The sequence below is a fragment of the Ictidomys tridecemlineatus genome, chromosome 3, assembly GCF_052094955.1.
Source record: "Ictidomys tridecemlineatus isolate mIctTri1 chromosome 3, mIctTri1.hap1, whole genome shotgun sequence".
NCBI lineage: Eukaryota > Metazoa > Chordata > Mammalia > Rodentia > Sciuridae > Ictidomys > Ictidomys tridecemlineatus.
Window position 1 is genome coordinate 94,243,775 of NC_135479.1, and position 125,405 is coordinate 94,369,179.

A 125,405-nucleotide genomic window follows, 5' to 3' on the forward strand; every position below is an offset into this window, starting at 1 on the left:
GTTTGGGCAATGATTTAGCAGATAAAACTACACATGACATACATATTTTCTCTACACTAGAAGAAGCTACAAATTTTCATAAAAAGTTCTGTGTCAATGCTAATACTTTACCAAAAAAAGCATTTTAAAATAACTAAGGAACAATCTAGACAAATAATAAAACAATATCAATATTGTGTGACCTTTTTGCCACAAGTTAATCTTGGAATCAATCCTAGAGGACGATACCTAACCATATTTGGCAGATGAACGTCATACACTTGCCAGAATTTGGAAAGTTAAAATATTTGCATGTTACAGTTGATACTTCTTCTGGATTTTTGATGGGCTCCCTTCATGCTGGAGAAAAAACTAAAGCTCATTGCTTACAGAATTTTGCCACTGTGGGAGTTCCAAAACAGTTAAAAACAGATAATGCCCCTGGTTATTCTACCTCTTTTACTTCTACCTCTTTTAAACAATTTTGCTCAACATTTGGCATTACTCATATAACAGGAATCCCATACAATCCACAGGGACAAGGCTTAGTTGAAAGAGCTCATCAAACTATTAAAATGTACTTATTAAAGAAAAAAGAGGGAATTGGGAAGGGGTATATATCCCCCAAAGATAAACTTAAAGTAACACTTTTTACTCTAAACTTTTTAAATTTGGATTCATCAGGGCTTAGTGCTATGGAAAGGCATATGTGTCCAAAAAATGTACATAAGCCCAAGGTACTTTGGAAGGATATTCTAACAGGACAATGGAAAGGTCCTGACCCAGTAATTGTCTGGAGTCGGGGATCTGTTTGTGTGTTTCCACAGGGAGAACAGCAGCCGATTTGGATTCCAGAGAGATTAACTAAGGTTCTGACCCAGTGATTGTCTGGAGTCGGGGGTCTGTTTATGTGTTTCCACAGGGAGAACAGCAGCCGATTTGGATTCCAGAGAGATTAACTAAAGTGATTTCTACAGACCAAAAAGAAGATGTTTTGGCTCAAATCCATAACAGCTGATATACAAAACTCCAGTTTGACTATCCTTACATCTGCGACAGAACCAGGATGCTTTTTTCAATATCTATTTTATTATTACCCTTTCCCACATCATGAAGTTCTATTTTGTTTTTTGAGCTCATACAGATCTAGGTTAATGTTTTGCTGATCAGTTCTATTTTTTGACTATAGAGTTTTTAAACATTGCAATGGAGATTTCACCTGTAAAATGTTATAAGGCCTTTACTATTATGTTATGTGTTGTACATATTATATTATGTGTGCACACTTGTGTTTTATGTTGTATGTTTGTATGTACATATATCCATATATCATATATGATGAGCACTCATGAAAAAAATGGATCCAAATATTTTTTTATTCATGTGATTTAAATGGTTTAATTTAAATTGGGTAAACAGCTGTTGAGGATTGTTTTAAAATGTGAACAAAAAAGGAGGTTAACAGATCTGTTTGTTTACTTTCACCTTTCCTTTTCATTATATTTAATAATTCTATTCAAGATAATGTAAATTGTTAGGAAAATTGTTCTCTTTTAGTGCCTTCTGGAATGTTACATAATTTTTTCTTTAGCCATTATTGCCAGAATTCCTATCTTCATCCCAGTGCCAGTGAAGACAAAGATAAAACCAATCTACAGCTTCTGCAATAACCATCACTGAACTGCTTGCAGAACTTCCCTGGACTATGTATCACTTGTATGCATTATGAACTCACTTGTATGCATTGTAAACTATCTGTTGGTATAGCGACTTGTGGTAGTGTTGGGGTATTTTTGCTGATGGTGTCATCAGTGGTACAATTTTCCCAAAAGGAACCATCAATTGGCTTGGTGTATCTTCCTCCCTTCTGCTTGTCATGGTCGTTCAGCTAAAATTTGGGGGCCAACAGAGGTGAGGCAAAGAACCTCACCCCCCCTTCCACTGGTACAAAGACCTATCCACAGGTGTGGCTGTATGCTGAACCGGTAGTCAATAACGCGTAAGATCCAATTGCAATGGTACCAACCTAAGACAGGAAGCTGACTCCTTGAGGTCAGCTCATTTGATTACGGGTAAGGACCATATGTACTATTGGACAACCTAAGGCAGGCACGGTTTCTAAGCCACATGCTTGTTGTTTAAACAGAGAGGGGGAGATGTTGAGAGCCACAGCCGAAGGGGCCCCAGCAAACTTCCAGCTGCCAGCTGATGATTGGCTCACCGCGGCCCCAGCAACTTCTAGCTGATTGGCTCCTCTGTGGTGATGCTCATTGAGCTGTTTCCCCGCCCTTTCAGATTACGAGCTGCTCATTGGGGGACTTTTTTTGGCTCCGCCCACGTGACCCAGTTAATGGGCCTCAAGAGCAGGAGGAGTGGGGGAGGTGGAGAGGCTTTGAGAAGCTGGTGGTGGCAGTTGGGCTCTGGGGGTTTTTCCTGAGGAGCTGTGTGGTGCTGTGTACGGTTCTAAAAATAAAGTTTGTTTCTTTTGTCAAGTGGCTCCTGAATTATGCCCAGCCAGACTACGGCAGGACACAATACCTTTATTTATTCATTTTTATGTGGTGCTGAGGATCAAACCCAGGGTCTCATACACATTAGGCAAGTGCTCTATCACTGAGCCACAACCCCAGCCCTGAGTATTTCTTTTTGAGGAGGTTCTTAACTACAAATAAATTTCTCTAATAGATAAGTAGCTATCCAGATTATCTATTTCTTTAGCAAGCTTTAGAAATTTTTTTTTCATGAGTTTTGCCCACTCATTTGAATTTTCCCAAATATTGGCACAAGATTTTTCTAAACATTTTCTGTTACTGTTTTAATACCTGAAAAATCTCCAATGATGTCCCTTCTCTCATTCCTGGTGCTGGTCACTTGTATTTTCATTTTCTTTTTTCCTGATAAAACTGACTAGAGGTATGTCAATTTTATTGAACTTCTAAATGAACCAATTTTTGGTTTTATTGAATTTCTCTATTGTTTTTCTGTATTTGACTTCACTAAATTCTGCTTTGAAAATTTTTTACCTTTATTTTTCCTACTTTTTGTCTAATTTACTCTTTTATTTTCTAGTTTCTTAAGGTAGAAGCTGAAGCCATTAATTTGTGGTTGTTCATTTTTCCTAAGTATTTGGCAGTATTTTGCCTGTATTTGTTTTCACTTTCATTCAGTTGAAAATATTTTCTGATTTTTCCATTTGCTTCTTTGACCTAATGGTTTACTTAGTAAGTTTACTGATTAACTAGTCAAATTTATATCCTTGCTGTCTATCAATTACATCATTTATTATGAGTGATGGAAACTGAAATACCTGGTTACAATTGTGCATTTGTGGATTTCTTCTTGTAATCATAACACTTTTTTGTTTCATCTACTTTTAGATGTAATAATTAGCTGAATAATCTTTTATGACTGTTTTTTCTTCTTGATGAAATAACCCTTTTATCATTATAAAATGAGCATCTTTAACCCTGGTAGTATTCTGTTCTTTGCAATCTAATTTGTCTAATAGCATTATGGTCATTTATTCTCTCTTTTGATTAGTATCAGCTTGATATATTTTGGGTTATTATATTTAAAACTTGTTTTTTTGCAAGCAGCAATTATATTTTTAAAAAGGCATACGTGTTGGTTTTGTTATCTGTCACCGAAGGCAAAGCCCTTCTGAATACATTTTTCAATGCTGCTAAAGTTTGGGTTTTTCCAGTCTGGCTGATAAGAACACTCACTATTCAAGTCCTGTGTAAACTCCAGGTTTATTACCTCTAATCCTTTTGGACAGTTCTTTGTGCAGCTTCAAACAGTTTCTACACCTGCACATTTTTTTCCCCCTGGACTGGAGATTGAGCCCAGGGGCACTTAATCACTGAGCTACATCCCCAGCCCTGTTTAACTTTTTATTTTGAGACAGGATCTCATTAAGTTGCTTAGGGCTTCCCTAATTTGCTGAGGGTGGCCTTTAACTTGTGATTCTCCTGTCTTAGCTTCTCATCTCCCTGGGATTACAGGCATGTACCACCGCACTGGGCACACATGTATATCTTGATTACCACTCTACCTGATTCTCTGCAGATCTCTGGAGTTCTCTACAAATGCAGCTGTCTCCTTTCTTCCAGTTCTGGTCTTTTGGGTCTCTCTGTAATTCTGTTCTATTTCAATAATAATTATCTGATTACAGTTGTGGATTTGTGTATTTCTCCTTGTAACCATATCAACAAGAAATAGAGTAGAATTTCAGGGAGACCCAAAAGATCAGCACAGCTGGCTCCTTCTAGGTGCTGCCTCCTACTCTGTGCCTTGAGAACTCCTCTGGACAGGAGGCTGGGGCCACTGTAGATCCCACTTTGATTGTTTTCCATCTCTCAGGCACACAGTCCTGCCTGACCCGATGTCCAGTGTCTTGAAGACCCTTACTCCACTTAGTGTGTCTGGTTTTTGATTGTTAAGACAAGAGAATAAATCTAGTCCCCGTTACTTCATCTTGGGTGGAAGTAAAAGCACTTATGAACTAGGCCACCATCCTTAATTTTTTATTATTTTGAAATAATTGCAAAATTACAGAGAAGTTTCAAATATAAGACAGAAACTCTTTTTTCTTTAACTTTGCAAATAAGTGCTGACCTCATGCCTTATCACCACTGAAAACTTAAACATGTATACTCTTGGAATACATACACAAACTATTGAAGTGTTCCTACAAATAAAGACGTTGTCCTATATGACCACCATACAATCATCAAAATCAGGAAATTAGCAATAACATATCACTACCATCTAATCCTCAGAGCCCATTTGAATTTTTCCAATTGTTGCCAAAATGCCTTTAATAGCAAAAAAAAAAAATCATGTATATTTAGCTGTCATGTTTCTTTAGACTCCTTCTGTCTGGAACAGTTCCCTACTCCTGTCTTTACTTTTTTTGACCTTGACACTGTTGAAAATTACAGACCAGTGTTTTTTAGGATCTTCTTCAATTTGCATCTGTCTGATGTTTTTCTCATCTTTCTTGCAATTTTGGCATGACTATTACAGAAATGATACTGTGTTGTTATCCCATCCTATCACATGACTCATGATTTCTACTTTTCTCATTCCTAAGTCTGGTTTTCTCCTTTTTGCAATTATGCTTTCCTTTGCTAGCACTAAGAAACTTGTCTCACATTTTTTTTAAAATACTTGGCAATGAATCTAGGGGTGCTCTGTCACTGAGTTACATCCAGGCCTTTTAAATTTTTTTATTTTGAGACAGAATCTTGCTATGTTTCCCAGACTGTCTCAGTTTACCCAGTAGCTAGGATTGCAAGTGTGTGCTACCTCACCCGAGCACCAGGTTACTCCTCTTCTTCTTCTTCTTCTTTTTTTTTTTTTTTTTTTTTTGTGCTGGGTATTGAACCCTGGGCCTTGTGCATGTGAGGCAAGCACTCTACCAACTGAGCTACTTCCCCAGCCCTTACTCTTCTTAATGTATTTATTGAACATATTAGTCCTCCATACCAGGCTACCTCTCTCACATGGACACTCCCCTTTCCTGCCCTGGATGATGACCCATGGCAGCCGGACCCTTGCCCCTGCATGGACACTCTTCACCTGGCACAGGCTCTCACTCCCATAGGTGATAATGAAGTCTTTGTTCTGCTCAGGTACTCTCCTAACTGCAAGCCGACTCTTACCCTCCATAATGAAGCCCTCCTCACCCTTCTTGGTGTCTGATTCCCCATGGGAGGCAGCAAAACCTCATCATGGGTACCCCTTTCATCCTGCTTGGGCTCTGACTTCCCTTGTCCATTGCTTTCTCCTTCTATTTTGTGGCAGCTTTGCCTTACCCTGCCTCACCTAAGGGTTTTAAGGTGAACTGTTAGTGGAAATGTAAGGGGAGGGAAGAAAAAGTGCTGACTCAAAAAAAAAAAGGTGCTCTATAGAAAATAGACTCTAGTGGGGAGAGGACACAGCAGGTGAACCAGTCAGAAAGATTTGCCTTTGCGAGAAATGAAGGTGTCTGAGACTAGGATGGCAACAGTGATGTGGTAAAAAAGGATCAGATTCTGTATATGTTCTAAGGCAACACTGACAGGACTTGCTAATGGATTAGATGTGGAGAGATGGGGTGGCGGGCAGAAGGGGGAGGCAGAGAGAGAGAGAAATGTCAGATTAGGGGGGAGGCTTTATTGAGATACCTCTCCCGGGGGAACTCGGTCAGACCCACAGAGGGGACAGGGGAAGGGTCTGAGGAGAAACCGCGTGGAAGCTTGACCGGAATGGACTTTTATGGGGCTTACAGCAGGAAGGGAAAGGCTTGGGACAGGAAAAGGTGTTTCTAGGGTCCCTTGCCCCCTTGGAGTTGGTCAGGGGAGTTGGCTGAACTCCAGGATTGGACAAGGGGTCCTGCTGATTGACAGGCATTAGTCAGGAGATCTGGCTGATTGACAGGCGTTTCCGCCGGCATCTGATTGATGTTCTTTTCCGGTGGGGGGGGGCTTTTGTTCTAAGTTGCCACTAAGTCGCTGCCACTGACCTAACAAGAAAGACATGGGTCCTGGGGTCCTGCCTAAGCAACGGGTAAATGGTGATGCTGGTTACCTAGCTAGAGAGATAAGCGGAGGTTGGAGGTGAATGAATGAATCACAAGTTGACTTTTGGATATCCTAAAGTCTGAAAATGGTAAACAGGCCATGGAAATGCTAAATCTATGTTGGATATTCAAGGTGAGAACTCAAGGGAGAAACCGAAAGCCTGGAGATGGGAATTTTTTTTTTTTTGGGGAGGGGGTCCTTAGATTTACAAAGTTTTAAAAATCATACTATTTAGCCAGGCACAGCAGGGCATACTTCTAGTCCCAGCAACTTGGGGGGGCTGAGGCAGAAGGATCACAAGTTCAAGGCCAGTCTCAACAATTTAGCAAGACCCTGTCTCAAAATGAAAAATAAAGAGTTGGAGACTAGTACCCCTGAGTTCAATCTCTAGTATTGAAAAGCAAGTAAAATAAAATTATAAGATATGTTGATTTCATCCAAAAAAGTTAATATAGATAATATAGATAGAGCATGTGCCAGGACATACAATTTTAGAGTCCAAAAAGGAAGAGTAGTGACAGTAAGTCACTACAAGTGACAGTAAGGAGGAAAACATGGGAGTGGGATATCAGAAATTGCGAGAAGACAAGTGTCGAAGTCTGGCTGGGCACAGATAACCGAGCTGCCAAAAAGCCTTGTAGGTTCAAACAGCAACTCTTTATTCCCAAACTCTCACTGGCACTCTATACACACTTCCCGGGAACACACTCCCGGGAACACACTCCCTCCACCGAGCTCCGCGTGCCAATTCCTCTTGGGAACTCCAAAGTAGTGGGTGCAGGATCTGCCCTAATCCTGGAGCCGCCCTATTCCCAGCAGGATCTGCCCTAATTCCGACTAAACTGTGGCTCTCAACAGACAAGGTTTTTTTTTAGTTCTTGGTGGACACAACATCTTTGTTGGTATGTGGTCCTGAGGATCGAACCCGGGCCACACGCATGCCAGGCGAGCGCACTACCACTTGAGCCACATCCCCAGCCCTCAACAGACAAGGTTTTTAAGAAGAGAAAGTGATAAATGCTGCTCAGAAGTCAAGAAGAGAGCATTATTTTTGGCAACGTGGGGGATCTTAAGTCAAAGACAAGGAGAGTGCCTGCCTGTGCCCTTTGGAAAGAAAATGGGCAAGAGAGAGAGAAGTAGCTGTTCCTGGCCTGGGTCTTGCCTTACTCCACCAACTCCCTGTCCCTGAGACAGAGGCGGGGCACCTCAGCACAGGGGTTTGATTTTCTCAGTTGCCCTGCAGTCCTGATGGTGGTGCTCAGGGCATGGAAACTACTTCAGTTGCTCTGAGAAAGCCACATTCTGTTCTTCAGGAAGATGCTCATATCATTTTTTTTTAAATTTTTTTAGGTTTGTTTTCAAAGACAGTGAAAAGTCTTGAGAATCTTTTGCTTTTTGTTACTTCTTCAGAAAATGCTTGAGGACACATAGTAATAGAAACATGAGAAGTAAATCTATCCTCTGGGTGAATTCTCAACATACAGTTTCTGAGATCTATGTAGATATCCTAGGGTGCCTGGCAGATGGGATTGGGAATTGGTGCTCCAGGGATTCAGAACCCCTCTTTCCTAGGCTGGCTGGGTAGAGTTTTTGTCCATGTTTTTGGAGAACCATCTTTGTATCCAAAGATACAAAGGAGAATCTGGAGGGAGATTTATACCTGTATGATTCCCCTGAACCTCCTCAACCATACAGTTTAAAGAAGTCCTCAAGACAGTTTTATCCAACTAATGCACCTGGGCTAAATTGTGGCCCCCCATGAAATTCATAAGTGAAAACTCCAAGTACCTTGGAATGTGACTCGATTTGGAGATGGGACTTGAGAGGTAATCAAGGTTACATGGGGTCATGTAGGTGGCCTTACTGAGGAAATGTGGGCATGCAGAAGAAAGACCACGTGAAGATACAGCAAGAAGGTAGCCATCAGCAAACCAAGGAGAGAGATCTCAGGAGAAACCAGACCTTCTGATATCTTGATCTTGGATTTCCAGCCTCCAGAACTGTGAAAATGAAATGCTGTTGAAGCTGCCCAGTCTGGTGGCATCTGCTATGGCAAACCCTCACACCCTAACACTGTAGGTACCTCATCAGGGCACAATGACATGCAGCTGCAGGTGCCCCTGCTTTTGCAGCAAAACCACCAATAGGCAGCTCCTGCTCACAGCTCCTGACAGGAAGCCAGACTCATACCCCATCTCTCCCTAGTGAGGCATGTTTCCTGCTAAAGAGTGTTAGATGAGCCAGGTGCAGGAACTGTAGCAAGTGGGGGAGAGGATATCTGCACAAAAGCATTGATTCCTGGCTTTGGGCAAATCTCATTTCATTCTACAAAAGAGACACTTTCTGCATGTGTAATTGCATTAAATTAATATCAGGCCAGTCTTGAAGGAGGAAATTAATCAAAAAAGGACAACATAGCAGATAGTTTGGGAGAGAAAAGGGGTGTTTATAATTACTGTATCTAGAACAGGTTAGTTGTGGAATATGTTAGTCTAGATTTTTTCCCCCCTTAGAGGAACCTTCTGAAATTTGTGCAACCCTAGCTCCTGCCCTGAGCTGCCTCCTTTTTATCCATGTTTTTGCCTCAGTGAATCTGATGAACCTGTTGTTTTCCAGAGTTCCCTATTGGGTGGGGAAAGGAAGGCTATTACTTAAAGATACTTGACTCAGCTGGAGAACACAGAAAACCAAGGCAAGTGGAATTTTAATCCAATTGCATCTGACTTATAAATCTTGGAATGAAGTGTTCCTGAGGGTGACAGAACTGGAAATTGCAAGAAATTTTGCTCTTTTCAGTTCTGTCCCTGTGCAAAGTATTTTTTGAGAAAAACTGGAAAGTAACTGTAATACCTGGTTCATCTAAATGTGTTTTTTAAAACGGGAGTGTGCAGGCTTGCAAGAAGGAGCTCCTGGTTGAGATGTCAGGAATAGGCCACATACAGGATAGAGGTTACTGGACAATGCTGGACTTAGAGCCAGGGGATTTCCTTTCCTTCCTTCTTCTGGGGGCTCAAACTAATCTTCGGTCAAATGCTTACAAAATGACGTCGAGCGTTTTTTTTTTTTTTTTTCCATTCAGCAAACACCTTTTTGCAGCACACCTTCAAGGCTCTGCTGTTTCCCACAAAGCCATTCAAAAATCTCCAGTATTCTAGAGCAATTTAGGTGTATGGAGCCCCAGCCCCATGTTGAGTCCTTGCACCCTATTTGTTTTTGCAGCCCCATTTTTTTTTTTCTAGGCAATGGGGATCCATCCCAGGGCTGGCAAGAGCTACCAATGAGCTGCATCCTTGGCCTTTGTTTGTTTGTTTTGAAACAATGTCTCGCTAAATTGTTGAGGCTGACCTTGAACTTCCATCCTCCTGCCTCAGTCTCCAGGGTTATCTGGGATTACAGGACTGCGCCACCATGCTCATCTACAGCCCTTTCTTAAAGCTCCTGAAACAGTACGAAATGGTGCAAGATAGCAGACCAAGTGTGAAACGTACTCAACGACAAAAACATCCGCCTGGCACGAAGCAGTACTGTGAAAAGGCGAAGGGAAGGACACAGCGATTCCCGCACTCGCCAAGTACTGAGTAGACCGGGGCTGCGGCTAGCTCTGGGTGGCGGGGGTCCCCGCCCAGGGCCCGAGGGAGCCGGGAGGACTGCCCTCGCGTTCCCTCTCCGGCGTGGCGAGGTTGCGGTCTCTTTAAGAAGCGGAGCCCGGGATGGGGCGGTGCCCACGTGACCTGGCGCGGCCGGGGCTCGCGGAAGTGGTTGCGCCCGGGCGCCGGCACGGGCAGGCCGGGCGGGCCTGCAGCCGGCGCCGGCATGGTGCACCTGTACAACCTGCACCCGTTCGGGTCGCAGCAGGTGGTGCCCTGCAAGCTGGAGCCCGAGCAGTTCTGCGGCGGGGGGCGCGACGCGCTGTTCGTGGCTGCGGGCTGCAAGGTGGAGGCGTTCACGGTGGTCGGCCAGGAGCTGTGCCAGCCGAGGTGCGCCTTCTCCACGCTGGGCAGGGTGCTGCGCATGGTCTACAGCGAGGCCGGTGAGTGGCGGCGGGCGGGGCCTCCCCCGCTGTGGGTGCGCGCGGGGCGGCTGCTGGGGGGGGGGCGCGGGAGGGACTAGGCACCTCCCCGCACGTGCCGGTGGTCTCAGCGGGTCTGGCCCCTGGTGCAGGGTGCGCGCGGGGCGGAGGGAGCGCGGAGCTGTGCAGTTGTCGTGGCAACCGTGCGGCGCGCCTGCGCCCCGAGCATCCTGAACCAGCGCCAGAAGAGCCCGTGACTGGATTCCACTCCTGCGGGACACTTAGAAATTATTCTTGTAGAAAATTTCAAACACATACAGCAGTAGGAGTGGAGAGAATAGTATCCTAAATCTCACGGTACTCCTGGCTTCAAAAATGATCCCAAATCATAGCCAGGCTTTTTTACGCCTGTACCTCCGTCGGCTTCTGACGGTTTTGAAAGCTCATGCTATGTACTTATCTGTCTGTCTGTCTGCCTGGCTAATCTTATCCAATCAAGCTCTCAACCTATCAATCTATCGATATCTAGAACTTGGTCTTAGACTAGCTTCCCATCTCCTCCCCGAAACAGCTGTAGGAGCATCCACTCCTTTTTTTTTTCCACCAGAAATGTGAAGCAATTCCAAGGGGGCACTGGGTGGGTGTGTCCCTATTTTAGAAAATTCCAACGTTTGAAAACAGATGCTTTTTCGGATTACATAAGCATTCATCTTAGGGTTTTTGTTTGTTTGTTTGTTTTACTGTCTAGTAAACGTTGATTCCTGCTTTTTTGAAGGGTGTAAACTGCAGTATTCTTTGTGGAAAAGCTCAGAGAGCATAAACCTGGAGGATTGGTGATCTCCCTCTAATCCCTACTCTGTGGCTGATTCAGTATGAGTTTATAGGAAACTTTGGGTCTTAGTTTCTTTTTTTAAAAGAAGTAAGTTGAATTACTAGGTCAGTAATTTGCAGACATTGGGATTTTTGAGAGTCAGCTACAAACCATGGGACTTCCATAGCATCTGGCTGTTCTTTTTGTCAAGTAAAGATGCCTATTTAAGAAAACCAAAGCCTTAATATTTACTGAAAGCATAATTTATAAAAGAAGAGAAAAGAACCTTTAACTTTATAAGCAGCTTACTATGTTGTCATTATTATTTTCATTTTATCTAATGACAACATCAACTGGGGTTCTCATAGCACTCCACAGACCTGTTTGAGAAACCACTCATTTGGTCTGGAAGTTTCCTTTCAGCAGGAAGATACTGATTTTGTTATTTCTAACTCATCTCTATGGTTATACTCTTTACAGTATTGGGCATTTCTCCCACTATACCCTCTTTTAGGAATAGTTTTTTTTTTACCTTCAAGAGTTGTATTGGGTGGCAAACTGAACAGTTTCTACGTGTGTGTGTGTGTGTGTGTGTGTGTGAGAGAGAGAGAGAGAGAGAGAGAGAGAGAGAAAGAGACAGACATGAGAGAGAGACACACAAAAGAGACAGACACACCGTATAAATGGACATTTATCCTGAAATTCAAAGAAACCTCTGGTTTCAACTAGTGTTGATTCCTGGAATCCTTGGATGTCCATTCTCTGTGCATCAAAATCACCTGAGAAGCTTAAAAAAATATCCCGGTGCCTGGACCACACCTTCAGAGATACAGTGTTGGTTTCTCTGGAGCGAGGCCACATTGCAGTGAGTCAGATGGTTAGCCAGGATCCAGAAACACTGACTCCAGCCACACTGGCTATAGGAGTTCACAAGTAGCCTGATAATTTTGTTTTTGAGGCCTTCAAAAACAGAAGGTTTTTTTGTAATCTCGTTGGCTGCCTCAGAGTTGAGGAGTCATGTGGATGGCATTGCATCTTGGGTCATGTAGCTCAAGGGTAACTTTCAGTCTGCAGCTTAAACTTCACTTCTGGGTATAGCTTCAATTAATTCATGCTTAACTAAACTGGGGCTGGCTCCTGGATGTGCTGATAGCCAGAAAGTTGTCTTCCACTCCGAAGTGTTTCTCTTTTGGCCCTTTCCTCCATTTAACAGTAAGCGGGTCCTGGAGATTTCTGTTCTTCGTTCTCAGTGTCCTCCTCTGTAGCAAATCTCCCCTTGTCAAAAATGGAAATAATTAATATATTTACATTTACTTTAAATGCTTAGTAGGTCTCTTATCCAAGCAGAGGACAAAGCCACATGGTTGTTATTGCCTGTCCTTTAGTACAATCCCTAGCCCATCCACCTACCCCACATCTTGCCTTTTGTCAACTTTTCTGTAGTATTAAAACATTCTGATGCTTCTGATGTCATTTTTTATCATAGGAGTGTGCCTTTTCTATAATCTGGTACTATTGTTATTAATCAGGTTTGTGATCTTGCTGCATAAAAGGAAAAGTTTACTTAATTTTTTAAATTGCTTTTATTTTTTAAATACATGACAGTGGAATGCATTACAATTCTTATACACATATAGAACACAAACTTTCATATCTTTGTATATAAAGTATGTTCACACCAATTCGTGTCCTCATACATGTACTTTGGATGATGATGTCCATCACATTTTACCATCATTGCTAACCTCCTGCTCCTTCTCTTCTCCTCCCACCCTTCTGTCCTATTAGAGTTTGTCTATTCCTTCCATGCTCCCTCTCCCTACCCCACTATGAGTCAGTCACCTTATATAAGTTTACTTATTTTTAAAAATTAGTAACTCTTGCTTTAAAGTAAAAAAGACAATGATTTTTTAAATTTACTTAATGAGTTCAGAGGCTATCATAGAGTAACATGAAGCACTGTTCACATTATGCTTAAAAATATTTAGTTGCCTTTTCTTATAAACGTTATCATCTCCACAGAGTCCTATAGACAGATCTCTCTTCCAACAGTTTGAGGCAGGGTGATTGAGAAATGAGCCCAAGACCTTTGAGCTACTGAACCCGTGTTTAAATTCCAGCTCCTTCACCTGTGGGCTGTGTTGCCTTAGGCATGTTATTTGGCTAGTCTGAGCTTCTGAATCTGCTCTATCTATAAAGTAGAGAAGAAGATGGATACCTTAAGGGGCGATTGTGAAGATTAACTTCTCAGCCCTGATCATGAGGCTTATTAGGGAGGTATGCTTGGCAAGAGCTAGTTCCTCATTTTCAGAACAAGTCCTTAAACCAAAAATATACAGCACAACATGGGCACTGCAGACTGTGAACTCTAGTTGACTTGTGACTCTGTCAACAAAACAGACATTTATTTATAGGTACATGAATAAAAAGCTTTTATTTTAAATAAACAGATATGCTTAGTTTTAAAATTTATTTACTAACTTGAATATCATACCCAAAGTATAGGTAACAAATGAAAACTAGATAAATTGGGTGTGATAAAAGTTAAAGACTTTGTGCACTGGAGACCTTAGCAATAAACAGGCAACCTGTGGAATTGAAAGTATTTGCAAATCACATATTTTGATAAAGGATTAAGATCCTGAATATATTAAAGAATTACAGTCCAACCGCAAAAAACCAACTTGATTTAAAAAATGAACAAAGATGGGGCTGTGGAAGAATGCTTGCCTAGCATGCATGAGGCCCTGGTTTTGATCCCCAGTACTGCAATCAATCAATCAATAAGAAAAGAAAAGTGGACAAAGAATTTGAATAGGTATTTCTCCAAGGAAGATATATTAATGGTCAAAAGCACATAGGTAATTAGGGAAATGCGAATTAAAACCGTGATGGGGTACCACCTCACACTTATTAGGATGGCTCTCATTTTAAGAAAACGGGGAGAAACTGGAACCTTTGTGCTTTGCTGTAGGAAAGTAGAACAGTGCAGCCACAGTGGAGAGCAGCAGGGAGGCTCTTAACCAAGAATTAATACCCCTCAGTTCCACTCCTACACACACACTCAGGAGAATCTAAAGCAGGGACTTGAATGGATATTTGTACACAAATATTCATAGCAGGATTATATACAAGAGCCAAAAGGTGGAAGCAAATCAGAGACCATTACTTGGGACTACGTAAACAAGACCCAAAGCTCAGAAGCCGAGAAGGAAATGATATATACCTGACTATAAAAATGAGCAGCTTATGTAAAGAGATGGACTTGCAGAGGAGAAACCATGCATAGCTGACACAGGGAAACAGCCAGCTCTGTAAGTGGTCAGGAAAATAAATCCCACCCACCATCCGAGTTCAGGCTTCCCCAGTCAGAGTGTCAGAGCTAGTGAAGCTGTGGGAAGCAGGCATGTTCTTGTGGGGCTGCTGGAGACCTGCATTTCTGTCACCTAATTAGGGTAGTGGCCTGGCAGTACCTTCTAAAGTCTAAAATGCCTGCCCTTTGGCTCAGCTTTCTCAATTCTGGAAACCAAACAAATCCTCCAGCAAATGTATAGGCATAGGCCTGTTTATTATTGAGTGGCAAAGAAGTACTGGAAATACTAGCATGTATAGCAGTAGGGGAATTGTTGACTAGATGATGGTTTATGTAGATATAGCATGTTTTGCAGTTAATGGAAATGATGCTAGATATCCATGTGTGGACTTGGAGGGGAAGATTTATTGATTATTTTTGAAACTTGAGGAATGTTAAACATATTTAAAGAAGAAGACAAAATACTTCCCTAGGATCCATGTTGATACAAGGGAAACTTGGACGGGCGCAGCAGGCTGCATGTTAAGGGGGCCCTTGGGATGACCCCCCAGTGGGAGAGAGCTACGCCCTTCACTTTACACCACTTCACCATTTTGACTTCTCGCAACAAATATGTGCCTCTTTTATGAGTTAAAAAAATCTTATTCGTCAGCAGATAAGAGGAAATGAGCTTGGCTTTCTATTCTATTTAGCATTCAGCATCTTTCTGTTCCTCTGAGTTGTGCCTTGCAGAAGGGGAGGGAATGATGTGTAAATTCCGTTAAATGCAGGTCCTTAACTTACACCTGATTTTAACAAGGCCCCCTAATTCTCTAGAACTTCATCCTTTCTGCAGCAGAGCCTTGTTGGAGCTGTAGCGTCAGAGCTGTGCTGAGCACTTAGAGCTAATGTAGGGAATGGCAGGTAGAGTTTCTCTGTGTTACAGGGTAATGGGTAGGTTACCTAAGGACACTGAAGTGGAGAGTGGTTGTATTTTGGCGCCTTAGTGCCTAATGCAACTTAGAAATACACCTAGGATTCTGTTACTCAGGGTCTTTAGTTCCGCTATCTGTGTGTTCATTTCATAATAGTGAAGTAAGTGTAATTACAAATTCCAAGTGTGATCTCACTTCCTTTTCAGGAGACTACTTGGTAGCAATTGAAGAGAAAAACAAAGCCACATTTCTGCGTGCCTATGTGAACTGGAGAAGTAAAAAGACCGAGAACTCTCGCGTGTGCATTCGAATGGTTGGGCACAATGTGGAGGCACCCTTCAGAGAGACCTTCAGGGACCAGATGTCTATTGTTGAAATGCCCCTTTCTGAGGCCCCCTTGTGCATTTCCTGTTGCCCAGTGAAAGGAGACCTCCTTGTTGGGTGCACAAATAAGTTAGTGTTATTTAGTCTGAAGTATCAGATCATTGATGAGGAATTCTCAGTATTGGACTTTGAACGTTCTTTAATTGTACATATAGATTGCATCAGTCCTGTTGAAATTTCTTTTTGTGTTGGATATGTTGCTGTCATGTCAGACTTAGAAGTCTTAATCCTAAAACTGGAGTCGGACCCTAAAAATGGAGAGAGAGTTAATCACCATTCTCATAAGACCCACACTCCAGTGAAACACACAGAAGAAGGTAAGTAATGGATCTAACTTATATCCTTGCTTTAGGCAAGGAGAAAACGTTCACTTTTGACAGTCTCTAAAAAACTCTAGCCAAGTTATTTACAGATTGAGTTATTCTTGTTATGTCAAATTTGTCTCTATGACATGGCTGTCTGTGTCTTATTCTGCAGCATGTGTGTGTCAATATAAGTAATGGAACACCTGCTGCTTCATGAAGGTTTCTAGTCCTCATTCTTATCTTTACTAATTGAATGACATCGGGTAACACCATCTCTGGCTCAGTTTCCTCATGTATACAAGGGGATGATGATACCTATCCCGTCGTCCTTTATCAGTTGTGAGAAATAAATGTGCAAGTGCCCTGTAAATGTGGGACATGTGTGTGTAGAAATAAAATTGCTATGTCTACTGAATTGGTAGGAGGATATTGTGAAATCTAAATTTCTTTCAAACAGGTAGAGTAGTGCTTGAAGTTAAATTCTCTTGTTTTATTTTTTTAAGGCACTGGCAGTAAAACTTCACAGCTTGAGACAGATGATTTTGTGATCTGCCAAAAGCCCATGGAACTTCTTGGTGAGAAGAGTGAACAGTCTGGGCTCTTGGTTACCCTGGAGTCCACAGGATGGGCTGATGAAAGCACAAAATACTCCCACGTTCAGCACCTGCTCTACAGGTATCCGAGCTTGTTGATCACCAGTGTTTAGTGGGCATGGGCCTCCTTCAAGTACAGGGAACTTAGTTTTTTCCCTCTTTTTCAACCCGCAGACGTTTTACTCCTGATATCTCGTTCTACAGCCCGTCTGATGAAATCAAGTTGCACTCCCTTCACCTGCTCCCCATTTACCACACAGGTACAAGTGGCTGCAGTGCGTTGCAGAGGAGACAGGGTTGGGGTAGGAGGGGGACCAGCGCAGGTTCTGGATTGGGCTCTTCCACTGGGTCCCTGTGGCCCTGGACAAATCCTATGAGTGCTACGGAGTTTGCCGGCAGTGACGTCATGGAGAGGGTGGGACTTACCCTTTTGGAAAGGTCTCTGGGACCAGAACAGCAAATTGGAGCCTGTTAGAGCTGAGGTGTATCTGGGTTCCAGATGCCGGTTTCACAGTTCCTTCGGATGACCTTGTGAACAAGGTGGGAAAATATGGACTGGATGGAATTCTCTTCAAAGCAGTGGTTTTCAACCTGGATGCTTTTAAAATTGCAGATGCTGAGGCTCTTTGAGGTGGAGATTCTGATTTCATCAGCCAGTGTCGGGGCCCAGGCATCAGTATTTCTTAAATGTTTGATAGGAGTCTAATGGTTTCCAAGATTGAGAACCACCAGTCGGCTGTGTCCTTGGTCAGGGCCTGTTTAGGTTCTTTAGATATAGTTTAGAAAAAGGTATAAGAATTATTCTAGTTCATTGTCTCTGTAACTCCACTTACCTTTGTCGTTTAGTAAACATTTAATGAATATCAATTGTGTTGAGCCTTGTGCCAGGTACTGGGGAGCCAGCAAAGCCAGAATAGCTGGTGTGCTAGCTCCTGTGAGTTACCACCCAGTGGGGCAGACACTAACTAAAGAGTCACAAGATCATACTGAGATGAGTGCTCTGAGGGAGGAACCCCACTGTGAGAGCCTGTAACCAGGATCCACACCTGTCTTGGGGTCCAGCTTTCAACTAGCCAGGCTCCCCGAGTCAGAGGGTGAACTGGGTGCCTGGGGAGTGCAGGCTGGTGCAGGGCAGGGGGAGAGCTGCAGGCGAGGAAGTAGCAGAGGCTCTGTGGTGCGGGGAGAATCTCATGTTTGAGGAACTGAGAGAAGCAAGACCAGGGAGCTTGCAGCAAGGGAGATGGTGGGCACAAGGCTAGAGCCCAGTCAGGACCAGGAGCCACGTTAGAGAGTCAGTTCTTTAACTTAGTGAGCTTCCCAGAGCACTTGGAACAAAAACTCCCAATGTGTCCACAGGCACCGTGACCTAACTCTGAACCCGTCCTGTCTCACTCTCAGCCCGCTGATTGTTCTCTGTCTGTGGAGGAGATATGCCCAGTGAACTTCCTTCCTCAGATAGGCCAAGTGCATTTTTGTGTAAGCTCTTTAATTCCTGTTCCAGGTTTAGAAGGTACTTCCCTCAGATCTTGTAGGATCGCATTCAGGTCATTCAATGCGCAGCTTAAGTGTAACCTCACCACTGGGGACGTCCCTGACCCCTCAGTTTAAGTATCCTTGCCCTCAGACTGTGGAATTTTCTTGTTTGTCCTCCATGCCAAGCCCCATCACTAGAACACAGTCTCTGCAGGCAGTTCCTGTGTCTTGTGCTCTATTGTGTCCCTAGAACTCAGGACAGCAGCACTTTCGGTAGGTATCTGATGAATACTCACCGAATAGACAGATGGGTGGTATGTGTGAGCTGGGCCCTAGAGGAGAGGAGAATTTTTAGAAGATGTGAGGTTCTGATAAGATGTTACCTAAGGAAATGAGCACGTGCAGAATATAAAATTAGGTTTGTGGACATTAATGAGCAGTTCTGCTTGACTAGAGCTCAACATGTGTAGGAAAGACGAGGGAGGGAAAACTGGACAGTTGACTTTGTCCAGTTGTGGAGAGTATAGAATTGGGCTTTTTACACTAACGGGTGTCCTTGAAGGGTGTCAGTAAGAAGAGTATTTAGCAGGGGCAGGGGGTACTTTGGTTATGAATGATTTCCAGCAGTTAGTGAGAAGACAGCACAGTGAGCCCCTGTGTGCCCATGACAGTTTCCATAGTGATGCCCGTGCCCGTCGCCTGCTCAGATCAGGCTATTTGATGTAAACCCTAGTGTTGATAGCATTTCATCCTTAAAATTTCAGCATATGTCTCTTAAAGGAAAGGATTCTTTTACTTAAACTCACGAGTACCATTTCACATTTAAAATTCATCAGATAGCTATGATTCTTTTGTTTGAATCAGGCACATAAATAAGTAAGGTCCATATTTTGCAATTGATGGCAGTCTTTTAAGTCTCTTAATACGTAGGTTCTTCCTTTTTATCCTTTTTTCTTTGTAATTCATTTAGCAAGGAATTGAACTGTTCCTGTAAAATTTCCCACATCCTGAATTTGCCAGTTGACTCCTCACAGTGTTATTTAACACGCTGCTGTGTCCACAGTATTTCCATGTGAGTTGGTAGATAAATCTGCACCATCCTATGTGCCTCAGCCACATTGCTATTGAACACTTGAAATATGACTAGTGTAAGTTGAGATAGACTGTAGGAGTAAAATACACCCTAGATTTTGAAGAATTTGTACAAAAATATATAAAATATCTCCTTAATGTTTTTGTCTATTGCTTGTTCAAATGATAATATTTTGAATGAGTTGGATTAACACAATGTTACTAAAAATTCACCTGTTTTTACATTTTTACTTTTTTTTTTGGTGTATGTGTGAATTGAACCCAAGAGTGCTTTACCACTGAGCCACATCCCCAGCCCCTTTTATTTTTTTTATTTTGAGACAGGATCTTGCTAAGTTACTGAGGGTCTCACCAGGTTGCTGAGGCTAGTCTTTAGCTTGTGATCCTCCTGCCTCATTCTCCCAAATTGTTGGGATTATGGACATGTGCCAACACACCTGGCTCTTTTTACTTTTTAAAACTATGATTGCTAGAAAACTTTAAGTTACAGAGGTGGCTCACATTATATTTCTTTTTTTTTTAAAAGAGAATTTTTTAATATTTATTTTTCAGTTTTTGGTGGACACAACATCTTATTTTATTTTTATGTGGTGCTGAGGATCAAACCCAGTGCCCCACGCATGCCAGGCAAGCACATTACCGCTTGAGCCACATCCCCAGCCCACATTATATTTCTATTAACCATATGGTATAGACTCAGGCTTGATCAGAATAATAATATTATTATCATTATTATATTTTTGTAACCCAAGTATATCTCTTGGAAAGCTTGTGGTCATCGGGTGGATTTTTGTATGATGTTAGCAGTCATTGATGATTAATTTGGTTCTGTTCATTTATTAGGGGTCCCAAAATGGTGATATTCTAATTCTGCCACTTCTTTTTCATTTCTTACTGGTATTTTTCCCATAAAGAACAACTTCCCCTTAGCAACTCTTTGGTTACCCCTTGAAACAGTTTGCATAGAAAAGTCAAGGTATGGATTCGCTCCCCTTTTCTGACTGGCTTCATGGTATTCTTTCGTTTTTGAATGCAGGTTCGCTTACTTCTGATGGAAAAAATTTGTCTCAGGAAAAAGAGTTGCTGAGTCTCTTTTGCTTTTTCTCCCTACCTCATGTGGGCTATCTCTACATGGTTGTCAAGTCTGTTGAATTAATGTCAATCTACCAATACCCTGAGAAGTCTCAGCAGGCCGTGCTCACGCCACAGTTTTTACACGTCATCACAAGGTACTATTGCAGTTTACTTGCTGGCCTTTGAGTCACTTATTTTTCTGTAAGTGCCGAGGTGCTGTCTAAATCTTAAATGAGAATCATGTGAAGCAGAATAGAGCATTGGAAGTTCATACATTATATCCGTCTTTGCAAATCTGTCTTGATGGCCTGTGGTGGCCTTTCCAGTGTTAAAGAGTTGGACTCTGACTTGTCTTTGTTTTGTTTCCTTAGACTAGATGGGTATCTTTGTGAAACCTGTGGGAACCAGTCTAAGGTTTCTCATAAAGGAGATTTTAATGGGGAATTCCGGTAGGAGTGAATGGGCCAGTCAAGACATCTCTTCAGGTTCCTTGCAGATTTCCTTTTCTCACTTCTGTCATATTCTTTCAGTGTGAATCAAGTTATTTCAAGTGGTTTAGAACTGTGAAGGGACAGAAAGATGATCTGATTCCACCCCCTGATTGGTATAGATGGGAAGTGTTCACAGTGAGCTCAGATGAGTGTTCGCCAAAGTCAGGCACTGGTCAGTAGTAGTCGTCTTGTCTGTTGTCTTGCCCCAGTATGCTGGCATGTAAACTGGTTCTGGAGCAGGAGTTTGATCTCATTTCCTTTTATCTCAATAGCAAGTGATGCTTTTGGTTCTATTTCCTGTTTTTGGAGTTCATATTATATTGAGGGCACTGCTTTGGACCCTCTGGCCAAGCAACCATGAATAAGATACACCATCTACTAAAACAGTATAAGAGGGGAGCAGAGACACATAAAGGGGGCACATACACTAGGGGATTTTTGGAAAATATCTTAAAGCTTTGTGAAACTGTAGTTTGTACTGGGAGTACTAGGGAAAGTACTTTTGACTAGGTTCCATGGGGCTGGTTCAGATAGGTGGTTGTGTTTGAAGCTAGGCCTCAAGTTAGTTAGAATTTGATGAGTGGAAATTAGAAAAGATGGGTATTATAGGTAGAAGGAAGACTATAAACAAAGGCTATGGTTAGTTTTTTGGAAACACTGGTACTTAATTGCATAGGATGGTGATTTTTTTTTTTTTTTTTTTTACTGGGCAGTAAACCAGAATCTCCAGCAGGTGCTACAGTGAATCCAAACTGCATAGAAGCCACTTGGGGACTCTGATCCTCTCCTGGGGGGCTGCCTGCCTCTCCTCCTGAATTCTAGAACTAGGAGAAACACCATCCCTGGGAGTATGTTTCTAAAGTGAACATCATAGAGGGAGCTAGTTGCCCCAACTGTCAGGGTGCAGTGATGTTCTTAACTAGGAAGAAGCTGAAGAGGACATAGGTGGTGGGAGTAATGCATGAGAGTGCACTCGAGGCTTTCAAATCAAACTGAGGAATTCTTCAACATTTTAAATGGAGAAAGTGATATGACCAAAGTATAGCATTAGGAAAATTAATGGTGGCCTTTATGGAGGTTGGATTGACGTTGATAAATAAGCTGTCAGGATTCTCAGGAAAGGATGCTAAGGGACTGGGGCTGACGAGGCAGCCGCTGTGAGAGGAGGAGGAGTGGATGGGAGAGGATACACATACACAGGAGAGTTGCTTGGGGTCTTGGAATGATGGGGATAGGGGAGGCATGAAAACCCCATCAGGGCTTCAAGCAGCTGAGATGTGGGGACAAAAGAGATGCCTGGTTTAGAGATTTGGGTTTGAGATGCTATTGGAATATTAAGAAGAAATGCTAAGTAGGCTTTTGGACACATAGAGAACTATAAGTAAGGGTAAAGAGGACAGCAGAGAAGTTTATTACCATCAAAAACGAGATGCCTCTCAAAGCAGGGCGTAAGATCCCAAGGGTGTGTAGACAGGGAGAAGTCATCCCAGAACCAAACTCTGGTAAAGGTTCCAAGAGCAAGAGGAGGAGGAGCTTGAAGGCTGCAGAGGAACCTAGGAAACTGCAGCATCTCAGAAGCCAAGGATGGTAGAGAGAGAGAGAGAGAGAAGGAATAGAGATGTTACATTCTGCCCTCAAATGCAAAGACCGCCCATCGTTGCAGTGACGTGAGTGGATCCCCAAATTCATGCCTCTCTTCTATGTCTAAATCGGGAACTAATTTGGAATGCTGAGTCCAGAAACAGTATTAAGAGGGTTTGAAGGAACTTTGAATTTCTGGGTTTTGACTACCTCCAGGTTGGAAATCATTGGGGCTTTTCTTAGTATCAGCACCAAAAGATACTCTGATAGCATTAATTTGACAGTGGAGCCATTAGACATTGGAATAGTAGTTGTTTTGAGTAAAGTCAGATTCTTACTAAGGATCTCGTGAACTCCTATTTTTTTTAAGTCATTTAAAAAAGTGAACTCAATTTTATATTTTCTTAATTTTATCTAGTAGATACATATTTTAGAAATACCTTGTGCCATAAATTTTTGTCTTGAAAAGTTTCTGGAAGATAGGTGTGCTTTCGTGTATCTCTAAAAACCGTTTCCTTTCGGTTTTTTTAAGGATCAAGGAACAATATAAAATCATGTAAAACACCAGTCTTACAGAAATATGTGCGCTGGAAAGCCCTTCTCAGGCTCACGCACCAGAATCAGCGCTGCCAACAGTCAGTATGCACTGGTCCAGCTTTTCTTTTGCGCTGCTTTGAGTTACTTGGTAGAAGTGGATCACACTCCACCACTGGTCAGCAGCTTACAGTTCTACTTGGCAGCTTACCTTGAACATCTTTCCAGCTTTCACTGCCCATTTCAGTTAATTTTATTCTTCTGTTAAACTTCTGCTCCTGTTGTTGGTATTCAGCAACGGCCAACAAGCCGGATCACCAAGCCGGGTTATGGTAGGCAGAAGTGAGTCACAGGCCCCTGCGTCTTCACCTCCCAACCCCAAGGCCATTGCTGTTTGTGGTTGTAGCTGTGCTCACTGCCATTCTGACTACGGGAGCTTGCTTTGTTCCCCATTCTCTATCTGCTTCTCGAGGTTGCTAACTGCTCCAGATTTGTAAGTGCTGGTGCTGCTGTCCCGGTCACTGGGATGACTCCAGAAGTCATTTCCACTGTGGAAATGGACAGTGGCAGTGGGCTGAAACAGAAGTGGAAGTGCTAGCAGCTGGAGAGCATCCTGGCTGAAGCTGTTACTGCTGTTGTGCAAAGTCTCCCAGCTGTGACAGGGCGGGGTACCTTCTCTGATGATGAAGCTCTTCTGCTCTAGAGGTCCTGTTAGGTGTGCTCTGGTCCTTCACTTGATTATGCCAAGGTGTTCATGGTGACTTCTGCTTTATAGTATGTTTTTAAAAATCTTGTGTTCCCTCTACAAGATGTATTTGGTAGCAGTTTCTCAGTAAGTGGTTAGCTGCTTTAATGTCAGTATTGGTGTTGATGACATCTGGCTCTATTGGAACCTGGGATATAATTGGCTCAGGCCTGTGCCAGAATGAACCTTGCTCTAGGCTTTAAAGCACTTCTGAGATGGCTTCAGTCTCATTTTCGGTTTTACTATTGATTTGTGTGTCAGTCTAAGCTGGGTGCCCAGCTCGATCCAGGTGGAATTTCATCCTGAGATGGGTGGGGGAGCACAACAGTCAGGAACAGGTTCTAATCTTCGCCTTGATAGTCACCCATCTATACCTTGAGCAGAGCCGGGGACATCATGTTGTCTGGAATGAGGACATTGACCTGGATCCATGGTTGTTCCCCAGGGTGTACGTCACTCACACAGGGAGCTTTATAGAAATATGCATGTCTAGGTTTGGCCCCTGGAGATTCTGCTTCAGTAGGGCTGAGTGGGGCCCAGGAGTGCCGAGACACTCTGCTTCTCCAGAAGCTTCTCCCTTGTCAGGATTACCAGTGCTCATGTCTTTTCCTATTCCTGCCATTGCTCTCTGCCTGCGCAGCCCTCCCCATGGTGGTGGGCATGCTGGCCCTTGGCCTCCACATTGCTCAGTGCCCATCTCCTCTTCCTCAGCAACAACCTGCAGTGCTTCACGGTACGGTGCAGCGCAGCGGCCGCTCGAGAGGAGGACCCGTACATGGACACCACCCTGAAGGTGAGCACGGGCTCGTGGTCACAGGGAAGACTCAAGATCACAGGGGAACATGAGATGCTTGCAGATGTGCTCCTGGGCCTGAGCCTGGCGAGGACCTTGAGGCTGCCTTATTTATTGGGTCAGAACTTCGGGGTGTTACACAGTAAGCACTTTGCAATTTGTGGTTCAGCTGACAGTCTTTAAGATTGCTTATGAGCATTTCCTTCATAGTTGTTTAGTACATAGTTTTTTTTTAAAGAGAGAAGAGAGAGAATTTTTTAAATATTTATTTTTCAGTTTTCGGTGGACATAACATCTTTATTTCATTTTTATATGGTGCTGAGGATCCAACCCAGTGCCCCGTGCATGCCAAGCGAGCGCCTTACCGTTTGAGCCACATCCCCAGCCCATAGTACATAGTTTTTAAAGTTTGGGGAAGAACATGTGTAATGTAACCTCAGAGACAGGATATCATGCCTCTGTATACTGTAATTTTGTATTCTAAACAAATATCGGTTGCAGTTGTACAGAGCTATTAATAGAACAGTCCAGATAGCAATATACTCAGAGCACAACATTGAAGAAGATGCATTAAAATGATTTATTTATACTATTATCAGATATGCCTAAAATTCTTTATTTATTTTCCAAGCACTCGGGAATCTTCTATACTTAGTCTAGAAGTTAATGGATATATTAGATCAATAATCTCATTTTTGGTAAGAAGTTGTATGCTTAGTCTTAGAAAAGCACTTACCCACAAAGTAAGTGTAGGCAAATTCAGCCTGATCTTCTGACCCTGAATTTATTTTCTCAAAAATACACTCACTGATTATTTGCATAATTTTCATTTATGTTATTTTACCTCTGAAGTATAAGCTATTTAAATAGATATTTGTTATGAAAACACATGCTGTGCTGCAAGAAACCCCCAAATTGTGATGACCCATTTTTCAGAAGGTAGATCATGTCTGCCTGGTACCTGAAGCTCACAGCCAGGCTGTGTTAACCAGCGGATGCCCAGGGTGTCTAAGGTGCTCGGGCTGCCGTTTTTGTGGCCCAGCTTGTGATAAGTGATTGTATTTTGTGGAGGGTGGGCTCTGGGTTCTCAGTGACTTCTGTCGCCATGGCCTGCCTGTTGTTTCCTGGTGCTTTCCAGGTTTTCTGAGTGCCTTCAGCTGCCTGGGAAATGGAACCACAGATTCTACATGTTTCTTGAGCATGAGATGCATGCGTGGGCTTTTCAAATAGGTCATTATTTATAAGATAAGGGGTATTTCCCCAGTGAAAAAGGAAAGAAAACATAGATGAAAAATCTTCTGTTCTTGGCTCTTTATCCTTCTCTTCTCCCCCACCTGTCTTGTCAACCCTCAGAGAGACCTGGACTCCCACGGGGTGGTGGTGACAACTTGGGCTTCTTGATAGATTGAAGTTGGATCAAACTACTTTAGAAAACAGTCACAATGCCATGTCTTCCTAGGGTATGAAACCAGAGGGAAGGAACAGGAAGAGACAAGGGGAGGGTGGCAGCTGGTGGGGCGCTGCCTGGAGGCCAGTGAGGTGGGAGAGGGGAGGTCAGTGGTTATCCCAACACATGGCACCCCTTTCCTGCTGCTCCACCAACTCTCAAATCCTCTATGCCACCTGAATGAGCACACAGCTCAGCCCACTTGAAACTGGTATCTGAAAAAGAATTCATAGCTTCAGGGTCTGGTCTGAAGTGCCTTGTGGTTGCGTGTATGTGGTTGTGTGTGGTTGTGTGGTTGTGTATGTGTGTGTTACTGGAAAGTGAACCCAAGACCTCACTCATGGAAGCATTCTCAGCCCTTTTTGTATTTTATTTTGAGATAGGGTCTCCCTGTGTTGCTCAGGCTGGCTTTGAACTTGAGTTCAAAGTGGCCAGAGTGGTGGCCACTGTGTCTGGCTGTGTGTGGTTACCTCCCTTTCCTCTGAGGTTCTGGCTTTTCCTAACTAGCCAAGGCCCACTTAACTACTTTTATGAATAAAAAAAATTCATCTAGATGTTTTCCCAGCCACTTTGCACAAAGGGATGACAAAGAGGCTAAACAGCGTTATTGAAGCAGAAGGGGCAGGGATCTCTCCAGAAATCTCTTCTCCAGAAATCTCTTCCATTATCTTTGTTATCCATTCTGCTTGACTCAGTCCCTGCCTTTTCCAGGTATGAGCAGTCAGGCTCATCCAAACATATAAGCATTTTTTTGGATGGGGGATGGGACCCAGGGCCAGGACTTTACCACTGAGTTGCATCCCCAGCTCTTTTTCTTTTGAGACAGGGTCTTGCTCCGTTGCCCAGACTGGCCTTGAACTTGCACGAGCATTTCTTGCACACATCCACCAGCAGAAAAACAAAAAAACAAACCAACCATTTTATACACTTTACATGCTGCAGAAGATCCTTCTACAGTGTCTGACCTTATCCATTTCGCACACCCGGAGCCACCGATAGTGGGCAGGTTGTCAGCCAGGGCTGCTCTCCTCAGGGGCTCCTGCAGCTCTGTCTGCATTTAGTCAGCAGCCAGTACTGGGTTCGCTGATTCGTTGATTGACTAGTTCTATTAAATAGATGGTTGGTTACATAGATTCAGATAACCTCTTCACTCTCTTAGGAATAGGAATTCGGATTTTTGGGAGATTGTGGGGAGTGGAACATATTTTACCAGACAAGCAGACTGATGTTTGAAGGTCAATGTTCATGCGCTTTGTTCCTGGTTACATTTGTGATTTTTTTCCTTCTCTAGGCTTGCCCACCTGTCAGTTTGGATGTCTGTGCTTTAAGAATACAGCTTTTCATAGGCTTGAAAGCCATCTGTCACTTTAAAAACCACATCATACTCTTGACCAAAGCAGAGCCTGAGGCTGTTCCTGAGAGAAAAGAGTCACCCAAGAGGCTTCTGTAAGCATCCCCCAACCCAGATACTCCTTCCTGTGTCTGGGATACCTGGATTATTTTGTGTTTGTCTTACTTTATCTTTTTTTTTTTTTTTAAATCAAAACTTGGAATGATCAGCTGGCTTTTCTATAATGTTCTTTTTCTGGATGAAATTAAGGAGGTTCTAAAGATCTCTGTGATATATTTGGCGGATACAACATCTTTGTTTGTATGTGGTGCTGAGTATCGAACCCGGGCCGCACACATGCCAGGCGAGTGCACTATCGCTTGAGCCACATCCCCAGCCCTTTTGCTGTTTTTTTTTTTAACCTTTCAGCAATTGCATTTTTAATTACTGAATGTTTTCTAGTATTGGCAATAGAAATTAAGAACATGTTTCTCACCTGAAAACATATCCATGATCTTTAGATAATTGTATATCTACCTTAAAATAAAATTGTATTTTTAGCTGGACATGGTAGTGCATACCTGTGATCCCAGCCACTTGAGAGGCTGAGACTGGAGGACGGCAAGTTCAAGGCCAGCCTCAGTAATTTAGCAAGACTCTGTCAAAATTGAAAAAATTGCATTTTCATAACATTAATCTCTAGTTAACTCTTAGGTTTTCTGCTTTCACATTGTTCAGAGTAGAACACTTAGTTCCACACTGCTAATGCTTCTATTTGATGTTTTCAACATTGTAAATTTAGCAGTAAGGAATATAATCTAACATGAACATTCCTCTAAGAAAATTTTAATCGGGAAAGAAATCCATGGGGGTGAGAGAGCATCTAGTGTATTTCCAGTCCAACACAGGTGTATACTTTTAACATGCATTTTTATTTTTTTAATTGTTTGTGCCTATACTTTGTTCCACTAGCAGGATATGGTCACATTCTAAGCATGCATGCAATGGACTGAGACTGACAGATCCTAAAAGCTTTAGGGTGAGAAGAGAACCGATTTGTAATGCTACACATTTGACATTTTTAAAGTAAAGTATTTTAAAATGATTTTAAAATTTTTAATTTATTTGAAAATCTATTTGATCAAAAATTCTCAAATAGGGCTGAGGTGGTGGCTCAGTGATAGAGTGCTTGCTTAGCATATGAAAGGCACTGGGTTTGATCCTCAGTACCACATAAAAGCATAAATAAATTAAATTTAGGGGGTTGGGGTTGTGGCTCAGCAGTAGAGTGCTCGCCTAGCATGGGCGGGACCTGGGTTCGACTCTCAGCACCACATAAAAATAAAGGCATTGTGTCAAAAAAATAATAAATAAATAAATAAATGAATTTTTAAAATTCTCAAATATTTTATATTGAAGAAAATGCCTCACGGTGAAGTCAAGAGTTAATAATATTGTGCTTTAAATCTTAAAATCATGAGTCTTCTACATTTTCCCAGCAATATAAATGTTTTGCATTTACATGGTTTCTTTAGATTTATGGCCTATGGCTTGTGACTTGACTCCTGACAGCCACTTGTAGGAAAGAGCCAGGCACAGGAACTTTCAGAGCCTGCAGGAGTCTTGCTGGTTGTTTTGAGCTTATTGCTCATTTTAGCATACTTGAAGAGTGAATTGGAAGCAACTGGGTTATCAATACATGATAGTTACAGACTACTGAATGCTGTAGGCCTATGTAGTATTGTGAAGTAGTGTTCAGTGAAGATCGACTGTACAGCTAAGCACTGAAGAAAATACTGAAAGTTATGTCATGGTTATCATATGGTACCTGATACTCACCATTTAAAAATAACATGTTTTATCTTATAGTCCTTGTCCTTTGTTTTGCTTTTAGTTCTAGGAAAGATACCAGTGCTAAGAACAGAATACCTCCTGCAGTCGAGGCTGGGTGGAATTTGTACATTGTGAATACCGTCTCTCCAATGCAACTCTACAAAGAAATGGTAACTTTTTCAGACTTTTTATTCTTATTTGTAGAAATGTAGAATGAAATCGATGATCACACATTGATTCTAAAGACCATGCATTCAGGATGCCACAGACACCAGCGTCCAGGCTCTGACAGGGGAGTGTGTATCTTTCTTGGCTTTGTTGTTTTCAGTTTTGACATGTGAGAAGCAACTAGAAATTCTCTTCATTAAAATCAAAAGTCCTTTATTCATCCCACTCTCCAAAGAGGATCATGTGCCAATCTAAACATCCATAGACTTTGGCTTTGACTTTGAACCCTAGTAAAAAGAACCATGAATGGAGTTGAAAAGAACCTAAGACCATTTATCCCTATTTCACTCTTTTTTCTTTGGAATGTCATCATAGTATCCTGGGCACTCAGCCCCTGCACTGCAGCTCCATTGACCTTGAAGGGGCCAGGAGCAAGCATCCTCATTCCTGTTCTAAGAGTAACAGCTTTTGCTCATCCCTAGTGTTTTTTTTTTTTTTTTTTTTTTTTTTTTTTTGTGTGTGTGTGTGTGTGTGTGTGGTACCAGGAACAACCCAGGGCCTCAGTCAGGCGAGGCAGGTGCTCTACCACTGAGCTACATCTCCAGCCCACCCCATTCCTCATTTTTTTTGACTTTTATTTTGAGACAGGGTCTCCCTGTTTTACCCAGACTGGCCTCAAATGTGTTATCCTCTGGCCTCAGCTTCTTGGGTAACTGGGATTATAGGTGGGTGAGATCATGTCCAGCTTCCTGCCATTTATAACTCTTTATTTTGAAATAATTTTCAAACTTAGAGAAAGTTTCAAGAATAAGAGTAATGCAGAGAAAACCTGTTCATTCCCCACATAAATTCACCTACACCAACATTTCACCCATTTTCTTCTCTTTCTCTTTGTACTCTTGTGCTCCCATTCATTGGGAGGAATATTTAGTACCCTATAGCCTTTTGTCCCTGAATACTTCAGTGTATATTTCCTGAGAATCAGAATATTCTCTTGTGTAACCATAGTGTAGTCTGATGCTTCAGTAAACTTTACCTTGATACTGACCCAGGTATTGTGTAAAAGCACCTCCAATGCCCTTCAGCCCAGGATGCAGTCTGGGGTCACGGGGTGTATTTAATCATCGTGTCACTTTAGTCTCTTTGGATTGGAATATTTATTTAGCCTTTCTTTTTATTTTATGATATTAACATTTTTTTTGAAAAACATGATTTTCCCCCTCTACCTTTTTTTATTTTCTTGAGAGAGTTCTGCATTTTGGGTTTTATTAGAGTTTCTTTCATGATTAGATTCAGGTGATGCATTCTTAGAATATTGCATAGATGGTGTGTTTTATTAGGGTGTCACAACTCTAGGTGCAGGATGCCCATCTGCCCCTCACTGGAGACATTAATTTTGTTAATCTGGTCAATGTGTTGCCTGATTTGTCCCTGGCATTTTGGTGGGGTGGCTTAGGAGGGAGCATGCATTGGATTTTTTTTTCCTTTAGTGAGTTGAAGGTATGAGAAATCCAGATGTCGGAGTTGGAATCAAGTGGGCAGTTGGAAATGTTGATCTAGAGCTCAGAATAAGATGTGTAAGCTCTGGCTGAGGACAGACATTTGAAATTAATTTTATAAATAACACTTAACACAGTAAAGAAAAAAGTGTTCGAACAATAGCAAAGGACACATGATATCAGTTGGCCCATGTGGTCTCCTGTTCGCCCTCCCTGGATGCAGTGGCCATATCCCAGTTTGCTGTTTATTTCCAGAGATATCCTGTGCAGCTGTGTCGGCACGTATGTTGTTTTGTAAAGTACATGACTGGAATCAGACTACCTACTTTGTTGCTTTACATTTTTTCTTAAAGAATACTTCTTTGATATCACTGCATATCAGTAAGCCTAGGACTGCTTTCGTTTTGCTTTGTTTTCTGTGATTCTGGGGATTGAACAGTGTCTCTAGCAGTTTAATGCTGATGATCATCTCAGTTTGGCCTGCCTGTTTACTCTTCTTAATTGAAGGTCACAGACTCCCTCTGGACCAGCTGTTTGCTTATTGACTCAGATGGGCTGGTGAAGGTTTCGAGCCCACTGTGAGCTGAACTTAAACTCATCAGTCAGAACTCAGCGAGGGAGGGACACTGTCTTAATATGAAAGGGTTAAATCATAGAATTTCCAAAAAAAAAGAACTATTTCACATGTTTGCTAGTTTTATCAAATTGAGAGCAAATCGTTGCTGAGTTATCTGCATTATTACTATTACAGCATTCTTTGGACTCGTCATGCTTAAAGCTATTTAACAAGGCAGTATTTACAATCAATCATATGTATACTAAACTGGCTCATGGATTGTGGAGGAAGAAAACATCAACTAACTGCTGACTGAGAGATACATAACCACTGATTTACTTACTTTTAAAAGCATTTGGGCTGGGGATGTGGTTCAAGCGGTAGCATGCTCGCCTGGCATGCGTGCAGCCCGGGTTTGATCCTTAGCACCACATACAAAGATGTTGTGTCCGCCAAAAACTAAAAAAAAAATTCTCTCTCTCTCTCTCTCTAGAAAAAAAGCATTTAATATGCCCCCAAATTAATATTGTTAATAAAATATATAGTTGTAAAATAGATATTCTTCAGAACTGGGCCTTTTGGGTGTCTTTCTTTAGCAGCATTGACTTTGTCATCTGGGCTTCAGGTCGACTACAGCAACACCTACAAGACCATAAAAACCCAGAGCTGCATCCACCTCCTCAGCGAGGCTCATCTATTGGTGAGGGCGGCCCTGATGGATGCCGGCCAGCTAGAACCTGGAGAGAAAGCAGAGCTTTTGGAAGCATTTAAAGAAAGCTGTGGGCACCTCGGAGACTGTTACAGCAGGTTGGTGACGTCTCTGGCAACCTTGCTGCAGAAGCTGTCTTGTGTTTTGGGTGTGCTTGCCAACTGCTTCATCTCTGGTAGTTACCTGATAAACTGGGGACATGTGAGAGGAGGTGGTTCATTTTTCACTTACTTCACAAGCATTTATTGAGCACATGCTGGGTACCAGGCTTAGAGATACAGAGATGAATGTGACCCATTTCCTGTCTTGAAAGAATCACAGTTTGCTAGATAAGCAGTAAGCCTTAAGCTATGAGTCTTCCACCACATGACTTGGGACATTTGAAGGTTGTTTTCAGGCCTTGGGGCCATGGCTGGTGAGAACACCCCATTGCTTGCTTACTGTCTATGAGCTAAGGGAGAGGTGTCAGCAGGACAGGCTGTGGTTTTAGTCTTAGTAGTCAGTGCTTTGTGATGTCAGAAGGGGAGCCTGCGATGAAGAGTGACCCCCGTGAGTGATTGGAAACTGATAAAACAGACTTTGCCTACCTGTGAAGACCATTGTTTTTAGAGACAGACACATCACGAATATTAAAATTCATCTAATGAATTACTTTTTTTCCAGATTATAAGCATGCAAAAAGAAGCTACACTGGGTAGAATGATTTGTAAAGTAAAACTCAGGAATCTGTTCCAGTTCATGATGTCATTTGCAATTAATGTCTTTGGAAACGTGATCTGTGTTATTATTGGCATGGTCAGACATACAGACTTATAACCCACAAACTGTGGTGTTTCTTTTCTTCCCTCAGACTGGACACCCAGCATTCCCACCTGGCCTTGCCGTACTATAAGATGTCTGGCTTGACCATGGCTGAAGTCTTGGCGCGTGTGGACTGGGCAGTGGACAGTGAACCACAGAAATACGAGAAGGGATTAATCTTTTATATTAATCATTCACTTTATGAAAACCTGGATGAAGAACTAAGTGAAGTGAATATTGTCTTTTATTTAGTTATAGCAAATATTTTTCACTTTTCATTTTAATAATTTATTCTGTATCATGTAATTTAGGAGGCAAGTTCCAAACATTTTCCTCTTTGTTTTTCTTCTCTTAAAAAAAGTGATGTACCTTTGTCTTCGTGCTTGGAAAAGACCTTCTGGGCCATTTCTCACACCTCCTCAGTGTAAAGAGAGGGAGATGTGGTGCTTGAGGACCTGCCTGGTGATGGCAGCTTGTCTTGTAGAGTAACAGCGTGGCCCTGCCCTGATCCTCATCTACTGTCCTTTCCACCTCCTGGTCACTCCATTCTCCAGGGGTCCAAAGCTTCACTTACAAACTCAGATTTGTGACCTTAAAACATTATTAAGGGTTTTTTTTGTTATTGTTGTTGCTATGTTTTGTTTTGCCTCTTATGTGTTTTGAATATAGTTGGAAATTGTGATACCAAATGTTTTGAGGGAGATGAAATTTTCTCATAGAAATTACTTCACTGAGTATATTTTTAATTATGCTGTAGTATTTTATTGTAGACTTTTAAGTGTCATTTAGTGAAACATTTATTTTCTTCCTCTGAACTCCTGTTAAAATTAGAAATGTTGGTCACATCTCTGGTGCGTATTTCAATGCTTTTTCTTCTTTAGCTTTCAGCAAAGAGATCACTTCATCTCAGGTCTCCCATGTATCTGAATCATTTCTTCTTTAATCATAACATAATACTATAATTTTATTTTTAATTGCTATATTTGTCTCTGTTTGGTATACCCGTAGGTCTTCCAGCACTTAGGAATTCTGAAGTTCTTATACACACGCACAACACATTCACGCATGCATACACACACGTATATTTGCTGATTTTGTTGCTTTCTATTCGCTGAATGGCCTTTTATTTTGTGCTTCTCAAAGGAATTAGCAGCAAAAGTGGTTCAGATGTTTCACGTGACTGAGCCGAAGCAACTGCCCCATGTTCTCTGCAGCCCTTCCATGAAGAATATTAATCCTTTAACTGCCTTGAGCTACCTGAACAAGTTGGATACTTATGGATTTGCCTCAATCCTAGTGACACTGACCAAAGCAGCAGTGGCTCTGAAAATGGGAAATATCGACATGTACAGAAATGAAATGAAAAGCTATTCGGAGGTACGGAGCCTGCCTGGCCTTAACAGCAGTCTTAATAGCAGGCTGAAGGTGGTAGTCTTGAGGTGTTTTACTCTCTTTGGCTTCTTTTTAGCTCATATTTTCTTAGTTGTAATGGAAAATAGACCTAATATTAGAAGAGAAAGTGGGACTTTGGATCTAGCAAATGAAAAAAATTCAACTGATAAATGGTAGCAGTGAGTGTGCAGAGACCTTTCGGCTCAGCATTGAGGACATCCAGAGCACTGTGCTTGGCTCTGGAGGCTCTGCCTGGAACCAGCAGTCTGATCTGGTGTGAGAGACAGAGTGTGCTCACCAAAAATGGAGCAGAGGGTGTATATTTAAGGATAGAAAAAGGAGAGTAACAATAAGCCCTAGGTATTAGTAGATCAAAGATAGCCTCCCTTTGGGAAAATCAAGGGTGACGTTAGGGAGGATGGACATACAGTTGGTACATCGAAAGAAGAAAGTCACTGCCTTGGAAAAGAGATCATTTAGGCTCATGAGTCAAAAATGGTAATGGGAAGAAAATTAGAGGTAGTGTTATTTGAGCTCTTAACGATGTCCCAGGCCCCTTGCATGTGTCATTTTATTCAATTCTTAATGCCATGAAGTCGATGCCCTTGTAACTGAGTGGCTGAGACAGCTGGGACACAGGGCCTCAACACCTTGTCCATGATCATGTAGTGGATGGTGGCAGAGTAAGCCGTGAGCCCATAGCCTGGTAACCTGTGCACGCAGGCTTCTGTTCTTGTTGCCCGACTCTGCTCAGATGCCCACAGTATGACTGGTCTCTGACATGAAAAGAGCTGCTTTTTTGTGATAAAGTGAAAACATTAGGGCATCTGCTTTGAAGAAAAGCCTTCTAAGAAAATAAATTTTCTTTCCATAATTTTGAAAAAAACTTTAGTTTTTTTTTCCCAAATTAAGTAGATCTAAATGGAAAGCTCTACAAAACTTAAATATCTCAAAATTAAACATTAGTAGCTTCTGTGAGACAGTTAATGATGTCCTTCCTGAGATAGAAACTAGTCTTTGTAGTTAAGAAAAAACTATGATTAAAGTCAGTTATGAACAGCCCAGCCCTGACTCCTGAGTGCGCCAGGGTGTATCTGAGGATGCATGACCTGAATGAAGGGCACACGTCGTTCTTAAATTCCTTTTTCATCTGAAGATGAAGTTGGCGTGTGGCTTCATTCTGGAACCTCGGCTGCTGATTCAACAAAGGAAGGGACAGATGGTTCCAACCCAGCTTGCAGCGCACCTGAGAGAGTCGCAGCCTGGCTTGCTTGTGGCTGCAGTCCTGGGCTTGCAGAAGAACAACAAAATCGGAATTGAAGAGGCTGATTCTTTCTTTAAGGTTTGTCACGTTAAAAATGTAATGTTTCTGGGTGGGGGCTGTGGCTCATTGGCAGAGCCCTTGCCTCCCACGTGTGAGGCACTGGGTTCGATCCTCAGCACCACATATAAATAAACAAAGTATTGTGTCCATCTACAACTAAAAAATATTTTTAAAAAGTACTGTTTCTGATGGTTTGATAAAAATCAGTGGCAAAGGGGAAGCAGAATAAGAGAAGTGAGTTTTTCGTTGGTTTATTGAAAAAGCAAATCTAATTAGTTTACATTAAAGTGTAAATTTATGTAAGTTAACTCCATTCTTGCAACCTAGAACCTGTTTCTTATTAAAAATGTCTAAACATTGTTTGTGTGCGAAAGCTGATTGTAAAGTGTTAATCAGGTGACTCACGTGAGGTGTGATAGCCCAGGGGTGGCTTGGTCAGTATTGTGTTCACCTAGGGCATGGCCTTGTTTCACTGTTTTCAAGGTGCTCTGTGGTCAGGACGAAGATACGATTCCTCAGCTCTTGGTAGACTTTTGGGAAGCTCAGTTAGTGGCCTGTCTCCCAGACGTGGTACTTCAGGAACTCTGTTTCAAGCTCACATCTCAGTACATCTGGAGATTGTCTAAGAGGCAGCCTCCTGACACCACCCCGTTGCAAACATCAGAGGATCTGGTAAGACAAGGGCATAGTACCTTACATTAAGCTCATATTGCACATTATAATAATCTGCCGCCTTATTTTTAATGACTCAGAATAGTGTTCTGTTACTAGATATTTAATTAAGCTGGAGTTAAAAGTACACTTAAAACTGTCTTTGACTGATGTTGCCCAGGTTTTAAATAGTTTTACACTCCAACAAATGTCCCTGCTGCTACTTTGTTAGGTACTGGCAGTGACATCTCGGTAGTCAAAGCACTTGGGAAGGACCTTTCCCAGAACCACCAGGCCTGTTCCTCCTCAGCAGGGGTCATCGGTGAATAGTGGAACAGAGGAGGGATCTCTGGGGCTCTCCCTGGTGGGAGAGGAGCTTCAGAAGGCCTGGGCGAGAGGCTGCCTCACTGGGCATGCTCCTGTCAGGGGCATAGTCCAGGCCTGCAGCATTCTAGGCCACCAGAAGAGCCCTTCTACTCTCCTGGCTCCCTCCCTTCCAGCCCCTTTGCCTCTCATGGATGCCATGGCTAATGTGGGGTCACAGAAAAAGTCACCAGCTTCTTGAATAAGGGGACCTCCATGGGAATTGTCTTGATAACTGATGGATGATGTTTTGCCTCTCAAAGTGTATTAATGAAAATTATTTCCAAGTTTCCTTTAATTCTTTTTCAGTATAATTAGCTTAAGGCAGTTTTTTGTTTTGTTTTGTTTTGAAATTTTTGCTAGAGAGTACCTCCTTGGAATATTTTTTTAAAATATTTATTTTTTAGGTGTAGATGGACACAACACAATGCCTTTATTTTTTTGTGGTGCTGAGGATCGAACCCGGGTTCCATCCGTGCTAGGCGAGCGCTCTAACACTGAGCCACAATCCTAGCCCCAGGAATATTTTTTTAAACATTTATTTTTTACTTATAGGTGGATACAATGTCTTTATTTTACTTTATGTGGTGCTGAGGATCATCGAACCCAGTGCCTCACGTGTGCTAGGTGAGCGCTGGACCTCTGAGCCACAACCCCAGCCCCCCTCCTTGGAATATTTTAAAGTTCAAAATTAAGGAAATATGGGGCTGGGTTGTAGCTCAGTGGTGGAGCACTTGCCTAGCATGTGGGAGGCACTGGGTTTGATCCTCAGCACCACATAAAAATAAATAAATAAAATAAATTGTGTTCATCTACAACTAAAAATTATTTTAAAAAAATAAAATTAAGCTTATTTTCATGGAAGCAGTAGGATGAAACTCCTTTTGGGGAAGGCAAAGCACTTGGGAAAGACTTCCTGTTCCTAGGCTGGTGTGTACCTGACCTGTGATGTGGCAGAGGGTTAACAATCACTTAACTTTTTGTGAGTGGACAAAGGAAGGTTTTGTTTTGTCGTTAGGTGTTTATGATAAATTTCTTTTATCTTTTAGATAAATGCCTGCAGTCACTTTGGCTTAATCTACCCGTGGGTTGATGTCTTGATATCATCTGATTCCTTGGTTGATAAAAATTACAAAGAAGACCTTTCAAAATTACAAGTAAGTTAAAATGCCTCTTGTCCTTTTGAATACACACACAGCAGTATAGTATAGGTTTTAAATTTGGTAAGATGTCAAGTGTCCCTTTAATCCATGGATCTATAGTGAGCATACTCAGGGGCTTTGGCAGCACTCCTGCCTCTGCCTGAAACTGCAAGCTCTGCCAGCTGAAGTGACCACTATTCTCATCTCCAGGGTGCACTTGAAAACACTCTAAATGAAAGTGTGGCAGATATGATGTGGTGGTGTTTTTATGGATGTAATCCAGTTTTAGCATGACTGACACAATTTAGACTGCTCACACTAGTTCATAAGAAACAACTCAAGGTAACCAGTTTACCTGGCTTCTAAACGAATCTTCAAAAACTAGCACCATGGTTAGACACCGCAGATCCTCCCATGAGAATTCTGGCCCTGACAGTATTTCCACTGGAAATGAGAAATGAAGTGTGCATTTCACATGGTGGATCAGGCTGGGCTGCATTATTTATGATTTATTTAACATAGTTCAGTGGCCCAGGGACTGATTATAATTCCCACAGTTGTTTTCTTTGTATGTCCAATGTCGCTTGCCCTCAGAGAAAAATTAAGATTTCATATTAGTAATTCTAAGTTTCAAATTCAGCAGAACTGGCAATCCAGGACTCTTCTTACCCCTGAGGCCTGAGAGTTGGAGCCTGCTAGTGGCCAGTCCCTGGGCATTGCTTCTGGTGTTCTGTCTGCCTGATTTATCTCCATGTTTTCCGTCTCCGAGCTGAGAGTCTTGTGTCTACTTTCCTCGTAGCAAGATCTCTTTATGCATTTTCATTCTCTGGTCGACCCCTTTCTGCTTTTGAGTTTGCAATCCCTGATTTAAGCTCTGGGAACTGGTGTAAGCGTGGTTATTGATGCTACAACCAAATGTCAAATTGGGGATAGAGGTTGGGGAAGGAAGCTCAAGAGACCATATCGCTTATATTCAGTCTCCAAATAGAGCTGTGTTTTCCCTAGAGATGGAGTTATTTATAGTCCTTAAAGATTTTGTCTCTTGTGACAAAGAGACTTCTTAGCTTCAACTTTTGTTCGTCGCATGAACATAGACTGTAAATGTGGTGGGCAGCACCGGGCCTTGACCTCCCACAACATACACAGTAATGTAATTGTATTAAATGCCAGGTAATCAAGGACCCAGTATAGAAATATGTCCATTTTCTTCCATATTGGGAGATCCTATGAGTGGGTGATTATTACCTTATTTCATCTTTGCCATTTTATTGTTAGGAAATTATTCAAATGAATTATTTATTAAACTTGCAGAAGAAAAGATACCAACCTTATTTTCCTGGCCATTCTTTGGTAGATATTTGGAATAAAATAATCATGCTAACTGTGAACAGATAGTTCACATTCCATATTCTCTCATAACTCTGAGAAGATGCTGTAGCAAAAAAAAGATACAGGGAGGAGAAATCAAGACATGACTATTTCTCTTACAGAAGATGGGGAAATGAAGATTATCTTGGTGGTACAATAAAAATACTTACACATTTAAAAAGTAAAATACTGCTAAAGTTGCTGAATAATAATATCCTAGTAGAGTTCTCAATACTGAAATACATGCTTCCTGAAATTTAGCTTGTGGTAAATGGTGTCAATTTATTTATTTTATTTTTAATTTTTTTTGCAAATGGTGTCGATTTATTTATTTTATTTTTTTGCAAATGGTATCGATTTAAATGACCAAGTTCTAAATAAGTGCTTTAGCTTTTTTATATTAAATTTTATACTAAATTTTATTTAGCTTTATGTTAAAATTTATTATTTTAGTGTATCCTCATTATAGAAAATTTGGAAAATGCAGGGAATTATGAAAAGAGAACAGAAAGTAAGCTTTGCCTTCCCATCCAATTAGCTGATGTGCGTTTTGGTGCAGGGCCGTGCAGAGATATTTCCATGCTGCATATACCTGTGTGGATAGTACAGAGCTGGGCATGTTCTGAGCATAATCTCAAAATGAGGTTTTCTTACTCATCATTTTATCATGAGCACTTTCTCCTTAACTAGCCTTTGGAAACGTCATTTTGATGACTATCTAAAGTTTGACAACATGACTGTACCATTATTGACTTAACATCCCTCCTTGTTGAATTTTTGGATTTCTTGTGATTTTTTGGTTTTGAGAATATGCTTTGCAAACAACTGTCTGTTAATTATTTCTTTAGGACAGAGTCCTAGAAAATTCCCATCAGTCTTAATTTGCTGTCCATTCAAATAAATGAAATTATTTTACTTTAAAAGTGATAATTTTCTATTAAACAGATCTTTATTTCTTTAAACTGGAGGTACAGATACAAAATATTTAACACTTCAGCCCACTAAGATTTATTAAATAAGGACTGTATTCATGTGTTCTTAAATGGCGTCCTCCTTCTTCTTTTTATGATAAGTGAGGTTTGTTGTTTTATTTTCTTCTTTAAGAGAATTCTGAGAATTCTAGCCCTGACAGTATTTCCACTGGAAATGAGATATCATCTGATTCCTTAGCTGATAAAAATTATAGGTCGTGTTTTAGTGTCTGGATGCCTTGCTCCATAACATTTTGCTTTTCTGTTCCTAGTCTCTTATCTGTGGTCCTTCATTTGACATAGCTTCCATCATTCCCTTCTTGGAGCCACTCTCGGAAGACACTGTTGCTGGCCTCAGTGTCCACATTCTGTGTCGTACTCGCCTGAGAGAGTATGAGCAGTGCTTGGACATGCTGCTGGAGAGATGCCCACAGGCGGTCATTCCATATGCTAATCACGAACTGAAAGAAGAGAACCGGGTATAAGCTTTTGGATTCTGTTCTCAGGCTTAATCGTGAGAGCGTGCGTTGATAATCTTGTTGCCATGTGTCTGCATTACAGGGACATTTGTGACTTCATAGGGCCGCATGAATCCAGTGAACCTGGGTTTTTAAGGGTGTGGGTTAGATACTGTTAGATGCTATTAAAATGCAGGATGATGATGATGATGCATTGGCATCTTTGGAAACCTCTTGTTTGGAGATTAAATAGGTGATTGCTTGAAGATTTGGGAAACATAATGCATGATGAGAAAATATTTTCTGAGTGATTAAAGTCTTAAGTTTGGAAATTAGAAGAGTTTTAGACTCTAGTATACTTTTTCTTCTTCCTTGTCACCTAAGACATGGTAACAGGACATGTCTAGGCTTCTTCTTGAAAACAGCCATGTGCATGGGTGCATATCAAGTTTTTTTGTTTTTTTTTTTTAAAGAGAGAGTGAGAGAGGAGAGAGAGAGAGAGAGAGAATTTTTAATATTTATTTTTCAGTTCTCGGCGGACACAACATCTTTGTTGGTATGTGGTGCTGAGGATCGAACCCGGTTTTGAAGCTCTTTTTTTTTTTTTTGTTTAAACAGAACACAGGCTGTAGATAATAAATCCTTTTATCATAAAATTGAGTTCCTTAACCAAATGATGTAATGGTGCCCCGTGCCTTCCTGCACAGTCTTTTCTCATTGGAAAGCTAAGTGTAAAATGCATCAAACTAAAATTGATTCATTTTTTTCTAAGATAGACTCTGTGGTGGAAAAAACTGCTGCCTGAGCTTTGTCAGAGAATAAAATGTGGTGGAGAGAAATATCAACTTTACCTGACGTCACTGAAAGGTAAAAGTACTTTTTTGACTTGATTGTAGACTTTAGTTTCAATTTTAAATTTGCTGGAGTCATACTTTATCTAGGTTTCTCATGGGAATTTTTCAAGTTGGATGAAGAAGTCTTGCAGAATCATTTGAAGAGCTTATTTTTAGCATCTGTGTGCCAGGATCACATTTGATATTCATTTATCTCTTCTACTCACAGAGCTGGTATTTTAAGTTAATCTTTTCAAATGCTCAACAAATTATTACAGTTATAGAAATTCAAAACTTCATGAAGACAATTACATCTTTTATTAATGATCTGAGTGTTTAATTTACTTCATGTCTGAAGCTAAGATTAACAAACACAATTTTAAGTATTGAAGAAGGATGAGTTCTTCCAGGGTTTAAAAGTTGAATGTCTAAATCATACAGTTTTTTACAGCATAGGTTGTCAATTTGAATGTTCATCATTCATACATAGTCATTTATCAATCTTAACGGACATATGATTTTCATTTTCTATGTTGTTGTATGTTAATGTTACTAGTTATTTGTTGTCCTGACTACAGAAGTCATGTCTATGTTGATTGTAATGCACATGAAATATTAGAAATCGACAGTGTTGGAATTATGTTTTCTAGCTGAGGCAAGAGATTTTTAAAACATTAGGCAGAGCCATTGGCCATCAGATGTTGTTTTTCTGAAGATCCCACTTAGTAAACGTTGCACATTTGTGATAGGGGAAGGAGGAGGCTACCTCCCACCAACTCTTTGTCTTCCTCCCTGACTGCTTTGATTTTCAGAAGATGGAAGTGGCAGGTGTCTGATTGCTTTGCCCCACTTGCATCAAAATTAATCACATAATTAATCACTATTAATTAAGATAGTTTTCACGTGGGTGGGTCACTTTCCCACTTTCCTGCAGATGTCCCCCATTTTCACACCTCTGCAACAGTGTTATCTAGTCAAGCCTCTTTATGGCTCACATCCATGTGCTTTCTTCCCTAACTTACCCATAATTGTTCCTCCAGTGTTTGTGTGTGTGCTCTTGTGTGTGATTTCCATCACTGGATTGCAGTGCCTCGGAGCCGGCACAGCGTTCTGTCTGCATTTCATGGTGTGCACTCTGCTCAGCAGCAATGTGCTTCTCCCACAGGAAACATCCTGTAGCTATTTATTGATTGGAAGGGGAGGTACCTGAAGAACTTCCATTCCATTTCTTAGAGGTGTTCCTGTTGGCAGCTAAGCACACTAAGGGCCCGGATTTGAGTCTGAAAAATTAGAATTACGTTCTAGGTGTGCCACTTATCGAGTGACCCACGGCAAGCCAGTTTTTTAATATCCCGGAACCGATGAGAAGTTCCAGAGTCACTCTAGAGTGAAATGTTGGGCAAAACTGCAAGAGAGTGAGGTTGGGACAGGGACTCCTAGAGTGTGTTGGAGCTCCGATTTTTCTCTCTACTGCAGCTTTTCCCAGCCTTGGCATTTTGAGGGTTGGGAAATTGTCTGTCTGTGTGATGTCCCCAGTGCACGTGAAGATGTTAAACAGCAGCATCCTTGCCCCTGCCTGCTGAATACCAGTAGCACTGCCCCAGGAACCACAAACTAAAAACACGTTACAGTTGAGGAAACCAGGACTCAAAGGATTAAGTAACTCCCTTTAAGTCACTCACCAAGTAGGTGAGTTGACATCTGGACTCCTTCCCTAGACTGTCTGATTTCCAGAAAAAACTCATAAGTGCGGCTCCACCGCACTTATGAGTTTTCAGCAAAAACAGCAGGAGGCTCCTCTGTGTGACCATGGTTAAGATTGCTGAATGTTGGGCAGAAGCTTCTAAGCAGCTCTTATGTAGAGCAAGCAGTGGGCACACGAGGACACTTGGGAATGGCCTGAAGTGCGCACAGGGCCAGAGACCAGGAGGCATTTATGGGGAACACTGCTCCTAAGCATCACCCTTCTCTCTAGAAGAGGGAAGCGCATATCTTTTAACTAGTAATACAATCACAAAAGCACACATTTACCTTTACAAATACACTTGATGAGAAGCCCTTTGTGTTTAAAATGTTCACTGGAGCACCTTCCTTTGCAGTTTATGAAAAAGGCACATTTGTACTTATTAATAATGTCACAATCTCAAAATGGAGAGGAACTGATTTAGGGCAGTGGTATCCAACTGGAAATGGTGTTTCCTTGCCTGGCAAACATCCGATGTATATTTCCTGCAGGACAGTGCTAACAGCAGGCCATTTTCAGATAGTCACGTTTCTCTTTAGAAAACAATAGGAACCTATTGAAAAACAACCTAGTAATCCAGCAATGAAAGAGGAACTCCAGATCCCATGGGATATAAAATCAACTTCAGAGGAGTCTAGAAAGGATGTTAGAAGTTGTTAAAACCACAAAGTCGTCTGTGGACTTAGGAGACTGTTCTCTTTGTAGTTGTAACATTTTGTCTCCTGAACCAGCTTCTGATTAATCGAATGAGTGATTAAGAGACTTAGATTAAAGATGGGCTTTCCATTCTAACAGGTTTTCTTTCCCATAACAGAAGTGCTTTCGATTGTTGCTGTTGAACTGGAGCTCAGGGATTTCTTGAATGTCCTCCCAGAAGATGGTACTGCTGCATTCTTCTTGCCCTATCTTCTTTACTGCAGTCGCAAAAAATCACTGACTTGAAGTGTCTTTTGAAAGTAGCATATGAAGCTGCATTTTAAAAATTTATTGCCAGGTACAGATACAAGCAAAGGGTTTCTTTTTTTTTTTTTTTTTGTATTTTTTATACATCTCAGATTCTTTCAGGGTGCTTCATGTAGTGGGTAACCACTAATTTCTAAATTTATAACCTGAATCCCTTTAATTGCTCAGAATGTAAAAGAGCTTCAAGACACAAGAATTCTTCAAGGAAGCCACATATTTAAAAGTGGATACTGATTTTTATTCCAGAAAACACCACCAATTTCTTGTTCTTGGAGACATGACAATCTTTTTCTATCCCAGGAACACTCGAGGAAATATTTTACAAGTTTATTTGAATGTTACTTTAGAGCACCAGAAATTTTATCTTCTGGAATTTTCCAGATTTTTCTATTGTGTTACTTTCAAAAAATAATAATAATAATTTTCTCTTGAGGAAGATGTAAATGTTTTGCCACTGTAAAAGATTTCCAACTCTTATCTTCTTGTTACTTTTAAATCCTGTGCTGTTTCTTTCTGCATCAGATGAAGTAAATGTTCACAAACCTCACTTCCTGTCTGGATGTTGGCATCATTTGTTGAATGCATGCTTTCCAGCCCAAGCCTTGTATCTGTTTCCTGTTGATGTATACTCCTGTTGCTCTTGCAGCTGGAGCATTTGTAACAATAAAGCACTGTATCATGATAGTCATGTCTGTCTTCTTTTTTAACCTCTTGTGAAGGAGTTTTTGAGTCCAAGTTCAGCTCATTGAGAGTGTTCACTGAATCCAGTTGAGACAGTACAGAAGTTCTGCTTGCCCACTGCCTGGCACAACCACGTTCTGAAGCTTTTCTCCTGGTGGCAAGGTTTCAATATTTTATTAAGTTTGTTTTTACCTGGATTTGACATAGGCATTGTTTCTCAACTTCACCTTTCCCAATTCCAGGTAATACCCCTTGACCATCTTTTCAAGGGTTCAACAAAACTCCAATTGGCATCTTTTAATTTTTGTTTTATTTTTCCTTCTTCCTCTGCAGCTTGTACCTGCATGCCCACTGGCTCATTAGAAACGATGTCAGCATTGATGGGAAGGTGATGGTTGGGAACATGTCAGGGATGCTTCATGTGATCCTTTGAGGACCACCGGGACAGCTCTCTGGTCATAGATTTTTTTTTTTTTTTAAACATCTTAATGGCCTTTGTTGATATTTTTTATCTGTAGCAGGCAACACAGTTTCCCCCATAGATGCACAGAATTTTATGTTTTCAGTCTTTTATTAATGTTTATAGCCATTCCAAAGTAATGTTGTATTTAACATGTTCACATACATTGTTATGAATCTTTTTTTAAAAATTTTTCCACTTATCACCAAATTATTTCTTTCAGCCAGACTTGGTTTCTATAGAAAAAGAAATTTTAAGACATTATTTAAAATAGTGTATTTTATATGATTAAAAAATTAGTAGATGGTACTTTAAATGTATTCTAAGTTTAAAGTACTTCTTTGCTTAATCATTCTTAATTCGTTTATATTTTCTACTTTTCATATATTTAGAAATCTCTTATTCTAGGAATGATTAAATTAAAGAAACATTGCTCCCTACAGGATCCTGATTAATAATAAAGGGACAAATAGTAACTTGACTGTGCTCAAACCTGGTGGATAACACCCTAACCAGTCATTTCAAAGGTAACCTCACCCATAATGTGACAACTCAATATCCCGTGCCTCCTAATATGGGGCATTGAGGAAAACACAGCAAGTTTCTGTAACAGGGTGACCAAAAATACAACAGCACAAGCACCAGGAGGCACCAGACAGACTGAGATGAAGGGTGGTGGGTGCACTGACTGCCCTCTGGCCTTCCAAAGCATCAAGATTGTGAAAGACAGGGTCTGAGAAGCTCCTGTAAGAGAGGTGTCAGGGGGGCCTCAGGGAAGTGGCAACAGTACGGGGCATGAGTGGGGTTCCTAGTTCTGTAAAGAACACGGTTAGGATGATTGGTGAAATTGGGAAATAAAGCTGTGTAGAGCATTCACATTTGGGGATCTGGATAAAGGGCGTTTGGGAATTCTTTGTCCCACTCCCGCAGCTTTTCTGTATGTCCAAAGAAAGTTCATGAAATTTTGTGTCATTTTGTGAATATGTGAAATAGTCACCAAGCACATTATTGTGTTAGGTTGGGGTACTTGGCTAGCAATACAAATATCCAGCCCCTGTCTAGGGAATTTCAAACCAAGTAAGTTTTCTCAATCTGTGATCTGCATCTGAAAGGTTATCTATCATGGAAAAGTCACAGTGTAAGAAAAGTACCTTTTACATTTGTCACAGGAGGTCCCTGTGTGCTGCTCAGGGTGGAGAGTTGGACTACAGTAACTGACAGGACAGACAACACTCTCCCTAAGGACTTCTCCTTTGTGGAAACAGCCATCTCCAGGTGCATGACATCACAGTGGGATGCTCTTTTGTGTGGTTTACAGGCAGGCAAGCGTTTTTTAAAGACCATAATTTTTTTTCTCAGCCTTTTTAACTTTTTGCTTTGTTTAAGTTATTGGCTTATCTTCTATCGGGTTCTTGCATTATTACTAAACACTCTTTATAATAAAAAGAACTTTCATAGAAGAAACTTTCATGGCAGAAGGTGTTGATATAAAATCCTGGAGCAGAAATTAAACTCCATTTGTACTAAGGATTAATCTTTCAGTGACTTAAATTTTCAACCATTTATATATTTCCTTTTATCCTGGTTTTGAGAAGGAAACGGAGTTGTTTTCTTTACATAATTTCCCCCTGTTGAGTTTGTCATGTCCATTTTTGAACCAGGAAAGACCAAAGCCTGTAGCCATAAGGCAGAAATTTCACTCTTTGTACACTTTGTTGGTGTATATACATTAAAATTCTGTTCAGTTTCCTGCTGTGGGGTGTGTGTGTGTGTGTGTGTGTGTGTGTGTGTGTGTGTGTGTGTATACTCATGTAGGGGAATTGCTGCAGGAATTGGGGGACAGGGGATTTAACTTTTTCTCCTGCATTTTTCACAATCAGTGATGCCTTCCCCTCTCCCTGGAAGCATAGAGGATGCTCCTCTGTCTGATTGGCTGTTGGAAATTATGTCGTTTTTTTTTGGGGGGGGGGTTCCCAGACTTCTCTTAAGAATGATCTATTACTTAGAAAAAAGTTAGTATTTTCCTTTAAGAAAGAAGTTAAAAGTTGTGCTTTTGCTTTTGTTTTGCAGTGCTGGGCACTGAATTGAGGGCCTCATGCAGGCTGAGCAGGCACTCCACCACTGAGCTACACCCTCTGCACAGAAATTAAATTCTAAATGTGTCTCCCATAAATCATGGTTCACTTCTTGGTGAATGCCTTATGTCAGCTTCAGGGACAATTATACTGCATCAGATTGGGACCAGCTTAGAGCCTATGTGCTGTTCAAGTGCTGGCTATCAGGAATTGAGCCGTGTAAATTCCTGCCTGGAGGTAGAGAAGGAAGAAATCAGGGCATAAAATTCACAAATTCTTCATATTATTTAGGCAAAAAGGCCTTTTATGTATCATGAAATATGACTTCCAGAATTTCCAGCTGCATATTTACCTTCGTTGGGTAGAACGGCATACGTGGTTTCCATCCCAGCATGAATGTGGTCGGTCACATGGCAGTGGAGTAACCAGATTCCAGGAGTTTGGGGAGACATTTCTAGGGTTTGGTACGTCCCAGGGAAAATGTCAAAGACATCAGAACTATAAATGCCCCTGTGCTTAATTAGAAAAATGACAAACATTACATAATGTACTAAGAGTTGGCTCAGTCTTCCACTGGGGAACCTGGGGATGTTAGAAAAATGGAATGAGTCCCTATACATCTGTGTTTAATCCGGACCGTGGGATGTGTGGTCTGTGTGTTTCTAATAAGCCCTAGACCATCTGTGTATGAAACTCTAGGGCAAGGAGGATAGTAATGGAAGCAGAAAAGGAGGCTGATGGAGACGCCCAGGCCAGGGCCAGTCCAGACAGAGACGTAACTGGAGACAGGAGTTGGGTGTATTTCTGCAAGGATAGAATCAAAAGTCCACTAGAAATAGATCCTTGTAAAACAAAATGCAGATTATAAATGGACTTTCTGCAAGGTGCTTTTTTAGTAGTTAATACATTTTCTACATTAACTCAAAAATTTAATAAAAAAGAATATTATAAAAGGGCCATTGGTTCCTGCTGAAATCAGCACTTCAGCACTGGGTCGAGAACAGAAGTAAGATTGTGGTGGAGGGACGTTGCTTAACATCTGCCCGATGACCTTGCTCACCCAGGCCTTTTAAGATTCAGAACTTTGAACAGCAGGGCAAAAGTTAGGTTGGTCCTGACCTCTGCTCTCTGGCTTATTACGGGAACACTCCTGCCCTCTCTGAGAGAAGCTCCACTCAAATGCCTTACTGAGCCCTGTGTGAGTGGAACTCCATGAAAATTCAGTGAAAACTTCAAGGAAAACTCAGGTTAACAAAGACTAGGGTATCAACTGAAATTTCTGTACCTTTTACTCTTCGAAACTTCCTTTTTTTTTTTTTTTTCAGAACCCAGGGCCTCACACATGCTAGGCAAACACTCTAGATTTCTGAGCTGGATTTCTAGTCCTTTTGTCAGGTTGTGTGTGTGTGTGTGAGAGAGAGAGAGAGAGAGAGAGAGAGAGAGAGAGAGACAGGGTCTTATTAAATTGCCGGCCTTGAACTTAACATCCTCCTTCTTCCACCTCCCGAGTGGCTGGGATCACAGGTATCTGCCACCATGCTCAGATGAAACTTTGAATTTTTCATAGATACATGTGAGGAAAGATTTTCCCTCTGTGAAGCCATATTCAAACAGAGCAAGAAGGAAGACCACCAGTGGCTCTTACCTTGTAATGGAAGCTGTGGCCGTGAAAGTGCACTGTGTGCAGGTCTATCTCATTGCCCATCCCCATCAGGTACCAGTTGACCTCATCTCCCATGTGCATCGTGAGGCCTCGCAGGTTTCCGAACATTCTCCCATTAATAGCTGGGGAAAGCAGGTGAATGCATGTTACCTTGTAGAATATTTTAAACTGATAGGTATTTCACAGATAATATGATATTAGATGAATGGGGGGGAGTCTTTTGGATATAATAGAATGCATTTCACTACAAATGAAGGAAATGGATATTTTAAGGTCACTTATGTCACACTAATGCTTCTCTCATCACCTTGCACTGAAGAAAGCCTTAATCCTACTTATGGATTTTATTAAAAGGGAATGAGATTTTTGGAGAAAATTGGGAGAAAAGTTAGTAAATGATTTTAAATATAGTCCCCTTCAATAGAATTATCCCTCACAAAATGAGGAAAAAATAGTTTACCTAAAATGTAATAAATGAATAGTCTCCAACCTAATTATAGTTGAAAGAAGCAAAGGGTGAAAATGAGGATATTTGTTTTAGAATAATGTATCGTACTGTACCATGCATTTTATTGCTTTCTATGAATTCTTCATCATCTTTTTTTACTCTCTCGGGGTGATCAGAGTATGTTTTGATGTTGTCATCTAAGTACCAAGATTCATTCTCATCAAATACTAGAAACAGAAGGGAGAATTCCAGTTTCTTCATGGGATTGAATACTTTCAGGTAGTGTCTCCGACAGACGATCAGTGGGCCAATCAATCCGCTGTAGAGATCCTGGGGACGAGCAGAAACTTCGGTCATTCTGGAATATAGGTCAGGTTTCAGCAAACTGGGGTCTTACCACCTTTGACCTCAGGAATTTGGGGAGGACCCATTTAACTAGTAGACTTGGCCTAACGTGATGATGCCAGTTTACTGACTTTGCAGTGAAGTGGTTCAGTTGGAACAGTGGTGAGCAGCAGGGTAGTTATGTGAGCGGTATGGAAGCAGAGATGTGCATAGAGGCCAAAAATTAGCTCAGCTAATGCTCAGTGATTTAAAAGAATCCTAAATGAACAGTGTGGCTTGTTTACACCATGGGCTCATGAGTTCATGAATATGAGCCACACTTTAGGCCACTCACTATAAATCCATGGAAGAGTGGGCAAAGCTCCTGCCCTCTGGGAACTCATTCTAATAAAGGAAACAGAAATGAAAGAAATGGAGTAGACATGGGAGTAGTCTCAGCTTCAGTGGAGAATGATGCACACAGGGAGGGAGACCACCAACGCCACATCAGTGAGCAGTTGGATTGGGCTGGGTGTCTGAAATGGCAGGATAGGTCTTGAAGGGTCTTTGGGCTGAATCACGGTAGAGAACTTAAGGTTCTGTCTTGTGCATCATTGGAAACCACTGAAAAACTAGACAGAAAATGGCAGCAAATTTGTTCTAAGTCATTTAGGTGAAGCGAAGGAAGACTTGGAGGGGAAGAGATTGGACGCTGGAAGGACATGGTGTAGTTGAGACAAGTTTCCTGAGCTATGGGGATGGAGAGAAGGAATGGATTGAGCTCTAGGTGGGGGTGGGAGGGTGAATGGTCTGGGTGAGCGAGGGAGAGGCAGGTGCTGGGTAAGTCAGCACCTCTGCATCAGATCTGTGGCCTGGGTGCCTGCCTGTGCTGCTGCTGGTACAACGGAACATGCATAAAGAGGCCAAGGACCCAGCATTCATGTTAGAGTGGCTGAGAGTTAAGGCCCTGGGGGAAGCAGACCAGTATGCAGCACCGAAACTCAGAAAAGATTTGGACTAGAGATTTATTTCTACAAAATAAATATTTGAACAAATGTTGAAATGTTTCATCAAACAGCACTTTCAGCTACTCTGTGAATGACTGCTGAGATCAGCTTTTATATTATCTGGTTGGAAAGAGTGCTGAAACTATGTACCAGCTCTTTGAGTTCAACATATTTTCAAGCCAAAAGGGAAATAAAATACAACATTGATTGATAACTTACATTCTATAAGTATTCTCCACAATCGGCAATACTAGGCTAACTATAACTATCTTTACAAACAAATAAACCAAATTAATATAGATTGAATACTTATTTTCCTGTTTTACATAGAACTTGAGCACAGGAAAACACTCACCTTCCTTCAACTGTGTGTCAATTTGGGGGGGGTTGTCATAAAACACCAAATGACTTAACATTTACCTTAACTTGATCCACAGTAGAGTAGTAAACCCATGGGATACAGGGCGAATCCTCTGTGCCAGCTCCAGATCTTTCTGGGATTTTCCATATGTAAGTGCGAATTTCACCTAAATTAATCAGGAGTTAAGCCTTGATAGTAGTAACCCAGGAACTGGAATGCCAGGGTAATACTACTCAAAACTCCTTGCAGGCATTTAGTTTTAAGATTGACTGTTAGATATATTTCATGTCATTTGTGTGTGTCAACTAGGAACTAACTGTTGATGATACACTTGCTGTCATTCAGACAGGAGGGGCTGTTCCAGTATCCTCATTTGAAGAAGCTTTACAAACTCCTCTTAGCTTGAAATGTTTCCCTCACATGCCAAATGACTGTCCTGCAGGGGCAGCCACGTCCCTGGGGTCATGTCTGTGTGTGACTGTCCTACTCAACTCCCTTGGCTCTGTGCAGCCCTCCTCTCCCCCTCCTCCCACCACCTGCTCACTGAGCTTGGGTTCAGGATCAGCCCCCCTACTCCTGTGCCTCCGACTTGTCAAAGTCTTGCTGGCCTCCTGTCTTGTCCCATCTGTCTCATTGTAGGCTCTCTTCTGCCACTCCTGTCCCATGCAGGGCATAACCATATTCTGATCCTCCTACCTTGCCAAACCCTTACCCTCTTCCCACATCCCTAGGATCTTCTCCAGTCCCATCTCCACTTCCAGTCACCTCAGGGCTTCCTGGGTCACTGATCCTGGACCTGAACTTCCCCCGTGCCCTCTACCAATCCTGACTGTGCTCTTTACTCGCATATTTAAAAATGCCATCGGACTCTAACCTGTCGGAGTCCTGCAGACCTTTACTAGGCAAGTAGGCTAGACCTGAGCATGGTCTTGAGGGATGTGGAAGACTTCTTCCTGTTCTTTAACTATTCTTATGTCGAAATTTTATTGTAAATATAAAGTGTCGATTCACCACCTGAACACCTTACTGTCGCCTCCACTTTTACTTATTGCAACAAGCTGCACAGTAGCATTTCCTTCTCCCCGGCCCTTCCTCCTTCCACGGCCCTCTTCTTCCCGTGGCTGATGCTCAGAACCTGAGTCCTCCCTGGCTCTTCTCTTCCCCATACTCCCTCTTGCCCCCTTTTTGGCCACTTTAGCAGCACCTTGAAAATCAAACTGGTACCCCAACTTCTTACCCTTTCAGCTGCTCTCCTCTGTTCCAAATCACGATGATTTGGTAGAACTTTTACCCAGATTATCAAACAAGTTCTTTCACTGGTCCCCGATGCTGCCTTTGCCCCAAGAGTCACCTGCCTACCTATCAGCCAGAACACCCCCTTAGAGGTGTCAGTCATCCTTCTTCTGCTCAGATCCTCACACAGGTGTTTAGAATATAGACTCTCCATCTTAGTCATGGCCTCCTGGCCCTCCCTCTTCCGACCCGCCCCGCTGTCCCTGCTTCACATTCTGTCCCTTGCTTGCTCGGCTCTCACCTCTGGGCTGCTTGCTGTTTTCAGGCCAGGCACACTCCCATCTCCCATCTCAGGGGCCTTGGTCTTACCCCACAACTACCTGGGTACCATTGCCTCGTGCCATTTAGATGTCCCCATCAATGTCACCTCCTAAAAGAAGCCCTCCTGATGGCCCTAGAACATCACCCGGGACTCCTCACCCTGCTGGGCCTTCCAAAGCAGTGCTTGCTGCTCCCCATTTAGCTCCCTCCAATCTGCTCACCTCCCGGGGAAGAGCAGGAGGACCACCAGGGCAGGGTTTTTTTTTTTTTTAGATTTCTGTTCCCACTAAATTTGCAAGAGCAACTCTGCAGAGCAATTATTCCTTTTCTCGTCTGGTGTATTTGAGCACTCCCAAATGACCGAAAAAAAAAATGGCATTTTCCTAGAAGCCAATTTGATAAATAATGGAAGAAAATATCTTCTGAGCTAGGTCATGCCAGGTACTGGACTAGATACAGGGGGCAGTTAAAATGCCAAGCAGCAGCCTTGCTGACCCTGTTTGGGAGACAGGCCCACACACCTCGGCCACACGTAGTGAGGTCAGTGCCACCTGAGGCATGCCCTAGCTGAGCTTGGGGGAGCATCTGGGACTCCCCTGAAGGATCTACAGCTCTGCAGCCCCTTCCTGTTTCCCTGTTGGCTCCTTTGCCCTGGTAGGAGCACATGCTTGGACACCGGTGCACATGCAGACACACTCCTCGTGTCCCCTCTGAGCCCCCACCTCCTGCTTCACTTCCTCAGGTCACACTCGTTTGGAAGAAATGCCTGTGTGACAGTAGCCATCCATGGAGAGAGGCTGCCGTGTCCCTAAGGTGCTCCTCCCTGTGAATACCTGGCAGTGTTGGAGTCACCATGGGGCTCTCCGTTTTCACCCCGTGGGCATGTATGGAGTAGGGTCTTGTTGCCATGTTTTTAAAGACGATCTTGACTTTGTCTCCAACATCTGCATGAAGCTGTGGGCCTGGTGAGAGGGAAAGGAAGAGTGGCTTATTCACCTGCTAGATGGAAACTTCTAACTTAGTAATAAAGCCGAGACCAGGTGACTTTCCCAGCATGAGGCGGTCTCTGATCTCCCCTGTGGCTTTGAGCTAGTACTAGCATAGATTTACACCCCCTACTGGAGGTTCTGGGGTAAAAATACCAGCAATGGCTTCCAGGAAAGATGGAGACCACAGTAAAGCTCTTACCTAGAGTTCCAGGGGTAGTGCCTCATCAGGAGAGCTGATGACAGGGGTTCATCCTGTATTACTCACTATCCTCTGGAGACCATGGGAAATCTCTTACCCAGAATTCTAGGGGTAGTGCCTAATCTTGGGGAGCTGGTCCCCCCAGGGGTCTTCCTGAGTGTGAGTTTAGGACGGTTCTTATTGGAGAGGATGGGCTGCTCCTCCCCATCCTGCCCCCGAGCCAATCCCAAACATTTCCTGTATGGTAGAATTTCTGCCATGCGACCTCAATGCCATTTTCCTCTGGGTGTCTTGCTCTAGGGGCTGAGGATAACCAAGCCCCAGGAAAACTCTGAGGTTGGGGAGGGAGAGAGGGGGGTGGAGGTGTCAGGTGGTTTTCAGATCATTCCCAAGCCTGGTGTGGTCAAGTCGGGCATTTTGTCTTCAGGCGGCTCCTGACCAGTCCAGGGCAACTTCTCCGTTGCCTGTGCATGGTAACACTCGCTTTCCCGTGTGTGGGGGTGTTCTTGTAATTAACCATTTACATCTTAATTTAAAAATTAAATGGCTCGGTGAGAGAGAGAGAGAGAGAGAGAGAGAGTGAGTCAGTCTATGGGATGGGAGAAAAGGGAGAATTGGGGTAGGAATTTCATTAGGAAGCAGCTTCTTAGGAACTTCACCAAAACTGCATTAATCCACTTGATAAATACCAAATACATAAAAGTTCACCAGTATAAGCAATGATGCATTATTTCTGACAGAAATGAGTAATATTTTATTATCCATACTTTTCAATAAGCATAGGCTTCTCTTTTACTGAATAACCTTTTATTTTGATTTGAATAACTGTGACATATGAAAGGCAAATAGAACTCAGGGGCATGGTTTGCCACCCCTCTGACAGGAGGCGTGTGAACCTACCTAGAATCCCCAGGTGCTCTTCCTCAGGTTTTCTCTCCACTGGGACTCGGAAGGTGCTGTCGGTGTATTGCCGGTACACAGCTTTCTTGTACTTTGAGCCTATGTAAAACTCCCCCTTATCTAGAAATGCATTGGAAACACTAAAAAAAAAAAAAAAAGACAAAAAAACAGGTTAGTATTTGTTTTAATGAAAATGGAATTTGTATTTAAGTTTTAAATTTTGAGTGAAAGTATAGTTTTATTGAAGTAATGTGGCAGTTTTTAGTCATTTCCCAACCCAGTAAAAAAAAAAAAAAAAACAATAACAACAACAAAAAAACAAAAACAAAAAACAGGGCTTTAAAGCTAGACGTGTGTGGCAGACAGCACCCCTCGCCATCTGGGTAGCGTCCCTGATCCTGGCCCTCACTTTGCCACTGGCTACATTACCTCCAGCTCATCACGACCTGTTGGAGCCAAGGTTTCTTTGCCCCTAAAATGAGGAATTCAACAGATCATCCCTAGGTTTCCATGCCGCCTAAAGCTGTATGAGTCCAGATTCAGTCAGTGATGGGATCTCAGGCTACTGCCATATTTCTGGATGCTAGAAGCTGCAATGGCACCTTTTCCTGATCATTCCCTGTTCTTAAAATTTTCATGGCCACCTCATGACTCCTATATATAGTGTTTTTGTTTTTTGGTACTAGAAATTGAACCCAGGATTGCTTATCCACTGAGCCACATCCCCAGCACCCCTGTGTTTTAAAATATATTTTATTTAGAGGCAGAGTCTTTTTGTGTTGCTTAGGACCTCACTAAATTGCTGAGGCTAGCTTTGAACTTGTAATCCTCCTGCGCCAGCCTCCCAAACTGCTGGGATTACAGGCATGTGCCACCACACCTGGCTTGCATAACTTTTTAACAGTTTAATCCCAGTCACCAAAATAACCTTTTATTCCACTAAAAATCACAGTTGCCATCATAGTCAAACTAACTAGCCCGCGCTGCCCACCACGGCTCTCCTCTGTGCTGTGCACCCTGGATCTGCTCATCCACGCAGAGCCCAGTCCTCAGACCAGATCATCCAGAAGGTGCAAGATATACTTAATATAGAGGAGAGCACAGTGCTTACTAGGGGTGCCAGGTGATGCTGCTTGGAACGGGTGTTGGAAGCTCTGGTAGCCATCTTTCACTTCATTATGCACACTAAATGTATTCTTATTTTTCTATACAGCACACATCGCTAATGGTTTTTGACCCATATTTTCCTATAAGTTCTTGGGAGGAAAGAGTTCCTAGACTGCCATCAGGCATTTAAAATACTCTTGCATACCTAACAGTTTTAGGAATACAAAATGGGCTAAAAGTGAAATTTGGAAAGAAAAACAAGCAGCCAATAGTTGGTAAATAAAGCTAACAGTGAGCTCTGAATTTGGCCTCTAATTTTGTGTTAGTTTGAAAATAAATAACAAGATAGTGGAAGTTTTCCTCATGAGAAAATTAAGCAGCAATAGATGAGGACAGGTTCTTAGGAGGCTTTTGTTGTTTGGGTTGGTATTGCTGAACCCAAGGGCTTCTGATTCTAAAAGTTGGTATCATTTTCCTCTGGTAGAAAACCTAAAATCACAAAGTGGAAATGAAAGCCTGGCGGGTTACTTTAGCTCTTGTAAGTGATGCAGCTCCTTTTCCCATGCCCTGTGTGGCGAATAATCCCATTCCATCTCCAGGGCTGCCACGTAGTAGGTTCTTTCATTCAGGTAGCCGGTGAGATCCTCAGACTGCTGCGTGCAGCTGCTCACAGTGTATTTCTGCTTCATGCCACCTGTGTAGTGGTCGGTCGTAAGGCACTCGACATCAAAGGTCCCTGGAGTGGGAGAGAGGAAAAGTTGGCTCCCTACCTTACTCCAAATCCATGCCAAAGCCCTTCTTGTGACCCAGTTAGAGGACGTGACCCCCACTTCTGATGGCCTCACCTGCTGTTTACTCTATTGCAGGCTCCTTAGCTGTTCTTAGAAGAGGTTGGCATGTGCCCATCCGGATACCCTTGCACTGGCCACATCCCCTGCCTGTAACCTTCTCCCCAGATATCTACATGGTGCATATGCTCACATTATTCAGGTCTCTCCTTAATTGTCACCTCCTGAGGGAGTCTTGGCTCCTGCTCCACAGGTCGCCATCCCCTCCTTGCCCTAGTCTTCTGCCCGTACTTATAACCACTTGATGTGGATGTATTCTTAGGATTGCTTAGTGTCTGTCTCCCTGGGATAGAATTTCAGCTCCATGAGACACTTTATCTCCCTTTTTTTTTCATTGTCCAATGTATTTCTACTTGTCAAAAGAATAAAAAGGGAGTCACTGCATCTGTTTTAAGTTTTAGTGGCACAAAATGAGCCAAATAAATCCTGAAATAAATTAGCATATTTTCGTATCTTGATTAAAATTCTTTCTGGGTTGTTTCAGTTTGGTTGGCTCATTCAGAGCAAGGCTGGTCGCTGTCTGAATTTGCATGGCTGCAGTTCTAGCGGAGAACAGGGCAAGCAGTGTATCCAGGCTGCAGAGACCCTATGGAAAGCTCAGCGTTGGGGCTCTGTGGGGGCCACCCTGCTACTCTGCCTCCCCAGCTACCTTCAAGAGGACCTGAATTAAAAAGGAAATTGCTTGAGGACTCTTCTGTGTGGAATCAGAGGAAACCAGAGCCCCCTCTCTTCTTCCTCTGGTATCCCCTCTTTCTCTCCAGTAAATAGGGAATACGCAGGCCTATGTATTCCTTAAACACCTTTTCAAGGAAGGAAGGTCCTTTGGGAGACTTGAGCCAGGGTGACTTTACCTCCCAACATGTTTGGCTACATGAATCAGCCCAACAGAGTCTTATCTTGGCTCTAGACACACGAACCTGTCGAGTCAGGCTGCATGAGAAGTGTCAGACTCGTTTGTGGGAAGAGATTGGCTGTGTCTCTTCTTTCTCCTTTTGACAGAAATGTGTTTCCTGAAAAGTAGATCCCGTGTACGTCGGCCTCATTTCCAGCACTGAATACGTACCACACGACAGAGTCTCCTAGGCACATATTGAGACCAGGCAGATTCCCATACATGAATCCATTAATCGCTGTAAAAGTTGGGAAATATCCTATTGAGAGCAATTGAGTTTATGACAGTCTCTGACTTCCAAACCTAACTATGTGTTGTTTTTTTCATTTTAAAAGCCCCATTCAAGCCTGTCTGTTCTTTATGTGTCAGGAGTGTCTGTGTCATCCCCAGCACTTCCAGAGCAGCCCCTGACTGGAGGAGCAGAACTGAAGACCTCCGAGTTCTGTGCTATGTCCCTGGCACTCTGGGGATCTCACTGCTCTTCCTGCTAGAACAGTGGGTTTCCGCTGCCATTCTTTCTTCTCTCTGTGGTCATTTTTGTGAGTTCCTAAAACTATGAATAAATACTACTCTTCCTGAACATCATACACTGGGAATGTGTTTGTCTTAGATGAAAATTCTCATCTTGAATGTCAGGGAAGAGTCTATGCAAGGAATTTTTTCTGTTATTTTCAATAGATAATATTTTTGATACTTGCAAAATGCAAAAATGCAGAATCAATAAAATATTTCATAGGTGGTATGACCAGAACCAGTCTAGCTGTAAACAAACTAACCAAAACTTAACTTTTTTTTCCCTCTGTGAGCTACAATAGTTTTTACTATTCTAAATTAGTGGTGTAGGCTTTTTGAACATTAGCTCACTGTCTCTAACCATAACCATCATATTTTAGGATTACACCGAGAGAAAAAGAAAAAGAAGAAATTACACACACACACACACACACACACACACACACACACACACACTGCATTACATCTTCAAATCGAGGCTTCCATTTAATGAAAATTATTCTGGGCATTGGTAGTTTTTAAAGCTCCCAGGTGATCCCCAGGTGATGTTCAGTCAAGGGTGAGAATCATGAGATCATAGGACAAAGGTCATATCTTTTTACATTTAATAATAAAATGAGCCTGTCATTACTGAGGCATGGATGAGAAAAGTGTCCAACTCAGTAGTTCTCAAACTTGAGCCTATATCAGAATGACTTGGAGGGTTGTTAAATGTAGATTTCTGGGATTTAACACACCAAATTTCTATTTACTGGGTAGGGATTGGGTTTAAGGATTTGCCTTTCATGTCCCTAGGCAATGTGGAGGCTGCTGATAGGGACCCCCTTTCAGGACTATTCATCTAGTAGGTATATCTTGTATGTCTTATATTCTGAGTTAAGTGAAATGATGGATAATTGACTAAAATATTAAATAACCAATGATATTTCCCTCAGAGCATTGTTTAATCATTTGTTGAAATTAATGAGCAAAACTGACCACATTTTGGTTTAATTAAAAGTTTTATGTATTCAACACTGAAATAACCCAAGAACTTGGTGGGGATGTGGTACTCACAGTGCATCTTATTGGATTCCTGGAAGTCTGCATCTTCTTTATCCACCTGATCAGGTGCAGTTGTAAACATTCTAATATTTTCATCCAGGAGCAAACTCTCGTTCTCATCAAATACGGTGGGAAACAAATAGAACTCCTTGTCTACATCTTTCTGCAAATCAGAAGAACAATGAGGTGAAGGCAGAATGAATAAAGCAGCAGACATAAGGCTGTGCGTGCAGACAGGCTAAAGCAAGAACAGACATGTCTGCTCCTCTTTGGGAACTAGAGCTGGTGAAATTCCAGTTGGCTACCAGGGTTTACCTTGGTGTCTGTTGAATGGGATTGTGGTTCAGTATGGTAATCTGAGTTTCTCTCTGCAGCTAAAACTTTAAATTCTCACCTCAGTTCCTACCCATGTGCCCCCCACCATTTGAAGCCACACTCCAAAAAAATTACTAAAATTGGGGGGGTGGATACATGTGGGTGATGGAAGTCAGGGAAGATGCATGCACATTTATGAGAACTTCAGAATTCCTGAAGGCAGAGCAGGTGGAAGCAACAGATTGAAAGATGGATCATCCTGAGTGATTAAATAATCTGCCAATGAATTGGAACAGGGATTCACAGTCTCCAACCAGCTGGGCAAATATTCTTACTCCCTCTCCTGCCCCTGGGCCAAAAAAAAAAAAAAATTTAGAAGATGGCAAAGGAGAGCAAACGTTAGAGAGGGTTGCATATCTTTCCCTTAAGATTCCTCTTGATATGAAGAACACAATTATCCAAGTGTAAAACCCACTGAAGGCAGAGATCTGAAGGTTAGATCTTATCGAGAACTGAGTTAAGGAAGGTGATCTGAAGAAAGTGCCCATACATCAGAAGAAAAGAAATGAAGATGAGAAGTACCTTCAGCAATAATTTTAGAAAGACAGGAGTTGAAAAAGGGGGAGACACAATCATCAGATATAGTATCAGGAATGTCCACCAGCCTAAAGAGAAAAAACCACAGAGTCTTCAGATTCAAAAGCTTCACTGGAAATAAGATGAAATAGTAACTACACCTAAAAATGTCCTGGTAACATTTTTTTTTTAAATTTCAGAGACAGAATTTCCATAATACTCCATTTAAAAAATATCATCTGAAATGAAATTTTTGTAACATGGAGTGTTCCTGCCCAGCTGATCCCTTTGTGTCCCCCCAGACTGCTGTGAGTTTGTTTGCCTGAAGTTTAGCTCCTTAGATGTCATCTCCATCTTCTCAAGGTTTCGGTTCACTGTCCCATTACTCTATTTTGGTTTCCAAAGCACTTGTCACTCCCTGAAATTATTTATTTTCATTTTTTTCTGTGTTTGCTTATCTCCTCTCTTCTTGTTGCCCTCCCCCCACATAACTCTAAATTGTAAATCTATTACAGCTATAAACCAGCTTAGATGTCTGATTTACCACTGAATTCTGTGCCTAGCACAGGATTTTTTTTTTTTTGAGAAGTTCAAGTAATTTTTCTTTTTTTTTTTTATAAATAGAAAAACATTCTCAGTAAACTAGAAATAAATAGAATAAAGGATAACTATTTATCCCCCATTAGAATGGGTAAATCCGTCCCCAAATTTGACAATACATAATTTGACTTAAAAAGACATTATTGAAGCTTGAATTATTTCAAATTTGAAAACTTAAAAAAAACGGGAAGGATCAAATTTTTGTCTTCTCCTTCATATAGAACATGTCCCTTGAGATAACCAAATAACTAATTACAGGAACTTTCCACTTTTAGAAAAATGCCAGATAAAGAAAAGAGTAGAATTCAAAAAGATGATGATGATGATGAGGATGACGACGACGACACAACTTCTGATTAGTTTATGATCTAGGAAAAGATCATTGATGACTGATAACATCTCCTACTGAGGGCCTACTATACAGTCTACTTTCTCTGATAGATAGTATTCTTGGCTGGAGCTGTGGCTCAAGCGGTAGCGTGCTTGCCTGGCATGCGTGCGGCCCGGGTTCGATCCTCAACACCACATACCAACAAAGATGTTGTGTCTGCCGAAAACTAAAAAATAAATATTAAAATTTAGAAAAAAAAAAAGAAAGTATTCTTGTAGGACCATAAGCCCACATGGTATAGTAACCTTAAAAGAAAAAAGAAAAAAAACCCTCTGTATTTGATCAAATCTTTAAATCAAGTCACTGATTTATAGCAATTAAGAAGGGAAATAAAAACGTATTATAAAACACCACAGAAAAATCTAGACATAGGACTAGGGTGTGGCTCAGTGGTAGAACATTTATCTGGCATGAGTGGGACCCTGGGTTTCATTCTCAGCACCATTATCATTAGTAGGTGATTTTTTAAATGTTCATGTTAAAAGTCTATTTTTATCATAAAGACCAGGGATCCTATAGACAATCACACTCCCAACCCATCTTCTAACAATCGTGTTAGCAGAAAATCTCTGCTTAATATACATCTTATAAGGCTAAAAAAAAATTAGAATAAAAGTTTTATGTAAAATCTTCACTGTCTCAAAATTCAGAATTTTCCTTATAATAATGATAATTCAGAGATTGGCACATCATTTTCATTTCCTCTGACTAGACCTACCTGTCTCCCATTTGCATGTAAACTTCCTTTCTTGCATATTTTCATTGGCCCGATAAGCCCAGTGAATATATCTTTCGTGGGATCCACAGCAGAATAATACATCCTAGACAGGCACACGGGATCTGCATAAGTGGGTCCCACTTCCTGGGGGACAGTCCATTCGTAGGTAAAGGTTTCCTTAGGTGCCACATGGGAGGCTGGATGAGGAGGTGGACCTGTGAGGAGGCCACAGCAGGAAGTTCAGTGTTCTTCTTACTGTCACTAGAGCCACATGATGAATTGAGTTTAGGATAACCTACTTCCAGGTTCCTTGTGGTGAGTGAGAATGGAATCCTACTAGTGCTCCTGTGTCAGATCAGCAGGTTAGAGTGACTTATTCAAGAAGCTTAAAACTGAAAGCAATTGTGGAACTGTTCAAACCTCCCCAATTTATGAGGGCAGAGAGGCTGAATAAACCAGCCCAGGGTCACATTGCAAGTGGTGGCAAAATCACCAGTCTTCATTGGTCACCCTTGAAAAGTGAAAAGCTCAAAGATATCCATATTCTGGTATATTTTGCATCATTAAAATTATATGTATAAATACTTACAATGCTAACAGAACAAACTCTGGGTGCAAAACTATTATGATAAGTATATTTATATATTATCATGATCATATTTAAAATATATATTATAGTGCATAGAAGAAAGTGAAGGAATTATATAAAATGTAATCGTGACTATAGAACTATGGATAACGCATATTTTTGGTTATACCTTCATGTATTTTTCCAATATTCAAAAATGAGCATCTGGACGTCTTTTAAAACTTTACATTGCTGATGATTGGTTGAAGGGGGCCATACTCACTTTCCGTCGGGGGATTGTAATGTTGTGCATAGAACGTGCCCTCATTCTCCTTGCTGAATCTCACTCCAGTTGGCTCGATACTGAGGGGGTACGGTCCTTTGTTATAGAAGGTGACTTTGATGGTGTCTCCCACTTCTGCCCAAATGATGGGACCTAGGAACAAAGGGAGAATTATTGGGCTTCATTGCTATATCATGTGCAAAAATGAATAAGCATTATTTTCTTCGGCTGTGTCCTCTAGCAAGTACCACTGGAAGCAACATGCTTATTTGTGGCAAACTGAAAAGTTGGGTTTTTAAAAAAGTTCATGGCCAATCTGACATGGTGAGATTAGGAAAAGGTAAGAAGGACTTTTGATCCAACTTCAGGGTAATGAAATTTGTTATCATTTTTGCCCAAGTTAATAATAGACTTTCAACATCCATGAAAAATTGTACTGAGTGTCTACACATCTACAAAAACTTATTTGAAGTAACTATATACTCCTCAGTCTAGTCTTCTGCTGGCTAAATGTGTGTCATTTGTCCCAAGAGTCAGTGGGTTCTATAAACCATGACCACCCAAAGCAGCTTTTTAGCTTGGTTACAAAGGATGACCCTTTCAGATTTTCCATCACTAAAATTAATATTATTACCAATTATGGAATAAAAACATAGTTCTATAGTATATAGATATTTTGCGTAATGGCCAAACTGACCTTTGAGAGCTTTCTATCTGTAGTTCTGAGTATTTACATGTAATAGCTCATTTAATCCTCACTACGATTTCATGAGGTAAGCACTATTATTGTTCCCATATTGCGGAGTCAAGCAGGCACAGAAAGTTAAGTCATTTCCAAAATCCCCGCAGCTAACAGATGAAGAAGAAGGGCGGGCATCTAAATCCACACTCTGGTCTTCCACTAAGCACATCTGGAGGCTGTCCTGGGAACACCTGCAGAGGGCTTGGGGTCACGCCCGGCCTTCTCATTAGTTGCTGCATTTTATTGGAGTTTGACTCTCTGGGTGCCCAGTTTTCACATGGAAGTCTATTCTTTCTGGGATTGGGGGTGAGTATCCCCAGCCATGCATATTCTCTGCAGACTCACCCAGGATGCCAAGATGTTCCTCCTCTGGGCCTCTTTCCTTTTGCTTTGTGAAGGTCACATCTGTGTACTCACGGTAAACCAGCTTTTTATAAGAGCCACCAATTCTTGTAGAACCTTGTTCAAAAAATACCCTTGAGTCACTGTCAAAAGAAAAAAAAGGTCTGATGCTGGTGTTGAAGTGAGACAGAAGGTGTGTATTCACATAAGGCCCATATAAGAAAAAAATCCTGTTCACTGCCTCAAGATAAACATCACCTGAAATGAAAAGTTCAGGAGGGTCCTTGTCCACCCTTGACAGTTACTGATTTGTTCTACAACAGAATCTTTGTACTTAGTTATGAAGTGTTTGAAAACACAGTAGCTGCAGTTTGTCTTAGAGTTGCACCAGCCAGCTGATGGAAACTTTCTTTCATTTGCTGAAATCCACAGGCCATTAAGTGGGAATCATCCTCCACATTTACAAATGAAGAAATTAAACTCCTGAAGGGCATCTAACTAGCACAAAAGCACCCCATTCATCTCTTCTTTCATTTGCAAATGTGTTGAATATCTGCTTTGTACAGGACCCCTGTGATATGCTGATGATATGCATAGTATGTATGAAGGCTGATATGCCTGTCCACAGGGACCTGACATTTATCAGAGGAGTGACTATGAAGCAATCTCGATACTATAAATGCAATGAGCACAGGGTGTCAAGGAGTCATTCTTGCTGGGGACACGATGCAGAGGGGCCTAGGTTGCTCAGATCTCCCAGGGAAGTGATTCTTTAAAATATCTAAAGGAGAAGTAGTGATACCAAGATGAAATGTGTGTGGTCTGATGAATGGGGCAGGAGATTTTTGTTTGTTTGTTTTTGAACTAGGGATTGAATGGGTTCTCTATCACTGAGCCACATCCTCAGTCCTTTTTATTTTCTTGTTTAGAGACAGGATCTCACTAAGTTGCCCAAGCTGGTCTCAAATTTGGGATCCTCCTGCCTCAGCCTCTGAGTCACTGGGAACGGCAGGTGATTATAACGAAGAACAGTCTGTAGGGAGGCTCAGGGAACAGGGATGGTCTAGGGAACACGGAAGAAGCGAAACACGTGGGGCATGGCGAGAAGTAAAGAATGAGGCTTGGAGAGATGGGGGCTGGGTAAGAGGACCTAGTTAAGGGCAATGCTGCAGGACTTAAGCATGGGTGCTTAGTGTTTTAGGAGGACCCTGCAGACAGCTGCCTGGGAACATGCCAGACTGCAAGAGGGAGGCCAATCAGTGGGTTGCTTTCAGTGGAAGGTGGTGTTGACTTCAGAGACATTGGCAAAGAGGAGGAGAGGATTAGACAGCTTTCAGAGATATTTAGGATACCCCAAGGTAATGCTTGATGGGGGAGGAGGAAGGATTGGTGGAGGAGCAAGGGAAACAAGGATGGCACTCAGGCTTTGGACTCCAGCATGTGGACAGATGGATTCACAGGTAGTTGGCAATGTCATTCGCTGAGAGAGGAGGAAATAGTTCTATGCAGGAAACAATGAATTCAGGTTTAGACGTTCGGAGTTGGACGGGCCTCCTCCAAGTGGAAGACCCTTCTGGGTTGGAGATGAAGCTGTGGGAGTCACCACATCCGGAAGTCAGGGGAGCCTGGGACTTAAGTATTCAGGAGCCACAGACATGAGTGGAGCCAGCAGGCCCAGGTACCAACTTGCTGTGTGATTTGTAAGATGTGTGGCAGATAGGGCTTTTCTGAGGCACTGATGCCTGAGCAGAGCCCTGGAGCAGGGAGAAGCATAATCTCATGGCATTCTCCAACCATTGTCTCATCAAAACCACTATATCTCCTCACACACAAGAGGCTACTACTAAAAGAAGAAGAAAACAGCAAGCATTGGTGAGGATGTGGAAAAACTGGGACCCTTGTATGCATCTTTTAGGCCTATAAAATGGTGCAGCCACTGTGGGAAACATCTGGATGGATCCTCAAAAATTAAACACAGAACTACCATGCTGTCCAGAAGTCACACTCCTGTGGCTACCCAAAAGAACAGAAAGCGGGAAGTGGAACAGGTATTTGCACACCAATGTTCACAGCTGCATTAGTCACAAGAACCAAAACGTGGAAACTACCCCAATGTCCTTTAACCAATGAATAAACAAACAAAATACAGTGTACACTCAAAATGGAAATATGGTTGCATCTTAAAGAAATTCGGATACATGCAATAACGTGGCTAGATCTTGAAAACATTACACTAAGTGAAATAAACCTGACACAAAAGGAGAAATGTGATATGATTCCACTTATATGAGTCACCTAGAAGAGACAAAGTCATAAGGATAGAAAGTGGAATAGAGTTGTCAGGGGTCATGGCAAAGATGGAATGGGGGGTTTTAATGAATACAGAGTTTCCATTTGGGATGATAAGAAAGTTCTGGGCATAGGCAGTAGTGCTGTCTATGTCTAATGTTGTACAATATTGTTGACATATTCAGAGCTGCTAAACTGTTTTCAAAAATGCAAAGAAAATTAATCCATGTCTCTAAATGCACTCAGTGTTTTCTTAGGACTTTGTTGAGCATTTCATAACATTTGAACCCATTTTTTTTGGATAGACTCAAATGTCCATTCTCAAACACAGACTCTTATAACAAGCAGCATAAATAGTAGTCTAGCTATTTGGTATCAATACTGATTAAAATTTTAATTTGCTGAATCAGTTCTTTATGATTTTTTAAAAAAAATTTTGGATGGAGCAAGTTTTGAAATAATAATTTTGGGGGGACTACCTTTCAGGAGCTGTTAAATTTTCTTTGGTGAAGATATCTATACCGGAGGGAGCATAATTCCAGATGATTTCCTCAGCAGCAATATAGTAGTGTCTCACGTGTTTCCCCCGGATGTTGTCTTCGGAGGAGGGCTTCCTACAGTTATGAACCTGGAAAAATGCCTGCAAACCGGCTGGGAGGACAGCAAAGAGGCTTCATTAATGGATCCAAAGTATCTCTCTCCTATTCCCCTGCAGATGCTGCTGTGAGTTTCATTTAGAATCCAAGCTTTTAAAAAGACATCTTTTTATGCACATACAGCTTAGAGACATTAAACACATGTGTTTCAAAAATGTGGTACCAGTTTATGTGGGAGGGCACTGGGGAGTTCTTTTGAGGAGGGAAAAAGGACAAATCTATAGATAAGGAAGGAAGAGGGACTCTGACTATCTCATGGGGTAAAGGCAGGAGAAGGAAGACAAGAATGAGCACAGACTATTGTTCTCACAAAATAGCTCCACACCTGCTGGGCCTCCTGAGAATCAGGCAAGTTTGCTACAAGCAGTTGTGTCTGGAGTTCTGGGTAACAAGGGAACCTAGGTTATGCCTAATTTCCTTGGGAGATCAATCTCACAAATAGTTTTCAAAGATAGGGAATATTTTTAGTGCCTTCTATTAAGGAGACACAGGAGGGATTTATCAAGTTAAGGAAAGGAATAGGTAGTCAAAAATAAGGAACAAAGCTGGTTACACTTGACAAGCCCAAAACCAGGCTGGTTATCAGCATAATATATGGATCTGGTTTTTCCAATATTGTATGTTTTGCAAAACTGAAAAACTGTATGCAATATTATGCTTTCAAGGCAGGACCAATTATCCTTTTCCAGGACTTATTATCTTTTCAGACCTCATTACTTTATAAACATACCAGGCTTTCAGTTTTTTTATTACACCATGATACATATCATTATGGAATAAAACTAGGATATCAGTTCAAAGCTCAGATTATTCCAAGGACATTTTGCAGTTAGATTTTAATTCCTCATGATCACCCTGTTAATGTAGCAACTGAGACATAATTTTAAAAAAATTTTTTTTCAGTTGTAGATGGACACAATACCTTTGTTTTATTTATTTATCTTTATGTGGTGCTGAGGATCAAACCCAGGGCCTCCCATGTGCTAGGCGAGTGCTCTACCACTGAGCCACAAATCCCAGCCCAAGATACATAACTCTTATCAGCTGACAGCCAAGTTCAAGTAAGGGTGTCCTACCTTTCAGATGGTTTAGGTTCTGGCAGCTCAGCATCCATTCTCCAGGGTTCTGGGCCACCATAAAAGCATCAAACAGCGTAGCAGGGAAGAGATGGATTGTGTCCACACGGTAGTTCTTGTTGGTCAGTGCTTGCCCATGGAAGTAAGCTGCATGCACATCGATCTCATTACCCATACCAAAAAGGTACCATTTTACTCTGTCTTCTGCACACATGGAGAGTCCTGGCAGACTTCCAAAAGTGTATCCATTTACAGCTGCAAGTGGAGAGCAGAGTTTGTGACTGATGACCAAGGATGCCTGTGATAGTAATATGTTACCTCCACAGAAAAAGAATCAGCTCAGGTGCAGCTGTTCCTCCCTCCCATTTCCATGTCACACATGGCTGGTTGATGGCAGAGCTCCTCCATTTTGGATCTGAATTCAGACTGAATTCACTGAAGATAAAACCTATTTGCTCTCTTAGTCATCAACTATACACCCTGGTTGTAAGTATGATGTGTGTTTGTAAATGAAGATGTGTTCATAGACACATGCATATATATATAATACCTGCACACATACCGAAAAAAGATTGAAGGTTATTTAGTAGTCAACCGATTTTTGGTCATGTTGGTAGGGGTAGTGTGGATGATTTAAAGTTTTTTCTTTTTGCTTACCAGAATTTTTCTAATTTTCTACTATAAATTTCTTTTATAATAAGAAAACAACAAAAGCTTTTACATTTTTTTTTAAGATTACAAGGCAAATTTGAAAGAGATATGAAAGAGGAAAAGAAGAATGCAGGGAAGGAGAGCCAGGACCAAGGACCATGGCCCCAAAGTCATAAAAGTTACAAGTTGTGTGACCTGAGACCTGTATGGGTCATTGTTCAAACTGGGTCATTTTGGAAATTTTCTAGGTAGAAATCAGTTCTGGGAGGGATCGTCAATTCACCAGATGATTGTCAATTCACCAAAACCTATACAGACTGGAAGTTTGAGCATCTTTTTCTAATATCTGTTTCTGTTAGCACATAGCATAGGCAAGATCAAAGTATGGAAAGGGGACCCTCGAGTCAGCCCTGGTTTTTTATAAGCAAAAACTGCTCCAGTTTTTATAAGCAAAATCAGCTCCAGTATTTTATAAGCAAAAACTGGAAACTAAGGACATGTATGTAATTAGTTTATTTTTCTACTTTGGAAGTTGTTTTCTTTGTTTCTGAGAAGATTATTTTGAAGAAGCTAAACACACACACACAAAAATCTATTCTTACTGGCCTTGTTAATGTTAAGGTATTTGATTTCTCATGCAAGTTCTGAGGGAGAGATTATCTTTCTAAATTCATTATTTTGTGTCTGAGGATTAAGAAAAAGAGTAAGTTGTTAAAAAAAAAAAGGCATTTGTAGAAGATGGAAAGTGAACTAAAATATTGGAATGATGTAGACAGGGCCCTGTTGGGGGCAAGGTAGCATTTAAAAGGATACTTTTTGGAACTAGGGATTTGAACTGTTATCTTAATTACTGATAGGTACTATAAAAGTATAATTTTTAAGCATTTGGTTTAATAATCAATTGGCCACCTCAAATAATTTCTAGAATGGGCTTGGAGGCTGAATAAATACAAAAATGTAATGTTCACATGCATTAACTCTAATTTTACCCTTATTAGTTTGTGGACAGTTCGTTTATCTAGCTTAGCTGGTTTAGGGTTTTAATTTTGACCTGTTTAGATGGAGTCCAGGTCACGTGTCCAGTACACTTTGTGATCAAGGCCACAGATTAGAATGCATTGCTTATGCAAGGGAATCAACCTAGCAGAATTGATTGCTCATGGGAAGCAAAGTCAAGTGGAGCGTTCTGTGCTTACAGTACATCCTGTTGCTCTCCTGGAATTCCTCATTGTCTCTGTCCACTCGGTCTGGCTCCGAGCAGTAAGCTTTAATGTTGTCTTCTAGGTACCAGCTCAGGTTTTCATCCACCACAGAAAACATCACCACAAATTCTTGATCGATGTTCTTTTCTTTCTCCTTATCTAGAGAATCTGAAGTGAAAATTTCTGCTTCAGTAGATCTAAAATTTTAGCATTTGTTTTGACTTGTGTTTTCAGGTGATTTATAGTTTTTTTTTTTTGTTTTAAGTGTAATATTCATTTTCCTAATAAGCTTCTTATCTGGACCAGTCACTTGTATTCTGTAGGCTTGGAAATGGTATCCTATCTTTGGGGTTTGGTATCCTGCCTTTGGGGTCACTGGTGTATCTGCACATCCACTGGCCACCTCCCTGTGCTTTTTGGCAAATGGGAAAGTGGGCACTCGGCATTGCCTCTCCATCTCCCGGTGCACAGAGCCACATGGTGAGACTTTGCCAGTGCCTAATGATTGTCAATCATGGAATCTGAGCTCTTGTGCTCAGGTGCCCTTTTCACTGTATTACAAATAGATACCACCAAGGCTGTATTTACCAGCATTGGCCCCTGGCATTTTGCCAACAGTATTGATTGACAGGCGAGGCATTACTATCCGCCTGGGCTGCTACTTTTGAGTTCTCCTGGGGATTCCCGGGAGTTCCCATTGGATGGAGAAGTGCAGGAGGAGGGATTTCCGGGGATATATTTCTGGTGGCTAGTTCCTGGACAAGCCGGGTGGCATTAGGGAGGAGCTGCTGGTGGAGTTCAAAAATAAAGTTTGTTCCTGCTTCAGTGGCTGGTGATTTGTGCCCAGCCAGACTGTGGCACAGCGTAATGCAGATGATTACAGATTTGTCCACCATAGATTGCCACTGGAGGGGGGCGGTCACACGTGGTTAAGTCATGCATCTCTGCAGGACACCCCTGCTGGAGTTAGAGCAGACCTACCCCCAGGAGCCCTGCTTTTCAGGCTTTCCCCTTGCCCTTGCTAGCCTTCATCTCCTCTCCTTCCCCTGTTCTAGGCTCACCCCCTCCCTCACCTCTTCAGCCTCCATGCAGGAGACTTGATGGATGTTTAAAAATAAACCGCGTCCCTGTCTTTGGCCAGTCAAGAGAAAGGTACCTTTTTTACAGACTATTAAAGGTCCGATGAGCCCCGAGGCAATGTCTTTGGGAGCATCGATGTGGGAATGGTAGATCCGTGTCACACAGTTGCCGTCACCCTCCCCAGGGCTGTGGTCCTCGGTGGCAAGCACCATGTACGTGTAGGTCTCTCCCGGAAGCACTTTGTCATCTGCTCTTTGAAGGTTGGTGGTGTTATCAGGGTAGATGGCCCCTAGGAAGAAGCATCATTGGAATTGGAGGGAATGTGTTTGAACTTCACCATGGGTATACAAATCGGCCATTAATTCCTTCAGTAAACATTCAGCATCTCATAAGTGCCCTCCGGGATACAGTGGTGTCCTATTTGAACCCTGAAAAAATTAGAAGCTAATGGCTAGGAGGTCTAGAAGCTTCACAGGAACTGTTGTTGTTATTTTTTTTTATATATATATACTTGACTGAGTCTTTAAGGGGCCATAATAGATATGTAAGGAGGAATGTGACTTTTACTTTATAATTTAAAGAACAACTTTTACTTTGGGGTCACAGTATGAAGGTTTGAGCAAAATGACTACCCTCTCCTACCATTTGAAACTTGTGACACGACATCAGGTTATTGTCTGTGAAGTAACTATGAAACTTTCCCCAAAATGTTTTACACTTAATTTTGGAACATTTTAAGCATGCAGAAGCTAAGATGAATCTCTAGGTATCTCCAAAAGTCAATGAGTCTTTAACATACCTATCAACTCAGTGCCAGCAATGATAAACTCAAAGCTAGTCTTGTTTCATCTGTAACCCACCCACTCTTATCCCCAGCAATGTTGAATTCTTTTAAAAGACATTCCAGACATCATATTTCATTTATAAATGCCTGAGTAGTTATCTCTAAATGATAAGAACTTAAATTTTGTTTAACAAAACCACAATACCATTATTACACTTTAAAAATAAATGCTCATTTTCTAACATGCTGTCTCTTTAGAAAAAAAAAAAAAAAAAAAAAAAAGATGAGCCAGGCATGGTGGGGCACACCTGAAATCTCAGTGGCTCAGGAGGCTGAAGTAGACAGAGAATCGTGAGTTCAAAGCCAGCCTTAGCAATTTAGCGAGGCCCTGTCTCTAAATAAAATATAAAAAAAGGGCTTGGGATATGGATAAATCCCAGTACCAAAAAGCAAACAAATAAATAAACAACAACAACAATAACAAAAAGCCAATAATCAGAACTCATCTAAATTCTTTTCCAGACTTGGTCCTTATAATGTCAATGAACTGTAGCTTGACCTCCACTTTTGTTTATGATAATAGCTGATGTTTATTCAGCTGTTACTATGAACTCTGATTAGCCCTATTTAATAGACAAGGAAACTGAAGCACAGACCATTTAAACTTGCCAAAAAACACTTGGACACTAAGAGACAATCCTGGGACTAACCTTGGTCTATTCATCTCAAAGCCCTTGCCTTGACCATAACAAAATACTACCTCTTTTCATGTCATCAAGTACAAGTTGAACAGTCCTAATGCAAAATGCTCCAAAATCTGGAAATTTTTGAGGACTAACTTGAGGCGACAAGAAAATTCCACACCTTGCAACTTCATTTCATGCACAAAATTATTGAAAAATGCTAAATTATCTTCAGGTTATGTGTATAAAGTATATGTGAAACATAAATGAATTTCATGTTTAAAATTGGGTCCCATCCCTAAGATATCTAATTATGTGTATGAAAAAACCCAAATTCAAAACACCCTGGCCCCAAGCATTTGGAATAAAGAGATCCTCAACCTGTGCTAAGAATCAGATCACAGGACTAAACCTCACCTGTGTTCTTCACACTCCACCCTAAAAGCTGCCAAGTGCTACATTCAAATGCTTTTCTGCTAATGGTGCTGCAGAGGTGACTCTAGGTCACCCAGCCATGGGTACTGTTTGGTTGATACTATGAGACTGCTCATGCCACCTTCACTGGGGTGGAGTACATCCAGAGTTAGGATGGCAGCCATATGTGATCCTGGGTAGGGATGTCAGAGTAAAGGCAGTCTGCACCCCCACTTCTTTCTCTTCCCTTTGGATTTCCACCTCTTCTAGGCTTTTAAAAGTTCTTTTTAAAAATCTTATTTATTTATTTATTTATTTAAATTGTTCTTTTTTTAAAAAAAATTCATTTTACTTTTTTTTGAGTTGTAGTTGGACATAATACCTTTATTATATTTTTATGTGGTGCTGAGGATGCAACCCAGGGCCCCACACGTGCTAGGCGAGCGCTCTGCCACTGAGCCACAAACGCAGCCCTAAAATTGTTCTTTTTAGATATTCAAGACAGTAGAGTACATTTTGACGTAGTATACATACATGGAGTATAACTTCCCATTCTCGTGGTTAAAGATGATGTGAAGTTACACAGGTCATGTATTCACATATTAGCATAGGAAAGTTGCGTCCGATTCATTCTACTTACTATCTTTCCTATTCCCATCTTCTTTCTCTTCCCTTCATTCCCCTTTGGGAATGGACTTCTGTTCTTCTCTCCCTGCATCTGAACATACTTATTTCAATTAGCATGATAATCTCCATTTTCATTCATTTACTGGCAAAGGCCATAATTTCATTCTTCTTATGGCTGGGTAATATTCCATTGTGTATATATATATATATATATATATATATATATATATATATATATATATATATACACCACATTTTCTTTACTCATTCATCTCTTGAAGAGCACCTAGGTTGGTTCCATAGCTTAGCTATTGTGAATTGAGCTGCTATTAGCATTGAAGTGACTATGTTCCTGTAGTATGATGCTTTTAAGTCCTTTGGATATACACCAAGGAGTGGGATAAGTGAGTCAAATGGTGGTTCCATTCCAGGTTTTCTGAGGAATCTCCATTCTGCTTTCCAGAGTGATTGCCCCAATTTGCAGTCCCACCAGCAATGAATGAGTGTGCCTTTTCCCCCACATCCTCACCAACACTTATGGTTATTTGTATTCTTGATAATTGCCATTAAGGTACATGGTCAATTTCTCTCATTCTGACTGGCTGGAAGGGAATTGGGCACTGGCCGGAGGCTCAGGGACTCTCAGTATCAGAGTCTACCCGGAAATCCAGAACATTCACTTACACAATTCACACAATCAGGAGAAACATACATCCTAATGATGAACCCAAATTAACCTGCTATTAAAATAGTTCAGATCTAAATGACACAGTTACAGGTCTCATCCAGGAGGGGAGTCTACATTTTAGGAGTTTTTATACTAAAAAACAAAGGAAAGGAAATCCCAGGTACCATGTGAGTTGAACTTACCCTCGTGTTCCTTATAGTAAGTTAATCCATGTGCATGGAAAGTGTAAGGCCTAGAGGCAAAGTTTTTTAAGTGTACATAAACTTTATCTCCAACTTCAGCTTTGATGATAGGGCCTAAAAGCCCGAGCCAGGCTGGCTTTTCTACGGTTGTCTTAAAGGTTCCATCTGTGTACTGATTATAAAGGGCCTTTTTGTATGTTCTTCCAATTCGGTCTGGGCCGTTTTGAAGATAGAAATTGAAATGCTCTCTGCAAAGAAAAAGAAGACAACTCCATCAGATGCCAGATTTTCTGGGGATAGCAAATAATGAAAGAGAAACAATATAACCACATGGCATTAAATATTTGCCCATTGTACAAAAGCAGAGGGCTGGCAGTTAATCCTGCTGCTTTAATTATGTGAGGTGTTTCACGTCAGGTGACGGATATGCCATTTGAACAAAAATATGTTCCTATAAAGACAGAGGTTTTATGAAATAGAATACAAAATTAAAGTGAAATATTGGGCTGGGGATGTGGCTCAAGCGGTAGCGTGCTCGCCTGGCATGCGTGCGGCCCGGGTTCGATCCTCAGCAGCACCACATACCAACAAAGATGTTGTGTCCGCCAAGAACTAAGAAAAAAATAAATAAATGTTAAAAAAATTCTCTCTCTCTCTATCCCCTCTGTCTCTCACTCTCTCTTTAAAAAAAAAAAATAAAATAAAGTGAAATATTAAAATTTAGCATATAACGAAGGGACTTTTCACTATGATGCTTCTCTTAGCTATAGGAAAAAAAATCAACTAGAGTTTATAAGCAATCAATCTGGATATTTGAGACTTCAAAGTTTGTAAGTATATATCTAAAATTAGTGAAACTTTATTCTCTCATTTTTATTTCTTTTAGCACCCTTAAATCATGGCCAGAGTTTATGTTCGCAATATGTGTGGGTTTTAAAATCACCTTTGGATTTGAATTAGCTTTGTGGGTTTTTTTTTAAACCCTTATTACTACAGATACCTAACCATTGAATGTTTATATTCTGATTAGTGCTGATTATTAGCTGCTTAAGTCTTTCCTAAATATATCAGCATACTAAATAGTATGGGGGGGCGGGGAAAGAAATGGAAGTCTCAAACTTAAGCTGATTTTTACGGTATTGGCCTTAACTGAAAGTTCTGGATGGCTCCATGGGACCCATCTGTGGGCAATGCCATGTGGACATGTAAGTCTGGACTTTGAACGGCCCCTCCACAACACAGGTGTCTTCCACTTGAACAAAACCTGCTCACACTTGGGCTGACGATCTTGAGTTTGTATTTGTGTGTGTGAGTGTGCATGTGTGTGTCTTGCCTCCTTCATCTCAGTGATCCTTGACCTGTTACATTTTCCACTAATACTTGTGGGCCTGAATCACCTGACTGAGGAATAAACTTTGTCATGCATCTTCAGCTGCAAACTCATTGGAGGGAGTAAACTGTGAATTTTTTCCTTCCCTTCTTCAACAAAAACTAGGTTTTGTCCAGGAGCTCTGGAATTTCATTGCTGCACAATTTAAAGATCTTGTTTTCCAAAAGCCCAGGGCTCTGGCTCAATGTTTCTCAAGTTTTCTGTGCATAGACATCGATGAGGCATTTTGGTGGAGTGCAAATTCCTGGGGCCTAGCTTCGTAGTTCTGATCCTGTGGGCCTGGGGCTCAGGCAGTTGCCCTTCTTAGCTGACATCCTGGTGGGTTCTGGAACAGGCGGGTTGCGCTAGGTTCAGGGGAAACCTGGGTAGCAGAGCTTCTGAGGTTGAGGGGAAGAGAGTAGACCAGTCCCAGTGGAGATGGGATTCCCTGATACCTTGAGACCTACGGGTGCAAAGTTCTGTTTCCAGGCCATACCCAGGTAGTGGCCAGACCTCTTCTGGTGGCAATTGCACAGATTAGGCCTGAGTGCTGTGGTCAGGGAGCATGGGGACGTGCCGATGGTCCTGGTGGTTGAATGTGGGCAGAGAGAGCAGGCATTGGTAATAATAGAGCCATCTTCTTCTGGTGGCCGGGAGCTCCTGCTAGGAGCACCTCATAGTCACCAGCACACCTGGAACCTCCATTTTCCTGGATTGCATAAACCCCAGGATCTCTAAAGGAGACAGAATCGTTCCCTGAAGAAATTACTGAGATGGTTTCCTGGTCCCTCCAAACCCATCCTAGGGGGAAGACCAAGCCGGAAGCTAGAAGAATAAAGTGACATTTCTTTTTGTATGCCACTTTCCCCCTGTTTGTTTTTACCTTTGGGTTGTTTGCTGCAGTTTCCCAGTCTGTTAGAGCAAAACAGAAAACTAACTGGGGATGGTTCAGAAAGACTTCAGGATGTGGAAATACGTGGAAAAAGAGCAGAGCACAGGTGTGGACTCTTCCCCAAACCCAGGAGGAGTTTGGACAGGAGGACAGGAGGCAGCATAGTGAGGCACCGAGAGCCCTGAGATTAGAAACAGAGGTTCATCTGCTCATTCTGCTGAGAAGGGTCTGACCAGGACAATTTGGGTCAGGCACACACACACACACAGATGCAGCTTCAAAGTCTCCTTTCTGGTCCTGCCAGAAAAGCCTTGGGCAGACCCATCTCACACAGGCTTGTCTAAATCCCAGGATAAACTTTCTTCAACATCTGGACACCATCCTATTTCTGAGATACAGTATGATGATATTTAATGGAGATTCTAATCTGTGCTCCACCACCCCCTGTTGATGGCACATCCTTCATAGAACAAAGTTTAAAAATAGTCCTTCCAATCTTAAGTGTGTTTTTATGTTTTCTGAATGTGACTCAAAAGCACTCAGGTATACATCACATCCCATTTCAATAAGATATAGTGGTCTTTGTTAAAATGCTTTCATTGTATTTTTCTGTATGAATCATTTCTCCAAAATAGAAGGCTCATTGTCCAAGATTTATGATTCATTTTTTTTTCTACACTGAGTTTTTTGGGGATGTTTATGAGAAAATTACTTTTAAAATTGATCTGAAGCCATAATAGAGCCAGAGTTTTTAATATTTGGGTTTTTTTTATACATTGCAGTATGCAAACTGTTTTTCCCATCTTGCCTTTTGATTGGGAAAGTTCCCCTTCACAAATTGGGAAATATTTCACCTTGTGTGGTAGTTTGGGGGAGGGTCTTTTTGCTCATGATCTATCTCCAAAAGAAAATCTAGTGGTCATTAGGGGATGTCTATTTAATTTCAAGAGCACAGCTTGGGGACAAAGGGTCAGTTACTGGAAGTTGGCAGGAAGTTTGCCATCCAATATTCAGACACAAGAATTCATTATAGTTAATCCTTGAACCAAACAAATAATTCACATTTAATTGTGATTCTTCCTGTTGACAGGGGCCAAATTCTCCTTTCGACTCACTACAGTGGATACGCTTCCCTCCTAGTCATCACATTTCCTAGTTTTAGTGGCAGGGGATGTGTGTGTGTGTGTGTGTGTGTGTGTGTGTGTGTGTGTGTGTGTGTGTGTGTGTCTTTAGTAAGATAATAATCATGCTCTTCTTCTCATGAATCAGAATTCACTTGAGTGAGCTTGGTTTACGTTTAGACATTGTTGCTAAAACTTGGGTGCTACAGGTAAAAGCTTTTGGATTTTGGATTTCATTATTTGAGACCCGATATGTTAGATTTTTATTGCTCCATAACGTACTCACCCAGCAGTATGGAGTAACGCCTGTTCGTAACCTCCCAGTTCTGAGGCAGAGTCTGGCACCCTATGGCTGTCTTCTCTGTTCAGGGCACCCCAAGGCTGAAATCGAGGGCTTGTCTGACTGAGTAGTTGTCCAAGCCCTTGTGGAAAAACCCACTTTCTAAATTACGAAGCTTGTTGACAGTTGGGGTTGGAGGACTGAAATCCCTGTTGGCTTGTGGCTGTCAGCTGGGGCCTCTCCCAGTTCCTGAAGGCCACCCCACCCATATGCCTCTCAAGTGCCCCTTCCACCTCAGTCAGCAGCAGTGTGTGGAATCCCCCAGTCTCTGATCTCTCCACTTTCTCTTCTGCCACTAGAGGACTCCCCTTCTAGATGAGGCCGCCCTGGCAGCCTCCCTGAAGTTGGCTGCCACAGAAATCCTGGGGTTAGAGGGCAGCTCATCCTCCACACCGGTTCTGGAGATTTAGTGTGGAAGATCCTTGGGAGGCCATTTTAGAAACTCTGGCTACCACAGACAGGAATCCTAAGGAAAACAGGAAGTCGGCAGAGACTCAACAGGTTCCCCTGAGTTGTAGGTCCTGACTGGCCTTGCTTCCCCAGCACAGCGTGAACACACCACCTAATGGCCAACCTTGCTTTGGCTCCATTCATGGGGCCAGTGGAAACTGTGGTAATAGGTTGTTAGCTTGAAAAGTACGAAATGTTATAATTTAATTATCTCCTTCACACAGGCTGTCTTGTCTGAAGTGTCTGCAGCACACTAGCTGTGACTATTTGGGCACTTGGCAACCTCAGAGAATGAGTCATTGTAAGTGAAATTTTCAGAAAATTTTAGCCAAAAATTGTAGCTAAAAATTGTACCTTCTTAAGTATCATTTTTAAAAACTTTACATTATTTTTGAAAAGGCATTAACATAATTGGGAGGCCATTAGGCAGAGATGGCTCCAGTACCTTGGGTTCCTACAAGCAAACCAAAAATCAATTTAATGTAAACAGTACTATAAAACTTAAGTCTACTGGCCTCAGCAACTTAGTGAGGCCCTAAGCAACTCAGTGAGACTCTGTCTCTAAATAAAATACAAGAAAGGGCTGGGGATGTGGCTCAGTGGTTGAGTGCTCCTGGGTTCAATTCTTGGTACCAAAAAATTAAAATTAAAACTTAAGTCTAACCAACCAGAAACTGCCAACTAACCTCTAAGTAGGACCCTTTCTCTTCAGTTCATCAAACAGTTCTCTTAATTTGACTTGCAAAAACACCTCATAAAAGTATCCTTTCCTTCACCTCATGCCCCAGTAAACTGTTTGGCCATATGATGTGGCCATATTCATGAATGCTGAATGCTCAGATAAGCTTGAAAATGTTTTAATGTGTTTATCTTTTAATAGGAATAAACTAAATTCTTTCACTTCAAGTTTTCTCTCTAAAAAATATTTTGGTTGCTTCCCTGTTTTCTTAAACAAGGGCTCTACTGGGGTAGGTCACCTTTTTTTACTGATAATCATAGTAAATATGAATATTGTTGAACACTTTTGTATCCTAATCACTCAACATTATTATAATAATTATAATTACACCATGGAGGGAATATAGTTTTAGTTTGTTGTCTGTTTCTTTGTTCAGATTTTGAGCTATTATTTTTCTTAGTCTGCTTATATTGACATCTTATTTGATATCTAGCTCCTTGATCCACTTTGAGTTAACTTTTGTGCATAGCGAGAGGAGGGGATTCCATTTCATTTTGTTGCATATGGATTTCCAGTTTTCCCAACACCATTTGTTGAAGATGCTATCCTTCCTCCATTGCATGCTTTTAGCTCCTTTATCAAATATAAGATAGTTGTAGCTTTGTGGATTAGTCTCTGTGTCCTCTATTCTGTACCTTTGGTCCACCCGCCTGTTTTGGTACCAGTACCATGCTGTTTTTGTCACTATTGCTCTGTAATATAGTTTGAAATCTGGTATCGATATACCGCCTGATTCACACTTCCTGCTTAGAATTGCTTTTGCTATTCTGGGTCTTTTATTTTTCCATATGAATTTCATGATTGCTTTATCTATTTTTACAAGGTATGCTGTTGGGATTTTGATTGGCATTGCATTAAACCTATAGAGAGCTTTTGGTAATATTGCCATTTTGATGATGTTAGTTCTGCCTATCCATGAACAGGGTATATTTTTCCATCTTCTAAGATCTTCTACTTCTCTTTTTAGGGTTCTGTAGTTTTCATTGTATAAACTTTCACCTCTTTTGTTAGGTTGATTCCCAAGTATTTTATTTTTTTTTCAGGATATTGTGAATGGAGTGTTTTTCCTTATTTCTGTTTCAGAAGTTTTGTCACTGATATACAGAAATGCCTTTGATTTATGCGTGTTGATTTTATATCCTGCCACTTTGCTGAATTCATTTATTAGTTCTAGTAGTTTTTTTTGTAGACCCTTTTGGGTCTTCTAGGTATAGAATCATGTCATCCGCAAATAGTGATAATTTAAGTTCTTCTTTTCCTATTTTTATGCCTTTAATTTCTTTTGTCTGTCTAATTGCTCTGGCCAGTGTTTCGAGAACTATATTGAATAGAAGTGGTGATAGAGGGCATCCCTGTCTTGTTCCAGATTTTATCATTGGCTTTTCAAACTGACAATGACCAAAAAACTAGATATCAAAGTTTGTAAAAACCATATGTTGAAAAAGTCACCAAGCCTGAGTCGGAGCCTACAAAGTCAAGCTTAAAAAGGTTCTGTGGTGGCTGATCTTGAGCTTAAAGAATCTTTTGCTTAATTCCAGCTTCCTAGAGGTCACCAGAAAACCAAAATAACCTGAAGACAGCAGTATTATCATTTTTCACTATTATAGAGTCAACTAATTTAATAAATATTGAATTAACACCTACTATGGAAGCAGAACACACTCTTACATTTACTAATTGTTATATGTCTTTATTCTTATTTAAATATTAGTAATTTAGAATCAGAAACTACAACTTATAGGTTTTTTTAAGGGACAGATAAGGAAGGCCTGACCCAAGTAAATGGGAGCATGGACTACAATACAAGGAAATCCCTTTCAACTGTCTCCTATTAGAAGAAAATAACACTGGCTTTCATCCCGAGAGGTAAACTCTATTTTCCTGACCAATCAAGCAAAACAAAGACAATCCATACACTTTTCTCTTTAAATATCCACTTGTTTTGAACTTTACTAATCTATGTATAACCAACTCCTATGCTGACCTTTCCTATCATATCCATTGCCTGGTTTATTCTACAGCATGAATATGTCCCTCCAAGGTGCAAGGGAAAGTTACAACATAGCTTCTAATTTCTCCCACTTCCTATATACCTTTCATTCATTTATTTGTAATATATTCACAAATAATTTATTCAGTGACTCCAATGTTTTAGGTACCCATGACCATAGCAGAGAGAGTTCCTGCTGTCTCCACGTACATTCAAGGTCAATGTCACACTGAAACCCAGATCTCAACCCAACGCATGTTTTGCGTTCTCTCCCCTTCTGCTTCACCTGTTTCCCCTTCTTTTTGACCATCCCATGAGAAGGAAAGCCATTTTTGTCTGGTGATACCAGCTCATCTTTCACTGACCGGGCTGGATGAGCTATGACTCTGGGACAATAAAGGCAGCTTGAGGTCACTGCTACACTCATCTACACAAGACGTTTAACATGCAACTGGCAAAATGCTGATGTGCTGATCCCTGTTCAGATGTATGAGAGAAACAAAGTCAAGTGGTGTCGCCAGTCTCTTCAAGAGTTCACACAACCCTAGGCTGTTGTTGAAGCCACAGGAGGTTATGGAACATTGATAAAAAGAGGATTGAACTTATCTGGAAGATGGATCACTTTAAGCATCCTTAAGTGTGCCTATCAAAGAATAACAGGATAAACAAGACTTATGCATTTTATAGCCTCCCAGGGACAGGCCATGAGAGTATTTTAAAACAAAAGAACCAACCCCCACCCACTCAAATCCTTACCAACTTCCTTCACTCTCCTGTTTCCCAATTTTGGAATTAAAGACTTCTTTATTGGAGCATGGCCAGAGCCTAACCTTGCCCTTAGTTTATGCCTGATGAACTGATCTGATTTTTGTTCATGAACCATGGCGGGGGTGAGTGAACCATGGAGTAGGACAGTACTTCTGTCCATTCAATTTATGTCTTTATTTATTTAGGTACTGGGGATCAGACCCAGGGCTTTGCTCACACCAGGCCAGTGCTCCACCACTGAGTGATACCTCTTTTCCTTGGAAATAAAAACCACATGTAATTTCATTATTTTAATCAGGAAAATACTGAATCCATATAAAGTAATATTTCTAGTTAAGCTGTAAAAATATACTCCTAAGAAAAGAATACTATCTCAAAACAGATTTAAAAAACAAACTAACTAATAATTGTAAGATGTACTAGTTGTCTTTTTTTACTGTGATCTTAAGGTCAGAAAATTTCCTAATCACATAGTACTAAATTAATAAAGTAGCAATTGGATGTTATTCTTAGATTTGCATTTATTTTTTTACTGTGAACAATTTCAACCATATATGCAATTAATCAGAATAGAATATACCCATCATTAAGAGTCAAGTTAACAAAATTTAGCATAATTATTTAGCTATTTTGTAAAGGTACATCTTAGCAGCTGATGGTTATTGGACTCATTGTATTTTATCACCATTGAAATACATTTGTTAATGTAGTGAATCTCGTTTTTTAAATGACAAATTTCCATTTGATGGTAAATGTTTAATTAACATTATTAAAATAGATGAACTCAATAGAGATAAACTTCCATATAAAACACTTCAAGGAGAACTCTACTTTCTTATTTTCTATATAGTGAATATTGTTTAAAATAAAGGGGCTTTCGAATGAGACAGGAAAACATTGAGTATCATATATGTTTTTGTATGTGTACACCATGCCGAGCTCTCCACCAAGAGCTGGACATGTGTCCTGAGAAGTAGGTTTTTATCCCTTTTTGCAGATATGGACTCTGATTACCCCCATTCATTCACTGTGCAGAATTACCCAACCAGTATTAGGTAGAATCATGTTTGTTAAAACTGTATTTTATTTCTGTAAGTGATGTTCTGAAGGATTAAGAAATGTGGCATCTTTACTATTGATAATCAGTAAGTGTTGTTGTTATAAACTTTTTTTTTTCCATTCAGAGTTTTTTTTTTTTTGTTAAAGGGTTTTCATTCTTTTTCAATTAGTGCATTTTATTGGTTGTTAGTTATCTGTGCATGCACACAATATAACATCATAATGTGGTCAATTACCATCCCCAGTACTCCCCTTTCTCTCCTCTCCCGCCTCCCCCATGAACATAGCATTTTATGCAGACATTATTTAAAGAATTTCGTATCAACAGACAAAAAGAGAGAATGCTGATGGGAGGTGTATAAACCAGAGGAGTCAATAAATAGGAGGCCGTCAAGTTCACCAGGATCTGGAGAGGCAGCAGGGCAGTTCTCCCAATGTAAAACAGCCAGAGATGGAGAGGAGAACGATTAAAATTTCTCCAGTTTCAAGTCCACATTTTGCAGTGGACACATTAAAGAAATATTACCTCTTAATGGCTTATTTTTTTAAATTGCTAAGTTACAATTTTGGCCCATAAGCAATAAAAACAGTGACTTACGTGTCAACCGAAACAAGTTTCTTTTCCCCACGGTCGGAGTTATAGTTCCAAGTTGTTTCAATAATTCCAAGGTAATAGTGCTTTTCTTTTGTCCAGGCTGGGGAACTACAGAAAAACAGAAAAACACCAAGCACCAAAAGCTTCATTTTGTCGCCCTGTTGGAACCTGAGAAGCAATCAAGTGAATCAGAAGCAGGCTATTTTATAAATAAGACTTTCTTCCTTTATTTGCTTGATTGACACAATTTGATGTTGCACAAGAGTAAATTGTTTTGTTAAAGCAAATAACATTTTCCAATTCAGTTTGGTTCTCGTAAATCCAGCGGGGGGGGGGGGGGGGAAGAAAGGTCTCAGTTGCCAAGCTTCTCTGTCTACAAATAAAAAGTCAACGGTTATTGTCAGGAGTATGCATAACTCTGTCTTCTTCCATTCATCCTGTAAATTCCAGGAGGCCAGAGAACATCTCTAAATGCTCTCTTTGTTCCTCCAACAATATGCCAGGGTACAGTGCCCTGCATACTGCGAGCTCTTAATAAACCAGGAGAAAGATTATGTAAAAGAGTCAAAACATGCAGCACTTAACTATTTCTGAAACTCCAGGCTGCTAACTCCCATAAAAACTTTGTTGTAACTTTAAAGATATGAAAATGGTGTTTAATATGCCCCATTTTAGTAGCCAGCAAGAAGAATTTCGTTTTGTAGAATTTACAATCTCTGTGAGCTCTGGATACTTTTGCATAGAAAATGTGCCTGGTTGTTCTGTAATGCTATATGAAAATTATCCGCAGAGCAAAGCAGGGATGGATAATTTTGTTTGAATCAAAAAAAGCAGCTATAAGACAGGTGCCATGTTACATGCCTAAAGTCTCAGCTTTTTGGGTGGAGACTGAGGCGGGAAGATTACTTGAGCCCAGGAGTTTAAGAACAGCCTGGAAATCTAGTGAGACGAGGGAGGGAGGGAGGGAGGGAGGAAGGAAGGAAGGAAGGAAGGAAGGAAGGAAGGAAGGAAGGAAGGAAGGAAGGAAGGAAGGAATCTGCCATAAATAAACCTGCCTTCAAAGTCAAAGAATCATCCTAGTAGGTAGTCATAACCTAGCTTATTGGCCTGAGATTTCTCTCCTTCAAGTGGACATGAATTTTAGGCTAGAAGACTTTTCTTGGAACATTGTTTTCACTCATGAAGCATGATCTAAATGTATAAATGTGGCTTTTTTAGATTGAAGACAATCTTGATAGCAGTGGACATTGCGTGCTAGTCTTTTTTTTTTTTTCCTCTAGGACACCTTAAAGCATTACAGAGTATTTACCAAAGGCCGTTGATTGAAATAAGCTGGCATGGTAGGAAATAGCTGGTATTTGAACAGTCTGTCCAATGCTTATGAATGAGCCCTACTGTGTGCCTGGCTCCTACCTAAGCACTGAGGATACAGCAGCAAATAAAACACTCCCCCCTGCAAAGCTTACTTCCCCCTTAGGAAAAGCTGCCAATATACAAATGAGAAATGAAATACACAGCATTGGTGGTAAGTGCTATGCCAAAAAACAAATCAGGAGAAGAGAATAATAATGAGTGCTGGGAAAACAGCAGGATGAAGATCAAAATCTGATGCTATCAAGCAACCTCAGGCAAGATTCTTAACCTGGGGTCCAATTTCCTGTTAAATATCTGCCTCAGAGGGTTGTTGTAGAGATTAATTTAAATGAACCATGATAAAGCACATGATAGAGGAATTCTTCCCACCAGCTGGTAATAGTTGTGTGCATGCGTGTGTGTGTGTGTGTGTGTGTGTGTGTGTGTCTGTGTGTGTGTGTGTGTGTGTGTGTGTCTGGGAACAGAACCCAGGCCTTGCACATGCTGGGCAAGTGCTCTACCATGGAGCTACATCTCAGCCCTGGCTGGTAATCATCTCAATTAAATGGCCTGATACAGAGAGCAGAGTTGCAGCGCTCAGGATGCCCCAAGACTCCTTCCAGAGCTGCTTTGATCCCTGTGCCCTCCAGTCCACCCAGAGAACTGGAGTGGGGCTGAGATCCTGCCCAGATTCCACGGGCCAAGCCCTGTGCCTTGCATGGGCTGCTCCTTTTTATAAAATAGGACCTAGAGGGCTCTTTGCCCCAGATAGCCACATGAATGGGCATCCTTTAGCATTTCATTTTCTGGAGAAGGGGCATATTTCTATCTGGCACTAAGCCACTGTGTGAGCCAGCAGATGTCCTGGTCATTTCCTTTTCAATCTCTACTCTGTGCTCAAACTCAGCACCAGTGCTGGGGGTGGAATGATGGCAGTCAGAGTAGGGCAGCCCACTCTGAAGTCCCTCTTCCAGCAAATTCTACCAACCATCCAACAAACCACCTTGAATGGTTGCTGAGGGCCCTGGAAAGTGCACTCGTGGTAGGGCTTGCAGTGGAGGTGATGTGAAATGGCTAAACAATGACCCCCCAGGCTGGTCCCCGTGAGTTTTCTATGGCTCAATGGAGGAAGGTCATGAGGTCCATATTTCCATTCTGTTTTGTGGTGGTTATCTTCCCATCAAAGGCATGTGGCTGCTGTGTGGTAGGAAGTGGGCAAGTTCTCTAGACCTACGGATGTTGAAATAAGAAGGAGAAGCGTTTTAAGGGACCAGTGGTTGGCAGAGTCGTTGAACGTCACCATCTCCATAACTGTAACTCTGGAGTTGGTACTTTGGATAATGGACTTTGGATAATGTTGCCCTTGAGAATTTCTGCACTCAGAGCTACATGGCAATGATATTGACTTGGGTAAGTCAAGGAAAGCAGGATTTGGGACACCAGCAGAAACTCGGCAAGGACAATGACATGTTGGCTGCCAAGCAGCATGTCCTCCTGACTGGGCTGCCAAAGTTTTCTAGAAACCCCAGGATCCCGGTAAACTTGTTATAAACAAGTTAGCTGTTTGATCATCCAAGTAGAGTTACATAGCACAAGTTTTAATCGTTTCCTGGTTCCTTTTTTGTTGCTGTTTCCTTAAAGAATTCTGGAGTGGGTGAATCTTATCTGTACTTAGCCATTGAGATTTTCTGAGACTGCATTTGGCTTCCGTTGATTCCTATCTGGCACGATGGAGCCCCTCCTCACCTCCCCCACTCCTGCTTCTACCCCTGGTTGTTCTTGTGGGTCCATGAGAATTGGCTCCTGACCTCTGCTCTGTGCCAGAGGAATTTCTAAGAAGTGAGCCTCCACCCTGGGCTGTCGTTCACTCTGACCATCGGAGACTAAGTTTAAAACAGCAGGTCATTCTATCCGTGGCCGGGCTGACCACTGTTCTGCTTTCTTTTTTACAGGAAATTGTGTAACTCTGTAAGTTTACTGGGGTGTGCGGTTATGTACAGGACCTGATAAGGAGCATACCTGCTGACCTGCCCTGGCACAGCATGAGCATGGCAGACCCTCTTCCCCCGTCTCTGCCAGTTCACTGATACGTAGGCAATGAGTTCTCGGCAGGACTTTGGTCACTCCATGACCCATTAGTGGGTCATGGCCCTGCTCAGCAGATCCTGGCATGGAAAGCGGTCACAAGCAGGGCAACAGGGAAAGCCCTGACTCTAATGTGCTGAAACCTGATGATATCAAGGTCTGCAGGAGCATGGGAAAGCGGCTTTTTAAAACACAGCATAAGGCTTTCATCCACCCTTTATTCTTATTCTCTCACTAATTGAATGAGGCAGAAACAAAAGCATGTGACTCAGGAACAAAACAGAACCATAATAATGGAATTATTTTTAAAAAGATTAAAGAAAGTGTGGCCAGGCAGCTCAGACTGAGCAGGGCTTTCCTTACTAGTGGATTGTGTAGAATACACTGCCAGTCTCTTGTCTTCTATTCACCATGGCTTCTTCTGATATTCTGGTGAAAGAACTGGAGAAGCATGCCTCAGGCCAGGCTTTTGAGCTGATTCTCAGCCCTGTGTCAAAAGAATCGGTCCCAGATTTCCCCCTTTCCCCTCCAAAGAAGAAGGATCTTTCTTTCCCTGGAGGAAATTCAGAAGAAATTAGAAGCTGCAGAAGAAAGATGCAAGTCTCATGAAGCTGAGGTCTTGAAGCAGCTTGCTGAGAAGCGAGAGCATGAGAAAGAAGTGCTAAAGAAAGCAACAGAAGAAAACAACCACTTCAGTAAAATGGCGGAAGAGAAACTGACCCACAAAATGGAAGTGAACAAAGAGAACCCAGAGGCACAAATGGCTGCCAAACTGGAGCGTTTGCGAGAGAAGGATAAGCACATTGAAGAAGTGCGGAAGAACAAAGAATCCAAAGACCCTGCTGATGAAACTGAAGCTGACTAATTTGTTCTGAGAACTGACTTTCTCCCCTTCCCCTTTCCTAAATATCCAAAGACTGTACTGGCCAGTGTTATTTTATTTTTTCCCTCCTGACAAATATTCTAGAAGCTAATGTAGGACTGTAGAGGTAGATCCAGACTGTAAGATGTTGTTTTGGGGGATAAAGGGGAGAAACTGAAAGTGTTTTAATCTTTTTCTAAAGTGTTGGTCTTTTTAATGTAGCTATTTTTATTGTTGCATCTTTTCTACTTCAGTGCACTTGGTGTACTAGGTTAATGGCTAGTACTGTATTGGATCTGTGAAAACATGTTTGTGAAGAGTATGTAGTGGCTTCTTTCAAATTGTTAGATGCTGAATATCTGTTCTCTCTTCAATCCCAATTCTGACCCAATCTTACCAGATGCTATGAATGGTTAATAAAACTGCACAGTGCTGTTGGTGAAAAAAAAAAAAAAAGATTAAAGAAGAATTGTTGGCCAGACTTGATCACACCAAAGTTCAGTGGCTGACCTTTCTGAAGCATTCTCCTCTCTTGACATCCCTGACCCCATTTTCCTCTGTGTCTATTCTACTCTAGGGTAACATACTCCCCATAGCTCTTAACAATCTGATTTGTTCCAGGTCTTCCTTTGTAAAAAGTGAGTGAGTGACAACACAGGCCAACACCCTTGAAAGAAATGCTTATTGCTACCTATAGTTCCTCTAGAAGCAAGAGGGTTTCATGCCACATAGGGATACATGGTGAAGCACTGGGATTGGTCAGGGAGCAGCCTCGACTGGGGTTTTCATGCAAAAGGCTAGGGACAGCAGGGTCAACTCCTTAGACTAATCTGAATAATCTCAGTGGGTTTAGGGCATAATTGCTGTCCCTAGTTGTCTAATGCTTGGCCGTGTACTGATGGAGGAAGTCATGGATCGGTGCATGAGAATTAGATAAAGAAGGTTGCTGACATGGATGAGAGACTGGCTCACCAACCATTTCTATTTTATCTCTAGGAACTCACTAGCTCTGGGAAGAGCAGTCTCTTCTTGGACAGAAAGATTGCCCTCAAGATATTAAAGCACTATAAACTATAGAAAATGAAAAACATCATTTATACATACTTCATATTAGAATTATCTACGTTCATGACTCTCTCCTCAATTAGATTGGGACAATGGTTGTTCCTGTTTTGTATGGAGTCCTCAGCACTCAGGATAGTCTTTGACATACAGTTTATCAAATATTTTGCCTGGTGTGGTGGCACATGCCAGTAATCCCACCAACTGGGAGGCCTAGACAGGAGAGGAGGATCCCAAGTTTGAAGTCAGACTCAGCAATTTGGCAAGACCCTGTCTCAAAATAAAATTTTTAAAAGGGCTATGAGTGATACAGTATTTTCCTAGCATACCTCCTCCTTCAATACTCAGCACTAATAATAATAATAATAATAATAATAATAATAATAATAATTGAAGGCAGAAATAAATGTTAACTATAACAATAACAATCATTACCATGTTATTAGATGATTATGATGTGCTGGGCTCAGTGCCAAGAATTTCATAAATTTTATTTAATCTTCACAACTATTAGGTAGATGTATTATTCTATTGCAGCTATAACATGTTACCACAAATAGTAGCTTAAAACAACACAAACTTATCTTACCAGTTCTATGCATCAGAAATCTGAAACACATCTCACTGGGCTAAAGTCAAGATGTTATGGGGCTGAATTTCTTTTGGGAGGCTCTGAGAGACAATCCATTTCTTTGCTTATTCCAACTTCTGCAGCCCACCCAAGTCCCTTGGCTTATGACCCTCCACCATCTTCCAAGCAACAATGGCAAGTGGAGTCCTTCGTCCCTTGTGCCATTCTGAGCTTTTCTTTGCCTCCTTCTACATTTCCAGAACACTTGTGATCCCATTGAGCAATCCAGGGTAACCAACCTATTTAAAGGTCAGTTGATTAGCAAATTTAATTCCACCTGGAACCTTTATTCCCCTTTGCCATGTGAGGAAACATAGTTTCCGGGATAAGGATGTGGACATCTTTGTGGGGGGAGGGATCTTTGTTCTGCCTACAAAATATTATAAATAGGTATCCTGAGAAACACACTCACCTCTCCAAACCCAAAGAACAGACAAAAGGTACAATGGAATGGATGAGAGACTGGCTCACCAACCATTTCTTTATTATCTCTAGGAACTCATTAGCGCTGGGAGGAGCAGTCTCTTCTTGGACAGAAAGATTTCCCCCCAAGATATTAAAACACCCTCAAGATATTAGAAAATGAAAAACATAATTTATATATATTTTATATTAGAATTATATTTTTCTGATGGTTTTGCAAGACTGGGTGTTTGGGTGAGCAAAAGTACTCAGAGGGGTTACAATTGGCATTTTACCCCTAGAGTGCAGGGTCCCTTCCCTGGGTTCCTCGCTGGTGGAGTACTATGGGATGCACAGTCTCCCAACATGGCCTAGGTTTTGCTATCTTCTTTATTTAAAGAAATGAACCTTTATTTGTCTCCACCTGCTTTTGTTCTCTGGTGTCAGGAAAGTCCCCTTGGATGGAGGCACGTAGGCAGTTGGTCAGGTGGGCCCCTTCTGTCTCACTTCCTGTTTGTCAGGGGGCTATGAATTTTTCTCTCCCTGATAGTAACTGTTTGCAACTTCCCATTCTGCTCTGCCCTCCTGCTGTGCACTTCCCGAGTAATTTTATATTTAAGGATAAATACTGTATTCTGAAAGTGGACCACAGGATGTTCAGATATTATTATTGTCTCTATTTTATAGATGAGGAAACTATGGACAGGAAACATTTTATACCTTGCCAAGACCCCACAGTTAGTGAATGGAGCAATTGGAATTTATGCTCAGACCCACCTGACCCAGAGACATGGTGGCTCTGAGGCCATCAGCAGGTGGCTTCAGACCCCTGAGACTGGGCTTCCCAGTCTCTCTGCATACCAGAAGGATTTCATCTGACTGTCATTTGGCAAATTGAGACCTTCATTTTGACAGTTTACTTAAAGAACTAGGTTTAAAAGATTGTGTTGGAAAATAAATCAAAATGATAACTTATTCACTTAAAAGTCAAGGAAGATGGGCATGACTTAGGTCTTTTGGTCTTTTATAAAATTCAAATTTAGGGGCATATGGATTTGCATTTTAAAGATGGATTCAAATGCTTGCGCATGTGGGTGACAATGTGCCGTAATTTAAATGTTTACTGGTGTTGCACTGCAGGGTTTTCTTGGATCATGTACTCTTGTTGGTGGGGTTTTTCCACCTAATTGAGCAAGACTTCAATTTGCACTTGCTCTCTGCCCCTTCACCTTCCCCATTGCCATTTGCTAGAAGTCTTGCTGAATCACTACAAACAGTATGGATATCTCTGCAGGGTCAGTTTACGGACAGGCCATAGCTCACACATGGAACCAGAAAAATTCTCCTGGTACCTCAGCATGAAATCTTCAACTGGCTCCTAGGCCCCTTGGTCCCTGGAGTTTTCCTTCTCTGTGGCTTTGCCTCTGCTCCTGGACCTCTCACTGTTCCTGTCAGGAGACATTTATGCTGCAGAGAAGAAAGCTTCCAAAGTTTACTTGACATTACAAAATAGTGCACGGTTCCACATTACAACACTAAACTAGAATTACTGCATACATACAAGGAAGAAGTGCAATATTTATATAAGTCTTAAGAGCATCCTTGGGGGCTAGAATGGTGCTCGGGGGCGGAGTTCTTGACTGGCCTGTGCAGGGCCCTGGGTTTAATCCCCAGTACCCCTGGGGGAAAAATAAAGAACACCCTTAACATGATTATCACCACTGTGGCCACTAAACTTCATTTATTAACAGCAGCATTCCTGCCACCCTCCCACAGTGATGGAAGACTTGTAGACCCAGCCATGCAAGGCTTCATATTATCTGAAATGCAGGATCTAGATTCCCAAAGAAGCAATGTTAAAAATGGATGATTTATTTGTTGTACAGAACACCTCTTCTCTAAGGATGCAGGTGACAGCCATAAGAATTGGTATAATAATTATCATTGTATGGGGAATTATATTATTATTGGTATTAATAGAATGTTGTAGGTCAAAGTTATGCTTTGGTAATCCATATATATGGATTACCAAAAAAAAAAATATATATATATATATATATATTTTTATATATATATATATATATATTTTTTTTTGGTGAGGAAAGTGTCCTTATATTCAGACAGCAACACAAGGACCCATGCTCACAACACTCCTTCCATGATGCTGTTGCTTCTCTCCATTGGCCTAGCCCTATGAAGAAACAGCCACGGAACAGAAAGCTGTCTGGCTCACTTTAAATGGGGCATGGTGTCTATGTCAAGCAGTTTTCCAAATTCTGGAAGTAGTTAAATTTTACAGAAACCTTGGAAGAAATAGAAAATCATAGAATAAAATGAACAAGAGCTGGGGGTATATACATCTGGCTAGAATAGGTGCATAGCCTTTGCAAAACTTTGAGTTCCATCCCCAGCACCAAAAAATGAACACCAAATAAATAAATAGACCTCATTTATAATTTCACCACTGAAAGTCTCTGTCAATATTTCAGTAAATTAATCTCTTTCTCATATAAATACATGTGTATATACATGTAATTTAGACAATATTTTATATTCTATTTTATAGAATTTTTATTATCATTCAATATGTTATTATAAGTGTTTACCTATTAAAATTTTTAAGGCGTGATTTTAAAAGTTGAATGACACTTAAGATGAAAAAAATAGCAACATTTATAGATCATTTGCTTGTTTTCGGTTTTCCACTAGCATCAGATAACATGGTGATAAATCTTCTCTACATAGTTAATAATTTTTCTGAAATCAACTGCCAGGTGCAGTTACTTGATTAAACTCTTAGGATCATTATTTAGGTTCTTTCAAGAGCCATCAAACCAGTTTTTATTCATCAAAGCCTATGCAATGCATCTGTCTTACCACACTGTCATTACTTAAAGAAAAATTTGCCTAAATATCATTACTATCATTAAAAAAGAAAAATTTGCCTAAGATACTTTGGTGAGGTATCTTGTTGTTTAAATGTGATTTTAAATGATTTATTAGCAAGTATGGATATTTTCTATGTTCCAAAGACATGAATATTTCCTTTTCCATGAATGTATCATGTAAATCTGGAAATCACCTTTAACTCAGAGCATCTTTTATCAGATACAAGTTCTGACATCTTTTAGGTACATTTTTTATGGAGTCATAGACCCCAGGAGGAAGGCTATAGGATCAGATAGATAAGTCCTGGATCCTGGTAAGGAGACAGAACACTATCAATGGCTTGTAGATCTCAGTCATTCACATATCTTGCCATCTGACTGCTTGACTCCAATATATTTTTCTAGGTGACAATTTGAAAACATGAGGCATCGTTGTAAAGATCCACTCCTTAGGGCTGTTATTTTCTCCACTCTGAGTACAGTTGAAGGTTTACAGTTGAGGTGAAGTAAGTCTCACAACGTTCTTGGGTTAGACACACAGAAAACATCTCCCTCTGTGGTCAGTTCTGCTGCACTCTGTCTAGTGGAGTGCTCTGGATTTCCGAGAACCATCCAGTCTCATAGATCCCTCAGGTTCTAACTGAAGTATTTCCAACTAGAGGTCCTGGTGATGTCATTTCTCAAAATACAGCTAATTAGGAAAACCATGGTTACCAGAAAAAGAAGAGCAGAGGAAGGGGAAGGGGCTGCCGAGCTGGCTCCTCAGGCACCTGCGGCCATGTCCGCCCTCTCAGGGGTTGGGACTGACGGATGAGTACACTGGATAGCTAATTTCTCTCCTACAGAGGAAACCCAGTATTTAGGAAACAATTTCTAAATTACTTTGAGTTTGAGAGATGACCTGAAGAATTAGGAGGCAAGTAAGAGGCAGAAAATTTGTTCTGTAAATTAAAAATGAGGGGTGTTATGTTTGGATTCCCTCAAAGCTCATGTGTTGACGGCAGGGTCCACAATGTAGACAGATTCTGAGGTGAGGCCTACAGGTTAGATTGGATCTTGAGGCTCGGAGCTCATACCTGGTTAGTCTAATGGCTCCATCAAACCCGTAACCCTATGGTGGGTGGATGGACTACTGGGAGGTAGGACTTAGAGGGAGAAAGTAGGTGTCTGGGGACATGCCTTGGAGGGGTTTGTCTTCTCCCCGGCTCCTTACTCTCTCTTTCTCTGCTTTTCAGCTGCCCCGAGCTGCACAGCTTTTCTCCACCACACCCTTCTGCCATGATATTCTGCCTCACCTCTGGCCCAGAGCCATGGAACCAGCCAACACAGATGATAGAATCCTCTAAATGTGAGCCCAAATAAACCTTTCCTCCTCTAAGCTGTTCTTGTCAGGTATTCTGGTCCCAGTGATGTAAAACTGACTGACACAGGAGGCATTTGCAGGTTGGGAATGAGTAGGGAGGTGGGTTTGAGGACTGCAGCTCAAAATGGAGTCCAGAATAATTCGAGGAAAGAGGAGATGATGGAGCAGTCTGGAGTGAAGAAATGTGGAGAAGCACGTCCTGGAGTTGGAGTGAAAAGTAGGGGAGCCAGGGGCTCTCATGGATGCATGGTTATTGAGGACAAGGGCATCCAATGTCAAATGATTAATTAATGCTTTCAAAACATTGTATTGAAAAAAAAATCCTTATTTATTCCCTGGCCCTGCTCCAACTTTCATTAAAAGTCTATGACCCACAACGACCTTGATTTTGTGGTTGCTAAAGAGTATCCAAGGAAATGAGGTGTATTCCATTTCTGAAACTGCACAGAGAGGTGAAAGAGGAGGTGAAAGACAAGGGGGGAAAGCAGATGCCAGAAATTAGAGCTGGGCCACTAGAAGTCATTTGGGCTCTCAAGACTCCCTGGAGGCAGTGGGCAGCAGGCAAGAGGAGGCCTGAGCTATTTATTCCAGGTGTAAGATGGGAGCCCACATCACTGGTAGTAAAGAAGATTGATTTTTTTTTTTTTGCATCTAAGGTAAAAATAACATGTCGTGTAGGATGCATTTCTATGATGTCAGAAAATTTTGAGAACACAACGAAAAATTTTAACAATGAATTGGCAATATAAAAGTCGCCACAATCAAAATGGAGTCACTTGTGTTCACCCTAACAAAATAAATAAAACCAGAAACTTATAAAGGAAGCATTCTCACACATGGTTGCCTAGTAGTAACAATCACAAAGACTCTGCCAGAATATAACCATACAAAAAAATATGTTCACAAGGTCATTTGCCCAGCAACTGTGCTTAATCTCAGATGGACTCAACTGTGCTTAATCTCAGATGGACTCATCCTTGCTCTGAATCCTTGTGACCAAGGATTCGTGTATCAAAACATTTTATTGTTCTCATTGTTGCCTTTGAAAACTTCCCCTTACCTCATCCTCTTCCAACAGGTTCCTGGATTACTATGTTACAATGCTTTGCTAGTCTCAAAAAATATCATTATTCTTTGGATTGTCTCTTTCCAGTTGTTACTTTGATTGACAAAGTGTTTTAGTCAACTTTTTCACTGCTGTGACTAAAAGACTCAACCAGAACAACTTTAGAGGAGGAAAAGTTTATTTGAAGGCTCACAGTTTCAGAGGTCTCAGTCCATAGAGAGCAGGCTCCATTTTTCTGGGCTCAAGATGAGGAAGAACAGTATGGGTGGAGGGAAGCAGCTCACATTATGATCTGGAAAGAAAGAGAGAGAGAGAGAGGGGGGGGAGGGGAGGGGAGGGGAGGGGAGGGGAGGAGAGAGATAGATATTATACTCTAGATACAAATGTATACCCCAAAGCCACGCCCCCAAAGTCCACCTCCTCCAGCCACACCTTACTAGCCTTCAGTCACCAATTGATCCCATCACCTGATTGATTCACTGATTGGGTTAGGATTCTCCAACCAAACCATTTCTCCTCTGAACCCTCTTATATTTCCTCACATGAAAACCTTTGGGGGACACCTCACATCCAAACCATAACACAAATATTTCTAAGACACTAGTAAATATGCAGTAAGTATCTGGAGCCCTGGGCCCCAGGGAGACTGTTGCTTTAGGGGACAAATCCTGGCTGGCTGGCTTGTCTCAGAACCAGGTTAATAACCTCAAGGTGTGGGCTGGGGCTGGGGCTCAGAAGTAGAGCGCTTGCCTAGTGATAGGCACTGGGTTCGATCCTCAGCACCACATAAAAATAAAATAAAGGTATTTTGTTCACCTACAACTAAAAAATAAGTGTTTAAAAAAAATAATCTCAAGGGGCCCACAACCCCCCAGCCCTGTCCCTAGAGTTGTGGGGAGTAAAACCCAGAGGCCACATCTTTCTGAAGTAATGAAATTCAGCCTCAAAGTGGGATCCTAGGTGAGCTCACCTACAGTGGGTTGAGAGTAAGTGACTTTTGATCTGAGAAGTGGTGATACCAGGCTCTGTGGCATAAATAAGATCATTTTTTTTTAATTTTAGGGGAGGTTGTTTTGTGAAGCAATTAATAGTGAAAAGCAGCATCTAAATTCAACTCATACTACTTTCTGCTTGTAGGAAAATTCTTTATCTTGCTAACCTTTCATATGAGGGGATATGAGGGGATTTGCTGAGATGACAATGTCAAATATGCTATGACATTTAAAACCTGATTTTAACCTGATTCTTTTTTTCTCTCAATTTTTTAAATATTACATTAAGAGTAATCCTAATATCTAGGCTTTTGCTTCAAAATGTGTGGAGTATAGAAATAAGCATGGAAGGACTGTGGTGGTTGAAACTGGCTTATGTGCAGTGAAATTTTTGTCTTATTACTCAGTCTACTTTGTTATATAAAATTTCCCACAAAAAAAGACTCTTTTTTTTTTTAATATGCCAGTTTAAGAGGAACAAATTTGCTCATAAAAGGGTGGTAAAGTAAGCAGTACACCAATGAGGCTTTGTGCAAATCAAGTCAGGTGTGCTGATTTAATTTATTTTTACAATGGACACTGTGCAGGAAGGAACTGTGAACATAATACATCTAGAGCTCAGGAGTGATTTATGTGCAACTTTATCATTGTGGAAGATGTGGATTGCAGTAATTTAGTGGTTGGGTTAAGTAGCAGAGGTGTCAAGTTCAAAGAACATAATTGGTTCTAAATGAAACACTGTTTATATAAAGAATTAAGATGAGGAGGTTAAAAAAAAAGTTCCATAAGTAAATGAACAACACTAACTTGGAAACTAAGACTAGAAGAAAAAATTTTGGAGGAGGATACTGGGGATTCAACCCAAGGGCACTTAACGGCTTATTTTTTTGAGACACAGCCTCCATGAGTTTCCCAGACTGACCTTGAACTTGCAACACTCCCCATCCCCCCACCTCCAGCCTCTCAAGTTGCTGGGCTTACAGGTGTGTGTCTCTGCATCTGGTTAAAATTTTGAATACTTATAATCAATTAGAAAAATGATACGTCAAAGTGCTCATAAGAGCAAGTGGAAGGCAATGAGACTGTAGGGGGAAAGGGAAGCAGTTCAGACGTTAAAAGACAGATCAGAAGTACAAAAAATAGAGAAAGTGACTACAAAGCCAGCTGATGCCTGTCCCACTGTGGCTGTATTGATTGTAACTACTGAGAAATGATAGAAAGTCATCATTTTATAATGCCATGATAAAAATTGAGTCAGGCAACCATCAGCAATGGCTGCTTTGTAAAACGACAAAAACTGTTGGAGAATAAGTTAATAAATGCACATCACGGATCATTGGTTGGTTCCAGAGGAGGAAGAAATGCAGAGAATCACCCATCACCTTCATCAAGGTGGCAGACTCAGTTCTCACTATGGCCATCACTCGCCTCTGGATGTGCAGATGGGAAGTACATGTCCCAGGCAGTGTTCTTGCCAAATCTGACCTGGATCCAACCATAAGGGAATTATCCATCCAAGATTGAGTATGGAACATCCTACAGATCTACTAGCCTGAATCCTTCAAAATAGAAATTTTACAAAAGAATGAGAAAAACTATGGCAGGAGGCCCCTTGTGATTTTAGAAAAGATGTAAAAAGGGCCATGAAATGCTATTGTGAATCTTTATTGAATCCTGGATTAAGAACAAACATTGCTATAAAGTGTAGATTGGGGATCTTTGAATGGATTGCACGTGTAGTCCGTATGACTGAAATAAGTTTAATGTGGGGGTGTTATATTGTTATTGTGGTTGGCATGGGGATTGTCCTTGTTCTTAGGATGCTTTAGTATTTAGAAGTAAAGAGTCACTATATTTGCAATTTACTTTCAACTGGGTTCAAATGAAATAAATAGGAGAGAAAGCAAATGTGGCAAAAGGTGTATTCGTGTTTGGTGTATTTTTCTTGTATGTTACAGAGGGTTTGAAATTTTTTTTAAAGAAAAGAAAAGCTAGAGAAATGATAAACATGTTATTTAGCTGTTGAGTAAGATCAGAATGGAAAGGCACTTTGTTCTTCCCCCCACATTTATCAAATATCCATGGGAAATCAAGAGCTAGGTGTATAGCTATTGCCTGGGAGTGTGGATTGGGCATGTTGAACTTCTAGAGTGATTTTCCCTTTCCAGTTCTGTTATCTTGCTCCCCCAGTAACTGGCCTGAAAAGACACCACAATAGTTGAATGATTGGGGTGGCTGAGGACTCTCACCGGTATCAAAGCTGTGGTTGTGAAAAAAAAATTATGTGCAGGTCAGGTTCACCACCTACACCAATCAGATCCCATCCACTCCATCTCCCATATGCAATGATAGCCCTTCATTATCTCCAAACATTCTTCTGTTAATGCTGAGTCAGAGACACAGGTTATCATATACAAGGATTTAAAATAAGGTGTTTTTGGGCTGGGGATGTGGCTCAAGCGGTAGCGCGCTCGCCTGGCATGTGTGTGGCCCATTTAATTAATTAATATTAATTTAAAATAAATATTAAAATTCTCTCTCTCTCTCTCTCTCTCTCAAAAAAAAAATAATGTGTTTCTAAAAAATCATCACCCCCGAAGTATCATGGATATTTTCAGAGGATATGAGGATTTTAAATCTAGCTCAAGGAAGCTTTTAAACATGACCAGACCATCTATTCCTGGATCAGTCTAAGTCTGGAGTTTTTCTTGCCTGAGGAAATGAAGCACTGACTGTATTGACATAATGAGGTTAAACTTCACCATTTTACAACTACAGGGACTTAAGTTGGGGGATACTTACATGCATATATATTTAAAATTAACACAAAAATCTGAGAATATTAGGAATGGGTGTCCCCATTTAACTGTTCAAAGTCAGACCTCTGTGGCCCCTTGCCTAAGGTCCAGGCCCCCTCTGAGTAGCCATTAACTGTGCTCAGCTTGGTGGAGGGGGACCTGATCTGTGTCACTGGGGAGGAGCACTCTGTGGGTTCCAGTGGGTGAGTCACTGTGTAATCTGTTGCCAAGGTCACAGTCATCATCCTTCCTGTCTGTTATGGTTCCGGAAAATAGGTATCGATGCTTTCTTCCAAGTTCCAGGATTTGTTTTTATTTAAAGTCATGAAGTGAGAACTTGGCAAACTTTGCTGGCTTTGGTGATTTTGTGACAGATGACCCAAGGGCCTACCAGTCACAGTGTCAGAACCTGAAGGAGAAAGCTGATGATGCACTGTGGTTACAGCTAAAAATATCTGCCAGATATAAAAAAGAATAGAATCGAGTTTTAGTTCTGGTGAGAGGAAGGCACAGTGTGAAGCACTCAACCCCTGACTAGAGACACACTGAAGCCTCGCTCATCTGAGGTGAAGTCCTTAGAGAACAGTGAGCTCCTGGAAGGCCATTGGACACATTTCCTGGTGGACTTAGCTCTAATTCCTAAATTTTAATTAAAAAAACAGAACTCAGTTTTAAGTAGAATCCCCTAATGTTGGAGCAGGAGGGCGGGGACATCTAAAGGACTCTCTCTCTTCACAGTTAGACCTTTGTCCTGCTGCATCCTTCAGTTGGGAATCTTTATTTATCTTCATTTGGTTTTGGGTTAAATCTTTGTGTAGATTCTTGTTCCCTGCAGATGGTGGGCCAAGATAAGTAAGAATTCAAAGAGAGAACTATTTTTTTTTTAATGGAAATATACTTGAACTCCTGAGTCAAAAACTTAAAAAAAAAAAAAGGTATATTGACTTCTTGTTAATTATAGATAGAATGTTTAAACTCCATGGTTTGTTTTCTGTAACCCAGATTCTTCTCAATGGAACAAAGTGTAGGATGTTATTTATGTAATCAGATTTATATTTCTCACTCACAGGGACATTTTAGAAAATATCACCGTCTAAATAATCAACATATAATAATTTCCTAACTCTTGAAAATGCAAGGTTTAAAAGTGAGTTGTGAGCTGGGGATGTGGCTCAAGTGGTAAAGTGCTCACCTGGCGTGCGCGGAGCACTGGGTTCAATCCTCAGCACCACATAAAAATAAAATAAAGATGTTGTGTTCACCGAAAACTGAAAAATAAATATTAAAAATTCTCTCTCTCTCTCTCTCAAAAAAAAGTGAGTTGTATTCACGTTACTGAAAGAAAGTTTACATAAAACTAAGATTTTTTTCAAAAAGGAATGATAACAACCCCCTCTTTTTCTATTATAATGTCCAGGAGGAGGTGTAGAAAACTGTGACTGGATTCAAGTTTACCTTAACCTTGACCACAATCAATGGTAAAGCCAGGGTACTTGAAGTCATGGGAACCAGGACTAGTAGTAGCTTTATCAGGACCTGCCAAGTATATGTTTGAATCTCTCCTAAATGTAGGCAAATAAAAGAGGTTTCAATAGAACCCTTCATAGATGTCTTTTGTCGAGCATTGGAGGAAGAGGAAACACTGAAACTAAGGAAGTGTCAGGTCAACTTTTAATTCCAGCTTTGTGATCTTGGTCCATTTGTTTACACTGTCTGAGCTCCTATTTCCTGGACACATAGAATGGGCATCTAGAGCCTACATGATTTGCTGTCTCTGAAGTCTTTGACCTTTGCCTGGGCTACCAGGTGTCACTGGGCTGTTAGATTTCCAGAGTTGCTGGATTAAATCTGGTATATCCTGCCAATGAAAAATGTCAGTCGTTAAATAACTAACTTATTTGTCCAGTGATATTTTAGTAAAAATGACTTAGGATTTGAGATGTGACAAAGCCTGAATCCTACCTCTGAACCCTCCAGTCTGTGGCCCACATGGGTTTCCTCCCTGCCCCCCAGCTGTGAGCACCAGCCCTGCTAAGCTTCTACTTTGTCCTATTGCAGTCAAGATCTGCCCTTTGATCCTGCATCCACCCTTTCTGGAGGCTTCAGTTAATGGTCTTAAGTTGACAGGGTTTTCTTCCTCCCCTACCCAGCCCTGGTCCTAGCCTTCACCTTTCAAATCTTCAACAACAGACATGGAGCCAGCCCTCACCTTCAGGTACACACAGGCCCGGCACACAGCAGGCACTTGGAAGTGTCTGGAATGGGTCTAAGACATTCCCTGGCTAATCAGAGCAGAATGCTAACTCTCACACTCCCCTGAAGGGTCATTCCTGTTGAATTGTCTGTTTTTAAAAATAAAAGGAAATATTTCACCCACCCTCAAAGTCTACCTCTTACTCCTCTGCTTCACAAATCTTTGCTTTCTGAATCTGCTTCTTTCTTTGATCCTCTTCATTCTCAGGAAAACTTGCTCTGGTGGGCAGCTGCCCAGAGGTCCCTCAGGAATGGAGGACTTGCTGTAGCAGGGGGGTCAGCCACCTCCAGAGGCAGCCTTGGCTGAAGACACACGTTACCTAAGCCTGTGACCAGTGACTGCCGCAGGATCCAAAGGCCCAGCTCTCATGCCTGCTCAGGACAGCTGAGGGTTACTCCACCTTCAGGACTTTTCTAGGGCTGCTGTGACCTCAGCTGAGGCTATGTCAGTGCTCAATGTCACCCCTGCCCAGTTCTACTTAGTCATTGATTCCAAGGGGCCTATGTGCTCGCTCATCTTCATTTCGGAGTCTGCTTCCTGGGTGTTTTAATAACCGGTATTACTCTCTCTGGGGCTGAGCGTGCTGCAGGGCAGCGAGACCCCAGCAGTGATCACATGGGCGATCACTCCTGCCCTTCCACTTATCTGCTTGGCCCCCTCCTGCCCGGCCTCCCTTGCCTTCTGCATCACGTCCTCACTCCCCCATCAGCATCTGATTTGGACATAATGAACGGTCTCAGAATGCCATGCATCTGGACAGGTATAGAGGGGAGGACAGGGTGGCCCCAGAGGAGAAAATGTATACACTGGTGGGAGGGGTGAGCCCCAAGACCAAATATTGGCCCCATAGTTCTACCCAGGGCACCCCAACTAGGAAAGCAAGCTCATCTTGCCAAAGGAACCCCCCTTTCAACTGTTTAGGCCCCTTCTTAGTAGTTCTCAGCAGCTCCCTCTCCTCTGGAACTTGTATGTATTTCAGGAAGAACATCAGCCCCCGCTTCTCTGTACAAAAGCCTTGGGGGTGTTCTTTCTCCTAAAGTGGTTAAGCTGGCTGAGATGGAACAAGAGTGGAATGATGTGGTTTCACTCCTTGAGCAGGAATAGAATATGGACCCCAAGCTTTATTTTGGAACACAATTCAGAGCATTTGATCAGGATTGAGAAACACTGACAGATCTAGGGGAAATATAAAAGAGAAACTGTGTTAATAATTGGGGTTGACTTTACATTATTGAACCATCAGCCCTCTGAAGTATTTACACAGTTGACTTATCCTTTGACTTAACACACGGTCAGATAAAAAAACAAAACAAACAAACAAACAAAAACATGCCAACAAGCTGCTCCTCGCTCCATAAAACATGATTTTCCCCTGAAAAAATTTAAATCGGCTAGAATTTTTATATCCTCCTTCTGTAGAAAATGTACTTTAGTGACCATGAGTTAATGCCTGAAGTGTTTAGGAATGGAACCGTCATTTTCTTTGATGACCAACCTCATTATTCTCTTGCCCCTTTACCCTCATGGAATGTTCCAGCATTGGGAAGCCTGTTTATTGAGGGAGGGTGAAATTTTTCTCTTGTAAAGATCCTTTCATTTTCCCATCTTTCTCTCCTTCATCTTGGACAAGAACTGCAGGAATGAAATTTGTTTTAATTTTTTTTTCTATCATTGGCTCTAAAATTTCTGGTTTTGAGATAAAATCAACAGAAAAATCTCTTCTCAAACTGCTATATTTACTGAAACAAGAACCCGAAAGCCAGATCTGTTTTCCAACTCCACCGTCCCATGACAATTCTGTCTTCCCAGTGGGCTTCTTTCCTTTCTAGTAACTGCATAGCCCAAGCATTCAAAGGCCTTCGTCCCTACTGTAAGGTGCAGATTGAGCCACAAGGCCAGGTGTCTACACAGGATGACAGCAGCCATCTCAAGAGTCATGCAGTCATCCCCAGGACAAGTTGACCAGGACCCCTGATGGTGGCAGCTGGGGTCTCCTGTAAGACATAAACATGTTTTGGAACCATGCTCCTGGTCAGCAGAAACTTATCAGCCTCTAGCTCATCCCAGCCAAACAAGACAAGCTGGCATCTCTTCTATTTGGGGTCCCGGGTCAGTGCTGCCTGCCGGCCACTGAAGCCCAAGGTAAAGCCCCCACCTGTGTGGCTATGCCCACTCGACTCCATCCTCCTCCAAGAGGGACCTCTGGAGAAGGGTCTTTTTTCCACTGTAAGTGCTCTCCATCACATGTCTGTCTATTAGGAAATAAATTTTAAAAATTTGAAATGGTCAAAGTGAAGTCAAGTGTATCATCTATTTCACAAAGTGTCAAGATACCTGTGGGAAGCCACCTGTAAATTATTTGAGCATCTTCACTCGGCCTTGATCCAGGAAGATTTAGATTTGGCATTGCAAACTATTTTGTGGCCTTTCCACTCAGTGGATTGAGCAATGCAATCCTCTGTCTTTGCTTGGCTAGGGAGACAACTCTCGAGTGGGGGGTGATCCACTGGAAATTGGACAGCCCACTTCCTACCTTATTTGGCAAAAGAACATTCTATGGAAAAATCTCTGACATTTCCCCCATATAAATAAAGCAAACACGAGCTCTCGCTTGCTTTCCAGTGTGGAAGCTCTACCCCTAACATCAAAGAGCCATCTCATCTCTGCTTTCTAAAATTACTTTCTGTGTCCTGTGGTTTCTTCCCCATTTTCTCTTTCTTAGCTTTATTTCTCAGCCAGCCCATTACATGCAGAGGAACTCCAAATTTCATTGCCTGCACAGGACATGGACAAGAGATACCAATTTATGGGACTCGTAGAATAGTGAGCTCATTGGACAGCCAGTATTTGATTGGTGTCAGTAATTTTTGACTAAAACAGACAAATTTTGTTTGAGTGTGTGTGTGGGGGCGGGAGATAGATCTGCAGGGATAAAGACAAAACTAATGATTTGAAAGTCTAACACACACCAGGTACTTCAGTGCATTTCATCCATGTCATTGGCGGCATTGCCTCTTCCTTCCTGTGCAGGACAGAGTATTTGCAATGTGTCTTTTACAAATAAGCAGACTTAAGTCAAAGGGGAACCGTCTCCCCTCTGATCTCCAGACAGTTCTCTGATAGAGGTACCTTTTCTAAAAACTGTTGCCAGCAAGGAACTATCTTACTGAGGCTAAAACAAGTACCTAGAGAGCCAAGATACTTAGGAAAGAGGTGGAGAGTTCCCCACAGAGGAAGATGATGGGAAAGGGGTAGAAAGAGGAAGGAGGCCTCAGAGACAGACAGAAGAGCAGGAAGTGCCAGAGTAAAACAAAGTAAAAGGCTTCAAGTATCTCAACTGCTTTTGAAGAGTGTGGGTTGATCTAGGGCCTGGAGGGGGTTGGAGTCCAGAGTGGTGGATACTAAGGCTCCTTTCAGGTAAATGGATCAGGGCAAAGCTCTCCTGAGCTCTCACTGTACTGGTTCTGTTTTCTTATCCTGTGTTGTACAAACAGGACATCTGGTGCTCGAAGGCTGTGCTTTTGTATACTCTGGACGTGTCTCAGGTTGGAGAAGAGGATCTGCAGCTCACCTGTAAAGTCAGGTATCATAGAAGATATCTCAGAGGCATAGGGAAACAGCACAAGTCCCTTCCACTCCTAAGGAGTGGGATATTTCCTGAACATTGCAGCCCATGTAAATCTACCTCCAACCCCATATTAAAGACCAGCCATGAAACATTGTCTCCTAAGCATGTGCGTAGTCCAGGCTGATTTCCATACATTTTTACCCATGTATGGTTGCAAGACATTTGTGACAAAGAAAAGATTTAATTTACTGGTACTTGTTACCTTTGAAACTCCACACAACACTAATTGTGATACCATTCATGATTTGAAATGAACTGTTCAAAGTTTTTTTTAAAAAAACTTAATTTCATAAAGTTGTTCACAACTTTCTTCATATTTAGTCACTTCACAAAGATTCCAGTGACACAGCAGAATTTTTGATGGCTAAACTGGGTGATTCTCTCACCAGATCCTCCAAGTCAGTCTCATCTCTCAGAGATGAGGAAACCAGAGAAGCAGTTGTCTTCTGTCATTCAGCTCATGAAGGGTGCTGTTGTCCAGATTCTAGACCAGATTCTAGACCAATGCTTTTTTCCTACCTTCTAGAGTCTACAAAAACCAACAAGTAACAACCCACTCTCCCACCCTGCCAGTTCAACAAATACCCACCTCAACCTCTCCACTTCATCTGGCAATGAAGAAATATGAGACTCTTCTATTTCCCATTCAGTGATACATCAAATGATGTATTATCCAAGAAGGTGTTGCAAATATTTGGCAAATTAAGTTCAAGATAATTACCCTAGTAGATAATATTTCTACTGGGAAATTATATTTAAAGGAAACATGAAATGTGTTAGCCAATCATTGTCGGGAAATCTCTCTTAATCTGGAATTCTTTAGACAAAATGAAATTTGATAAGTGCTTAATGCATTTATCTGGATGCCCAATTTCTCCTTATGGTACTTTTTGTTAGAGTCTTGTAGAATGGGACCCTCTTTACCCACATTTTCTGGCTCTGTGTTCAAGGTTCTGATATTTTCATCTAAGAGATAATGTTCATCTTTCTCCAACATGGTGACAGCAGGTATGACTCTTAGTCTATTCCTACCAGGTGGGAATAGTAAAAGAAATAGATGTGAAGTATACATAACCCATATTCAAAATCCAGTCAAAGGGCTGATCTCCATCCAGGATTTCCCACCAAGGAGCTGCATCCAGTGCTTTCCCTATACACTTTACAGAGAGGTAGGGATCCCAGTGATTGGCTGCGTCAAAACTAACAAGTTGGGAGAAATTGCTTTTTTATATGCAGCTCTGACAGTAGGGACCTCTACATCTGAATTCCATAAAGCTAAGCCATATAATCACAGATGGTTATAGTGGCTTTTTTACATAGGATGCTCTGTGGAAAGTAAGTTAAAGTGTTTTCCATTCCTAAGGCTTATGAATACATTAAACATATATAATCCATATTTTTATATAAAATATAGAAATCATATGCACTGTAAGAATGAGACTATTCATATGACTTTTTATTATTCAGATGAATATAAGTATATTCAAAGTTTTGAATGAAACATATATTCAATTATACATATATTTGTAGATTTATGAGACTTTATTACCTATGAATTTTTTAAATATAAATGCAGAAGAGAATTTGGGTATTCATTCACTTGCAAGTGAAAACAAAGGGAAGCATCCATTTAAGCATCTGTTGAGCACCTACTACATGTCAGAGAGGGGTTTTGGTTTTTACAAAAAAATTAATAAAACCTTGTGTATGCTTTCAAGGAATTTACAGCTTAGTGGGAAAGTTAGGACCATAAAAATAATTGCCTGGGGAAATGCTATAACAAAAAAGTTCCTAAGAAACTATGTAACCTTCCGGGAGTTTGAACTAACTTTAGTTAGGGAGTATTGTTTCAAGAAATGTACCCTCGGGCTGAGTATTAAAATGTCTCCCCTTTGGGCAGATAGATAGTGAGAAAAACCATTGCAGATGGAAAGAAAAGGAGAAAAAAAATCAAAGATGTGAAGTCAGTTTTCCCTACTTGGGGGCTTCCAGGCCAATCAAGAAGGGCAGCATCTGCCAATGAGCATTAGCCATCGAGGAGAAGCTAATTCTGGATCTGGAGGGACTGGCAGATCTAAGGTGTTGGCTTCTGAGCCAAGGACTGTGGGTGACTTTTAGTGTGGGGAGTGTCATAGCCAGATTTGTTAGGGAGGGGTGCAGAGCTAGATTGAAGCATGACTAGAGTGAGAACAGGAGGAGTGAGATAAAGGAACTCAGGCCATGGTGCCTAAAATAATGTCTGGTGTAAGACTTGATGATTAATATGGAGATGAGAAAAAAAAAAAAAAAAGGAGTTGTTCCTGGAAGGCCCAAGTTTGGTGGTGTCCTTAAAGAAGAGAGAGAGAGGAAAAGAAGCGACTTGGGGGGAGGGAGAGATGGAAAGTGGCTTCTGAAGATTAGTGTTGAAATGATTTTGAGATGCCTGTGAGACCTGCCAGGGTGGGTGTTTAAAGGCCTGTACATCTGGAGTAGAGGAAAGATGGAACTGGGGGACACTAGCCCATAAAAGTTGAAGCAGATAATCCCCGGGGACCCCAGGACATGGACATTCCTTTGCAGTCCTGCCTGACCTGTCACCAAGGCATACCTGGACACAAGCCTCATGATGTGCCTTTTAGCCAGCCTCTCCAGACTGCTGTTCTGTACACAAGGAAAGGCCCTACAGGGCCACTGCTGCTGCCTCCTGTTCCATTTATGGAGTAGGAGACGAAGCAGGGCAGCAGTTGGGACCTGCGGAGGCAGGACCTGCATCTTTTGGAACTCTCCATGTTATACAAATGAGCCAGGATTAACACTGTTGCGAGGAGGGTGCCAGTGTATCCAGTAGGAAATAAATATTTATAAAATGAACCTAGAAATGTGGATATCCTAGTCTCCACTGAGGTCTCTGAGGCCAGGTGCTGTGCTGTTCTCCTTCTGAGCATCTTGGGAGAGAGTTAAACTGGGGGCTGAAAGAGTAATTTCCACACAAGCACACAGAGCTGTTACAATGTAACTTTAGAAGTTTTATTTTCCTACCTCCTTGGAACCTCCCTAGAGCTCTCCTCATGTCCTCCAGGTATTTTGTAGAAGGAACCCTCATTCCTCTGGTACTGCAGTCCCTGGGGCTGAGTGCTGAGTGGCAGAGAAGCATTGTTAGAAAAGTGACCTTGATGGAGCCCAGAGTAGTGGCCCACCCACGCCTGTAATCCCAGCTGCTTGAGAGGCTGAGGCAGGAGGACCTCAAATTCGAGGCCAGCCTGATCTACTTAGTGAGACCCTGTCCAAAAATAAAAAATGAAAAGGACTAGGAGTGTGGTTCAATGGTAAGTAAAGCATCCCTGGGTTCAATTCCCAGTACTGGAAAAAAAAAAAAAAGTGATCCCCCACCTCGATGGTCTGTCCCATTCTGCCATAATAACAGGGCTTAGAAACCAATGAATGGTAGTTAGAAGTTTTAATAAAAGTAATTGTCAGGAGGTGCCACTTGGCTAAGGTTCTTTTGAGAAGTTACAAGGATAATGCGTTGAACCAGAACAGGATCCACTTGCAAGAGGTCTAGATGACTTGGCTCCTATAAAGTCAGTTTGGATCATATGAAGACATTAATCTCATTGTATTTTTAGGGATGAAAGAATAGAATTAAAATCATCCTGTGGATCAATGTATTCTTTTCATGATGCTATGAGATTATAGCACATGTCCCCTAAACTGTGAGTTGATAAATACTATTTTGATTGTGTAAAGTACATATAATCTGGGCTGGGGATGTGGCTCAAGCGGTAGCGCGCTCGCCTGGCATGCGTGCGGCCCGGGTTCGATCCTCAGCACCACATACCAACAAAGATGTTGTGTCCGCCGAGAACTAAAAAAAAATAAATATTAAAAATTCTCTCTCTCCTCTCTCTCTCTCCTCTCTCTTTAAAAAAAAAAAAAAAGTACATATAATCTTACCAAGGGTTTCAAGGAATTCTCTTGCTATCTGTATTTGGAAGGAAGCATCTGTGTATTCACAATAAACTAGTTGTTTTTTTTTTTTTTGAAAATTCTTCCAATTCTTGTTGAGCTGTGTTCTACTTTTTTTGTACAGGGAAATTAGAAACATGAAGAACTTCTGTATTTCTGGTGAACATGAGAACAGAAAGCAAAAATCTATAATCACCTGCTTAAAAATACTTGTAATTTATTTTTGATTGCAAAATAATATATGTTCATTATAGAAAATTGTGAAAATACAATGAAGAAAATTAAAATTTCCATAATCCTATCATCTAAATATTCCCACCACCAATACTTTCCATAGAGACCCTTTCATTCTTTTGTCATCTATAATTGTCTGTGTGTATCTACCTAATTATTTTTCTTCAAATTTTCTTTTGAAATAAAAATGAAAAAGAACTTAGCTTTGATATTTCTCCCCAGGCAAGTAGTCACAATACTGTTTTGAAACTACTATTTGCAGAGAAGCCGAAATATGAAGAGGAGAAATGTCATTCTCACTTTTTTCTATTATAGGCACAAGTGGAAATATTACAATAAAACTCATGAATTTGTAAAAGAAATGTGTGCTAATAATTAAATTTAAAAATTTAAAAATGTTTGTCAGTAGGAAAATGGTTTAAAAAAGTAAGCTATATTCAAAACATGGAAAACTATGTAACCATTAGAAGGAATGGGTTAGGTGTCACGTTTCTCACGACTAAAACATTCAGGGTCACTCCAGATGACCTGGGCTGCATGAAATAATCGCACAAGAGACAGAGATACCTTTTTCTTTGTGTCCTGTGATGGCTCCTCTGACCTTAGGGGTCCATGGAAAGAGAGAGAGCAAGCCTGTGCTGAACCCTTTTATTGAGGAGAAGCTATTCAAATGAGGCAAGGGGTCAGGTTTCCCGGAGTTGAATCTAGCCTTGTGATGTCTGCTATCAACAGTTTGACTGATATTTAGGAAGGCCATGCCCAAAGGCAGAACAAGAGAAGGGGACACACAAAGGGAGCTTCCATGGAACATTCTATCCCAAACAGGACAAAGGGGTAGTATTTCAAAAGAATAGGTAAGTGGCTCAACTCCGTGGTGTCATGCCTATACCTGAAGACATACCTTCTACTTCCTGGGCTGGGACAATGCCCAAGTCACCATGAAATGTAGTGGTTGGTCAGAGCCTCTTGCTTCGACAGGAAGGCATGGGTCATTCAGAGTGGCTTCCCACAGTTTATATATATATATGGAATATCATAGAAAAAGACTTGGAGACTTCAGTATGATGAAAGCAAGTCAAACATATCATATACAGTGTGATCTGCTTGTATAAAACAAAACCCAAAACAGCCGTGTATTTTTCGTTTCCCATTGTTCATATATACTATGTGAAAGTGCCACAGTCTGGCTGGGCACAATTCGGGAGCCACTTGTCAAAAGAAACAAACTTTATTTTTAGAACACACACACCAAACCACACAGCTCCTCAGGAAAAACCTTCAGAGCCCAACTGCCACCACCGGCTTCCCACAAGCATCTCAGCCTCCCCCACTCCTCCTGCTCTTTAGGCTGATTGGCTGGGTTGAGTGGGCAGAGCCAAAAAAAAGTCCCCCAATGAGCAACTCCATGGTCTAAAAGGGCGGGGAAACAGCCCAATGAGCATCACCGCAGAGGAGCCAATCAGTTGGCAGCTAGAAGTTTGCTGGGGCCGCTGTGAGCCAATCATTAGCTGGCAGCTGGAAGTTTGCTGGCAGCTGGAAGTTTGCTTCGGCTGTGGCTCTCAACATGAAAGTACATAGTAAGCAGATTTGCAAGTGTTCACAGCAAATGACACCAGTGGTCACTTTTGGGGGACAAACTGGGACAGTGGTGTGGTGGGGTTGGACTAAGGCAGCTCTCCAAAGCAAACACTCAAAAATCTGATTTATGCACTAATTTTTGTTGTGTAACCCTTCCTCAGTGGCCAGTTTGTAGCTACAAGAGATACCAGCTGGATTATTTAACCATCAGCGCCCTTGAGCCATTGTGAACTGGTCCCTCCCACCTCCAAAGCTATGGCTTTCCCCCATTCTCTCCTTTCTCCCACTCCCTCCTTCCCTCTTTTTCTGACTCTCTCCCTGCTCCTTCCCTCCCTTGTTTCCCAGCAAAAGTCAGCTTACATATTCTTGTAATTAGGACAAAGCCCAAAAGACTGGAAGTAATTATAAAAAAAACAACAAAAACTGTAGAGGGACACAGAAAGAGAGGAAACATGAAGGAAGTTCTGGGTTCCACCAGCCAGGGAGCCTTGCCCTGCTTTTTTGCCTGTGTCTAGGGATGGCCTTCATCTTCCTGTAGGGGAGGTGGGCAGACCTGGCCTGAGGGCGCCATCTGCAAGCGAAGGGGTCTGCAGGGTGACTGTGTGAAGATCAGCACAGAGCCAGGGTTCCCCTCTAAGTGACAACCATTTATTGTTAAATTTAGTCTTTTATTTATAGTAGCAGCAACTCTCTTTCCCGCAGCCCAGGGAGAGAGACGAAGATAGGAAATCCTGACAAATACTAACAAATTTTTGGATTTACATGAGGAAAGTTTTTGATCAGAGAAGTAATCTCCATTTTTGTACCCCAAAAAAGAAAGTTACATTCTTCAGTTCTAATGGCAATTATGTTTTCTTATAAAAAGTAAAACAAAACATTTACACAATCATATATAGAGTTTGGTAGTCTTTAAAACTCATAAAGATAAATAACTTCATAACAGATCATCCTATCAATAAATGGTAAATGTCATTGGAGAAGGAAATAAAGTAAAATAAGGAGGTTTGCTGAATGCTGGATGAGAATTAATGGGTCCTGCAAAATGCCCAGCTCTGCTTCTCATTGAGTTTGGGCAAGTGCTTTAATCTGTTGAAACCTATTTCTTCCATTAGGAAAACAAACAAACAAACAAACACACCATACCTGTAATGATATTTGCTCTATCTAACACTATATAGGGTTCTTATGAGACTCACCAGCTAATACATATGAAAGGTTTTGTTTCTTTTTTACTTTTTTTTTTTTTTTTTGCAACAACAACAAAATTCTAACACCGAACAGAGTTCATGTAGGGTGAAAGGTCCAGCCCTGTCTTCATCTCTATTTCAAAAGAAATGGGTCACCTCTTGGACATCAGTTTCTTCATTTTAAGATGAGACATTTGTAAGGAGTTGTAACTTTATAAATTCTCTGGTCCCATACTATGCAAAAGTAACAAATCCTGAGCTGGGGCTCTCTCTGGCTCAGTGGTAGAGCGCTTGCGTAGCACGTGTGAGGCACTGGGTTCGATTCTCAGCACCACATATAAATAAATTAATAAACAAAATAAAGGTCCATTGACAATTTAAAAAATATTTTTTTAAAAAGTACCAAATCCTTACCATTTATCTGACATCTCAGCATCCACTTTTGGGGACCTTTGGCCACCATGAAGACATCTTTCCAAGAGGCAGGAAAGATGGCACGGGGTCCTCTCTATGTCTTTGAGAGATCAGAGTTTCTCTGTAGACAGATGGGGTGTCAGATGCACTATCCATGCCAAAAAAATAGTACTTGTGCCTGTCTTCTGCACACCTGTTGGATTGGGCTGGTTTCCACAAATGGATCCATTTATTGTTGAAAATAAATGCATGTTAGCTGATTAAGCATAATTAACCACGACCATGTGGTAACAACTCTAAGCATTTCCTCCTTGTATGAAAAGCACCGTCAGCTTTGTTCTCACGCACAGTCTACAACACTTGATTTGTATGTCTTGAAAAGGAGATCATACATGATTTGAAGGGAGGGAGCACAAAGGTTTAGAGATAAGAGGAGGAAGATTAGAGGTAGAAAGATAGGGAAAAAACTAAGTTTATGAAGAAAAAAGAAAGCAAGGATAAAAATGACTGAGACTATGAAAACATCTTTTTTAAAAAAAAATTCTATCTTGGATTAAAAACACATTTCCATAAAAAATTTGGTTAGTTATGTCTTTGGTCTTCCCATAACAGCGAAACCATATTTCCAGTCTTGGATGCTGTAGTGTACAGCAGACCCCAGCTGCCTGCCAGTGCCTTCTTTATGGGTTCTTCTTTGGGTGAATTCGAAGAATGAAATCCACAGACAAGGAAGGGGGAGCTTAAAAAGTAGGTTTTATTCCAGTGAGAAGAAAAAAGAGCTCCCACAGGGCAAGAGGGGACCCCAAAGGGGTTGCCACTTAAGCATACTAGTCTAAGGGTTTATGCAGCTACGGAGTGGGGTCATTGATCAATATCTATGCTAATCTGGTATTGGAAAAGTGCCAACACTACTGGTCAAAATCTATGCTAAACAGTTATTGGAAAAGTATCAAGGTTGTTGGTTCTGCCTGTGACTTCCAATTGGCTATGCCCTCTTAGCCCCTGAATTTTAACTTTCTAGTTACCTCTGGTTGGGTCCACCCCCACTTCTATGTTCTCTCTGTTTCAGCACAAAGGCTTGGCTGGAAGGTTTGGCATGTTTCTGACTATTTTCATGGAGTGGCCTTTGTGTTTGAAAAGAGCCTGAATTAACTGGGGACCATCACCCTGACTGCCTTATCATTTTATTATCTACTCTGTTTTATTCAATATTTTATCACTTTATAAAAAAAAAACATTTGTAGAGCACTTGCCTAGTGTTTTAATCAGTCTTTTTTTTCCCCACAGTAACTGAAAGACCTGACAAAAACAACTTTAGAAGAGGAAAAGTTTATTTGGGGCTCACCATTTCAGAGATCTCAGTCCATGGAGAGCCGGCTCCATTCCTTGGGACACGAGGTGAGGTAGAACATCATGGCTGACATGTGTGGCTGAGGAAAGCAGCTCAGGAAATCCACACCAGGAAGGAGAGAGAGTTCTGCCCACTAGGGACAAAATATAAACTTTAAGGGCACACCCCCAATGACCCACCTCCTTGAGCCACATCCCACCTGCCTTTAATTACCCTTCATTAATCACCTCTTAGGGAATTAATGCAACAATGAGGATGGGGCTCTCTGAATCCAATCATTTAACCTCTAAACTCTCTTACACTGCCTCACACATGAGCTTTTGGGGACACCTCACATTTAAACCATAGTACCTAGCATGCACAAGGCTGTGGGTTTAACCCCCAGCACTGAGAAAAAACAACAAAAAAGCCCGTGTGTTGTTATCACCTTTTTTTTTTTTGAGAGAGAGAGAGAGAGAGAATTTTTTAATATTTATTTTTTAGTTTTCGGCAAACACAACATCTTTGTATGTGGTGCTGAGGATGGAACCCGGGCCGCACGCATGCCAGGCGAGCACGCTACTGCTTGAACCACATCTCCAGCCCAATCCCCTACTTTTAATCAATATCAGACTTCAGAAAACAAGTGTGTGCATCCAGTTTTATTTGCTATAAAACAGGAAGTGAGAAGGACTTACTGGAAGAACTTCATGTCAACTAGTTGGTACATTCTGAAAGAAAACTGAAAACTGTAAGGTCAACTAAACCCACAAAGGAAACTAAGGGAAATGACTAAATAGGATCCACCTTAAGGCATAAGTTTAAAAGTAAAATCTTGCACCTGCACGGATGCAATGCAGGGAACTTACAGCAGCCCCTCTCACTTTCCTACCTCCTTCCAGCAAGTGTCTACAGGGACAGTCCAAGGAGGCAAAGATTTTACCAGAGGGTAGCTAAGGTGAAGTTTCCTGGGCTTGACTGCCACCTAGTGGCCAGTCTACATTACTGACTGCACTGAAGGTGGGATTTGGGATTGCTCTGTAGGGCTGTCTTAGAGGGGAGGTCCATTCTCCACTAGAGAATCAAGGGCAAGAGAGCAATTAAAGCAAAATCCCCCAGGAGAGTGGGGAGGGTGTGCTTGACTCTATGCTACAATGGGATTTTTAAAACGTTTCCTCTTTTACAAGTAAGGATGGTCCATTAATTCCCAAGGCAACATCTTTCACAATGTTAATACGGGAGCCGTAAGTACTAGTTACATGGATCCTGTCACCAGGGCCAAGCAGTAAGTACTGGACACTTTGTTCCTGTCACTAGAGCCAGGCCCCGGGGTTTCTGGTTTTCTTCCTCATGCCACTTGCAGGTGAACTGCTTCCCTGGCTCCAGAGAGTCATCTTCTCTTTGCAGTCCTGCTGGATATCAGGGTAGAGGACCTAGGAAACCCCTGGCACTGTGGTTTGGGAAACCAGTGGACATGCTGTGTTGAATGTGACATGTGCTTTCTCCATTAAGCCATGAGTGGGTGTTAATTTATATTTTAGGACAAAATGAATTTCTCTTCACCTCTTCCCCACCTCTTGTCTCCCTAAATCCCCCTCAGCTGACTTCCACCTGCATTTCAGCTGGGGCACAATTTCTAGATTACATTGTAATGAGACAGGTAGTATACTAACAGACAATCACCACATTTACTGATGGACTCAACCAATATTTTTTTTTACACTTACTATGTGTCTAGATTTCAGTCCCAGAGGTGGCCTCTGGACCCTGAACCAAACTCCATATTTTCTTCCTTGCCCCTCAGACTCAGGACACAGCATCAAGGGACACCCAGGTCACCTCCACGTGGCCTCAGAGGTCTGAAGGCGGTCCTTGGCATTTTGCATTAGCTCTAGTGTTCACTGACTTTCTGATTTTGAGCGCTTTCTCTCTTTTCTTTCTTCTTCTCTGGGTAGAATTCTCCTTATCCTAGATAAAAATTTCTTTATTTAACAAAAGCTTTGAGGCATGAACAACCTACCATTTTCTACCCATATTTTGGGACCCTCCTGCTCCACATTGAACATGAATATGCCTGACCGACTTCTGCATTTTCTCCCTGCTCAGCTGCCCATCTAGAGTTATCTACAGCTCAATGCAGTGTCCTTTGTATCTGTCTCAGTCCAGAGAATTAATTCAGGGTCAGTCTCCAGCTTCTTCCTTATGCTCTTCAAACCTCAGTGGAAGACTTGAGTGTTGGATTAAAAAAAAAAACAAAAAAAAAAACCTTTGACTACAAAGAGCTGAAAACCCTTGATAGCATTTATCCCCTTACAAGTCTAGAATATATAATGTTTTAAAGGGCAGCAATCACTCAAGAAGGTCATGTCACATGGAAATAACTATGATGGGCGAGTAGATGGATATGCTATTTTCATTGCCCTGTATTTCCCTCACCCCTTTTGGGAGAAGCGTCATCCTTGGTTGCTACTCCTATCAAGTTGGACTCCAGTTCTAAATTGTCCACACATTATGCTGGACCTTCATAAAAACACACTCCAAACATGGGGACAAACATACCTGAGTTCCACACAGACGGGTCCAAGCTCCCTTTCCCTAGCTTTCCATTGTCTCCTGAAACCTCACAAACCCTATTGGTTGGAGCTCTTGTCCCTGCCTCTTCCCAGCACCATGACTCTAGCTACATAGGAGAGAAGACTCTGTCTGGAAGGTGGTGATTTCTTTTGACACTGGTATCTTCCAGGAGGTGAGCTTCCTCTATCAGGAAACAGAAGAGGTGGGGACAGAACAGGGTTCCTGCTGACTGAACATTCCCCTGCCAGTGTCTCCTACAAAAAACTTGACACCTTCAGTAAGTGAGAGAAATGTGGATTTTCTTTCTTAGGAATTGCCAAGGGGCTGCCACTCATTCAAGATGAGAGGCTGAGAAGGTACCATCTTGGGTATAAATATTAAAGACATAGGAAGCAAGAGTGCATTCACCCCAATCTAGGCCTGGGACTTTTTAAAAAGACATATTGAATTATTTGGACTGACTGCAGGTGGGTTGCTAGCCCCCCTGTTGGGGTCATCTTTAGCTCTCAAGCTTTAGATGGGCCTCCAGGACTTGGGACTGTTCACACAGTTAAGTGGATTTATGGGTTTATTAGTATAGGTGGGGCATTTAGTATTGTCCCCAACCTTTGCTAAATCAGAATCCCAGTCATAACCTCTGGATATCTCCCTCCTAATTATCCAAAGAGAAAAGCCAAGAAAATCTGTGCACTCACCTCAGAAGAAGAGCCGTTGTTCTCCACCTGGTAGTTTCATACAATGGGAACAGGACTGATGCTGAACACAGAATTAGAGATTGGTGACATCAAGTGTCAGGAGGGCCCTGTAGAGGATGGCAGGAAAGAGCAGCTTCTGATTTAGAACAGTATCTCTCTTCCCTTCCACATTATGCTAAACATAATGGTCCATCATGAGAAGTTCTTCACCAGCTGCATTTGGTCAATGAGGAACGATGACCAAGTTTGACTTCTGACAGTGACTTTCTCAGTGTCAAGGTGTTACAGATCTGAACAAGGCTTTGATTTAAAACAGTGCAGATGTTCTTTTTAAAAAATATTTGTTTTTTAGTTGTAGATGGGCACAATATCTTTATTTTATTTACTTATTTTTATGTGGTGCTGAGGATCGAACCTAGGGCCTTGCACATGCTAGGCAAGCACTCTACCACTGAGCCACAACCCCAGCCCTAGAAGAGTGTCTTGGCCAAGGTTACTATTAATAAAGATACCTTTCTCGGTCAGTATTGGAAACCTACTTTCATTTAAATAACATGGTTTCCCCAATATGAATGGCTATAGTTTATTTTTTTAAATACACAAAATTAAAGTGTGTTTTTCCTCCGTGTACATAGAGATATCTATATATGCTTAAGAAAATGCTCCCTAAACACAGCAAACGAAATACCATTTTGAGAGGAAGAGAGATTATCATACTTTTAAGTTTTATAAGAATGCATTTACCTCTTACTTGATTTTTAAAAACCAACAAGGTGTTTGCATTTTTCCTTTTTGCACTAAAAAAAAAAAAGCCTATAATTCTTCCTTATAAGCCATAGTTACTATACAGGTTCAAAGTCCTAGCTGTCATATTACAAAACTCTGCATGTTATGAGTTTTCACAGGAAGCTGGGTCAACACCCAACAGATCTTGCTTTGACAGACTAGCAGATGTTGGAAGGAATTCAGAGAAGTAGGCCCAGAAGCACATTGGCAAGTGGACAAATGATCCATAAAAGGGATTCACCTAGGCCCCTTAGGGAAACATGGAAAAGGTGAGGTATATCATAGGAGGAAGGGACTGGAGATGGAGTTCCTTGAAAGGAGATGCAGTTGGGCTGGAAGCTGGAAGCTACAGGCCCACAGACTCTGTTCTGTATGAGGAAGGACCTTTGTGTCTCCCATGGCTCAGTGGTCTGGACCAACAGCGGCAGAAGGACCCACCCATGCCATCCAAGGGCTGGAATTCCTTTAACGGGCTTTGAAAAGCCCCTGCATCCCGAGATCCTGTGACTTGAAGCTCATATTCACAGGAGTATTAATTCTTCTCTGGAATGTGTGATCGAGGGTCCCCTCAGCTGCCATAGTTTTTTCACACTTGGCACCTCGACCAGAGCAAGTTGGTCTAGGGTCCTCAGATCCAATAGATCCATCTCCAGCTCAGCCCCACCTTTATTAGCTGTGTGACTTGGAGTGAGTTGCATAATCATTTCCAGCCCAAGTCCCCTTATCTGTAGCACACGGGTCATCACTATTAAAGTTCAAGGCTCCTGTGAGGATCCAGCTTCCAGTCTGACACACAGTGAGTGTGCAGAGAAAGTTCCCTCTCCCCAGATAACGAAAATGGTGTTGGCAAATATTGTTTTCTTTTCAACAGGTGACTAGGAAAACTGGTTTCTATTTTTTTATTCTTGGGGGAGGAGGAGGAGCACATTCTCTTAATTCATGTCATACTGTACGGTTTGTGAACATGGAAATAATTTTTGCAGACCTGTTCCTCTTTTACCACGTAGCCTTCCATAGATCAATCTTTTGCGATGTTCATGATTGGATTGAACTCTGGGGCCTCATGCAAATGTTCTGCCACTGAGCTACTCACAGCCCTGCCAGCCTTTTGATATGGAAGTATTTAAAGCTGGTCACTTTTCTTGGTTTGTAACTAAGAACATAACTCTGCTAGCTTAGTCAAGCTTTGTTGAATTTGACCAGAAATTGTGAACACCTTGGAGGCAAATTTTCAATTCCTTCCTGGTTTTCCATTCCAGGACTGTAAATAAGTTTAACAAACATAGCACATGAAATTGTGCATAAAGGCCGAATGATAACAGCATCTTGTATCTGTGAAAAGCTTTACAGAATATAAAACACCTTGTAAATGAAACATATGACCCCATGTGATTTTTCCAACATTCTGTCCCTGAGACCCCACACCCGCCTTAGAGCTGCTTTGTCGATGAGACTGCAGAAGCTCAGAGGTCAAGGAACTTGCAACATACACATTCCAAGTCATGGTGCCAGGAATGGAGTGTAAATTATTAGGTTCCAAGTCAAACACTCCTTCTGCACGACCTTATTAATTGGCCCTCATTGTTTAAACATGTCTACTTCTACATTAGCAAAAATGCTAAAACTTTTGCACAAAACATAGGGTGGTAATTGTGTCTTCCAACAAGGCAGAAAAATGGGATACAAATGACTTGGAGGCAAGGTGGGGAGTTTAAGGACAATGTGGCAGATTTTAGTAACTGCTACATCTGTTTCTATTCTTTCCATTACTTCTACTAACAACCATCATTTGTTGAAATTCTGCTCTTCATTAGCCACTTCCTAAACATTATCTCCAATGGCGTCAGTGACCTGAAAGGGAAGTCTTAGTGCTTTTTGTAGATGAGAAAACCAGAATATGGACATTTTTTCAATTACATATTTTTATTTGTTCTTTTTAGTTATACGTGACAGTAGAATGTATTTGGACTTATCATGCACACATGGAGTATAACTTTCCATTGTTTTAAAGAGAGAGAGAGAGAGAGAGAGAGAGAGAGAGAGAGAGAGAGAGAGAGAGAGAGAATTTTTTAATATTTATTTTTCAGTTTTTGGTGGACATAACATCTTTATTTTATTTTTATGCTGGGGATCGAACCCAGTGCCCTGCGCATGCCAGGTGAGTGCGTTACCGCTTGAGCCACATCCCCAGCCCCAACTTCCCATTCTTGTGGTTGTACATGATGTGGAGTTATACTGGTCATGCGTTCATAGATGAACATGGGAAAGTTACGTCCAATTCGTTTTACTGTCTTTCATATTCTCATCCCCCACTTCCTTTCGTTCCCCTTTGTCTATCCAACGAGCTTCTATTCTGCCCCCCACCCCTACCCCTTATTGTGTATTAGTGTACATAACAGAGGGATTTTTTGGGATTGGCTTATTTCACTTAGCATGACAGTCTCCAAGAACATGAGATTTTAAACAACTTGCCAGAGCAACTAAGTCTCATTGCTAGAATTTAAACACTGTCCTTTAAGGCTAGCAGATGTTCTTACCATTGAACTTGTCTTGAAGTCTGGGTTACTCTGTGGAAACCATCAACCAGACCAGAAGAGCTTAGGAGCTGCTGGTCGGTGGGGATAGATAATAGGTCCAATTGGGCTGGTGCCATGTGTCCTCCACAGGCTGAGGTTATATAATGTCAGTCTTTCACAATGTGGGGGTAGAACAAGGTGCAGAAGGGAATGGAGGTAAGAGATTGAAGATCAATGAGAAAGAAAAGAACAGCCCAGATAGCCAGGCCTGGAACACTAGGAGCTGGCTCAGCCTTCTCCTCTTGCACGTAAACAGTTTCCCAGAATGTCAACATCTGACCACACCACTCTGTGACCAGGACAGGTCAACACTAAAGCAAGAGCTCTCCAGCATTGATCTGAATGCACGTGAGAAACACAAACAATATCTGTTCAAAATGAAAGTTTAGTCTGGGCTGGGGTAGAGCTCAGTGGTAGAACGCTTGCCTAGTGTACACAGGGCCTTGGGTTCCATCCCCAGAAGCTGCCCACCACAGAAAACCCTGATTTAGAGCAATAGACAAATTAAATCAGCAGAGTGTCATTGAGCAAAGAATCATTTCGTCATCAGGCAGCCTTAGAACCAGAACGTATTCAGAGAAATTCTGGTCTGCAGTATGGCCCAGCAGTATTTATGTCCAGAAAATGGAAACCGGGTGCAGAACATGGAAGTGAGGTACAGAGGCAGTGTGATTGGTGGCTACTTGGCCTGTGCCTTACTTGAATATGATGTCAACAGCCGGTCTCCCGTGATTGACCCAAGCTCAGCTGCTGTGATTTTCAGAGACTCAGCAATTCGTTACCATTACTGTACACACCTAAGTCAGAATTTTAATTGGTTTACTTACTAAGTGAAATCACAGTGTATTAAGTAAGGACAAGGAGGACTTTGAAGTCTTAGGCCCTGTAGCTACAGCAAGAATTAAACAAACCTCCAATTCTAGCCAGATTTTCATAAATCTTCACACTTAAGGTCTGTTTACCTCAGTTCTTATTTTACCCAGTACAATATTTTAGCCTTAAACAAACAAGCAAACAAACAAAACATCCAAGTCATGCCAAAGGCAAGTAAGAACAGTCTGAAAAGACAAACTAAGAATCAGACCTAGATATGACACAGATGTTGGAGTTACCAGACAGGAAATTCTAAATAACTCAGATTAGTACATTCAGGGCTCTCTTGGGACAACAAGACAACCAACAAGATGGAGCAATGTAAGCGGAGAGGACATTCTAAAATAGAATCATAGGAAATGTTAGAAATAAACAACAACAACAACAACAACAACACTGAAACAGAAATGAAGAATGATTATAATGCAATCAATGAACTGGACATAAAGGATCAGTGAACTGGAAGACAGGTGCATAGAAATTTCCCAAACTGCAATTCAAAGAGAAACAAGCAAAACAGAACAATGAAACAAAGAGTAGCATACATGAAATTGTTTTTCTTAATTGATTTTTTAAAAAAATAAATGACAACAGAATGCATCCTAATTCTTATTACATGTATAGAGCACAATTTTTCATGAAATTGGACTACCAGAAGGAGAAAAAAAAGAAATGAACTAAAATAAATATTTGGAATAATAATAACCATAACTTTCTGAAACATAGACTTCGGACTACAGATCCAGGAGGCTCAGATAACTCTGAATGGCAGAATCAACAGCAAACAAACAAAAGATAAAAACCCCCAAACTGTACCTGGGCATGTTCTATTCTAATTGCAGAAATCCAAAAACCTGGAAAGAAGCCAGAGGGCAAGAACATGCTTGACCTCTTAGGTGATGCCCTTGATCACCCCCTCAGCCACTTAGGCACCACCTTCCTCCTTTCAGTTCCTGGCAATTCTAGCTTTGTTGTCATTCAGGCCAAAAAGCCTCAGCCCCTCCCTTTTTCATACTTGATATCCAACCTAGTACCTGTTCAGGGTGCATCACACCTAGCCATGACCTCGACCTCCCCCAGTTCTGCCCCGTGCAAGCCACCTGGGTGCTTCCCTACACTATTGCATGGCCTCCAAGTGTCCCTGTTTCTACCTCTTTTTGATTTATTCTTTTCACAGCACCCCGAAGGACCCTTTAAAAATATCACTCTGATCAAGTCACTGTGCTGTTTAAAGACTGGCAATGGGTCCATATTTCACATAGTAAAAGCATGGCGGGTCCCCTCCATGGGCTTTTGAAGCACCCTGATATCTCATCTTTATGCTTCTTCTTGCATCTCTGAATCTTCTCTATGTCACCCAGTGGGCTCCAGCCAGGCATGGCTCCTTGCTGTCCCTTGAATAAATCAGCCATGCTGGCACCTTAAGGCCCTGGTATACATACTCTGCCTCACCTGGAATGCTCTTCCCTTGGACCTATTTGTGGCCTCCTTCTTCCCCTCTTCCAAGTCTTAACTGAAATGTCCTCTTCTCAGTGAGGTCTACTCTGACCACCTGTTTTATGTCACCATCTCTTCCTTCCTCACCGAGGGTCCCAAATCCTCAGGATTCGCCCCCCAATGTTGCTGTGTATCTTCTAATTTACTTTAAAATTCTTTTAACTGTCGCTGGAAAAGGAACCTTATCCTTTCTCCATTACAGACATTTCTTTTTTAATTGCAACTTGTGCTAGATTTTTTAAAATTTCTATTTTGGGCTCACAAAATGGCATCTCTCTGCATCACAGTTGTATGTGCTCTGATGCACAGCAGACAAGATGTCCAGATAATGACTCCATAAAGCATGGAACTTGTGGTTCTGTGGACACAATCCCTGTTTTTGTAAACAAATGACACAACAGTGCCCGAGAAGACCATATTTGGGGGCATGATGATAAACTACTGACAAATGTCATCCATCAAGGCTCTTCTTGTATCCTCAAGGACAGGAACATAGAGATTTTATACATCAACATTCTTCAAAGAAAACAGAACTGTTTTAAACAGACACATAAAATCAAAACTAGGCACAGCCCAAGTCCCACTCTTAGGCTAGGTCAGGACTTTTGGAGAGAGATTCCAGGGTGTGGAGGCTGGTATAGGTCAGTGGTATCCAACTGGCAAAGATTATTGGAGTGAAATAAGGTGTCAGGCTTAATGAAGAAAAGTGTATCAGAGAAAAAAAACAATTGTCTTCTTTGTCCCCCAATCATGAGGCATTTCTAACTGTCACTGTACTTGCAGGTGACAGTTCTGGAGAGTCAGGTCTTGATTCATGTATTCAACACATGTATGACATTCAGTGGATGTTGGAGGGTTTCTCTGTGCCCACTCTTCTGCAATTGCTAAAGAAGGAATGAGGTTTACTTATTGAAAAGGTGGTATAAGGAGCACAGAGGGCCTGCACAACTCGGAACAGTCACAAGGAAGTATGGACAGGTAAACCTCCTTCTTCCTGGGACCTTCTTATTTCCCAGCTTGCTGGCATGTGGATTTCTAAACCAACCCCCTATTCAGTGCATGAACATTGGCCATCTTGGAAGAAAGTAGAAAGAATTATTGCCCCAGAATTTCAGGACAAGTCCAGGGGAGACCCAGCAATGGTTAGAAGCTACGACCCCACGGCTAAAATGTCTGTGTGACCTCCCAGGGAGATGAATAGGGACATGTACATTTACCTGCAGGGCTTATTCTGCTGCCTCTTAAACAGTCATCATATGCCATAGTCACAGCTCTCAGCACAGGCAGCTTTAAAAAAAAAAGGAGGTGAACTGCAAAACTTAATTTGCAATTCATCAATTCATCATTTGGACCTGAAATAACTCTTCTCCACCGACAGCATGCTGTAGCAATTGATGGCCTTTCCTCTTTGGCCCTCCAAATGCCAACAAAGGTAAAATAACCAGGGATACAAATATTGGGAAAATAGTCACTTCAAGTGACTCCACTTGAAATCAGAAGCAAAGTAAAATATTTTATTAGGACTTTATTATCAGAAGTAGAATCAGTTAAGAAAATAAGCTTATATTAGTTTAAACTTTACTTTTTGACTTATAAAAATGACAAATCTGCATGGTGCCATCTCATATTTAACATGATTTTGATTAGGCTGTGAGTCTGCACCAATTCTTAGAATGAACCAAGAATTAATCAAGTGTCATTTGAATTTGAAAGCTACAATTTTTCCCCCCTGTGGACAAAGCTTTAGGAGAATACGATATGAAAACATGAAGGCCTTTTGATTTTTTTACAACACCTTCATAAATAAGGTCATCTTGCCTAAACTTTAGATATTTTGCCTAAACTTTTCCCAGATTATCTTCTTGACATACATAACCACCAACATTCTGCTTTACTTTCTTTTCTTCAAATGTTTACTGGTCTAGCCAGATCTTTATTTGCCAAAACTTTAAGTAATTTGAGGACTTCCTCACTTTTGGTAACATTAAATAGACATTTTCTTTACACCTTGAGAGTTAGGAACATATGGACACAGTAAATAAAGATGTTTGTGGAACCTGGAAAGACTTGTTTGAATGAGGACTGATATCCTGAGAGGTCCCTTCAAACAAAAACCAGATTCTCATCCATTTAAATTTTAAGAAAAGGGTAGAAGAAAAAGGGTTTTTAGAATTCAACTCTAACAACTAAAAAAAAAGTTTAGATTCAGAAATCTTATCTTAAACATTGAAGCTTTTTTTTTTAAGGAATCTTTAATTAGAGAAAATTCAGCATAGGCTTAGTGATCCAGAAAGAGCCCCTTCAAGGACTGTACAAGCCAGCTGGACATTGGCCTTAGAGGTTAATGAATCAATTCTTTATTATGTGCAGTTCATTTGAAAAACATATTTTCTCTTCTTCTTGAAAGTGCTCTTTCAATAGGATATACTTAGACATGTGACTTCAGAGCTGGGGATGTGGCTCAGTGGGAGAGTGAGGCCCTGGATTCCATCTCATCCACCCCAGCACTAAGGGGAAAAAAAGTTACTCCATAAAGCTGTTTGAGCCTTTTATGAAAGCAGTTTTCAAAGCCACATTGCCAAGTCTCTTGATTTGTAAATAGTCTATGCATTTTTATATTTTAAAGATTCTTCCTTGGCCCCATCTGACATTTTAGCTGAAAGTTCAAAAGACAAAAAAAAAACTTGCAGAAAATTAATACTATGAATACTTATATCCCCTCTGTTTACCAATAATTTTGCTGCATTTTCTTTGTCTCTACATATTTACTTTTTCCTCTGAATCCTTTAGAAGTAAATTGTAAATACGTCCCTCCTGATGCTTCAGCATACATCTCCTAAGAATAAGGACGTTCTCATATGTGACCGT

General features: G+C 41.4%; 2 protein-coding genes and 1 pseudogene across 7 annotated transcripts; 2 read left to right on the forward strand and 1 right to left on the reverse strand.

Annotated features, from left to right (window-relative positions):
* Positions 1-10,268: 10,268 nt before the first annotated feature.
* On the forward strand, positions 10,269-44,893 carry Hps3 (HPS3 biogenesis of lysosomal organelles complex 2 subunit 1). Of its 4 annotated transcripts, none has more exons than XR_013436567.1 (17): positions 10,269-10,575; positions 15,799-16,293; positions 16,785-16,956; positions 17,049-17,134; positions 20,476-20,668; positions 24,576-24,657; positions 27,396-27,550; positions 29,329-29,437; positions 32,116-32,297; positions 33,050-33,230; positions 34,144-34,377; positions 35,549-35,734; positions 36,200-36,388; positions 37,780-37,887; positions 40,484-40,690; positions 41,442-41,536; positions 44,061-44,893. XR_013436567.1 is itself a non-coding variant. In XM_078043490.1 (17 exons), exons 1-17 carry the CDS (start codon positions 10,359-10,361, stop codon positions 44,186-44,188), a joined length of 3,015 nt encoding a protein of 1,004 aa, XP_077899616.1. In that variant the 5' UTR covers positions 10,270-10,358; the 3' UTR covers positions 44,189-44,893. The 4 variants fall into 4 exon arrangements, 1 of the variants encoding a protein (XP_077899616.1); XM_078043490.1 differs by having other exon boundaries at positions 10,270-10,575; positions 41,446-41,536; XR_013436569.1 differs by lacking the exon at positions 44,061-44,893 and having other exon boundaries at positions 40,515-40,690.
* Cp (ceruloplasmin) lies at positions 35,952-83,754 on the reverse strand. 3 transcript variants are annotated; one of them, XM_078043489.1, is made up of 20 exons: positions 83,468-83,754; positions 74,142-74,389; positions 70,840-71,052; positions 69,678-69,851; positions 67,831-68,085; positions 66,578-66,749; positions 63,813-63,952; positions 62,726-62,878; positions 61,875-62,089; positions 59,287-59,437; positions 57,743-57,955; positions 56,506-56,713; positions 54,871-55,010; positions 53,616-53,744; positions 51,288-51,394; positions 49,650-49,866; positions 49,071-49,210; positions 47,778-47,940; positions 39,200-39,304; positions 35,952-36,385 (listed from the first exon to the last, which is right to left on the reverse strand). In XM_078043489.1, the coding sequence occupies exons 1-19, from the start codon at positions 83,611-83,613 to the stop codon at positions 39,201-39,203; spliced, it is 3,288 nt and encodes a 1,095-aa protein (XP_077899615.1). In that variant the 5' UTR covers positions 83,614-83,754; the 3' UTR covers positions 35,952-36,385; position 39,200. The 3 variants fall into 3 exon arrangements, with proteins under 3 accessions (XP_077899615.1, XP_013214277.2, XP_040125872.2); XM_013358823.4 differs by lacking the exons at positions 35,952-36,385; positions 39,200-39,304 and adding an exon at positions 45,443-45,586 and having other exon boundaries at positions 83,468-83,751; XM_040269938.2 differs by lacking the exons at positions 35,952-36,385; positions 39,200-39,304 and adding an exon at positions 47,346-47,656.
* A 3,457-nt stretch (positions 83,755-87,211) lies between these two features.
* LOC101962578 (stathmin pseudogene) lies at positions 87,212-88,084 on the forward strand (annotated as a pseudogene).
* Positions 88,085-125,405: the final 37,321 nt, after the last annotated feature.

What these genes read in the sequence shown, in the direction of transcription:
- Hps3 (XM_078043490.1), top strand. Translation starts at nt 10,359, where the DNA reads ATGGTGCACCTGTACAACCTGCACCCGTTCGGGTCGCAGCAGGTGGTG. An exon ending in GTTCAGCACCTGCTCTACAG is followed by an intron (nt 16,957 to 17,048) that starts GTATCCGAGCTT and finishes TTCAACCCGCAG; the next exon opens with ACGTTTTACTCCTGATATCT. An exon ending in GCTCCCCATTTACCACACAG is followed by an intron (nt 17,135 to 20,475) that starts GTACAAGTGGCT and finishes TTTTGAATGCAG; the next exon opens with GTTCGCTTACTTCTGATGGA.
- Cp (XM_078043489.1), bottom strand. Translation starts at nt 83,613, where the DNA reads ATGAAGCTTTTGGTGCTTGGTGTTTTTCTGTTTTTCTGTAGTTCCCCA. An exon ending in GAACCTAAACCATCTGAAAG is followed by an intron (nt 66,750 to 67,830) that starts GTAGGACACCCT and finishes CTGTCCTCCCAG; the next exon opens with CCGGTTTGCAGGCATTTTTC. An exon ending in AATTTAACAGCTCCTGAAAG is followed by an intron (nt 63,953 to 66,577) that starts GTAGTCCCCCCA and finishes TTCTTTTGACAG; the next exon opens with TGACTCAAGGGTATTTTTTG.